General features: G+C 41.8%; 6 protein-coding genes and 1 pseudogene across 9 annotated transcripts; all 7 read left to right on the top strand.

The window, feature by feature from the left end:
- Positions 1-5,394: 5,394 nt before the first annotated feature.
- Positions 5,395-28,481, top strand: LOC132379823 (interferon-induced protein with tetratricopeptide repeats 1-like). Its single transcript, XM_059948103.1, has 4 exons — positions 5,395-5,416; positions 5,682-5,696; positions 8,796-8,812; positions 25,989-28,481. Exons 1-4 carry the CDS (start codon positions 5,395-5,397, stop codon positions 27,498-27,500), a joined length of 1,566 nt encoding a protein of 521 aa, XP_059804086.1. The 3' UTR covers positions 27,501-28,481.
- Positions 28,482-34,458: 5,977 nt separating this feature from the next.
- Positions 34,459-35,907, top strand: LOC132379824 (interferon-induced protein with tetratricopeptide repeats 5-like). Its single transcript, XM_059948104.1, has one exon. It carries the CDS (start codon positions 34,459-34,461, stop codon positions 35,905-35,907), a length of 1,449 nt encoding a protein of 482 aa, XP_059804087.1.
- A 12,596-nt stretch (positions 35,908-48,503) lies between these two features.
- Positions 48,504-62,267, top strand: LOC132379825 (interferon-induced protein with tetratricopeptide repeats 1-like). Its single transcript, XM_059948105.1, has 5 exons — positions 48,504-48,512; positions 51,664-51,679; positions 53,750-53,805; positions 55,278-55,312; positions 60,805-62,267. Exons 1-5 carry the CDS (start codon positions 48,504-48,506, stop codon positions 62,213-62,215), a joined length of 1,527 nt encoding a protein of 508 aa, XP_059804088.1. The 3' UTR covers positions 62,216-62,267.
- Positions 62,268-62,855: 588 nt separating this feature from the next.
- On the top strand, positions 62,856-71,400 carry LOC132379826 (interferon-induced protein with tetratricopeptide repeats 1-like; annotated as a pseudogene).
- A 3,367-nt stretch (positions 71,401-74,767) lies between these two features.
- On the top strand, positions 74,768-86,747 carry LOC132379827 (interferon-induced protein with tetratricopeptide repeats 1-like). The gene is made up of 4 exons (XM_059948106.1): positions 74,768-74,901; positions 75,962-76,060; positions 78,079-78,258; positions 85,313-86,747. The coding sequence occupies exons 1-4, from the start codon at positions 74,768-74,770 to the stop codon at positions 86,745-86,747; spliced, it is 1,848 nt and encodes a 615-aa protein (XP_059804089.1).
- Positions 86,748-103,713: 16,966 nt separating this feature from the next.
- Positions 103,714-109,008, top strand: LOC132379517 (interferon-induced protein with tetratricopeptide repeats 1-like). 4 transcript variants are annotated; one of them, XM_059947495.1, is made up of 3 exons: positions 103,714-103,794; positions 104,380-104,507; positions 106,677-109,008. In XM_059947495.1, exons 2-3 carry the CDS (start codon positions 104,503-104,505, stop codon positions 108,109-108,111), a joined length of 1,440 nt encoding a protein of 479 aa, XP_059803478.1. In that variant the 5' UTR covers positions 103,714-103,794; positions 104,380-104,502; the 3' UTR covers positions 108,112-109,008. The 4 variants fall into 4 exon arrangements, with proteins under 4 accessions (XP_059803478.1, XP_059803480.1, XP_059803477.1 ...); XM_059947497.1 differs by having other exon boundaries at positions 103,718-103,888; XM_059947494.1 differs by having other exon boundaries at positions 103,718-103,854.
- Positions 109,009-132,061: 23,053 nt separating this feature from the next.
- On the top strand, positions 132,062-134,497 carry LOC132379755 (interferon-induced protein with tetratricopeptide repeats 1-like). Its single transcript, XM_059948039.1, has one exon. The coding sequence runs from the start codon at positions 132,120-132,122 to the stop codon at positions 133,587-133,589; it is 1,470 nt and encodes a 489-aa protein (XP_059804022.1). The 5' UTR covers positions 132,062-132,119; the 3' UTR covers positions 133,590-134,497.
- Positions 134,498-144,179: the final 9,682 nt, after the last annotated feature.

The following is a 144,179-nucleotide window of genomic DNA, read 5'->3' on the forward strand; positions in this document are numbered from 1 at the left end:
TCAGCTCTCCAGTCTCAGTCCCAGGACGTGTCATATTTTTGGAAGATATACTTTCTGGGCTAGGGTCAAGGCTTTGTACACACTGTTCTGACGTATCTTCTACCACTATCACACCATTTTCTGAATCCTCAGAATCTGAGTCCTGCCCCAGGGGTGAGTGGGCCTGAGTTACTTGAGTTTGTAATCTCCTTTGGGGAGCTGGAGTGGGTTGGTTCTCACAGAGCCTGATGTCTACCTGAAGCCTGTACACCCTCTTGCTAGGCCCACCCTCCCAAGGTTCCACAGTGTATGTGTTGCCCAGTACCTATACCACCCTGCAGACGGTTGGGTTCCAAGCATCCTGGATCTTATTACGGCCTGATGGTCTGTTCCTCAAGTAAACCAGCACATTCGCATCAACTCTGGGCAATAAACTTTGTCTTCCTGCCAGGCAATGCGTTCTGCTGCCTTCTGTTGAGAATATTCTTTTGCTCTGGCATGTGCATCCCTCAGTCGGCTCTGGTGTACAGGTAGCCAGTCATGTTTCCAGTCCACAGTCTGTTCTTGCCCCAGCAGAGCATCCACGGGCAAGTGGGGATCCACCCCAAATAACAGACAATAAGTTGAATACCCGGTTTGTGGCGTGAGGTGTCGCATTATATGCATACACCAACTCAGGTAGATGTTCTGGCCATCTGTGCTTCTTTCCTGGAGGCAGCTTAGGCAGCAAATCATGCATCGTCCTGTTGAAATGCTCACACTGAGCGTTGCCAGTAGGATGATGAGGTGTGGTATGGTTCTTCTTTACTCTGTATAGTTTGCAAAGCTCAACTATGATCTGACTTTCGAAGTTACGGCCCAGGTCAGAATACAATCTCTCAGGAACACCATACTTCATGAACCATTCCTTCAAGAGCAACCTTGCTGGGTATCTGCCTTTTGATCCCAAGTCAGAAATGTTTGAGTGAATTTAGTGAAAACGTCCGTGACCAATAAGACATTCTCACACCCGTCAGTTGCCGGATCCAACACAGTGAAATCTACAGCTACAACTTCAAGCGGCCTGGAAGCCAGAAATGACTTCATGGGGGGATGGATCCTAGGCTGCAGCATCTTAGTTAGCACACAACGTGGACAAATTTTGATCCACTGTGCCACATCCTTGTGTATGCCCACCCAAAAACATAGGCTTCTCAACAACAGCAGAGTGCGTTCTATGCCTTAATGGCCCATGGAGTGATGTACGTACTCTAAAACTTTGCTCCTCAAGCTGATAGGTACCAGAACTGGTAACATTCCCCAAGCTTCTCATCCTCAACTACCCTATACAGTAACCCTTTACGCACCCTGATACTGTCCCAGTGCTTTAACAGAGACAAGACAGGTTTAGGCAGAGTTTTACGCTCCTGGCCACTTGGCTTTTTTTTTCTGATCCTATAAGTCTCTTAGGACACTGAACACAGGGTCTTGTTGCTGAAAAGTATGCAACTCCCCATTAGAATAACCTGGGAGGGTTGGAGCGTTCCCTTGGATTGGACCACTTACATCACTAGTACCAGCTTCCCAGGCTCAAATCTGCTTAACCCTACAACTGCTAAGATCAGCGGTAACCAGTGCCAGATCAAGCGCAATGCCGCGATTGATCAAACTACAGATCGCCACAGACACATCAAACTCCGCACCTTCTGAGACAGTCTCAGGCTCCCCAGCAAATGGCTGCTTAGAGAGTGCATCAGCCATGATATTGCTCTGACCCGGACGATCCTGGACATCAAAATCAAACGCTGACAGCTGTGACATCTATCTCTGCTCCACCACTCCCACTTGGCAGTTTTCAAGTGGGATAAGGGGTTATTGTCAGTGATTACAGTGAATTAGGAACCCAACAAGTATCCACAACTCCAATTTCATGCTGCTATAATTCCCATCATTCTTTTCAGCATTCCTTAATCGCCAGCTTGCAGATGCAATAGCCCTCTTTGCCTCTCCCTGCTGTTGGTATAACACAGCTCCTAGCTCATGATTGCTACCATCGGTCTCCACTATAAACAGCTGGGAGAAATCGGCGAAACAAATGATCGGGTAACTGGTCAGTTTCTCTTTGAGCAAGTCAGAGGCAGTTTGACAGTCTTCCGTCCAAGACTGTTGTAACAGCCGGTTTGTTTTACTTGGACTCCCTACATTAGTACACAAATTCATTACATCATGCAGTGGACCTGCAATCTTTGAGAATCCCTGAATGAATCGTCGATAACAACTGCAAAAGCCAAGAAACGATCTTAAGTCATTGACTGTAGATGGTACTGGCCACTGCTGGACAGCTGAGACCTCCTCAGGATCTGTGCCTATCCCCTGGGCTGATATCTGGTGTCCTAAGAACCTGACCTCTGACTGCAGAAAATGACACTTCTCCAATTTTACCTATAGATCAGTCTCCTTGAGGCGCTTAAGCTAGTGTCGAGCCTCTCCAAATGTTCCTGGAAACTCTGTGAATACACCAGAATATTATTCAAGTACACAAGCATGATTTGGAAAACTAAGTCATTCACGGTTTCCTGCATGAGCCTTTGAAAAGTCGCCAGTCCATTACAGACCCCAAATGGCATACAAATTTATTCATACAGACCAAACGGGGCTGAAAAAGCAGTCTTATGCCTATTATACTCCTCTCTTGCCATTTGGTGGAACCACTCGCGAGGTCTATTATCGAGAAAAATTGCAGCTCCCCGCAGGGCATCAAAACTCTCATCAATACGCGGGAGCGGGAACGTGTCCTTTCTGGTCTTAAGATTCAGTCTCCGATAATCTGATGCTACCATCAGCCTTCCGGACCAACACCACCGGTGAGGCATATGCACTGTTGCTCTCCTGAATCACACCCTTATTCATCAACTTCGAGATGTGCTCTTTCACTTCATTGTATTGATTCAACGGAATGCAACGGTATGGCTGTGAAATAGGCTTGTTATCAATTAACTGAATTTCATGCTTGACTCTGTCAGTGTACCCAAGGTCTTCCTCTTCATCTGCAAAGATATCCAGGTACTTAACCAGTAAAGCTGTTAGCTGAGCTTGTTGTCCTTCACTACCTCCAATTTCAAGCTTGTCTAGAATTGACTCTAACTTGTGATTACTACACTCCTCCTTTATACCCACTGACACATGATCAATGCCAGCTGAGATCCGCTGAAACCTTACGCACATTGTGGATCACTATCCACGCACTCCAGCTTTGACAGGATACCCAGCTGGGTCCCAGGTGCAAGCCATAAATCCTCCCTTTTTAAAATTTTTTATTTATTTATTAAATTTGAAAGAGAATTGCATAAAACTAATAGAATATTAGAATAGTGAAAAATTAATATTGGCGCTTCCCCCTCCCCTTAACCCGCCCCCCCTTAGATCCCTATCTGAAAAAAAAAGAAAAAAAAAAGAAAAAGGAAAGAATGAAAAAAGATAGAAAGATTGCCTGGATATCGGAGGATCCCCACATGCTCCATGGAGTTCAAAATAACTTTAGTTTTTATTTTCCCCAAATAACTTATAACTTTATCTTCAAAGGACCTCTATATTTAATTCTATCTTTTGTAGATAGGGGTGCCAAATTTTCAAAAATATATCATATTCATTTCTTAAATTATAGGTAATTTTTTCAAGTGGAATGCAGCTATATATTTCATTATTCCAATGATCCATAGTTAAATATGAATCTGATTTCCAAGTAACTGCAATAGCTTTTTTGGCTACTGCCAATGTAATTTTTATAAATTTCTTCTGATATTTATTCAATTTAGGTTTTGGTATTATCCCTTCAATATCACCTAATAAAAATAATATTGGGCTATGTGAGAGTTGTATTCCAATAATTTGTTCTAGTAAAAGTCTTAAATTTATCCAAAAAGGTTGAATTTTAAAACAAGACCAAGTAGAATGTAAAAAGGTACCAATTTCTTGATTACATCAAAAACACTGGTCAGATAAATTTGAATTTAATCTATTTATTTTCTGTGGTGTTATATATAATTGATGTAAAAAATTATATTGCACTAATCTAAGTGGGACATTTATTGTATTTATCATACTATCAAGATATAGTCTTGACCAATTTTTTTCATCAATTTTAATATTCAAATCAGTTTCCCATATTTGTCTTGATTTATGAATTCCTGGTTTAATTGTCTGTTTTTGAATCAAATTACACATACAAAATGTAATTTTTAAAACTTTTCCTTTTTGAATTGAGATTTCTATTTCATTAGGTTTTGGCATTAACATTGTTTGACCCAGTTTATCTCGTAAATAGGCCTTTAATTGAAAATAACAGAATAGAGTGTTATTTGATATTTTATATTTATTTTTAATTGATCAAACAACATCAATATACCTCCTTCAAAACAGTCACCTATATATCTGATCCCATTTTGAAACCAGTTATGTAAAATTTGTTTATCCATTGTGAAAGGAATAAGCCTATTTTGAATTAAGGTTCTTTTTGCTAATAAGGATTTCTTTATTTCATCATCCATATTTACCTTATTCCATGAATCAATCAAATGTCTTAATATAAGAGATTCTTTCTTTTCCCATATTCATTTGGATTCCCATTTATATATAAAATCTTCTGGTATATTTTCTCCTATCTTATCTAGTTCTATTCTAATCCATGCCGGTTTTTCTTCATCAAAAAAAGTTGCAATAAATATAAGTTGATTTGCTTTGTAATAATTCTTAAAATTTGGAAGTTGTAACCCTCCTAAATCAAATTTACATGTCAATTTTTCCAACGATATTCTTGACATCTTTCCTTTCCAAAGAAACTTCCTCACACATTTATTCAATTCTTGAAAAAACTTCTGAGGCAGTTGTATTGGTAATGTTTGGAATAAATATTGTAATCTAGAAAATATATTCATTTTTACAGCATTAACTCTACCTATTAATGTTATTGGTAACATCATCCATTTATCAAGATCTTTTATTTTTTTTCAATAATGGCAAATAATTTAGTTTATATAAATTCTTTATATCATTATCGACTCTTATACCTAAATACTTTATACCATTTGTTGGCCATCTAAATTGAGTTACTCGTCAACATTGACTATAATCTCCTTTGGTAAGGGGTAAAATTTCACTTTTATCCCAGTTTACTTTATACCCTGATATTTTCCTATATTCTTCCAATCTAAAAGATAATTTTTGCAATGATTGCAATGGGTTTTTTAAATAAATCAGAACATCAAATCAAATAATATATCCTCTCTGGAGAGGTTTAAAATCTGTACTGGCACTATCAGATCACCAGAGTCAATGAGTGTCAGAATGACTACAATACCTCCTGGTAAAGGGGTGTTAAGGGGCTCGAGTAACATTTTATGGTCACTACCGGCATCTCCAGTGGCCTTGCTAGCCACAATGGTGACTACAGATCCAGCAGGTATGTGCTCAATATCTTTTCCCGATACTTGGACGACTGCTTTACTTTTAGTAGCGTGCATCTGCACTTTCCGGAAAGCATCTCTCCAATCAGAATCCAGCTTCCCTTCTAGGGCAGTGTCAATCTCTGCGTAGACAAGTTGCCTACACTGGCTGATAATGTTCATGCCTACAATACATGGGATAGGTGGTGCAGTGCCAACAGGATCCCTGACTACTAGAAAGCCACAATTTGGTATTTTCATGCCTATTGCTTGAACCTCTAGATCTAGATACCCAAGGTAAGTAATATCAAGACAGTTTGCAGCTGTTAGCCTAAGCCAGCCAGCAGTGGACAACATATCCTCGACCCCTCTATTCGAGTGTTCTCGAAAGAGCTGTTCGGTCAGGGTGCTTACTTGACTACCTGTGTCCAACAGACAACGGACAGCGACACCTGATATTTCAAGCTCCTATCATGTTCCTATCATGCATTGCAGCAACTGGTCACGGGGTAGTGGTACATCCTCCATATCTATGAGGTTCCGCCAAATTGCCTGACTCGTAACCTCTTGAGAGCAGGAGGAGGCAGACTCCACTTCCCTAGCTGCAGTGTAGGCTTAGTTTCCCATTTAAGAGTTTTAGTTCACAGCCCTGTTTGGCCTGTTTATTGTTTTATTTTCCCTTCAACACTGTTCACATTAAAGTTTTGAGAACTATCGACCTGCTTCAGTGGCTCTCACTCTGTACTTGGGCCATATCCGAACCTGGTGACACAAACTGAGAACAGCGTGATCATGGAAGTAGTAGAGGGCTTGAACCAACGTGCCAAAACAGAAGCTGGGATTGGAATTAAAATATTTGGCCACCAGGAAATCCTTTTCGTTGTGGATGGAGCGAAGGGTGCTTGACAAAGGCAAAAATCAAGGAAAAGATATACTTTAAAAGTTAAAGTTCTAGTTGAATTTAATGGAAGTGCAGTTGACTGCTCTTGCCCAAATATCAAGAGCTAACCCTTTGTCTTCAGGATCTAGTGCTTTCCAGACATGTATGATGCATAGACCTTTGTCATGTATCCAGTCCATTTCATGTGTTGATTTTAACCAACGTTTCGATGACAAATCCTCCCATCGTCATCTTCATTGACATCTTGACTCGGTGGAAGCCCGAGAGGAGTTTATATGTTATTTGTCTTCAGTTTGTCATGGTTTATTGTGTTCCATTTATTTCTTATCTTGTTAAAGTTGTATGACTTAGAAGTTAAAACCAAGGTTTGTGAAACTGCCCCCTGCATCTCAAAGCAATCTTAAAATACCATTATATTATAGACAATAGATGCAGAAGTAGACCATTCAGCCCTTCGAGCCTGCACCGCCATTTTGAGATCATGGCTGATCATCTACCATCAATAGCCGGTTCCTGCCTTGTCCCCATATCCCTTGATTCCCCTATCCATAAAATACCTATCTAGCTCCTTCTTGAAAGCATCCAGAGAATTGGCTTCCACTGCCTTCCGAGGCAGTGCATTCCAGACCCCCACAACTCTCTGGGAGAAGAAGTTTTTCCTTAACTCTGTCCTAAATGACCAACCCCTTATTCTCAAAACATGCCCTCTGGTATTGGACTCTCCCAGCATCTGGAACACATTTCCTGCCTCCATCTTGTCCAATCCCTTAATAATGTTAATAATGTTGCAATCAGATGCCCTCTCAATCTCCTTAATTCCAGCATGTACAAGCCCAGTCTCTCTAACCTTTCTGCGTAAGACAGTCTGGACATCCCAGGAATTAACCTCGTGAATCTACGCTGCACTTCCTCTACAGCCAGGATGTCCTTCCTTAACCCTGGAGACCAAAACTGTACACAATACTCCAGGTGTGGTCTCACCAGGGCCCTATACAAATGCAAAAGGATTTCCTTGCTCTTGTACTCAATTCCCTTTGTAATAAAGGCCAACATTCCATTAGCTTTCTTTACTGCCTGCTGCACTTGCTCATTCACCTTCAGTAACTGATGAACAAGGATTCCTAGATCTCTTTGTATTTCTCCCTTACTTAACTCTACACCATTCAGATAATAATCTGCCTTCCTGTTCTTACTCCCAAAGTGGATAACCTTACACTTATTCACATTAAACGTCATCTGCCCACTCACCCAGCCTATCCAAGTCACCCTGAATTCTCCTAACATCCTCATCACATGTCACACTGCCACCCAGCTTAGTATCATCAGCAAACTTGCTGATGTTATTCTCAATGCATTCATCTAAATCATTGATGTAAATCATAAACAGCTGTGGTCCCAATACCAAGCCATGTGGCACCACACTAGTCACCACCTGCCATTCCGAGAAACACCCATTCACTGTTACCCTTTGCTTTCTATCTGCCAAACAGTTTTCTATCCATGTCAATATCTTCCCCCCAATGCCATGAGTGATTTTACCCACCAATCTCCTATGTGGGGCCTTATCAAATGCCTTCTGAAAATCGAGGTACACTACATCCACTGGATCTCTCTTGTCTAACTTCCTGGTTACATCCTCAAAAAACTCCAATAGATTAGTCAAGCATGATTTGCCCTTGGTAAATCCATGCTGGCTTGGCCCAATCCTATCACTGCAATCTAGATATGCCAATATTTCATCTTTAATAATGGAGTCTAGCATCTTCCCCACTACTGATGTTAGGCTGACAGGACGATAGTTCTCTGTTTTCTCCCTCCCTCCCTCCTTTCTTAAAAAGTGGGATAACATTAGCCATTCTCCAATCCTCAGGAACTGATCCTGAATCTAAGGAACATTGGAAAATGATTACCAATGCATCCGCAATTTCCAGGGCCACCTCCTTTAGTACCCTAGGATGTAGACCATCTGGACCTGGGGATTTGTCAGCCTTCAGTCCCATCAATCTACTCATCACCGTTTCCTTCCTAATGTCAATCTGTTTCATTTCCTCTGTTACCCTATGTCCTTGGCCCATCCATACATCTGGGAGATTGCTTGTGTCTTCCCTAGTGAAGACAGATCTAAAGTACTTATTAAATTCTTCTGCCATTTCTCTGTTTCCCATAACAATTTCACCCAATTCATTCTTCAAGGGCCCAACATTGTTCTTAACTATCTTCTTTCTCTTCACATACCTAAAAAAACTTTTGCTATCCTCCTTTATATTCCTGGCTAGCTTGCGCTCGTACCTCATTTTTTTCTCCCCGTATTGCCTTTTTAGTTAAGTTCTGTTGTTCCTTAAAAATTTCCCAATCATCTGTCCTCCCACTCACCTTAGCTCTGTCATATTTCCACTATTTTGCAAATTATGACCACTATTTGCATACGTTTCTTTCCTCCAGATTATTAACTAATTCAATATTCGGAACCAACTCTTTGGTTTGTTGCCTCACAGATTCCAAAATAGTTCATGTAAGTTCATGGAACTTACAGCAAATTTTGGAATGATATCAAAATCAACTGTAGGTGGGGTGATTGATAAGTTCGTGGCCTAAGATAAACAGAATCACTTTTAGAAAACCTAGCATTTATTTTTCAACATAGTGCGTTCCTACATTTACACAGTTAGTCCAGTGGTTGTGGAGCATACGGATCCCTTCTTTGTTGAAGTCGGCGTCTTGGACCTCCAGAGGTGGTCCACAGCAGGCGTGATTGATGAGTTCGTGGCCTTGGGTAGAAGGAGATGAGTTATACGGCTCTGATTATATGCACGTGGAGTTCAACTCTTTGAGAAATTATGTAGCAAGTTTGAAGTTAATAACTTTTGTGGTATTTCTGTTTCAGATAATTGAAAATTGCAAGTAAGCACTGTCTGAGAAAATGGACAACATTGGCCTTCATGCAGTCATCTGCTACCTCTGTCTCAAGGGCTTATCTCCCAAGGAGGTCCATGAGGACATGGTGGCAACACTAGGGGAGGGTGAAAAATGTATGTACTAGGTTTTCTAAAATTGACTCCTTCTACCTTAGGCTACGAATGTATCACTCACCCCTCATACATTATTTTGTTTCTTCTGATATTCCTGCAAAGATTTGGGAAATACAGGGACTCCATGGTCTCCCTACATTTGTGGAAAGTGCTCCCAGCTGACAAACCAGGTCGAGGATCAGGAGGTGCAGTTGGATATGCTCAGGATCATCTGGGAAGCTGAGGATATAGATGAGAGTTTTAGTGAGTGGCCAAACCCAAGGGTGACCATGAGGAGGAGTAATGGGAGTAGGCAGGCATTGCAGGGTACCCTTGTGGTGGTTACCTATAGAAATGGGTATACCTCTTGGAATGCAACTGGGGGAAGGGTAATAAACTTTGAGAAGACAGCAATAACCTTTCAGCAGACAGTGGCAGAGACAGTGATACTGTGCCTAGCTCTGAGAAAAAGCAGAGTAGGAGGAAGTCATAGAATGATAATGATGGGTGACTTGATAGTAAGGAATGCAGATAGGCACTTATGTGGCCACAATTGGGACGCAAGTGGATTTGCTGCCTCTCTGTCGCCAGGGTCAAAGATGTCTTACAGCAGGTACAGGACGTTCTGAGTGGGGAGGGAGAGCAGCCAGAAGTTGTGGCCCACATTGGTCCCTAACACATAGCCAGGATCAAGGATGAGGCCCTGCAAAGGGATTTTCAGGAGGTAGGTAGAATGCGAAAAAGCTGGATGTCCAGGAATATAATCTCAGGATTATGGCTTGTGTTAGTGAGGTATGAAATAGATACATGCCTCAGTTCAATTTGTGGCTTACAGGCTGTTGTAGGAGGGAAACGTTCAGATTTATGGATCATTGGGTTCCCTTTCAAGCCGGGGAGACCTTCACAAACAAGACAATTTGCATCGGAATTGGAGGGGAACTAATACTGTTGGTGGGAAGTTTGCCAGTGCAGTTTAGGACGATTAAACTAGACTCAGGCCACATGGAATTACAATGATATTGCCATTACAGAGACATGATTGCACATGGGACAGGACTGGCTGCCTAACTTACTCGGGTTTCATTGTTTCAGATGTCCGGGGGGGGGGGGGAGGGTGTAAAGGATGTAGAGGGGTTGCATTACTGGTAGGGGAGAATGTCACAGCATTACAGAGAGAGGGAGAGGGAGCGAGATGGAGGGGAAAGGGAGGGGGAGGGCAGAGGGGGAAGGACGGTAGGGGTTGGGAGGGCATTAAGAGGGATGGAGTTAGAGAGAGATAAACTGTACTGATCTAGATCAGCCTGTGTAAGACATCTCCATGCCAGTCATGTGGGAATTGTTTGAAGACCAGCTGATCTGAGTTCAGGGTTTGCATGTGCTATAAGAAGTGAACACAAGGATGGTAAGTTAAGGGTCAAGGAATGTCCTTGGTGAACAGGATTGAGGAACCCAAGGCGTGTTCAGCTCTTATGAAGAAAAAGGGCATAACAAAAGAAGGTATGAAGGATAGATATATAAAGAGGGTATATAAGGTTAAAGGAAGAAACTTATGAGATGTATCAGAGAAGTGGCTGAGGTACTAAATAAGTACTTTGTACTGATCTTTATAGAGAAGAAGAATTCTGAGGATAATAAAGCCAGAGTGGAACATACAAATGTGCTGGGACACTCTACGGTTAAGGGGGTAGTGCTAGATTCTTCTTCTATAAAGCATTAAAGTGGATAAGTTTGAGGAGCTTGATGGCTGTATATTGAAAGAAGCAACTGAGGAGATTGCTGGGGTTTTGACAAAGACTTTTGTATCCTCATGAGCAACGGACAAGGTCCAAATAACCGGAAAGTAACAAATATTGTGCTTTATTCAAGAAAGTTAGTCAGGATAACTCAGGACGGGATTAATCAGGAGAGGCCACACAGCCTCACGTTGGTGGTAGGGCAGATGTTGGAGAGGACGCTGAGTAAAAGGAGTTATACACATTTGCAATGGCCTGTTCTCCTCAGAGAGAGTCCGAATGGCTTTCTGCAGGGTAGGTCATGACTTAAAAACTTGAATGAGATTTTTGAGGTGGTGACAAAGGAACACATTGAAGGTAAGTCAATGGACATTATCTGCAAGGTTTTCAGTATGACATTTGATCAGGACCCTCATGGTAAGCTGAATCTCATGTTATGTTAATTCACAAGTTGAAAATGCATGCAATCCAGGGTGAATTGTATGTATGGGTTCAGAACTGGCTTACCTGTGGAAGACCAAGAGTCGGGGTGGAAGTCGGCTGTTCCTGCTGGAGATTCATGACCAGTGGTGTTCCCAGGGATTAGTGCTGGCATTTGTACTGTTTGTGACTATATATCAATGATTTTGATGAAAATATTGACAGATGGATTTGCAAGTTTGTGGAGGTCACAAGATTGGTGGAATTGTGCAGAGTGTGGAGGACTATCAATTAATATATTGTGATATAGATCAGTTAACAATATGGGCAGAAAAGTTCAGAAGAAGATTAATTTAGACAAGTGTGAGTTGTATTCAGGGATGTCAAATGAAAGGACAATGTATGTAGCTAATGGTCATCCCCCAAACAGCGTTGAGGTTTGGAGGGATCTTGGGGTCCTGATAGTTCACTGAAAGTAGCAGTGCAAGTGGCTAAGGTTGTAAAGAAGGCATAAGGCATGCTTACCTTCATTGCTGGGATATTGTGTATATGAGTAGGGAAGTCATGCTGTAGCTGTATTAAACTTTAGTCAGATCTCATTTGGAAAGAAATACCTGCAGTCCTTCATTCGTCTGTTCTTAATCTAAATTAGCACAATGCATTCAGCCTTTATCTGGGAACTGAAATGGTAATAAATGTTTCACCACATAGACAGTCAGCTTTGAATAAATCTAGCACTTTTAGTGGTTTTGGTTTCTTCTTCCAAACACCCGTGTTGTGTCCAATCTTAGTGTAAACATCAGAAGTTTGTAGCTGATACCACCATAGTGGGTCGTATCTCAAATAGCAATAATGGCATGGGGTCATGATAACAACCTTTCATTCAATGTCAATAAAATAAAAGAGCTGATTATAGATTTTAGGAAGTGGGGTTGTCACACACTCCTGTTTATATTAATGATACTGAGGTTGAGAGAGTTGAGACTTCAACTTCCCAGCAGTGAACATCTCCAGTGGTTTGTCCTGGTCCAACACAGAGATGCCATGGCTAAGGAAGCTCACCAGTGTCTCTACTGTTGAGGATTGTGGACACAACTCAGCACCGGACTGAAAACCAGCTGTCTATCCGGTGACTCTGTCGACACTGCCCACTGCCTCAGTAAAGCTGACAGCATAATCAAAGACCCCACATACACCACAGACATTCTTTCTTTCCCCCAACCTCCACATTGGGCAGAAGATGCAAAAGCCCCAAAGCATGTGCTACCAGACTCAAGGACAAGTTCTATTATTTATTTATTTATTGAGCGGCATCGTGCTGTAGGGCCATTCTGGCTCTTCGAGCCATGCTGCCCAGCAACCCCCCATTTTATCCGAGCCTGACCATGGGACAGTTTTACAATGGGCAATTAACCCACCAACTGGTACATCGTTGGACTATGGGAGGAAACCAGCTCTCCCGATGAAATCCCACAAGGTCACAGTAAGAAGATACCTATCCTTACTGGTAGTGGCATGAATTGAACCCGGGTCATCCGTACTGTAATTCATGGTGCTAACCACTGCTATTAGATGATTAAATGGTTTCCTAGTATAATAATATGGACTCTTGTCCTCACAATCTACCTTGTATGTCTTTGCACTTTATTGTTTGCCTGCACTGAACTTTTCATGCTTGAAACTTTATTTCTAGCAGTGAACATCAGCAATAGCCTGTCTTGGTCTCACCACCTACACAAATATATACGGACATGTAATTGAATCCATCAAAAGAATCACAGGTGATTCTCACAGATCATCCTCACAGATGAGTACAATAGTCATTAGAAAGTGACCTGCAAGCTAGCTTCACTTGCTGAGTGTCCTGAGCTCCTCCTCCTCCTCCTCCTCCTCATATTTCCCCTCAATAAAATCTTTAATAACTGAGCTCTCCCTTGGAAAGACCAATATCCAAGTTTCCACACTCTGGGAGTGTGCCTGAATGAGTACTGGAAAGCCTGGTTGGCAAATCTGTGAGCTGAAATCATGGACAATAATGTGTGAGAAAACCCCTGAGGAAACTGATCCTTTGAGGCCTGAAGTAAACACTTCGCGTCCTCCGTGTCACCTAGCAGTCTCGATCTTCTGAAATGATCAAATCATGTCCAGCTTAATGACATGGGAATTCGTCCAATGGGAGATTTAGGCCTCAGTCAACATACTTCCATACATTAAAAAAAATATAGCATTTTCCACAGGATCTCTCAATGCAGACAATTCTTTAGCTAAATTTGGGATTTTCTTCAGCTACTTCTTTTATGATTTCTGCTCTCTGGGAAGTTGTTGCTTTGTCTGAATGAGTTCTGGGAAGATTCATCAGAAAATCTGTGAGTTGAAAACATGGACAGTACCACGCAAGAAGACCCCTGAGGAAGCCCATCCTCTAAACCCTCAAGTGAGAATTTCTGGTCCTCCGTGTTACCAAGCAGTCCCGATCTTCTGAAATGATCAAATCTTGTCCTGCTTTATGACATAGGAATTTGTCAAATGGGAGATTTAGGCATCAGTCAACAAACTTCCATACATTAAATACATAGTATTTTCCACAGGATTTCCCAATTCATCGAATTCTTTAGCTACTTTGGGGATTTTCTTCAGCTACTTATTTTATGACGTCTGAAAGTTTAGAAGTGCAACTCAATGTTAACGCATAGGTTTTGTCCCATGGTATCATTCAACAGTTTATTGGTTGTTGCTGTCAACTTTCTTAGAAATACTTGGTTTATCACTCATCATATTCACTCCCTGGGCTCTCTCTCTGAATGGGCATCAGATCGTTGATCTGATTGGAATCCAGAATTTCCCCTTGCATTTTCCATTCTCTCTCTTTCTGATTCCCCATTATTCTTCCTTAAAACTCTTTATGTCTTGAGCTGATGGAGCAAGTTTATTATCATGCTCGGTTTGAGCGAAGACTGACTGACCCAGCGTCTTGTCGGTTACTTTACGTTTGTTAAAGCCTTGTCGTGCTTCCTTGATACACATGAAACTTGTGCAGGGTTGAAAAATTGAATGGCAGCCACTCTCTAGCACATTGGTCTTGAGTGTGCTAACCGTTGGTTTGTGTACCTTGCCAAGGCACACCTCTCCTATCACCACCCATCCTAGATCCAGGCGTTGCGCAAAGTGGGCGTCGTGTGGTCCATTGACCTGCTGTCTAACCTTGTGCACCCAAAGAACATCTCTTCCTAATAGCAGGAGTATTTCTGCTGTTGGATCCAGTTCTGGGATGTGTTTGGCGATGTGGTGGAGATGTGGCTGGTGTAGCACTGCGCTTGGCATCGGGATCTCAGTGCGGTTATTCAAAATTTCATTGCACTCTAAGAGTGGAGGGAGACAGATGATGACTTTACCATCCAGGGACGAGCTGGAAGACTTCTGCCTTCCTTCCATGAGTTTCTACATTGCCTGAGCAAGTTCTAAGGTAGTATGGAAACTGATCACTCTCAATGTGGAACAATTTAAAGAACTCTGGACTGACTAGTGAGCGATTGCCCTGATCGTCCAGAATTACATAGGCTTTGATGGCCTTGTCTTTGGCTCCTTTAGGGTACACCTTAGTGAGGCAGATCTTTGAACAAGAACGGCTTGACTGAGCTTGACCGCAAACTTCTGTACAGCTCGAGCTGACAACAGTTGTCCTGGAGTGAGCCTCTCCCTCCCCACTGTCCTGTTGTGGGGGTGAAGGAGCGTTGTCGGTTTGCGGTAACGGGCCGGGATGCATGGCCCGATCGTGATTAGTGCTATCACATTCCGGACACTTCACGGCGATCGTACACTCTCTAGCAAAGTGAGAGGTCGAGGAACAGCATTTAAAACATATTCATTTCTCCTTGAAAGGGCCATCCTCTCTTCAAGGGGTTTTTCCCTAAATGTTCTGCATGTTCTGAGAGGGTGGGGTTTGTTATGCAATGGTCATTCCTTGCTAGGGTCGTGGTTAGTTGTAAAGACTTCAGTCTTAAGCACTGAGACGGGTTTATTAATGTCGAAATTATTCGAAGAGGATTTATCTGGCTCGGTGTAAACTGTACTGCTTCCTTGACCCATGAGGCTAGAGTCGTTTTGCTTCTTCGCCTCCCTGCACACAAAACTAGTGAAATACTCAAAGGGAGGAAATCGACCATTGTGGTCTTCTTTGTACTCTGAGGCAACAGACACCCACCTGTCCTGCAGCCAAATGGAAGTTTGTCCACGATTTGTCTAATCCCGGATGGAGTATCTAGGTATACTAGACCAGCTGAGTAGCCATCTTCTTTGGCGCCTTGAATCTCCATGAGTAAATCTCCGAGCTCCCTTAACTTGATGTGATCTTTGGCTGACACCTTAAGAAAGTTTTCCAGACGTCGGTATAGCGCCGCTTCAATAATTTCAGGGGCCGCATAGCCCTCCCGAAGTCTCTCCCATGCTTTGCTTAAGGCTAGCTCGGGTTTGTTGATGTACACTGAACGTATGCATCTCACCTGTTCGCATGATTCTTTCCCCAGCCATTTCGCCATAAGATCCAACTCTTGGGTTGCTCTGAGCTGGAGTCCGTCGATAGCGTTGGTGAATGTGAAGTACCATGCATGGTAATTTTCAGGTTTGTCGTCGAACTGGTATAGTCCTGAAGTGACGAGATCTCGTCGTACTAAATACTGTGCCAGGGGTTCAATTGCAAGTGGCATGCGGCCTGGGGAAGTATGTCGGCAGGTATATGACTGAGGGCGTACGTCTGTTATGGAATTTGCTGTTCTGAATTCTGCCTTTGCCTCTCTTCTCACCAAATCTTGTAAGTTTGGTGTCGAGAAGTATTTGTCATCAGCCCTTTCATTCTTGACTACATCGCGGAGTTGCGAGGGTAAATTGTCTCCCTCAGATGGATGTGGTGCAATTGGGTCTCTCTGAGACTCCTCATGATGTGGGGTGTTATCAAATAAGTATGGAGTGGAAGAACGAATCTTCCAATCCGTTTGAGATTGGACATAGTCGCTTGTGCGTTCCAATCTGGTCTTTGCTGAAGTAGATTTTACGTTAACCAGATCTTGCATTTCTTCAGCATCTTCTATGAACTCTGCTTCCATCCTGGCAGCAGCTTCTTCTCGTTCCAGAGTCAGCACTTCTAACTCTGCCGCTTTCCTTGTCCTTTCCAGCTGGTTTTCGGCTTCTCTGGCAGCCGCTTCCATTTTCAATTTTGCTTCTCGTTTAGCGTAGCGCAGTCACACCTTGGCGGCTTCTGCCTTAGCTCTTGCATGGGCGGCCTTACTTGATGATGTCCTACTGCCCCCCTCGCTGGGTGACAACGACTTGACGCTGGATCGAGTTGTCATTGCAGTACTTGAAACACCTGATAATGCCGCTTTTTCACTGTAGTGTTCTCGCTCAGTGTGTAAGATAATGCTGAACTAAACACTGAGATAAACCGCAGTCAATATAAACAAGGTCGCAGTAAGATTAACCATTTACTGTTCATTCTTCCTCATTAATGTATGGCGAAAACTGTTGAATAAACAATACAAGATGTGTACAGCAGTTGTTTCCTTCTTAATATTACATTTACATCATAAATACTTGCAAAGGTAAAACTACAACAACTACAGTACATTAAAGTGCAGCATATAGTCAGAATCTACCTACACCATTGACTGCTTTAAATACACTTCAACGCAAACTATCCGCAACTCTTTAACTAACGAAAACATAAATCCTTTCAACCATCATTACTTTTAACAGGATCAGCGTTAACATTTTAATTCAACATATTGATTATCTCATGACTTACAGCATTGCCTTTACTATGTTTCTGGTGCGTAGAGAGAAAACTTTGCTGCTGCTTGCGCTCGCACATGTCTCGACGCTCACCTGCCTGTTTCTCCAAACCAGCATTTTCCCACAGGACGCAGTGAAACCGGATGTGACGTCATCGCATGCCGCGATATCTCACAGACAATGAATTTATGTTAAACAATCCTAACTTTAACTAGAATGCTAACAAATGAATTACTAAGCAAAAATATTATAAATTAAATAACTGCCATAAAGGCAACACAAAAATATTGTAAAAAGAAAGACATAAAGCACAGATGCTCACGGGCACAGGCCAGCTAGAATGCAGTTCTGGGGGAGGAGGTTGGCTGCTTGGGGCATGCGCTGCATTTTATCATGCACTTCTTTTTATCATGCGCTGCCTTTTTTCGTAACAGTAGAAACACCTTCTGTTAGTGAAAACAGGTAGTTAATGTAGGTGTTTCATAACAGTGAAGTGTCGTAAAGCGAACACTTGAAAAACGTGGGGACACATGTAATAAATAAATGGTTTTTGCTAATTTGTTTGTGCTGAATATAGATGACCCAGGGCTTTTTTGAACTTTTTTTTTGCTTTTACCAGACTTAAGTTTATATTCCTTGGTTTTAGGAGTAGACTTTAAATGCTGTTTAGATCCTATCTTAGATTGGTTTTCTTCTAAACGATTGACTTGTAGTAGATCTGCCTCTTTTATCCAAACTTTTCTAATGAAATGTGATATTGTTGATATTTGGCATTTTTGTATCTGACAGCTAAAGCATACTCATTTTTTTCTCATGTTCATCAATCGTATTCCAGTATTGATTTTTTTTATTGATAGCCAATTGATTCCACTCTTTCAATCCTATGAATATAAAGATCACACTCCTGTATTTTTATCTTTAAATCTTCTGGGTGTCTCCCAAATAAACAGATTATGGCATTTTAATCCAATTTTGTTATCAGATAAAGATTCTTTAAAATTTCTGGAAAGGCAAATTATTCTTTTTTTTGAAGAGAATATGCTAGAAGAGACTTCTTGTCTTATTTTCTGGGATGCACTTAAGGCTTATATTAGAGGTCAAATTATTTCCTTTACCAGAAGTGTTAAGAAAAAAGCTAATAAGGAGAGAATTGAATTAGCCAATCAGTTGAAACAATTAGACCAAAACTATGCTTTGGCTCCTGATCCTGTTTTATATAAAAGAAGTGTTGAAATTAAAACTAAATACGATCTGCTTCTAACTTATCCAATGGAAATGCAAATTTTAAAAGATAAAAGTCAGTTTTATGTTCATGGAGAAAAAAAATGGGTAAACTATTAGCTAACCAATTAAGGACCTTTATAGGTAAACATCAAATTAAAGAAATTTGTCAAGCTAATGGTGATAAACCATCTGATCATTTAGAAATAAACGATACTTTCAGAGAATTTTACTCTAAACTTTATAGTCCTGATCCTCCTAAAGCTAATACTCTAATGAATAATTGTTTTTAGATCGATTAAACATTCCTACACTTTCTGATGCTATTCAAATATTGTTGGATCAACTATTTCTTATGAGGAAATTGCTGAGGTTGTTCACTCTTTGCACTTGGGGAAGGCTCCGGGTCCTGGTGGATTTTCTGGAGAGTTTTATGAGATTTTTTCCTCTTTGCTTATACCTCATTTATATTCAGTCCTTTCTGACTCTTTTAAATTAGGTAAGTTGCCACAATCTATTTATGAAACCTCTATTTTGCTTATTCTAAAAAAGCATAAGGACCCGGTTGAATGCTCTTCTTATAGACCTATTTGCTTACTTATGTTGATTCTAAAATTTTATCTAAACTGTTGGTTCATAGGATTGAAAATATTTTGCCATCTATTATCTCTGATGATCAGACTGGATTTATCAAAAATCGATACTCCCACTTTAATATTTGTCATTTACTGAATGTTACTTATTCTCCTTCTAAAGAGATTTCAGAAAGTGTGATACCTTTAGATGCTGAGAAAGCCTTTGATCAGGTTGAATGGAATTCTCTATTAAAAACTTCAGAAAAGTTTAACTTTGGGGGCTTTATTTTATTCAATATATGAAATTACTTTATCTATCTCCCTCTGCTTAGATTCTTACTAACTCTCAGTTCTCTAAACCATTTAAACTTCATCGTGGAACTAGATAAGGTTGTCCTTTGAGTCCTTTACTTTTTGATTTGGTTTTAGAACCTTTAGCTATTGATTTCTGAGAATCTAATGATATCACTGATATATTAAGGAAGAATATTACCCACAAAGTTTTGCTGTCTGCTAATGACCTTTCACTCTACATTTCTAATGTGGAGTCGTCTTTACCTTCTTACTTTCTTTACTCTTCAGCTTTTCAGGATATAATCTTAACTTTCATAAGAGTGAACTGTTTTCTTTAAATAATTTGGTATTAGTTAATAGTAACCTTCTTTTTAAAATTGTAAAAAATCATTTTACTTATTTGGGCATAACAATCACTAGGAATTATAAATTCCTTTTTAAAAGAAATTATTTTTACACTTCTGAATTATACTAAGAAGGTACTATTAAATTGGTCACCCCCTGTCTTTATCGTTGATTGGCCGAATCAATTCTATTAAAATGAATATTTTGCCTAAATTTTTATATTTATTTCAGGCCACACTTGTTTTTATTCCTAAATCCTTTTTTGATTCTTTGGATTCTATTATATCTTCTTATATATGGAATAATAAAAATTTTCGATTAAACAAAATTCATCTTCAAAAAGCTAAAAAGAATGGAGGTTTAGCCTTACCCACTTTTAGGTTTTATTACTGGGCAGTCAATACACGGAATCTTACGTTTTGGTTACATTAATTGAGAGGACTGTCCGGGCTAGGTTTCTTTAGAAGGTAACTCTGTTAATAAATTTTCTACCATTTCTCTTCCTGGATCCTCAGTTCCTTTATCTTTAAGTAATTTAACTGATAATTTTGTAGTTAAACACACTTTGAGGATTTGGGTACAATTTGGAAAATATCTTGATTTATTGAGTTTTTCACTTTCCAGTCCCATTTTTCTAACTATTTTTTAAACCTTCTATGTCTGATGTAGTTTTTAAAGAGTGGAATAGATTGGGTGTTAAATGTTTTCATGATTTGTTTGTTGGAGATAGTCCCTCTTCATTTGAACAACTATCAGTTAAGTATAGTCTACCGAGAACTCACTTTTTTTGATATTTACAAATTAGAGATTTCTTGCATTCTCAAGTACATACATTTCCTAAAAGTCCATATAAAAATTTACTTGTAATAATTTTTCATTTGTAACTCTTCTATAATGCATCTATATCTAATACTTAAGGTATGTTGTTGGGAATGAGAAATATTCCTTTAGATAAAATTAAGAATCTTTGGGAACAAGATTTATGGATTTCAATTTCTGAGGACACTAGGAATGGAATTTTTAAATTGGTTAATATCTCATTGTTATGTGCCTATCATTCCCACCTACACCTTAAAATGGTTCATAGAGCACATATGTCTAAAGATAAGCTGTCTCATTTTTATTTAGAGATATCCCCCTATTGTGATAGATGTAATAATGGAGAAGCTTCACTAATCCATATGTTTTGGACTTGTCCGAGGTATGAAAAACATTGGAAGGAAGTATTTCAAATTTTTTTGGTGCTTTTTAAAGTAAATTTTAAACCTAATCCTTTGACTGCTTTATTTGGTATTGTTGGAGGAAATGATAATATTGTGGAGACACACGATTTGCATATTTTGGCCTTTATTTCTCTTATATCTAGGAGGGCATTGCTGCTTAAGTGGAAAGATGCCACTCTTCCTACTCATATTCATCAGTTACATAATGTTATGTCTTGCTTAAATTTAGAGAAGATTCACTGTTCAATTTCTGAACCTAGACAAGATTTTTTAACATTGTGGGGACCTTTTTTGAATTACTTTCAAAATCTTTGATTTGCTGTTAAGCACAGATGTTGGCTAATAATATGTTTTACTATATGTTAAGGAGTTTTTCCTTTTTTTTTTAACCAGACAGCTGTTTTTTTCTGGTAGTGGGTTTAGATTTTTTGTATAATAAATTTATTTCTTTTCAATTATATACTTGAATTGAATCTATATGGATATGGGGTAATTACACCTCATCTGTGATTTCAATATATTGTAATCAATATATATTATATATCTTACTTTACCCTGTATTCTTTTATGTAAGAAAGTAATAAAAATATTGAAAAAAAACTCTTTCTCCTCCATCCCTGCAGCAAAATTCCACAGCAAAACCTTTACAAGCTCCTTTTCCTCTTTCATTCATTCCTTTCTCCTCAGTCAGCCTAGTCCTGATTTCAGACATGCCTCATTGAAAAGATTCCATTCTGATTTCAAAGGTGAGCTCAATATGTAGCAGCCTCTCCGGACTCTGGATTTGGGGATTGCCAAACATTATGTGGATTTTCTGGTATAGTCTGTTTGTTGAGTGCTTTTGTGATATCATTCTGGAGGAATGTTGTTTCATTTTTTAACTGCATTGCAGTTGTGGTTTCTAAATGACAATAAACCGAAATTCAATTCAATTCAATTCAATGTTGTAGACTGTCTGTTCCTGAATTTTCCTATACGCTTTACTTGATCCTTTGTGCCACTTGCTTTTACGTTAATGCCCGTGATGTCTCCAAGTCACATCTCCACTGAGCAGAACTGGTGAACGCAAGGACACAGGGAGGAGGTAGTTACAGAGTGAGAGCAAAGGTGTTGTAATAGTGGGTTAAAGTCTGAACTCTTCTGAATTGCTTGAGGCAGTGTTTGAGGAAGATAGCAAATAATTCTGAGAATCTGTGGTCCTTCAAGGTCTGTTGGAATATTATCCTAAAATCTATTAGCATGTAAAAGGATTAAAATGGATGTGTTTGAATTAACATTACTTTTTTTAAAGGTAATTGGTTATCACGACAAATCCAGTTCTCAAGGAAAAAGCAGGTTTGTCAGTTTTAGTTTCCAGTTTCATTTTCCATTCCACTCTCAGTAATCAAATTTTACAACTCAGCCCAGCCCACAGATTATAAAAGCTTTCTGAGATTCTCATGTTGTACAGTCGCATAGTTTTCCTGGTCCTCTGAATCCCAAACAGCACCATGAGGTAAGTGAGCCTTCTTGTTTCCATGATGTTATCAGAAGTCAGGGCATTCTCAGAAAAAGTCAGAAGTGTTGGCATGGATGACCAGATCAGTGAAATTTAATGTAATCCGTGTCTGGATCTGCCGACATCTGGGAAAGGAGTTTGTGATCACTTAGGGTGTAGGGTCAGGGATCTGAACCCTGGTTTGTGATCTGGGAAATTTACTTGATCGTGGGAACTCAGACTACTGGGAAATAGTGGGGGAGGTCAAGAATAAGAGATCACTCACTTTATTCATCCCAGGAAATGATGATTTGAGGTAAGGTTTGTAGTCCAGGTCTTTGAAATGGAAAGAATTCAGGAGGAGAGAGAGCCCAAGAGTCAAATATATGAACATATCCTCCATTTCACGGAATCTGCATTGGAGGAAAGGCTTTTCATCATCGAGAGCATTCAGTAATAGAGAATTACATACTGAAGTTTATAGATGTCTCTAAGTGATGCAGTGAACAGAGCAGATAGGGATTAAAAACCACAAAGTATCAATGATGGTTAATGCAAATGAGGCAACTGCAGAATCTGGAGTTCAGAGTGGGGAAATGTGGACAAGTTCAGAATGTGTAGAGGAACAGTGAAGCAGAAATAAATCATTAAACCCAGTGAATGAAAATCAAAGTGAATGGTGGGAAATGAGTCTTTAATTACAAGAAGACCTGGAAATCAAAACTGGAGCTTTGCACTTCTTTGGTTTAATTATCTTTGGGGTTAGTTCTGATCTCCATACCTCAGTAATGATGTCTGCCAGTGGGCACGATGACAGATTGTATAGAATATGGGATTAGCAACATTAAAATATGGTGTCAGGTTTTGCAACTGGACTGATAATTGCTTGAGTGCAAGGCATTTTGAAAAATTTTACAAAGTTTAAATAGCTTGATGAGATTGACATGGAAAGTGCATTACAACAGGCATAATCTTAACTTTAGGGCTCAACAATTTGAGGATGATGTCAGTTCACAGAATTGCAAGGAGGATATGGGGAAACTTGTTCCATTGCTTCCAACGTTTGTAGCTTCAGGCTTTGACATGAACGGTCAGTTTCTCCCCACACTCATGATCATCTCTGTCTGCATTTGGTTGGATCAGTTGCCAGCGCTATGTTCTGCAGAATTATTACATTCACCTTCGTTGCCTCCATTTCCAACAACTGAATCTGTCTTACTGATCCACTCATGCTCTTTCTCAGTTTATGATTCTCTGCACACACATTGGGTTCAGATCCCCTTTGTAATGTTCCTATTATCACCTACTAGTCCTGGTCTCACCACTTCCTCTGACTACTATATTGTAGTGGCGCGCAAGGCGCTACAAAAGGAACACACAGAGGCAGAGAGAGCTGTGGTGAACTACATATACCTGTCTGGACAGGCCCCTCTGCTGACTGCTCCTGTGGCTCCTCCCACTTCTCCCTGTATAAAGGCGGTTGGAGGCACTGCTCCCCCCTCAATGTCCAGGATGTTGTGTGGTGGTCTTTTGCTACTAATCGTGGTTTCTTGCAGCTAATAAAAGCCTATCGTTCGCCTCCCATCTCTGAGAGTTATTGATGGTGCATCAAGAGCTGAACTCGGAATGGTTTTACTGAATCAAACTCGCGCGCTTAAAACCTCCTTCCCATAGGCCCCTGCGAACAGCGGGGCAGACGTGACGTCAGACCGTCCCCGGAAGGTCCGCCCCGAGTGGGTCATGCGTCTGCTCGCAGCTTCCGATGGCATTTCGAGCCCCGTGTGTGTGCACTGCCACAGTATACAGTTTACCTTCCCTCTACCCCTTAGATCTGATAATGACCATTCCTTTAACTCCACAGCACTTGACCTGTGGATTTTCTTCAGCAGATCTTTTTTTTTGCTCCAGATTTAATCATCTGCAGTCTCGTAAACATCTATCGTCTTTACCCTATTTTTCACAATTCCCTACACTGAGGAGGAATTATCCTAGATCTCCCAGTCTTGTCCTACCGCTAGTTATTGCATTGGACTCTCCTGAGCCAGAAGTCTTTTCACGGACTTGTCTATGACAGTACCAAGCATTAAATACTGTTGTTTTCATTTTACTCTTAACACTTTTACAATTGTTTGTCCAATTTGCTGTGTTGTCGGCATTGCAGAAACAGTTTAAAGTCTAAGCTGAGTTCATTGCAGAAGAGCAAACACTGAGCGGCCACTTTATTTAATACAACTGCTCTTTAATGTTAGTATATAATCATCCAATAATGTGGCAGCAACTAAATGCATAAAAACATGCAGACATGTTCAAGAGGTTCAGGTATTGCTCAGACCTATGATCAGAATGTGATCTAAGTGACTTAGTGCAATGATTGTTGGTGCCAGACAGAATGGTTTGTGATTCTCAGAAACTGCTGACCTCCTGGGATTTTCAAGCACAGCAGTCTTGAGAATTTACAGAGAACAGTGCAAAAAATGAAAAAAAAATCCAATCAGCAGAAGTTGAATGGGTGAAAAAACCTTGTTAATGCGAGAGATCAGAGGAGAATGGCCAGCGAGCATTGAGCTGACAGGAAGGTGACTGTAACACAGATAAACCCATGTTGCAAAAGTGGTGTGATTTTGAAGTGCATTGGCAACAAAGACAGAAGACCACAAACAATCACTCAGTGGCTACTTTATTATGTACAGGCGGTATCGAGTAAAGTTGCACTGAGTGAATATGCTCAGGTGAAATGAAGAAGTTACTTGCAGCAGCGTCACAGTCACATAGCATCACATAAGGAGCATTCACAGAGAGAAACATAAATCTAAACTATACACAATTCTTACAAGACAGAAGATAATTATAACACAAATAAACTAAACCCATTTTAGTGCAAAGCACTCAGAATTTTAAACAAGAGTGATGAAAGTTATGCTGACTGGTCCAAGAACTGAATGGTTAAAGGGAAATAGCTGTTCTTGAATGTGATGATGCGGTATTCCAGGCTTCTATACCTTCTAACTGATGGTAGTTGTGACAACATGGCATGTCCCAGATGATGGATCTTCTTGACTTAAACTGGTTACCCATGGTGTTTTCATAGCATCAGCAGCAGCTTTAGGCTCTTCTTTGAGACTTCTGTTCACAGATTTTTCATTAGTTTTTTTGTCTGATGATGGGTTTCATCATCTCTGGCTAATCAGCCTTGCTACTAATTGCTTCTGAAATTTGCCAGCCATGTATTCAGGTAGAGAACTAACTGACTGACATGGTGCCACAAAGTTGTTTTTTTCCATTCCTTTTCCCAGCTACTGTGTTAATGATCTGCTGGACTGGCCCAATCCTTAAATGACAAATTGGAATGTAAATATATCCTGCTCTCTTTCTTAATTTAAAACACATTCAGCTAGCATAGTCAGAACACAGTAATTATTTTAATCTGGCTATCTCGGTTTATTGTTTGGTATTTCTAGAACCAAGACTGTTTCCCACTGGGCTAATCACCATCTGGTAGATACTGATTTGATCAGGAAGGGATTGATCTGTTCTGCACCCATTGCTCTCTGACTATGCTGCACCTCAGGAATTCAGAATTTACTAATATTGTCAATCCAAGCATTTAGCAGTTAGGATGGAGAATCAATATCACATCAATAATCTTTGATTACTTTGTGCTTGAATGCAGCAACACTCTGAAGGAATCCTTGTTTGAGAAACTCCGACAGTTTCAATGTCACTTCACATGGGTTCCAGAGAATGACAACACTGACTTCAGTGACTTGAAGCTGAGATTACAAGATTCTATAAAACTTGGTGTAAAATATCAAGCCACATCCTACAACCATCTTGCTTTTGTAAACTGTCAGCAAGGTGACTATGAAGAAGCAATTCAAAATTTAAAGGAAGCTGAAAAGATATGGAGAGAGAACCACAAAGATGACTTTGAAAGAAGAAGCATCATCACCTATGGAAACTTTGCCTGGGTGCATTACCACATGGGAGAACTGACTGAGGCCCAGTCCTATCTCGACAAGCTGGAGATGATCTGTAAACCGCTCAGTGATGGCCTTCGCTATACAGCAATGATACCCCAGGTGTACGGGGAGAAGGGATGGTCATTGTTGAGTTCTGCTGCTGAATACTATGAGGAGGCAAAGGAATGTTTTGAGAAGGCTCTGCAGGACGATTCTGATAACGTGGAGTGGACTATGGGCTATGCAACTGCTTTGCTTCGTCTGGAAGGTATTTCTGGTGTTCCAAAGAATCAGGAGCGAAGTCAGCCAGTGAAGTATCTGCGACGGGTGCTGGAGCTTGACCCAGATGACACGGTGGCCATGGTTATGTTGGCCCTAAAACTGCAAGAGTTCAAGGAAACAGAGAAAGCAAATGAATTAATTGAAAAAGCATTGAGGAAGACCCCAGGTCTGCCATATGTGCTTCGTTATGCAGCAAAGTTTTACAGAATAGGAGGAGATCTTGATAGAGCAATAGGCCTGTTGAAGGCAGCTTTAGAATTTACTCCATGCTCATCCTTCTTACACCACCAAGTCGGTATGTGTTACAGAGAAAAACTGTTCAGACTGAAAAAGAAAGCAGACTGCAACCATCCTGACAGATCTGCATTTCAACAGAAAGCTAAGTTGATCAGTAAGTGTAAATATCACTTTGAAAAGGCATTTGATCTCAAACCATCATTTACTTTTGCAAAATTGGATTTTGCAGGAATCTGCTTGGAAAATGGAGAAGTAGACCGAGCAGAGGAGATCTACAACAGTCTGCTGAGCTTGACGGATCTTGCTTCAGATCATAAGCAGGCAGTAGCTTTACAAGTTGGATTGTTTGAACTGCACCACAAAAGATCTGAATCAAATGCCATCGTCTATTTCCTGGACGGACTTAAAATCCATCATGGAAGTAAACAATGGAAGCTCTGTGACAGTAACTTGAGGAAGATCTTTAAAAAACAAATTAAGAGGAATCCAAGAAACAGCAAAGCCTTTGGTGTTCTTGGAATGGTGCACCAGCTGGCTGGGGAGAAGGATGAGGCTGTTAAATGCTTTGAAAAGGCCTTGGAATTTGATCCTGGAAATGAAGAATATCTCAATGCTCTGTGTGAATTACACCCTTCTAATTAGGCTCTAGTTACCCAAACTGATCCGGGGGTACACTGACTGTGGAAAGTCTTTCCTCAACCATTTTTAGCTGCTAGAGTTGTCTGATATTATGTGCAGTACATTAATAGAAACACATTTAATTCATGTTTCATTTGTGATCTTCTGTAGGCTTTCTGCTGAATATTGTGACCATACAATCTACATTGTATACCATACAGTCCCATCAGTTCTCCAATTTCTATTTGAGATGAAGTGACACTATTTCAGGTACATCTGATGCTATGGCTAGATCAGTAGCACTAGCATGTAAACAGATCTGTAATTTCCCAGTCCATGGGTCCAATTTAATCTGGTGTTGATTGCGAGTTCACAAAATTCTAGGTAAACTGAGATTTGTGTGACAGCACCAAACAAGAAGTTTCCTTGTTAATAAAGCTTGCTCTGAAAGATAATGAAATGATTTGTAAAATTCACAAATGAGAAAGGAGAGCACTTAACACCATTGTTTCCCCAATTGAGCCATAAACAATTATAACCCAAACCCGTGGAATGTTCTGTATTCTAGTTTACACTTGTGATTGATTACTATAAACTTTCCTTAGTTTTACATTTTTTCTTTTAATAATTGCATTCCGAGCAATTTTAATTTGCATACAAAAATATTCCAGATGAAATCTTTGCAATTTGTAGTAGTGTCTAAATGCTACATTAGAATTTGTTTACCTACCACACTAATGAGTTAAAGCTTCATGCAATTTCCAGTGAAAAGCACCAAAGCAGACTCAAAATGTTAAAAATATTAAAATATTATGCTATTAAAGCAGAAAATTCTGATAACATTTAGCAAACTGAATTTTTCAGACTGAAGATTAGGATGCTGCCTGACTTGTGTGTTTTTTTCAGAACTTGTACAGTTTTCCAATGTTTGGAGTTTTAGTCGAACATTAATTTGAAATCTTATATTCATTTATTTCTATTTCCTTTTTAATATTGTTAAATGAGCTGTAATATCAGAAACTGAATGTAAAAGTAACCAATAAAATGTTATGATTTAATTCTCCACACCTGTAGTGAAGTGTTAATGATTTTCTTGATGCATACGATTGCGAACAGTATCAGTTCAAGGAACACTTAAGGAGCTTTTACTCCAGCCTTTAGTGCTGGTAATAAAGTTAACAATTCCAATTCAGTAAGTAGAGCTGATTGTTCCCAATGTGGTTCTCCCTTCATTAAGATGCCATGCCTATCATGTAGCACATCTCATTCGGTTCATGAATATGGTCTTGCACTCGTTGTTTCCTGCCATTTGAATCCTTCTTCCCACTCTGACCTGTTCACTGTTTCAGCAAAGCTCAATGTAAGCTTAAGGAACAACACCTCATCTTCTGGATGGCCAGATTACAACCTTCAAATCAACCAGAAGAGGGCATGTGGTGACGGGCCTTAATGGTAGATGCCACCTTCTTGAGTCACAGTCTTAGTCTTTTGTAAATATCCTCAAATGGTTGGGAGACACATGCTCATGCTGAAGCTGACTGAATCACACACACTGTCCTCTCCACACCAGATGGTGATGCAGTCAGTAAGAATATTGTCCGCAGTATATCTGTAAAAATTTGCTTTAGTCTTTGGTGATATACCATATTTCCTCAAACTCCCAATGAAATATTGCCACTGGAGTACCTTCTTTGTAATTGCAACAACATTTTGGGCCTAGGATTGATGTTTGGAGATGCCGACCTTCAGGAACTTGAAGCTGCTCGCCCTTTCCACTGCTTACCCCTCAGAACCTCCTTTTTGCCTGACTAGAAATGTACTCAGCAGACGATTGAAGAGGGAGATAATTGCAAGGGAGGGGGGTTACAATAAATGTTCCTGCAATGATCCCAGTCAGGTGGCTCTTGGATTCTTGGATTCAGGGCACTGAGTGGCTTCATGCAGGAGGAAGTGTGAAACTGTATGTGTGCCAACCAGGAAATCTCCAGATGAGTAAAGATAATTTATGTAGTAAACACGAAAGCAAAAAAAAACAGATGCTGGAAATCTGAAATAAAAATAGAAAACACTAGACAGCAGTTGTAGAAGGAGAAAAAAAGGGTTAAACTTTTTAGGGTTGAGAACAGATGCTTTATCAGTTCTAGACCTGAAACTCTGCTTATCGTTCCGCAGTTCTGGCTCGCTGAGTTTTTCCAGCGTTTTCTGTTTTGCCTTATTCTCATTCTGCTTCTAGTTTATCAGGGGTTGTCAGCAGGAAGTGGAGTGAGATTACATAAATTTAACAGCATTTTAAGAAAGAACATGAACAGGAAAATTGCGAGTTTTCAGAAGCAGGGAAGAAAATACCAGAATTTTGAGCAGCTAGGCAAAGACACGCCTCTGCATTATGACAGTTTCTCCAATGATCCGGTAAGGGCTATGAGTTGTGGGATAAGATTCTCTTCCTTTGTTGTGGGAGGAAGGTTGCAGAAAGAATAAAGAAGGCCTGGTTGTGGAAATCAACAGCAAAGACTGATAGAGTGATAATGACCATCAACAAGACCTTTGGATCACCACACCAATTCTGATCATCAGGTTTTGATCATAGCCCTCTGTATCCGAACTCCATCATTCTGCATGATATTAACGTTTCCTAAAAATGTTAGTAAAATGATTATTGCTACAGTAAGTTTCATCATTTCTTCAAATGGCCATGCTGAGATGATGACTGGTTCTGGAGCTGTAGAACCAATTTCTTCCCCTTCCATAGGTGGTGTCTGTGGTGTTTTATTTCCACTTTTTATTTCAGATTCCCAGAAAATGCATATTTTTTTATTTTAACAGTAATGATGTGGCTGAGTTCAGATTGCACTGTAGGACCCTCTCCTTTATCAAGATCACCCATGTCCCATTACGTGGCAATTATTAAGCTAAGGGAGACACAACAGATTGCAGATGCTGGAATCTGGAGCAACATAGAAAAACCTTGAGGATTTCAGCAGGTTTTCTGATAGCCCAGATGAAGGGTCTTGACCTGCAATGTAACCTGTCCATTTCCTTCCATAGATGCTGCCTGATCTGCTGAGGTCCTCCAGCTTGTGTGTTCCATTAACCCAAAGGTTTCTGTTTCTTGCATAAACCTTCTGATTTTGTGTTCTGTTAAACAGCTTTCTAAACATGTCTAAGTGATCTTCAAAGATGTGTAGAGGTGCATTGAGATCGTTACTATATCAATTTTAAACTGTGCATTTCAGATTTTATTACTTGTCACCCTTCAGATTTCCCTGGACCATCCCACAAATCTTGCCTGGTTTTGTCTTCCTCTGTTTTTCTAAGTTCATCTGATCAGCTGAATTCAATCCCATATATCCAATGTACTTGGCTCAGTGGGTGGGTGTCAAGATGTCACCGAGCTGAAATTGTGAGTCAAACATAGTTGAGTGTTTAAGATCATAGGTATGGTTTTGGGGGCAGATAGGAGAGTTATGGGTCAAATTAGGTTGTAGAGACAAGTATGTGGGGGAATTAGAGGGCAGGTTGGAGTCTCAAGTCTCAGTTCCATGTTCAAAGGGCAGCAATGTGGACCTGAGACATCTGCAGATCGGACTGGTCTGTTTGGCTGTCTACAAAGAGCACTGCCATAAGAAAACAGCATCCATCATCAAGGACCCCCACCATTCAGGCCATGCTCTCTTCTTGTGTCTGCCATTGGAAAGGAGGTGCAGGAGTCTTAGGTCCAATACCTTCAGGTTCAAGAATCGTTATTACCCTTCAACCATCACACTCCTGAAATAGTTTGAAAATCTTCACTCACCAAAACACTGAACTGATAGCTAAATACAACCTATGGACTCAATTTCAACCACTCTACAACTTGTTCTCAGTATTTATTTATTGATTTATTTATTTATTCCCATCTTTCAAAAGTACATCCATTTTCTCATTAGCTACCCCAAAGATCTAGCCTTCACATCCCACAGATCATACCACTCTAACAGCAAGGCCAAGGAATTGCTTCAGGACTTCGGCAGCATGAAATCGGGAGACGACATTCCAGTCCTCATCAAGGGGTCAGTGCTGAAACACCTTCAAGTTTCTTGGTGTCAACGTCTCAGAGGATGTGTTGAGCCCATCACATTGATGCAATCATAAAGAAGGCATGCCAGTAGCTGTACTTCATAAGGAGTTGGAGGAGATTTGGGACATCAGCAAAGACTAATCATTTTATGCTGATATATGGTGGAGAGTATTCTGACTGGTTGCATCACTGCTTGTTACAGGGGCTTCAATCTGCAGCGTCAAAAGAGCTTGCAGAGAGTTGTAGACTCAGCCAGCTCCATCGTGGATATCTTCAAGAGGCGGTGATTCAAGAGGGTGGCATCCGTCGCGAAGGACACTCACATGCCATGTTCTCGTTACTCCATGAAGAAAGAATTGCTGGGGCATGATGAACCACACTCAACAATTCAGAAACAGCTTCCTCCCCTATGCCATCAGATTACGGAAAAGTCCATGACCATGTAAATCAGTTATAAACCTAATTCCGAAATTCGGAATTTCTAGTCCAAATCTCCATTAAGAAGGCAATAGAGACTCTGTAGTCAAATAGCAAATAGCAGCAAGCTCATATCTTCCTCTTTGGGAAGAAAGCAGCATGCCATATATACACAGGAAATGAAACAATATTTAACTCAGAGTGAGAACACCTCAAACAGCTGACTTGTACCACAACTGCAGGAGACTTTGCTCACTTAACTAGTTTCTGGGAATGCGCTGTAAGTCTTAAGACAGTAAGACATAGGAGCAGAATTAGGTCTGCCAAACCCTAATTGCCTCTGGTTTATTACATAACACCTAATCCAGTATAGCCGATCCCCTAGTAGGCTCAACAACTAACTGCTCTAAAAAGCCATCTCACGGACATTCAACAAATTCACTCTCTTGAGCTCCATTACCAACCTGATTTCCCCAATCTATCTGCATGTTAAAGTCTCCCATGGCTTTCATACATTGCCCCTTTGACATGCCCTTTTAATTTCCCACTCTATTCTTTATTCCACATCCCAGCTAACTGCTTAGAAGCCCGTATATAACTGCCATCAGGGTCCTTTTACCCTTGTAGTTTCTTAACTCAACCCACAATGTATCAACATCTTCTGATCCTATGTCAAATCTTTCTAATGATTTGCTGCTATTCTTTGCCATGCTACCCCCTCTGCCTACCTTCCTATCCCTCCAATACAGTGTGTGTAATTTTGGACGCTCAGCTCCCAACTACTAATATCTTTCAGCCAAGATTCACTGATAGGCACCCGACAATCTGTAAAAGTGCAACAAGATCATCCACCTTACTTCTTATATCCCATGTATTGACATATAACACTTTGAATATTGTATTTGCTACCCTTTTTGATTCTGTATCCCTAATGCTCTGATACTCATCCTGCTGCCTGCAATTATGTCCTATCATCTGTCTGCCCTTCCTGACAGTCTGACTGCATGCTATCTTTGCTTTTTTTTTAACCATCCATCCTATCCTGAGTCCCTTTACTCCTGTTCCTATCTCCTGCCAAATTAGTTTAAACCCTCCCCAACAGCTCTAACAAACTTGCCCACAAGAATATTGGTCGTCCTCAGGTTCAGCTGCAACACATCCCTTTTGTACAAGTCATATCTGCTCCAAAAGAGATCCCAATGATCCAAGAACCTGAAGCCCTGCCCTCTAAATCAGCTTCTCAGCCAAGCATTAATCTGCCAAATCATCCTATTTCTCCTCTCACTGGAGCATGGTACAGGCAACAATCCAGAACTTACTACACTGGAGTTCTTGCTTCTCAACTTTCTGCCTAGCTCTCTAAACTCTCTTTTCTGGACGTCCTTGCTTTTCCTTCCGATGTCATTGGTACCAACATGTACCAAAACATCTGGCTGCTCTCTCTCCCCTTCCAAAATGCTGTGGATGCAATGTGAGATGTCCTTTACCCTGGCACATGGGAGGCAACATACCATTCAGGTAATCCCATTCACATCCACCGAATCTCCTGCCTGTTCCTATGACTATTGAGTCTCCTATCACTACTGCTCCCCTCTCCTCCCTCTTTCCCTTTGGCACCACCAACCCATGCTCAGTGTCAGTAATCTGGTCTCTGTGGCATTCTCCTGGGAGGTCATCCCCCACTTTAGTATCCAAAAAGGTATACTTATTATTAAGGGGCATGGCCACAGGGGTGCTCTGCATTTTCTGCCTATTCACCTTCCCATTCCTTCCCATGACAGTCCTCCAGCTACCTCCCTCCTGCAACTCAGGAATGACTACTTCCCTGTAATTCTAATTGATGATCTCATCACTCTCCAATACAAGCCGATGTCATCCAGCTGCTTCTTCATATCCCTAACACCGTCTTCAAGGAGCTGTCGTTGGATGCACCTCACATAGATTTAGTTCCCAGGGCTCCAACACCCGGTGTGAATAACACACTAAGGCCATTTAAACTACACTAAGTTCCCCTGACACAGTAAGGGAAAGTTAATAGAAACTTACCCAGATCTAGTGCCTGTTCTGAGCCAAAGCCTCCTTTGAGCCAAAGCCTGCCCTCAATATCATATCATGAGAGTTAATGTCATAAGGGCCAATCACAGTAGCCATCACACAATTTTATCTTACTTAAGTCAGCTATGCCTTCCAATCACCACGCCACACTACTACTTTTCCAAAGCACCTTCCCTATAGGTTAAACTTCTGACTAGTGCAGGCTCTATGCACAAGACCAGAAGCTGTCAACAATGAGACAGCTCCATCTGCAATATCACTAGGTGTACGAGGTCTCTAAACGGGAATCAATTATTGGTACATGACCAGAAGTCTTATTGCTTTTTCTCTGCTCAGATGGTGATGGTGCATGACCTGCTGACTTTCACTGTTTTGCAGAAACTGCATTACAGAGTGGATCTGTCTCTGAAGTTTTAAAATGGAATTTCATGAACTTTCTTCTCTTGCAGCAACATGCCAGGAGATGCTTTGAAAGAGAAGCTGAAACAACTTCATTGTCACTTCACTTGGGACCTCCAGAAGGAAAATGTTGATTTGGATGATCTGACATACAGGTCACAAGATTCTTCAAATGCTGGTGCCATAAATCAAGCCACATCCTACAACCAACTCGCTTTTGTAAACTTTCTGCAGGGCAACTATGAGGAAGCAATTCAAAATTTAAAGGAAGCTGAAAAGATTCTGAATGGGAACCACAAAGGTGAATTTGAAAGAATAAGCATCATTACCTATGGGAACTTTGCCTGGGTGCATTACCACATGGGACATCTGACCGAGGCCCAATCCTATCTCAACAAGCTGGAGGTTATCTGTAAAGCACTCGGAGACGTCCCTCGCTATACATCAATGTTACCTGAGATGTACGGGGAGAAGGGATGGTCATTGTTAAAATCTACAGCTGATAACTATGAGGAGGCAAAGGAATGTTTTGAGAAGGCTCTGGAGGAAGACCCTGATAACACAGAGTGGATCATGGGATACACGACTGCTTTGTCTCAGTTGGAATCATTTTCCAGAACCCCAGAGAGTGATAAACAGCGTCAGGCAGTGACGCATGTGCGGCAGGTGGTGGAGCTTGATCCAGATGACTCAGTGGCTGTGGTACCATTGACCTTGAAGCTACCAGACTTCAGTGAAAAGCAGGAAGCAAATGGATTAGTCAAAGAACCACCGCAGAAGGCCACTGACCTTCCATATGTGTTTCAGTATGCAGCAAAATTTTACAGACAAAAAAGAACTGTGGAGAAAGGTATCAAGTTATTGAAGGAAGCTTTAGAAATAACTCCAAACTTCTTTCACAATGAAATGGCCATGTGTTACAAGGGTAGAAGGAGAAACATGCAGAAAACTCCATTCTGCAGGAACCATCACTGTCTTTTATCTGAATTGATCTGTCAATGCAAGTATCACTTTGAAAAAACATATGAAAACAGCTTAAGTTCAGCAATTAAATCACAACTGGACTTTGCAAACTTCTGTGAAGTAATTGGAGACTGCTCCAAAGCAGACGAGATCTATAGCAACTTGGTGAAGCTAAAGAATACTTGTCCAGAAAGCATGCAGAAAATATGTTTATATGCTGGGTCATTTGAACTGCACCACAAAAAGTCTGAATTCGATGCTATTAATCTACTGCTGAAAGGCCTGAAGGTTGATTATGATTCAAACGAACGCAAAATGTGTCAAAAGGAATTGGAGAACTGGGCAGACAGGAAACTTTGCAGGTATCAACATGATGGCAAGGCCCTTGGTATTAAAGCATTAGTGTATCAGCTGGATGGGAACAAGTCTAAAGCTATCGAATACTTTCAGAAAGCCTTGATGATTGATCCTTGCAATGAGGAATATTTGAGTGCACTTTGCGAATTATGCCTTTCCATCAAAAGTCAAAATGATGATTGAAAGATCAACTGATTCTGTCAGATTGGACTGCAAACCTGTGAGGTGCATGTTTCGCTTTTTAAATTCTTCAAAACAAAAATTTTTCAGCAATAGTTTAAACATAATCATTATCAATCTTTGTACTGAACTCCAAAATATTAACATTGGTAATACTCTTAACAAATTAGATTTAAATAGATTCTAATTTCTGTTTAGTGTGGAAAATAACCAAAGGTGGGTTTGTGGGAATTAGGGCAAATGGAGTCAAGTAGAGAATCTTCTCTGGCTTTTGTTACATGTCTCCTTTTCCTTCAGCAATGATCTCTGGTGTCCCTTGCTGTCCCTTGCTTCACTTTTTGAAGAATATTTTTCATAATATGATTGTTGTCACATTTACTGTAATTATACAATGAAATTTAAATACACATTTGTAATGAGGAACCAGAGCTTGTTAGAGTGTATACATCCAATATGTAATATTACTGTAATCATCTGGTACTAATTTGGTGCAAGCTTGTGAAGGTGTGTCAATTCTATAACTGGACAATAGAAATTGTTTGCATGCCTGGAATTTAGTGAGCTTTTATCCCAGGGGCTTTGCAGAGAAGGAAAGAAAAATCAAGGAGCTCCAGAAAGGGTAAGCGTTGAGGTATCTGCCAACCGTCAGAGACGAATAGAGAGGATGGGTCAGGATGTAAATAAATCACACACAATGTAAGCCCTGATTGATCTGAAAATGCTGAGGACATGGATGGTGGGGTATTACTGTGGAGATTTTTGTCTCGGTCCATTGTACTATGCACATGATCAGTCTATACCAAGAGGTTAAAAAACAGACCTACTTACTTGAAATAGTATTGACTGTTCACAGTCATAATGAGCAAGCCTGTTAGATAAGTGAAGGAAAATGTCTTGATTCATGTGCTCTTTGAGACTTTGAAGTATTCAGATGTAAGCCATTAAGGGAATGTTTATTTTCCAAGGAGGAGTGAAACCATTTTTGTTGACAAAGCAAAGTAAAATAAGATTTTTGGTAACAAGGAGACCAGTTCAGTGGAAATATAAAATCCTCCCTCCACATCTTCCATTAAGGAAGAATTAATTTTAGAATCGTAGCTAACCTATATGCATAGATTATAAAAGAAGTGTGGGATTTCGTGATTACATACTGTAAGTGTGAACAGTGAGTCTTCTCTATCCTCAGACTGGAATCACGATTGGTGCCAAGGACATCTAAGAGTCTCCAGGCCAGTCATCACAAATTGGAGTTCGGTAACGGGCAGAACGACATGAGTTTGATACTGTATTGACAATTCTGTACTGTTTTAGACTTGTTGTTTAGTTAATTATTTGTATCACTCAGTGAAAGGGTGTAGGACTTGCTCTTTTATCAATTATTTTACACTTAGACTTGGTGTTTTATATTTCTTTATGTTTCATTTTACTTAGCATACTGGAATAAAATATCTTGCAAGAACTTTTGAGTGTTCCTTTTGCATTGATCCAAGTCCTCAAAACCTGTTTATCATTCCCTTACACACCCATGCTGATCATCGCTTGGATACTGCCTGCCTTGATTAATGTTTAACTACGGGGCGTTGTGAAATCAATTGGCATGCAAATATGACAGGAAAATTCAAAGTACGGAAGTTCAAAGGTAGAATTTATTATCAGAGTACATACATATCATCATATACCACTCTGAGACTCTTTTTCTTGTTGGCATGCTCAGCAAATCTATAGAACAGTAACTATAAAAAAAGATCAAGGAAAGAGCAAGAACATAGAAGAAAACAAACTGTGCAAATGCAAATATAAATAACGAAGGCAAGAAATAACATGATAAAGAGACTTTAAAGTGAGATCATTGTTTGCAGGAACATCTCAATATATGAGTGTAGTGATTCTCTTTTTTCCAAGAGCCTGACAGTTGAGGGATAGTAACTGTTCTAGAACCTGGTGGTGCACGTCCTGAGGCTCTTGCACCTTTTACCCGATGGCAGCAGCGAGAAAAGTGCATGGCCTATGCGGTCAGATTCTTTGATGATGAATGCTGTTTTTTAATGACAGTGTTTCATGTAGACATCCTCAGTGGTGCTCAATCACCACAGATGCAATGTCCATTTTATCAGAACAAATTAGACAGAGTCACAATATGAGTACTGGCAATGAGCAATAGTCGGATTTATGACGAATGTTGCCTGGCACTTGATTATAACTCCAGGTGAATGAGTGATTTTGAAAGGACCAGTTCAGACCTGTAGGTACACTCATAGCTTGGCACACCAGACATCCAGCCACTCCAGTTTTGTTTGGTTGATGTTGAGCAGGTCAGTGTCAGCTAAGTGAAGTGAGAGTGGGCAGTTGTGCAGAACGTGTTCAATGTTCTGCACCGTTTCACCACACTCATAGAATTTGCTGGTCTTTAAACCCCCTTCACCATGTTGTCTCCCATCCTACAAACTTCCGCTCTCACTCTGTTGAGAGTGCACCACTTCGTCTGTCAAGCAGTGCCCCGTCTGGCAACATTTCTGTGGGGTCCTGCTCTGTATTGTTTGGTAGGGTTCTGGCTTCTGTTCGTTGCCAGAGGCCAATCCTGGATGTTTGGGGGAATGTTCTGTGCAGTAGTTCCTCCACTGTAGCAAAGCTTTTCCTTGATTTTGGGTGGTTGGAAACTGACACATAATGATGTAATGGGTGCTGTGGATCCGAGTTCTGCTTACCTTTTTCAATTTTTGTTGTAGTGTGGCTTCGGATCTCTGGGGGAGCGACGCCTGCAATTCTGTAAATGATGTTAGTGGGTGTGGGGCACAGTGTGCCCCTGATTATTCAGCAGGCTTCATTAAGCAACGGATCTATTTTCTTCACATGGGCTCTGCACTGTGCTGTGGGCACAGTAGCAAGGCGATCACCATGTAAAGGTCAGGGCAATTGATCCAGTATAGAGATAAACATAAATAAACACAATTAGACTAATTAGGGACTTGTAAGAAGTCAAGTAAAACTATCAGCAGGAAAGGAAGTCACCCATCCATTTGAGTCTCACCTGTACTTTTCTTGAGACCCACCCATCCGGTTCAGTCAGTGACATTGTGAAGTGGCATAGCTTGGCAGGATAATTAGAGCAAATGGCTTGAGAATGGAAGATATTATTGTACATCAGCCTAGCATCGCAATGTGCCAGTTTGGTAGAATAATTGGAGAAAAGTTTATGGTCCCTTTCCTACTTTTGCCTCTTCATTCTGTCTACCCAGTGAGTTACCGATATCAGTTTTTGGCATTAATATATAAAAACCTGAAAATCGCATTAAAGAATGGTGCAATCCTATTTTGTGGAGTAGCCAGACATACTTTCCAGTGCAGTTCAGGAGGAACATCTAAAATTGACTCCTTCTACCTTAGGTCACGAACTTAACAATCACCCCTCGTACAAATGAAATATAGCCACCTCTGTGCCTTTTTTGTAATTGTGTCAATACATTGGGCCCAGAATAGACCTTCAGAGATGTTGACACCCAGGAACTTGAAGCTGCTCACCCTTTCCACGATAGATTCCTTAATGAAGACTGTTTCTATTCCCTCAAGTTCCCTATCTGGAAATCCACAAGCAATTCTTTGGTGTTACCGGCATTGAGTGTGCGGTTGTTGTTGCAGCACTAATCAACCAGCTGATCTGTCTCACTCCTGTATGCTTACTTGCCACCATCAAAGCTCTGTCAACAATAGTTGTGTCATGGGTAAATTTATAGATGCCATTTGAGCTCTGCCTGGCCACACATTTGTGGGTGTAGGGAGAGTAGAGCAGTAGGCTAAACATGCATCTTTGAGGTGCACCAGAGTCAGCGAGGTGATGTTCAGTCTGCTCTGCGCTGACTGTGGTCTCCCAATGAGGAAGTCGAGGATCCAGTTGCAGAGGGAGCTGCAGAGGCCTAGGATTTGTAGCTTGTTGATTAGTACTCAATTTATGATGGTGCTGAATGCTGAGCTGTATTCAATAAACAGCAGCCCGATGTACGTATGCTGTTGTCCACGTGACTCGAAGCCAAGTGGAGAGCCAGTGTTATTGCATCTGTCATAGACCTATTGTTGTAATAGGCAAATTGCAGTGTGTCCAGATCCTTCCTTAGGAAGGAGCTGATTCTGGCCATGACCAACCCTCAAAACTCTTCATCACAATAGACAGTGCAACTGGGCAAAAATCAATGAAATCACTCACCCTGCTCTTCTTGGGCACTGGTATGGTTGTCACACTTTTGAAGCAGGTACGAACTTCTGACTGTAATAGTGAGAGATTGAAGAAGTCCTTGAACACTCTTGCCAGTTGGTTGGCACAGATTTTCAGTACGCTACCAGGTACACCACCATGTCTGACACCTTGTGAGGTTTTACCCTTATAAAAGATGTCCTGATGTCAGCCTCCATGGCAGAGATTACAGGGTTACCAAGGGAGCATAAAAGATGTTGGGCTCATCTGAAAAGTGCAACATCACAGTTATTCACAATGTTAGGTTACACTTTATAGGAAGTATGGTCTTCAAACCCTGCCAGAGCTGATGTGCATCCAATTCTGTGTCTAACCTTGATCACAATTTTTGTTTCGCTCTTAAGTATGACCTTCCATAGGTCACAATTAGATTTTTTGCCTAGTTCTGGATCACCGGTCTTGAATGTCACATATTTAGCCCTCAGCAGACTATGAATCCCCTGGTTCAATCAACAGCATTTGATTTAGATATGTTCTTGAAGGCACACACTCATCCACACAGGGGAAGTTGGTAACAAGTGTGGCATTTTCATCCCTGAATGTTGGTCAGTCCACTGACTCAAAGCAGACCTGTAAATAACTCTGCCTCTATTGACCATATCTTCTTGGTCTTCACCACTAGTGCTTGCAGTCTTTAGTCTCTGCCTATCTGCTGGGTGTAGAAGTATAGCCGGGTGATTGGACTTTCCAAAGTGTGGGCATGTAATAACATAGTAAGCAGCCTTGATGGTAATATACACTATTTGATGGTAATATATACTATTTAATACTGCTTTTCTATTACTGTCTTGTTTTTATCTACTGGTTTATTTAATTGCGTGAGAGGAAGCCAAACAGAGTTTCATTGTATCTCTGTATAATGACAATAAAGATAATTTATTCATTCATTCATTCATTCATTCATTCAATCATTCATTCATTCAGTCATTCATAAAACAACATTGGTCAAGTGTGTTGGCTCCTCCACTTCCACAGGTGATATGTTGGTTGTATTTGTTCTGAGACTTCTTCAAGCTGGCCTGGCTGAAATCCCCCACAATGATCGGGAAGGCACCGACGAATGCTGTTTTGTGACTGTTAATTATGGTGCTTAGCTCCTCTAATGCCTGCCTGATGTTGGCCAGAGGTGGAATGTATGCTGCTACCAGTATACTAGACACTAGAGTACTACAGCGCAGTACAGGCCCTTCGGCCCTCAATGTTGTGCTGACCCATATATTCCTTAAAAAAGAAGTACTAAACCCACACTACCCTGTAACCCTCTATTTTTCTTTCATCCATGTGCCTGTCCAAGAGGCTCTTAAATACTCCTAATGTTTTATATATATTATATGTACATATAATGTTTTATATGTTTTAGCCTCCACCACCATCCCTGGCAAGTCATTCCATTCACCCAGAAGCCTCTGTGCAAAAAAACTTACCCCTAATGTCTCCCTTAAACTTCCCTCCCTTAACTTTGTACATATGCCCTCTGGTGTTTGCTATTCATGCCCTGGGAAACAGGTACTGACTATACACCCTATCTATGCCTCTCATAATCTTGTAGATATCTATCAAGTCCCCTCTCATCCTTCTACACTCCAAAGAGAAAAGTCACAACTCTGCTAACCTTGCCTCATAAGACTTGTTTCCCAATCCAGGCAACATCTTGGTAAATCTCCTCTGCACCCTCTCCATAGCTTCCACATCTTTCCTCTAATGAGGTGACCAGAACTGAACACAATACTCTTTGTGCAGTCTCACCAGAGATTTGTAGAGTTGCAACATGAGCTCTCTACTCTTGAACTCAATCCCCCTATTAATGAAGCCTAGCATCCCATAGGCCTTCTTGACTATCCTATCAACCTATGCAGCGACCTTGAGGGACGTATGGATTTGAACCCCAAGGTCCCTCTGTTCATCCACACCCTTAAGAAACCAACCATTAACCCTGTACTCGGACCTGGTTTGTCCTTCCAAAATGCATCACCTCACACTTACCCAGATTGAACTCCATCTGTCACTTTTCTGCTCAACTCTGCATCCTGTCTATATTCTCTTCTAACCTTTGGCAACCTACAGCTCCATCCACAACTCCTCCAGAATTCGTGTCATCCGCAAACTTACTCTCCCATCCTTCCACCTCTTCATCCAGGTCACTTTAGACTTGCTAAATTCCATGTAGACCTCATCTATTGCCATAACCTCATAAATTTCTTTTGTTACCTCTTCAAAAAACTCAATTAGGCTTGTGAGGCACGACCTTCCCTTCACAATGACATGTTGACTATCCTTGAGTAGACTGTACTTCTCCATATGCTCGTAGATCCTATCCTTAAGAATCCTTTTCAATAGTTTGCAGACCACTGATGTAAGACTCACTGGTCTATATTTCCCAGGATTCTCCCTATCACCTTTATTAAAGAAGGGAACTACATTTATCATTCTCCAATCAGTCAATATGAGGGAAGTTGAAATCACCCATAACTACAACCCTGTATTTCCTGCACCATTCTAAAATCTGCCTGCCTATCTGCTCCTTGGTGTCCCTAGGGCTACCTAGGGGCCTGTAGACTACTCCCAGCACAGTGATTGATCCCTTCCTATTTCGGATTTCCATCCAGACTGACTCCGTGCACACTCCCTCTGTAGCGTCCTCCCTTTCTATAGCTTTGATACTATCCCTGACCAGCAATGCCACTCCCCAACGTTTCTACCTCTCATCCTATTCCCTTTAAAACACCTAAACCCCAGTACCTGCATCAGCCAATCCTGCCCTTCCTCCAGCCAAGTTTTAGTAACGGCCACAATATCATTGTTCCACGTACTGATCCATGCTCTAAGTTCATCCCCTTTATTTCTAATACACCTAGTGTTGAAATAGACACATTTCAACCCCTCTAACTGGCTACATTTATGTTTTGTCCCCTGCCTGTCCTTCCTCACCAACTCAGAACACATACCATCATGCCCTTGTCCTTCTACCTTAATCCCTGCACTCACATTCTGTTTCCCACCCCCCCGCCAACCTAGTTTAAACCCTCGCCAACAGCTCTAGCAAACCTGCCTGACAGGATATTGGTCCCTTTCCACTTCAGGTGCAGACCTTCCCCAGAAGAGATCCCAATGATCTAGAAATCTGAAACCCTGCCCCCTGCACCAACTGTTCAGTCACGCATTCATCTGCTATAACTTCCTGTTCCTACCCTCTGTCTCATGGCACAGGCAGCAATCCCGAGATTACCCCCTTTGAGGTCCTGCTTTTTAACTCCTTTCCTAACTCCCTATATTCCTTCTTCAGGACCTCATCTGTACTCCCATCTATTTCATTGGTGACCACGTGGACCACGACATCTGGCTGTTCACCCTCTCTCCTGAGAATACTGAGAACTCGATCCGAGATTTTGCAGACCCTGGCATCAGGGAGGCAACAGACCATCTGGGATTCTCGATCTCTCCCACAGGATGATAGAGGGCTGTTACAATGAACAACATTTGACCACTAGATGCTCCAGGTTGCATGAGGAGGGCTGGAACAGAATTGTCATGTATGTAGACCACATAAAGCATACACCTACTCCTCTACTTTTAAATGACTCAACCAACATATCTTTACAGAGAACAATAAAGCCATCCAGCTGCAGCAATGCTTTCAAAATAGTGGTTGTGAAACATGTTTACATGAAGCAAAGTACACAACACTCCCAGATATCCCTCTGGTCTCGTTCTGAAGTCTTCAATTTTATTTTCCAGAGGTTGAACATTTGCCAGCAGGATAGCCGGGAGTGGGAGATCTAAGGCCTTCGCATTTCAGTCTTACCCGTGGAAGAGCAGTCCTTCCCAACTTCTATTTTCATGAAGAGGAACTGCACTCGCAACCTGAGGCAGCCAAATGGAGTCCATTGATTTTGAGGATCGAGAGATTTTTCAACAAGGCTTGAAATGATGTTTCTTACTGACATACCTATGGCTGTGACTGGGGATTTCAGCCGTATTAATCCAAAACGGGATTATTTGATGATTCCCATTGGAGCAGCATACAGGGACCATCTTGGTACCTGTTACTGCCTGATCCATTTTTCCCTTTTATTTTGTTAGGTGGTCATTGCTAGATATGCACTGGTTCAGCAGGCTAGCAAGAAATAAAGAGAACATTTCTAGATATAACTACTGGCAATATGCAAAACTATCGTTAACGTTAGATGAATACACACATCTTGCAGGGTGTCAGAGCAACTCTTTTCCAAGAAAAATGAGTTTGGAAAGACAGAAAAGCTACAAACTGTGTGCCCAATTGAAAAAGGAAGAAATGAAATATGACCACAATATGCTTGATTGCAGCATTAAGCTATCACACCCAGACACAGGAAGAATATTGCAAAATATTGTTGCATTTCTTTTGTTACAAGCAGCATGTATAATGAGATTGAATTGAAATTTATCGGTGTTGTGGGAGATACTGTGTACAGTTTTGGCAGTAACCTGGTGATCTGCTGTGCCCGAAGAAACTCGGTGCAGGAACCATTGGATTTGTGAGGATCACTTTCACTCTAAGCTGAGCAGAATCATGCAAATGCTTAAATTGATCACGCTGAACAAAGCAGGGAGCGGAATTGAGGAAATAAGTGCAAGTTTATTCCTTTCCATCGATACTGCCTGAGCTTCTGAGTTCCTCCAACATTTTGTGTGTTTTGTCAAACATGTAATTGAAAAGTACAGGCTCATATGTGCAGAACGAGATAAGTTACGATTCAGATTTCTTGTTCTTTCTCATAGACATGCATACACAAAGTGTAAATACTACAAATGTTATCTAACTAGCAGCAGCACAGTGCATTACAAATATGAAAAAACATAAATTAACATAATCTTAAAATAACATAAATTATTTATAATTTACATGATAAAATAAACAGCATAAACATAGAAGTTTGCTACAAGTTCAAAGAGGAAAATAGAAATATAGAAAAAAGGAGCACTAATCAGTGGATTTAGAGAACATTGTTATCAGAGCTGAATCCCTATTTTTGTAAAAAGCCCTGAAAATAATACAATCAGTGGAATTGGAAGATAAAGTATTGAAGAATCACAGGTGAATTTTTTGTGTTGCATGCACAGGGACCAGGTGCAGCACACACTGCCACGAAGCAAACCCAAAGTCACTTTAAAGTGTAAACAATGATGTCATATTCTGCTTTGTAAGCTTACAACCTAATGGGATGAACATTAACTTCTCTAGTTTCCAGTAAACTGCTCTCTCTCTGTCCCTTTTCTCTGTCCTGATCTACCCAGTTCCTCTGACTTGCATCAATGGGGGGAGTAAAGTAAACCCCCTTCATCCTGACTCTTTCCCAGCCTAGACCCACTCCATCTGCCCATTTCCCACAAACTCCTTCCACTAAATCCCTCCTGCCACAGATCTAATTTGCACTTCCCAGTTCTTCGCTTGATTCCACTTCCCTCTCCTGTCAGATTGAATTTCAAGTTTATTTTTATGTCATTGGCATTCTGTGCATGCACACAGTATGGATGCCATAAAGTTTAGCTTCTTGCAACAGCAAGGTACATAAAATCCATGATGAACCAAAGTTAACATAAACTTACCTTAATATAAAATATACATAACATACACATTCTCCTCCTCTCCTTCCTTAATTAAATCTTCAATAACTAAGAACTCCACTGGGAAGTCGATTATCTCAATTTCCATCTCTCAGAACATGCTACCTTTAAAAATGAGTTTCCAAATCTTTCACCAACACAAACAACAGATCATTGGAACTTGAAGGAAGAATTTCCCCCTCTCCTTGTTACCCAGCAATCCCAAGCATCTGATCAACTCCAATCCACCATAAAGAAAGAGCAGTTTATCTGTTGGGGGATTTAGATGTCAAGTCATCATTTTCCTCAGTCCCCAAAAGAAAAGACCTGGCCTCTGTTTATATAGCATTGTCCTCAAATTCAGGATGCCCCAACTGCAGCCAGTTCTTTATTCTGATATGAAACCTGTAAGTCTGTAGGAAGTGTAATACAGATTTTGCACTCATCTAGTCTAGACTTTTACTGGCTCCTCTCATCTCAGTGTCACTTCCGCTCTCCAAGTTTGGTCGTAAATCCCAGTGCCGCATTCCTTTCACTTCCTAGTTTTGCTCTTCCTGATTCTTAATTCCATAGGCACCATCTTCTCCAATTGTCTTCTGTTTGATTCCCAAACCTGAAGTCTCAAAATTCATAACGAAGGTCAATCCTCAATCTCTTTCTCCAGTTGAGCTCCATTCCACAGTTTGATTTGTCATTTACAGCCAGCCTTGGTAGGGTATGATTGGTAAACGTGCACACTGCACCATCCTTATGGAGATGGTTCTGTCCAGCACTGGAGTTCAATTAGGTTCAATAGCTACATTTAATGTCAGAGAAATGTATACAACATACACCTGAAAATCTGCTGTGTCACTTTTTTTGAGCTCTGCATTCAGTGAGTCGGCTCCAGACAGGCTCAGGTCTCAGGACTCACAGCCCACGGCGGGTAACCCATTGTTCCCAGTGTTCCATGTTCTCCTGTGAGGCCTCAGTCAGGGGCACCAGCCTAGAATCAGCCTGTCTCCAAAGCCATGAAAATCTGGCACCCTGAAGGGCCGTGCCCTTGGGCTATCAAAAAGCGGAATGTCTTGAGGCCCTGGGAGTGGGTCACAGTCCCACAAAGAACTGAAGTTAGAGTGTAAGTCCAGGTCAGGGTCTTCAAATGAACCTTGAAAAGGGAAAAGAGGGATTTCAAATATAGAAACAGAGCTGTTTCCAAAGATGCAAGTAAAGGAGTCGCCATTTAATGCCATCATAATTTCACTCCTCCCCTCCGAATCCACCATCGCATTATGTAGAATTGTGGACCTGGTAAAGACCATAGACAACAAAAGATAGGTGCAGAATTAGACCATTTATCCTATTGAGTACATCATGGCTGATCCTGGATCCCATTCAACCCCATAAACCTGTCCTCTCACCATATCCCGACCAATTAGGAATCCATTCACCTCCGCTTTAAATATACCCGCAGACTTTGTCTCTGCTGCAGTCTGTGGTAATACATTCCACAGATACTCCACTCTTCGGCAAAAAAAAATCCTCCTTACTCCTGTTCTAAAAGGTCACCACTCAATTTTGAGGCAGTGTCCTTTAGATCTGAATATTCCCGCCAGACAGAACATCTTCTCCACATCCACCTTATCTAGTCTTTTCAATGAGATAGGTTTCAATGAGACTCCCCTCCATTCTTCTAAATTCCCGTGAATACAGGCTCAAAGCTGCCAAACACTCCTCATATGTTAACCCCTTCATTCCTGGAATCATCCTTGTGAATCTCCTCTGGACTATCTCCAATGACAATACACCTACATCTTTTCTGAGATATGGGTCCCAAAACTGTTGACAATAGTCCAAGTGTGGCCTTACTAGTGTCTTATAAAGCCTCAGCATTATATCCTTTTTTTTATATTCTATTCCCCTTGAAATAAATGCCAACATTGCATTTGCCTTCTTTACCACAGACTCATCCTATGAATTAACCTTCTGGGAGTCTTACACGAAGACTCCTAAGTCCCTTTGCACCCCTGATGTTTGAATTTTCTCCCCATTTAGAAAATAATCTCCACTATTGTTCCTTTTACTAAAATGCATTATCATACATTTCCCAACACTGCATTCCATCTGCCACTTTTTTGTCCATTCTTCCAATTTGTCTATGTCCTGCTGCAATCGCATTGCTACCTCAGCATTACCTACCTCAAACTATCTTTGTATCATCCACAACCTTTGCCACAAAGCCATCAATTCCACTATCTAAATCATTGACAACCAATGTGAAAAGTAGCGGTCCCAATACTGACCCCTGAGGAACACCACTAGTCACTGGCAGCCAACCAGAAAAGGCTCCTTTTATTCCCACTCACTGCCTCCTGCCTGTCAGCCATTCCTCTATCCATGCCGGTGTATTTCCTGTAGCACCATAGGATTTTATCTTGTTAAACAGCATCATGAGAAGCACTTTATCAAATGCATTCTAAAAATCCAAGCAAATGACATCCTCTGCCTTTCCTTTGTCCGATATGCTTGTTACTTCCTTGAAGAGTTCTATCAGATTTGTCAGGGAAGATAGCCTTTACAGAAACCATACTGACTTTGACATATTTTATCATTAGTCTCCAAGTACCCCAAAACCTCATCCTTAATAATGGACTCCAACACTTTCCCAACCACTGAGGTAGGGCTAACTGGCCTATAATTTCCTTTCTTTTGTCTTCCTCCCTTCTTGACGAGTGGAGAGATTTTCCAGTCCTCTGGGACTAAGCCAGAATCAAACGATTTTTGAAAGACCATGACCAATGTATGTGTTATCTCTTCAGCAACCTCTTCGAGGACTGCAGGATGCAGTACACCTGGTCCAAGTGACTTATCCACCTTAAGACCTTTCAGTTTTACTAGCACTTTTTCCTTTGTAGTAGCAATAGCGCTCAATCCTATCCCCAGACACTCACGGACCTCTGGCATACAGCTAGTGCCTTCCACAGTAAAGACTGAAGCAAAGTACTTATTAAATTATTTGCCATTTCTTTGTCCCCCGTTACAACCTCACCAGCATCCTTTTCCAGTGGTCCAATATCAATTCTCACCTCCCTTTCATTCTTTATATAACTGAAAAAACCTTTAGTATCCTGCTTTATATGATCAGCTTGTTTGCCCGTATATTTCATCTTTTCCTTTCTCATAGCTTGTTTAGTTGTCTTTTGTTGAATTTTAAAACCTTCCCAATTATCCAACTTTCCACTCACTTCTGCTACCTTATATGCCCTTTCCTTGACTTTTATGCAGTTTTTAACTTCCGTTGTTAGCCCTGCTGTTTGAGAACCTCTTCTGTGGGACATGTCTATCCTGAACTATTCCCAGAAACTTTTGCCACCTTCATCCCCACCAGTATACCCCTCCAATCCACCTGGGCAAGCTCCTCTCTCATAACTGTAAATCGCTTTATTCTACTGCAATACTGATACATGTGACTTCTGCTTCTCCCTCTCAAATTGCAGAATGAATTCAATCATATTATGATGACTGCCCCCTAAGGTTTCCTTTATGTTAAGTTGACTAATAAGATCTGGGTTATTACAAAATGCCCAATCTAAGATAACCTTTCCCCTTATAGGCTCAAGGGCAAGTTGCTCTAAATGCCAACTCATAAGCATTCAATAAAGTCCCTTTCTTGTTATCCAACAGCAACCTGATTTTCCCAATCCCTTTGCATATTGAAGTCCCCTATTACAATTGTGTCATTACTCTTAATACATGCCTTTTCCAGCTCCCTTTGCAATCTCAACTCCACATCTTGGCTATTACTTGGATGCTTATATATGATTCCCATTATGGCATTATTTTACCCTTGCAGTTTTTTAACTCTACCCACAAAGATTTGACTTTCTCTGACCCTATGTCATCTCTTTCCAAAGATGTAATTCCATTTCTTACCAGCTGAGCCACGCCACTGCCTATGCCTTCCTGCCTTCAATCCAAAGTATATCCTTTGATGTTAAACTCCCTTCTTTCAGCCATGCCTCAGTGATGCCCACAACAACATACCGACCAATCTCTAATTACACCACCGGTTTGTCCACCTGATTCCTAATGCTACGTGCATTCAAATACATCACCGTCAGTCCGGTATTCTTTGTCCTTATGGATTTTGCCTCTGTGGTACAATTTAACTCCTTGCTCTGTCTGTAGTTATTTTGAATCATTGACTTGTCCATCATCTATTGCTGCTCATCCTCAGCTCTATCATATTGGTTCCCATCCCCCCTGCCACATCAGTTTAACCACTCCCAGCTCTAGTTCTGATTTGGAATGACTCCAAGCAGAACAGGCAGCTCTGTACTAGATGCCCATGATGTGCTGTGACTCATTATCAGCAGCAGGAATATGCAATAGGCAGAGCAGACATTACACGAATGGATCAGACCTACTAAACCTTGTCATCAAAGGCGGTGGTTAATAAGTCAACTAACAGGAGTGGGAATCTCTAAGAATTCCCAACCTCGCTGACAGCAGAGATGGAATGGCAGTGCTTAAAAAAAGGATAAAAAATATCCACAGCCATGCCCAGCATGAAGTGCCAAACCAGCGATCCATCTCAGCACCATGGAATCTTGCCTCTAAACAATTCAATTCATTCTATATGATGCCAAGTGACAACTGATTACAACAGACACAGCCAAAACCATGGGACCAAACAACATCCCTTTGAAGACCTGTTCCCTAGAATCAATTATCCCTCTATTCAAGCTATTACAGTTCAGGAACAATATGCAATGTGGAAAATTACACAGACATATTGTGTTCACAAAGAGCCAAACTAATAATTTTCTCCTAAACAGTCCATATCCTTGGGATCATTATTGACTCGAATCTAGATTAGGACAGGACAGGACAGAGTGGTACCCGGTTGGTAAGTGACTCATCAACCGACAGCCCAAAGCCATTCTGCCATCTGCAGGGAACAAGTAAGGGCCTTGATGAAATGATTCCATCAGCATCAACACCTCTCAAGTAACTTGTCTCTGAACAGGTTTAATCAGCTCTCTTTATTGGCACCAGATCACTGCACTAAACATTCACTCCCTCAATCTCACACTCTTCATAGGCTCCCTTTCCTCTTTCATCATATCCTTTTTCTGCTGTCAGCCCAGCCCTAATTTCAGAGACCACTCACTTCAAGTTCAAGTTTATTGTCACTCAATCATAGGCATGTATACAGCTAAATGAAACATCATTCCTCTGGGGTTAAATCACAAAACACAGTACATATAGTCACACAGACCACATATAGTTACGATCCAGCACACACAGTCACAAGATAATATTAGCATAAGTCCCTGGGTGACATGGTCTGATGATTGTAAAGGTTGGTGAGGTACAATGTGCATGATTATGTAAGGTGGTATAATGTGATTGACACTATTATAATTTTAAAAAAATAAAAGATTCCTCCTTGGCTTTAAAGATGAGCTCAGTGTCAGAGGAACCATGTTCCTGATTCCTGCCAGCTCCACTCCCTGTCTTCACTGTCCGGTGCATTAGAACTGATGACCCCTCTGAAACATAGTTATTTGAGAAGTTGGAGAGGTGTGGATGAAATGGAAACGGTGTAGAGGAGCTGCAGATTTAAATCCCTGATGCCTTATGCTACTTGAAGTGCTCCCTGGCAGTTCCATGTACAGTATGAGGGGATATTGGCCATATGGACCAAAATGTCTGCTTCAACATTCCATCATGGCAGAATTATTAGCCCTCTCAACCAACTTTCCTGCTCTCTCCTCATATCCTTCCTTGCCATTATCAATCAAGAACTTATCAACCACTGCTTTAAATATAATCAATGTCTTGGCCTCCACTGCCATCTGATGCAAAGAATCCCACAGACTCACCACCCTCTGGCTAAAGAAATTCCTCCTTTCTCCGTTCTAATTGGATGACCCTCTATTCTGCAGCTGTGCCTGTCAGGGAGTATTCTGAAGTGATGTGAATAAGGCAGATGTTAATTCACGTGAGAAAGTCTTCACTTCCTCATGTGAGTTGCAAACTGAAAGCAGTAAATTGACATTAAAATCACCCATTGTACACTCTGTGGAGCATAGGCTGCCCATAGACAAAGCGAGATGGTTTCTAAAATGGCGACTGTGAGACATTTGCATATGTGCCAGCCGAAGCTTAAAACAATGGGGTTGCGTTAATCGGCCTGCAGCAATCCAGGCAGCTATGGGCTTAAACACAAGACAGTCTTCGCATGCTGGAAATCCAGGTCAGCACACACAAAATGCTGAAGGAATTTAATAGGTCAGGCAGCATCTATGGAAATGAAAAAACAGACAATTTTATCATGGCCCCCCACTTCAGCACTCACTGTGGGTTAAGTAATTTGCCCCATTGTAAATGGGTTCAAGTAAGGTTGCAATTAGCAAATATATTTGCACATTCAGAATTCTCTCACTGCAGATATGTATGAAGCATTGTCAACCCAAAATATTGAAGTAACTGATGTAATTGTTTCTGTTGAAACTGTAATGAAACACCACTGTTACATTTGATTTTAAGGGTATAAAAATATTCTGTATCTTTGGGTTTGTGAGCCCCTACCGAGATTGACTCCCGATCCATTCAGACCTTTCAGTATTCAATAGGTTTCAACGAGATTCTCCCTACCTCATCAACTAAACTGCAGAGGGTAGAGGCCCAGGGCCATCAAAAGCTCCACATATGTTAGCCTTTTATTCCTTGAGTTATTCTCATGAACCTCTTTTGGAGACTCTCCAATGCCAGAATATTTTTTCATAGATAAGAGGCAGAATACTGCTCACAGTTCCCCAAGTGTGGTCTGACCAATGCTTTATAAAAGCATCAGCATTACGTACAGTACTTGCTTTAACATTTTAGTCCCCTTGAAATGAATATTAACATTGCATCTGCCTTCCTCATCACCGTCTCAACCTCCAAGTTAACCTTTAGGGAATCCTAAACAAGGGCTCCCAAGTCCCTTTACTACTCAGATTTTTGAATTTTTTCCCCACTTAGAAAATAGTATACATGACCGTAACTTCCCTACACTATATTCCATCTGCTACTTCTTCATCCAGTCTTCCAATCTGTCTAAGTCCTTCTACAAACTCCCTGCTTCCTTACAGCAATCTGCCCCACTGCCTATCTCCAGACTGTCTGCAAACATGGCCACAAGGCCATCAATTCTGTCATCAAATCATTGACCTATAATGTGAAAAGAACATCACTAGTCATTGGCACCCAACCAGAAAAGGCCTGATTTATTCCCAATCTTTTCCTCTTTCCAGTCAGCCAATATTATGTATCTCCATGCTAGAATCTTTCCTGTAAGACCATGGTTTCTTAACTTTCTAAGCAGCCTCATGTGCAGTACCTTGTTAAAGGACTTCTGAAAAACCAAGTAAACAATATCCAGTGATTTTGTCTATCCTGCCTGTTATTTCTTCAAAGAATTCCACAGACTTGTGAAGTAAGTTTTCCCTTTAAGGAAACCATGCTGACTTTGACCTATTTCATCATGTGCCTCCAAGTACACCGAAACATCAGCATTAATAATGGACTCCAACATCTTCCCAACCACTGTGCTCAGGCTAACTGGCCTATAATTTCTTTTCTTCTCTCTCGCTTCATTCTTAATGAGTGGAATGATATTTTTAATTTTCCAGTCCTCCAGAACTAATCACAAATCCAGTGATTCTTGAAAGATCAGAACTAAGGCCTACACTATTGCTTCGTCTAGTATTCTAAGAGCCCTGGAGCGTAGTCCACCTTGTCGGGTGACTATCTATCTCCAGATCTTCCAGCTTCCCAAGAACCTTCTCCTTAGTAATAGCAAATAGACTCACTTCTGCCCCCTGAGACTCTCAACATGGAAACTTCTTCATGACACAAACAATTTCCAGGGAGAAAACATCTGACTTCTTCAGCTTTGCTTTCGTGATCCCCAATGAGACAAACATTTTGGTAGATTTTAGCTCCACCTAGAAAGTATATAAACAACTAGAACAACACCTTGTAGAGTTACTCAGTTAACCAGCCATCTGAGGTGCAGCTGGAATTCTGCACAGCATCATGAGGTGAGTCACATCTTCACTTTACAGAATGTTTACCAATGCTAGGAGATTTAAAAGTGACATTAGCATGGATATCTGGATCAGTCAGATTTAATGTGATCTGTTTCTGCACATGAAGGCATCAAGAAAAGGTGCTGGTGGTCATTCAGCATAAGGATTTTGGATCTGATCCCAAGTTCGTGATCTGGGAACTTTAGCTTGATCCTGGGATCAGAGACCACTGGAGTGGGATGAGCCCACAGTATGTGTGCACTTAGTTTGATAATAATTTGAAACAAGGCCTGTGGTGCTAAGCTGATTGGGAGTGAGGAAAGCAAACATTACGTGAAGGGGCATATCCCCTGAATAGATGACATGACTTTTAAGTTCCGCAGTGGGGAACTGACTTTTCCCAGTTGGCTGCATTCAGGGAAATGCAGGAACAGTGACTGAGAGACTAAAGTTTACAGCTATTGCTGAGAGGTGTAGTGAGCTAAGCAGATGGGGATTAAAAGCTGCAAAGGATCATTGGCAAAAAGGTGAATAGGAAAAACTGAAGAAAATGAAATATGCTGTGAAAAATATGGATACTGGTGAAAGAGCAGAGAAATACAGGGAAATTATGACACATAGCAGACAAATAACTGATGTGACCAACAGAAACATAGCCTTAACCTCAAGGGATGTTGGAATCTATATTTGTTGTGCTACTTCTGTAAAAATCACTCAGTAATTTACAATGGTTGAGTTCTCGGGTTTATTCTGGTTATGATACTTCAAACATCAGACTCTGACCTCAGAGACTCCTTCGAAGGAGGCTGGTCCTGAAAGCACTAATTGTGAAGACAGGTCATATAGAAAAGCTGATATTTACCTGGATGTTGGAGATTACAATAACAGATTTGATAAGACCACTGAGAAAACCCTCTGATGAGGCAGTAATAATAATGGACAATGCAAGTGTGTGCAAGTCACAGAAGAACTGACCAACAAGTGGGACAGATATCTCACTGTCTGTTCGAGTGTGTCCATAGCTAACTACTTCATCTTCTGTTATTATACCACCGTAGCCCTAATTTTAAACCCCAGCATCATTTGGATAGTCCAGGTCACAAATTGCAATGAGCTCCTTGGGCATTGATTTCAGAGCACTTGGAACCTGTTCTCAGTCAGGCAATCATTATTATTAAGTAGCGCTTGAAAATAGCTGGCATTATGGGGGACCAGCTGCCAGCATCACCTTCCTTGCAGGTATCTCACACAACACTGTAACGCGGAAATAAAAATAGGAAATACTGCAAGCACTCAGTAGATCAGTTGACATCTGTGGAAAGACAAGGAGAGTTAATGCTTCAAGCCTGAAACCTTCATCAGGTCCCTAATAACTCAGTATGGCTTACTGATCCAAGCTTATTTTGCTCTTTCTCAGTTTACTTTTTTCTGTTCTGTGCACACACTGGGCGTTTAATTCCCTTATCCTTACTCTCTTGTCTCAGATGCCCATTACCTTTCCACAGACAGATTTATTGTGGTAAAAGCCTTTGACCTCTCTGTCTGTACATACCATGTAGTCAACATTATGAGCTCTCCACATAAGTAGGCTTATTTTCAGATTTGGTCACTATCAGGCATTTGATTGTTCTGGTCCACGTCATATACCTGGAGGTTGTCCCATTCACTGTTTACCCATTATTACACAGGCCATTTGTTCAGTTGCATGGGGTGTTTTAACATGGAGTTTTGCTTCCTCCTGGTCATAGCATTTTCAGACAAAGAGTCTTTTATCTGATGGTGGAGCTTCAGTTGCCTGATAAGTCCATTAGATCCCCTGAGGAGAGCTTGGCAAACTGTCAGCCTCATCACAAGTTGTCACTGAAATGCAGAAGTCATGTATTTAGTCTGATAAAGCGAGGTATACCGTATGGAAACACGTAATCACCTTTTAACTTTGTTTTCCCAGCTTCTGAATCAGAAATTGCCTGGTCCTTAACTGGGAAGGATCCCTTCCCCGGAATGCCAGTGTATGCCACTTGGCCTCAGAGTCCAAAGCCCATTCTGAGTAATGCACACAAAATGCTGCTCAGCAGGTCAGGCAGCATCTATGGAAGAGAGTGAACAGTGAACAGTGTGCATTACCACATGGGACAACTGTCACTTACTTGGTCAGATCCTGTTCCACTAACATCCCAATAAGGAAGCTGCTTAGATCCCGTTCTGCTATCAGAGCTTAGTCCTGCACATGGGCTCATCAGACCGCAACTAAAATGTTAGCGGTTAAGTGAAGTTTGGATGGATACCTGGATGGAAGCAGTATGGAGCGATATTATCCCAATGCAGACCGGTGGGAATAGGCTGTTTAAATGGTTTGGCATGGACTAGATGGGCCAAAGGGCCTGTTTCTGAGCTGTTCTTTGCCATGACTCTAACTCTCTAACTCAGCTCAATACAATAGTTTGCAGTGAAAGCTATTCTGTTTGTGCTGGGCCCATTAATCTTGAGCTGTTTAATTTGCACCTTGGGACGATCTCTGAAGAAGCAGCCACTGCTTGCATTTGCCATGAGCTACATTCTGTGTCAGCCAGTCATCCCAGCTCCTTCAGAGGAAAGAAAGGAGTCTGAGCTGCAATTGAGGGGTAGCAGTGGTTGCACACCATAAGGGCAAAATACTGGCCCTGATTTGCCCAAGGTTATCAAGGCAGGAATCACCTCTAGGAGTGAACCTGGCCAATCGGAGTGTATTACACAGATGTTGATATAAGAATGTGAGACATTAGAAGCAGGAGTAGGCCACCAGACCCTCAAACCTGATTTACATATCTCTAGTGACTCAATCTTCTTTGCCCTCTGAGATAACAAATTCCACGGATTCACTGTCCTCTGACAGAAAAAGTTAGCCATTTTAAATGGCTACCCCATTAATTTGTAACTTGGACTCTCCCATTAGTGGAAACTTCTTAATATCCACCCTATCACGCTGATATATTTCCATGAAATTGCTCATCATTCTTCAGAACTCTAAAGTAGTGGTCACCAACCTTTTTAAGTGCGAGATCCCCTACCTCCGCCTCAGTGAAAGACGAGATCGACTAGTTACATGCATGCAAACTGGGCAGAAAAGACTGGAAGTAAAACCCCACAACCCAGAAGTAGAAATGATGTATAAACACTAGAGCTACCTGCACTTTTTTTGCACCACAGACCAGTTTAATATTGACAATATTCTTGTGGACTGGCTGACAGGGGGCGGGGAGTTGTTAAACACGATGGGATTACAGCAATACTCGAAGGGGGTTTCTTATGTCCAATCTATTCCACAATGTAGTTTTCATGGCTCTCAGCGCTTAGCTGCTGTCCCGTGCTGCTCATGTTTTTTCCCACTAAAAAAGCTCCATGGGTTCGTCTTTAAGTGCAGAGTTCTTGGACTCAGGGTACTGAAGCAGTTTTGAGGGCTTCATTGCCTCATTAGACAGCCTCCCGCCCAACTGCCGCCAGACGCCTTGGCCAGGTGCGGCTGGTCACGGGTGGGGTGAGAGGACACGGTCGGGGCCAGAGGTCCCCACACTGGGGCCGTGGTGGTCGCAGTCCGGACAGAGCAACCGACCGAGCGAGGAGAGCGACAGGCCCGCACCCACCCCCCTTGTAGGATCTATCGGCCGACAAAAGTTTGTTTCAGTAGATCGCAGCACGGTAGCTGCTCTGCTGCTTATGAAACGCTGAGCCCGAATTAGGTCATCTGCGAATATTGTAGCACCGGGTTCCCCACGAACATTCAGTGTGCGAAACAGGTTTAGAGGCGGCGCCCATCTGTCTGCGCTCCAGGCCAGTAACAATGGTACTTACCGCCAGCTGCGCAAGGGTATCACTGCGTTTAGGTGTCTGATGACCTCGTGTGGGTTCAAGTTCAACAGTGGGCGTGACAGGGAATGAGGAAAGGTGCAGCTGACTCATATTGTTTCCTCGCGACCCAGTGGTTGGGGACTACTGGAGTACACTGTGTAGTGTGTGGCGGGGGAGCTACACACATGTACACTGGGCAGAAACAACGGAACTAAAACCCCGCAACCTGGAAACAGTCTCTCAACAGTATTTGTGTATTTATTTTTCTTTTTTTTCCGGGATCTACTGGGAAAGTCTCAAAGATCAACCAGTCGATCGTGATCGACTGGTTGGTGACCACTACTATAAAGTATATAGATCCAGCAAGATTAAGTTACTGATGATTATAATTAACAGAAAATTTCAAACTCAGAATCTAGAGAGGAGCTCAATTTCAGTCATCTATGATGATAACTAGCATGGTATTGGGGCAATACAGAGCAGTCAGGGAAAAATTATTTTAAGCATAAAATTGATGTATCCTGTTCAAAAGAGAGCAATAATAGCATTCAGCAGCAGTAATGAGCCCTGGGAGATAAAGTGAAGGTAATTGAAATGGAAGAAGGTTTATGGCAAATCTCTGGAGCTGGATCTTGTTAATGACAATAAGATTACTGAAAGCACTGGAGGGAACTGGAAAAGTAGCATTTTCAGTAACAATTATGCTAACATTACAAATTCAGTACAATTATAGTTGTATTCAAACAACAACAAAAAAACACACGACCTGAACTGTGTTTATCGGGATGTCGATGCACTTTAATGACAATTATGCACCCTAGAGAATAAAGTTTGTCAAACTAAAATCTGGTTTGGATTTAAGATGCAGTTTCCAACTTATGTGGTTCTTTTATTCTCTGCTTCTAATGAAACATTGAAGTTACTAGTGGAATAATACTCTGAAGATCCATGAATTATATATTGAAGTTTATTGATGTCAGTGAGCAGAGCAGAAAGGAATTAAAACCTACAAAGCATCATAATGGTTAATGCAGATGAAGCAACTGCAGAATCTGGAGTTCAGGGTGGAGAAATGTGGAGAAGCTGGTAGTTGTAAAGGAATAGTGAAACAGAAAGAAAGAATTAATCCCAGTGACTGATAATCAAAGTGAACACCAGGAAGGGAGTCTTCAATTGCAAGGAGAGCTTTGTGCACCTTTGGTTACTGTACCTGATCAGCAACCACAATAATGAACTGAGCCAGAGAGCATAGACATGGATCCTATTGACTGTAGGATTGACAATATTAAAATTTGGTGCCTCGTTCTACAACTGGACTGATAGTTACTTGAATGCAGGGCATTTGGAAAGACCTTCCCAAGTTTAAGATGCTAAATAACTTGATGAATCTGACATGAGAATTGCATTACAACAGGCCATAATCCTAACTTTAGGTCTCAACCAATCAGGGTCGATGTCAGCCAACAGAATTGCATCAAGGGGAGTGGGGAATCTTCACAATCAGAGTTTTGCCCAGCAATCTCCTGATCTCAGTTTTTTTCACCAACTACTGATCTGCCAGTAATATGATCCATCTGTTGTGTGCACTCCCAATAGGAGAAAATCCTCATAGTCCTTCCTCGTCCAATCCCTCCTCCAATCAATTGCCCAGTATCCCTTCCTGTCCATGGACTGACCCACATATCATTTCCCAACCTAATATTCCTTCCCAACCCCGGCCACCAACCTCCTTGCCTGACGTCCTTCACCAACCCCACTCTTCCCTCCCAAGACGTATTCCTTGTTCCATTACTTCCAACATTTATAGCTTCAGGCTTTAACATGAACGGTCAGATTCTCCCCACACTCATGATCATCTGCGTCTGTATTTGGTTGGATCAGTTGTCAGTGCTACGTTCCCCAAAATTATCACATTCACCTTTGTTGTCTCGATCTCCAACAACTGAATCTGTCTTACTGATCCACTCATGCTCTTTCTCAGTTTATGATTCTGTGTGCACAGATCGAGTTCAGATCCCCTTCGTCATGTTACTTGTATCACCTACTGGTCCTGCACTCACCGCTTCCTCTGACTTCTATGTACAGTCTACCTCCCCTCTACTCTTCAGTTCTGATATTGAGTCTTGACCCAAATCATTAACCATTCTTTTACCTCCACAGTGTTCGACCTGTGGAGTTCCTTCAGCAGATTGCTTTTTTTGCTCCAGATTTAATCGTCTGCAGTCTCTTGCACCTCTGTCACCTTTACCCTATTTTTCACAATTCCCCGCACCAAGGAGGAATTATTCTAGACTCTCATTCTGGACATACCACTAGTTCTTGTACTGGGCTCTCCTGAGAGACAGACATCTTTCACAGACTTGACTGTGACAGTATCAAGCGTAAGATAATGTTGATTTCATTTTACTCTTATCACTTTTACAATCGTTTGTCCAATTTGCTGTGATGTCAGCATTGCAGAAACAGTTCAAAGTCTAAGCTGAGTTCATTGCACAAGTGCTTGCACTGAGTGGCCACTTTATTAGGTACACCTGCTATTATCTCACCAGCCTATAATGTGTCAGCCCCTCAAATGCACAAAAGCATGGTGTTTTCATAGCATCAGCAGTAGCTTTAGGCTCTTCCTTGAGACTTTTGGTCACAGCTTCACTATTGGCGTTTTTTTCTGATGATGGGTTTCATCTGTTGGAGACACTGGCTGATCAGCCTTTCTACCAATTGCTTCTGAAATTTAACAGCCATGATTTCTGATAGGGAGACAACTGACTGACATGGTGCCACAAAGTTGTTTTTTTCCATTCCTTTTCCCAGCTACTGAGTTAATGATGTACATTACTGGCCCAACCTTTAAATGACAAATTGGAATGTAAATATCTTCTGCTCTATTGCATAACTTAAAAGACATTCATTCAGCATTATCTGAACATAGTCATTATTTTCATCTGGCTGCCTTGGATTATTGGTTGGTATCTAGAACCATAACTGAATTCCACTGGCTTAATCATCATCTGGTAGAATCTGGTCTGACCAGGCAGAGATTGAACTGTTCTGCACCCATTTTTCTCTGCCAATGCCCCAGCTCAGGAATTCAGAATTTGTTAATTTTGATAATCTAAGCATTTAGCAGTTAGGATGGATAATCGATTGAACATCAATAATCTTTGATTACTTTGTACTTACATGCAGCAACACTCTGAAGGAATCCCTGTTTGAGAAATTCCGCCAGCTTCAGTGTCACTTCACATGGAATCCACAGAAGGACAACACTGACGTCAGTAACATGAAGCTTAGATTACAAGATTCTATAAAACTTGGTGTAAAATATCAAGCCACATCCTACAACCATCTTGCTTTTGTAAACTGTCAGCAAGGTGACTATGAAGAAGCAATTCAAAACTTAAAGGAAGCTGAAAAGATTCTGAGGGAGGAGTACAAAGATGAATTTGAAAGAAGAAGCATCATCACCTATGGAAACTTTGCCTGGGTGCATTACCACATGGGACAACTGTCCGAGGCCCAGTCCTATCTCGACAAGCTGGAGATGATCTGTAAACCGCTCAGTGATGGCCCTCGCTATACAGCAATGATACCCGAGGTGTACGGGGAGAAGGGATGGTCATTGTTAACTTTTGGTAATATTGCTTACTATGAGGAGGCAAAGGAATGTTTTGAGAAGGCTTTGGAGGAAGATTCTAATAATGTGGAGTGGATTATGGGTTTTGCTACTGCTCTTTATCGTCTGGAAACATTTTCTTTTGTTCCAAAGAATCAGGAGCAGAGTCAGCCAGTGAAGTATCTGCGACTGGTGCTGGAGCTTGACCCAGATGACACGGTGGCCATGGTTATGTTGGCCCTAAAGCTGCAAGAGTTCAATGACTCAGAGAACGCAAATGAATTAATTGAAGAAGCCTTGAGGAAGACCGCAGATCTTCCATATGTGCTTCGCTATGCAGCAAAGTTTTACAGAATAGGACGAGATGTTGATGCCGCAATAGGCCTGTTGAAGAGAGGTTTAGAAATTACTCCAAGCTCATCCTTCTTACACCACCAAATCGGTATATGTTACAGGGAAAAACTGTTCAGTCTGAAAAAGAAAACAGGCAGCAACTATCCTGGCAGATCTGCATTTCAACAGAAAGCTGAGTTGATCAGTAAGTGCAAATATCACTTTGAAAAGGCATTTGAGCTGAAATCAACATTTATTATCGCCAAACTGGATTTTGCAGGAATCTGCTTAATAAATAGCGAAACAGACCGAGCAGAGGAGATCTACAACAGTCTGCTGAGCTTGAAGGATCTTGCTCCAGATCATAAGCAGGCACTAGCTTTACAAGTTGGATTATTTGAACTGCACCACAAAAGATCTGAATCAAACGCCATCGTCTATTTTCTGGACGGACTTAAAATCTATCATGGAAGTAAACAATGGAAGCTCTGTGACAGTAACTTGAGGAAGATCTTAGGAAAACAAATTGAGAGGAATCCAAGAAACAGCAAAGCCTTTGGTGTTCTTGGGATGGTGCACCAGCTGGCTGGGGAGAAGGATGAGGCTATTGAATGCTTTGAAAAGGCCTTGGAATATGATCCTGGCAATTAAGAATATCTCAATGCACTTTCTGAATTATGTCCTTCTACTTAGGCTCTAGATATCCAAACAGATCCAGGTGTACTGTGCCTGTGGAAAGGTCTTTCCCCAAACACTTCTCACTATTTGAGTTGACTATGCAGATAAGTTTTACAAAGAACAGGGAAATGTCGATAGAGCAATAGTGCTTTTGTAAAGAATTTTAGAATATACTCCAAATTCTGCATCCATACACCACCAGTTAGAATTAGGTTACAAAATCAAACTTTTCTGCCTGACTAAGAACAGGGGCAGCAGAAATCCCCTCATGTTCCATGCATCGGAGATATGAACTGATCTGTCACTGTGAGCGTAACTTTGAAAATACATTTGAATTCAAACCATCAATATTTTCTGCAAAAGTGGATTTGGCCAAAGTCCTCTCAAAGATTGCTGAATCAGAAAAAGCAAAACAAATCTGTAACAGTTTACTGAGCTTGGGAAGGTGTGAAGCTCTAATGAAAAATGGACAATTCATACACAGTGTGGATTATTTGAATGGAACAACATGAAATCTGAGTCATGTGCTGTCAGCCATTTTCTGAAGTCACTGAAAATCCAATGTGGCAAAGACTGGAAAATCTGTTACAATAAATTGAGAGAGATTGCAACAATGCAAATTGATTGGGAACCAAGAAACAGCAAAGCCTTGGGTGTGCTGGGGTTAACGTACCAGATGGCCGGGGAGAAGGTGAAGGCTATGGGATGCTTAGAAAAGGCCCTGGATTTTGATTCTAGTAATGAATATCTGAGTGCTCTTTGTGAATTATGCCATTCAGTTTTGGCCAGATAACAAATCCACATTCAATAAGAGTAATTTCATATGGAGATGACAACTAATCCTATTTCATCCAGTTCACACTGGTTTCTGGTCTGTCATATCTGTGAATACATGTCTCTAATGTAAATGTAATACTTTAGAATGCATTTGAATATAAGCAAATTCTTAAAAGCGGAGAAACTCAACTGTCTCTTTTTGTCAATTGAACTGTAACAAAACAGGGTGGCACAGTAGTGTAGTGGTCAGCACAACACTTCATAGTATAGGTGGCCCAGGTTCAATAATCACCGCGTAAGGAGTTTGCACGTTCTCCCCTTGGCTGAGTATGTTTCTTTTGAGTGCTTTGGTTTTCTCTTGCTGTCTAAAGACATACCAATTGGTAGGTTAAATGGTCGTTGTACAGTGTCCCCGATTAGCCTAGGGTTAAATCAGTGGACTGCAGGGCAGTGTGGCTTGAGTGGCCAGAAGGGCCTATTCCTCACGGTATCTCAAAAATAAATAAATATTTTGTATTATGTTTCATTATACTGTATCAACAAAAACTCTCCACTTTGGACACTGATTTCTCTTGACTTTCTGAACTTTTTGTAATACCTGCGGTTACTATTTCAACTGAAATAGCTTTTGTTTAATGTATTCAATATGAAAATGCCACCACATGCAGAAAGTCAGTGAAACCCTGATTTGCCCAACGTACCGATGAACAAAAGAACACTTAAAGAGAGGTTATTCTCCTTTTTCTTCCAGGTACAAGCCATCTGCTTTTTACCAAGGGACTTACAGCTAAAGAATCACTTTCATTTTGTATATATACTTTCCCTTAACAGCATTGTTAACAAGATGTAACACCAGAGAATGAATATTAAAATAACAAAAAGACCTACTTTCAACGTGTCATTCACTGTGCTGGGACGGTGTGTTACAGAATCAGTGTAGATGGAGTGAGCCATTCAGAGAGGTGAGTTGGGGCAGTGGAGTTCTCATGGCCTTGATGCGAGAATGGATCGCTCTGGGCGCCAAGCTGGTTTGAAGAGCTTGAGAGCGGTTTCAGACTGGGTGGGAAAATCTGGGACTGGGGTGAGTCGCTGGTCTGCGTGGTCTAGGCCCGAGCCCTTCGCTGTGGCCAGGTTCTAGTGCGAGGTATAATCTACTGTATATTCAATTTAAAAGCTGGCCCAGATTGAAGGCGAGAGCTGATTTTGCCCACTCTCCATGATGTTCACTCTCTCCAGGGTGTCAGAGCCTTTTGCTGCCCCATTGTTTGGTCAATTTTAATGCTGGCCCAGATAAACTGAAAAGGCAAGTTGTCGGATCCGATGTGAGAGCCGATTTCAGTTGTTCTGTGTGATGGTCACTCCCCTCTCCATGGCAATGAAGCTATGAAGCCAGGCCCTGATGCTATGCTGCATGTCTGCTAATATGCTGAGCGAGGCTTTGGGCCTACACCAGGCTGCTCCAGTGTTTGGATCTGAGGACTCAGTTTGGTTTCGAATGTTGTCATTTCCTTGAATTGTTTTCACAATTTCTGTTATTTATTCTCCTGCACATTGGATGTTCGTCTTTTATTTTTTTTTCGTTAATTAAGTTCTTTTGTGTTTATTGTTATGTGGGTACTCGAAGTTCCAAAGTACAGAAGTCTAGGGACAGTGCTGGTGAAAATGGTCAGTCTGGATGTGTACTTCATGGTTAGCATGGACAAGGTACACAGAAGCTCCTAAAATTCCTCTCCATGCCTCAACGACATTCAGCAGTTCAACCAACATTCACTCCAACTTCTAGTTCTGACTTAAAACTTAACCCCTTTTCCTGGTGAAACTGTAATTCCCTCGTGCTACCGCATAACTCGTGCATGGAATTTACGGGCCGCAAAGTGGGCTACATTGTGAAACCAACATCGGGAATGTGAAGCTGACAAATTCCTTAAAGAGGCAGTATTCACCCTTTCTGTGGAGAGAGCCAAGTTGGCACCCACAGTACCTCTGAATGCTGCATGAGAAACATATTCTGATTTACATCAAACTTGAAGGAAAATTCAAATTCTTTATTTCAATAAAAAAGACACTCCCTGTTCATAACCACCAAGTGAAGATATATCCCACTCCACTAAGTCAGGAATCAAGACACCCACCCTTACTCCATACTACCAGGCTCCAATTACCCCTTTGTTACCTCTCTTCTCAAACTGTCTCTACCTATCCTCCTAGCTCCACCCAAAACCTCCCCCATTTTGTTCCATCTGTCCACCACCCCTTCCACTTAAACATTTCACCTTTCACCCTTAACCCATGTCCCCTTGTTCAAGTCTCACCCATCATCAGTGAAAAAAGCCTGCTTGCATTTACCCCATCTATACCCCTCATAATTTTATAAACCTCTATCAGATCTCCCTTCACACTCCTATGCTCCAGGGAATAAAGTCAATAGACAATAGACAATATACAATAGTCCTAACATACTCAACATTTCCCTACAACTCCGATCTTCAAGACCCCGCAAAAACCTTGGAAATTTTCTCTGTACTCTTTCAATTTTATTGATATTGTTCCTGTTGGTAGGTGATCAGAATTGCACATAATATTCTAAAGTAGCCCTTACCAACGTCTTATACAACTTCTACAGGACATCTCAACTCCTGAAATCAGTGCTTTTGTTTAAATTTCATAAATTGCCAGACTTCAGTGGACTTCTCAAAACAGCTTTATCTCACTAATGTTATTGAAGTTCTCAATCTTCTAGACATTGAGTCTGAGTACTGGTGGCTGTCTGGGGAAAAGCACCACTTCTCTGTACCGAGATCTGGAGCTACGCTCAGGCTGCTGGCAAAAAAACGAAAGTCTGCAATAGTGGGAGAGCTCAACGTCTGGTAATAAAACCAAGTCCACCATCAGTGTAACAAAGCAACAGATCAGCTGCCTTGGCTGTTCAGGAGACACATTTCCATCTTCATCACCTGAATCAATTCTTCATATTGGGTTACTGATCTGAAACATTCTCCTTCCTCAGACACAGACTGACAGGCTGAGCATTTCCAGGTTTTAAATGCCATAATTATAAAAAAAGTCTTTAAATGGCAGCTTTCATACAGTTAGTAAGTCTACTATTCATGGGATTGCTGGTCAGACCTGCATCAAGTGATCTGAGATGGAATTCATGATTACGTTTTTTCTCTCTTGCAGCAACACACCGGGAGATTTATTGAAAGAGAAGCTCGATCAGCTGCAGTGTCACTTCACATGGAGGCCACAGAAAGAAACTATTGACGTGGAAGATGTGGTGTTCAGATTGAAAGATTCTATCAATATGAATTTGAAGTATAAAGCTCAGTCCTACAACCAACTCGCTTTTTAAAATTGTCTACAGGACAAATGCGAGGAAGCGATTGGAGATTTAAAGGAAGCTGAAAAGATTCTGATGGAGAACCACAAAGATGAATTAGAAAGAAGAAGCATCATCACCTATGGAAACTTTGCCTGGGTGCATTACCACATGGGACAGCTGACCGAGGCCCAGTCCTATCTCGACAAGCTGGAGATGACCTGTAAACCGCTCAGTGATGGCCCTCGCTATACAGCAATGATACCCGAGGTGTACGGGGAGAAGGGATGGTCATTGTTGGGTTCTGCTGCTGAATACTATGAGGAGGCAAAGGAATGCTTTGCAAAGGCTCTGGAGCAAGATCCTGACAACACGGAGTGGATAATGGGATATGCAACCGCACTTTCTCGTCTGGAATCACTTTCTGGAACCCCAGAGAGTCGTGATCAGAGTCAGTCAGTGAAGCATTTCCAACGAACACTGGAGCTTGATCCAGATGATGCTGTGGCCATGGTGCAGTTGGCTCTAAAATTGCAAAGTTTATGGCAAAATGATGAAGCACCTGAATTAGTTGAATAAGCTTTGCAGAAGACCTCTGATCTTCCATATGTGCTTCGCTATGCTGCAAAATATTATAGACAAAGGGGATCTGTGGAGAAAGCAATCGAGCTCTTGAAACAAGCATTGGAATTAACTCCACACTCTGGTTTCTTACCCCAACAGCTTGGATTGTGCTACAAAATTAAGCTTTCGTAATCCTGAATTTTTGCAGAGAGCTGAGTTGATCAATAATTGCAAGTATCATCTTGAAAAGACTTTTGATCACTGTCGAAGGTCATTTATTAGAGCACAACTAGACTTTACAGACATCTGCATAACAAATGGGGAGTATTCCAGAGCAGAGGAGACTTACCATGGATTGGTGGATTTAGTGGACATTCATCCAGAGAATATGCAGAGCATTTGTCTGGAAGCTGGGTTATTTGAACTGTACCAGAAAAATTCTGATACAAATGCTGTTCGCCTCTTCCTGAAAGGAGTGAAAATTGAACATAACTCAAAAGAACGGGAAAAATGTCACATGAATTTGAAGAAGTGGGCAGATAGGAAACTTAGAGTTAATGCACATGACAGCAAGGCTCTTGGTGTCAAAGCATTTCTGTATCAGATGGATGGGAACATGGATGGAGCAACTGAATACTTTGAGAAGGCTTTGGAGTTTGATCCTGGTAATGAGGATGTAGTGTTCTCGCTCAGGTGTAAGATAATGCTGAACTAAACACTGAGGTAAACCGTAGTCAATGAAAACAGGATCGTAGTAAGATTAACCATTTACTGTTCACTCTTCCTCATTAACGTATGGTGAAAACTGTTGATAAAACAATACAAGATTTGTACAGTATTTGTTTCCTTCTTGATATTACATTTACATCGTAAATACTTGCAAAAGTAAAACTACAACAACTACATTACATTAAAGTGCAGCATACAGTCAGAATCTACCTAAGCCATTGACTGCTTTAAATACACTTCAACACAAACTATCTGCAACTCTTTAACTATTGAAAACATAAACCTTATCAACCATCATTACTTTTAACAGAATCAGAGTTAACATTTTAATTCAACATATCGATTATCTCATGAACTTACGGCGTTGCTTCACTATGTTTCTAGTGCGTAGAAAGACAACTTTTCTTGTGCTGATCTCGCACATCTGAGCTCCCTCCTTCCCGTTTCTCTAAACCGGTATTTTCCCACAGGACGCGGCGAAACCAGATGTGACGTCATCTCATGCCGCGATATATCCCAGACAATGAATTTACTTTAAACAATCCTAACTTTAACTAGAAAAATGCTAATAAACAAATTACTAAAGCGAAAATATTATAAACTAAACAAATGCCATAAAGGCAGCACAGAGGAATATGTGAGTGCTCTTTCTCAGTTACATATCTGAGCACCACTGGGATGTTAAAAAGATGCATTTCCATCTGATCTGAGGATAGGTTTGGTGTGGTGCTGTTTTACTAGTTATATCCTCAGCGCCTTTTCTTACTCATTAGTGTTCAATTTTCAAAAATTGTCTTCTGTAGTTATACCTAATTATTGTGTTTCTTTTAAACATATTAATTCCTCAGTACTCGGCACAAACTGAATTTAGTTGTGCTTCTCTGGACTCTGGAAAGATGGGATTTGGGATACTGCAGCAAGTGGAGTTAAATAAAGCTGGGTGGCAGTGTGAAATGTGAGGAGGATGTTATGAGAATGCAGGATGACTTGGACAGGTTGGGTGAATGGGCAGATGCCAGGCAGATGCAGTTTAATGTGGATAAATGTGAGGTCATCCACTTTGGTGGCAAGAACAGGAAGGCAGATTATAATCTGAATGGTGTCAAGTTAGGAAACAGGGAAGTACAATGAGATCTAGGTGTTCTTTTTCATCAGTCACTGAAAGTGAGCATGCAGGTACAGCAGGCAATGAAGAAAGCTAATGACATGTTGGCCTTCATACCAAAGGGTGTTGAGTATAGGAGCAAAGAGATCCTTCTGCAATTGTACAGGGCCCTGGTGAGACCACACCTGGAGTATTGTGTTCAGTTTTGGTCTCCAAATTTGAGGAAGGACATTCTCGCTATTGAGGGAGTGCAGTGTAGGTTCACAAGGTTATTCCCTGGGATGGTGGGACTGTTAAAGGTTGAAAAATTGGAACAACTGGGCTTGTATACACTGGAATTTAGAAGGATCAGAGGGGATCTGATTGAAACATATAAGATTATTAAGGGATTGGACACGCTAGAGGCAGGAAACGTGTTCCCGATATCGGGGGAGTCCAGAACCAGAGGCCACAGTTTAAGAATAAGGAGTAGGCCATTTAGAACGGAGTTGAGGAAAAATCTTTTTCACCCAGAATGTTGTGGATCTGTGGAATGCTCTGCCTCAGAAGGCAGTGGAGGCCAATTCTCTGGATGCTTTCAAGAAAGAGTTAGATAGAGCACTTAAAGGTAGCAGAGCCAAGGGATATGGGGAGAAGGCAGGAACGGGGTACTGATTGTGGATGATCAGCCATGATCGCAACAAATGGTGGTGCTATCTCGAAGGGCCAAATGGCCTACTCCTGCACCTATTGAATATTGTCTATTGTCTAAATGAAAAATCAAACATTTTTCTACATTGATTTGTTTGACCTATTAATCATTGAATGTATCTTACTTTTCACCTGTATTCTGATGTATAAATTTAACACTGGAAAGATTTTTTGAGTGTGATTGTATCTCAAAGATCATTGTAATATATCCTCTAAGGGTATGTCTAGTAATTAAAACTTCAAAGCCGAGGTTGGTCTTGTCTTGACACAACATAATTCCAACCGTCTGAGTGCACCGGAGGAGTGTCTGAGAAGGCGAATGACCTGTGAGTGACAGTGGAGGAGTTTTGGGAATAATTCATGGAATTTCAACAAGATAATATTTTTAACAAAAAATGGATGAGAGTTTTTATTCTTTGTAATTATCAACCAAGGACAATATATCTGCAACACAGCAAACAAGATTTTGTGTGACAATGGACTCATAATGGAACCAGAAGATGGATCATGCCTTTGTCCTGACCAACGGTGTTGGTATAGTGATAGCCAAAAGACATTCCTGTGATGTGCATGGGCTTGGCTGCTGATAAGGAGATAAACCTGTAATTAAACAATGGAAATCAGATACGGTTATATGTTAAGTGAGCTATTGTCCCATAAAATTTTTAATGGTGTGGAAGAATGAGAAGGGAGATGCAGAAAGGAGAAAAGAGAGCATATGACCAACAGCTCGGGATCAATCATCTGAAATTTCAAAGAGAGAAGGTGTCATCGCCAATTAACTGGACACTTGCTCCTCTGTCGCCACAGTAGCACAGTGGTTAGCACAGTTGGGGCATCAGAGTTCAGAGTTTCATTCTGATGCCGTGTATAAGCAGTTTTTCCATTCCTCCTCGTGAATACGTGAGTTTCCTCCGGATGCTCCGCTTTTCCTCCCTCATTCCAAAGTCAAACCTGTCAGCAGGCTGATTTGTCGTTGTAAACTGTCCTGATATTACGCTAGGGTTATATAGGTGTGTTGTTGGGTGGTGAGTCTCATTGGGTCAGTAGGGGCTGTTCCATGCTGTATATCTAAATAAAATATAATTATACTTCATTTACTTGTGCACAAGGAGAAGAGTGTGTCTCCTGTCACCACACTGTTCTGAAGTCTGAACAGAGGAATGTCATTTTTATACAGAATTGACTAGCAGGTACAGATGTTGACCATTCCCGGTGGTAAAACGTTTTAATTCTGATTCCCATTCCCATTCTGACATTCCAGTTCACAGTCTCCACTTGCAGCCACCCTCAGGATGGAGGAGCAACACCTTACATTCCACCTGGGCAGCCTCCAACCGGATGGTATGAATATTAATTTCTCTTTCTGGGGAGAAAAAATTCCCACCCCCTTCCCTCTTCTTCTATTCCGCACTCTGGCCTCTTGCCTCTTGCCAGCATCTTATGTGCATTGATTTGTTGAAGCTGTGTATGTTTGAATTTCTTACTTGAAAATCAGTAACCATTCACAATACAGGTGTTTAACATCAATAGAAAATACCATCTAACAATTGATAATTCTTTAAATTTAGTAACATAATTATTTCTTCGTTGGTGTGTGCTCCTTGAACATTTCTATTAAATTCTTACCTTATCTCTGTCAGCCAAAATAGCTTGAGATCACAGCAGTTAAAATGGAAGCTACATTATCAGATACCTTTCTTGCCTAAGTTGTCTGTATCTATTGACAATCTGTCTTTGCCTGGACATTTTGTCAACCCTTGTCTTGCCTCAACTTCCACAAAGGGGCAGGCTGTTGTCGGTTTACAAGTAACACAAGGACTGATCGGAAAGTGCTGAGTGCTCAGCCGTACTTTGATCATTTTCAATATAATGCACACCGTGCTCTGCCAGTCACCACTTAGAAATGTTATGTTTCATATTTCATGTTTCTGTTCAGCTCTTTATGAAGAAGAAGGCCAGTCACCCCATTGAATTAATGCCGACAGCAAACTCTCCCATCAGAATTTATTCTCCTCTGACCCTTCTTCGTAACATGTTCATTCATCTCTCTTTGATTCTCCTTCCAAAAGTTACGCTGCAGGCAATTTACAACAAACAAATAAATGATCAATTGAAGGAAATTGGAGCACACAACCACACTGCTGCAATGCCAGCCCTTAACACTCCTTGCAGGTAGGTAGGAGCTATGGGGATGTGGTAGATTGACACAAACCCAAGGGGACCAGGCTCAGTCAATGAGCTGAAGTGGTAGACTTGTCTGAAGAACCTCCCAACATCATGCCCACAACAGTAAAGTTGACAAGGGTTATGTATTTTGTCCATATTGACATTTTGTCCATCAGAGACTCAGGTGCAGGGTTTCGTATCATTGGACCAAACCAATTTTTTTTAAAGAGACAGGATCAGCAATTGTAAGTATTCAGTGTAACTGTGAGTCTGTCCAATTTTGTGGGATGGTGTAATATCCAAATACTGGAGCCATCTCAGTCAGAGGAAAAAAAAGGAAGAAGTTCAAAGTGAGTAAGAATATGATGAAAAGAATAATGGACAATTGCCTAAAATTTGAGTAACACACAGAAGAACTCAACAGGTCAGGCAGCAGCTATGGAAAAAAGTACAGTCGACATTCCAGGCCGAGTATCTTTGGCAGCACTGGATAAAAAAAAATTTAAAGTGGGTGACGGACAAGAGAAACACAAGGTGAGAGCTGAAACTGAGAAGTGGAGGGGCAAAGTAAAGAGCTGGGAAGTTGACTGGTGAAAGTGATACGGGAGCTCTGATATGTGGGGATAGGAGGCTATAGAAGAAAGTAAAGGGGTGAGGAGTATCAGAGGCAACTGACGTGCAGGGAGGTACGATGAGAGAAGGAAAAGGGGATGGGACTGGTGACGGAGAGGGTTGTAGGGGAGACATTACCAGACGTTCGAGAAATCGATGTTCATGGCATCAGGTTGGAGGCTATCCAGACGGAATGTAAGGTGTTGCTCCTCCAACCTGAGTGTGGTCTCATCGCAACAGTAGGGGAGGGCAATGGACTGAACTATCGGAATGGGAATGGGAAGTGGAATTAAGATCTGGGAGATCCCACTTCTTCTGGTGGTTGGAGCATAGGTGCTTGGTGAAAAGGTCTCTCGATTTACGTCGGGCCTCAGTGATATAAACGAGCCCACAGTGGGAGCACTGGACACTAGATTGACCCCAGCAGACTCACAGATGAAGTATCGCCTCACCTGTAAGGACTGTTTGGGGCCCTGAATGGTAGTGAGGGAGGAGGTGCAGGTGGAGGTGTAGTACTTGTTCCCCTTGCATGGATAAATGATAGGAGGGAGATCAGTGGGGAGAGTCGAATGGACAAGGAGTCAAGCTGGGTTTGTACACTGTGGAAAGCAGAAAGTGGGGTTGAGGGAAAGGTTTGACCGGTGGTGGGATCCCGAGAGAGACGGTTGAAATTCCATAGAATTATGTGCTGGACGCAGAGGCTGGTTGGATAGTAGGTGAGGACAAGAGGAACCCTAACTCTGGGAGGCTGGCGGGAGGATGGGGTATGAGCAGATATGCGGGAAATGGAAGAGACGAGGTTGAGGTCTACGTTGATGGTGGAGGAAGTGAAGCCACTTTCTTTGATAAATGAGGACATCTCCTTCGTTACAGAATGAAAAGCCTCAGTCTGAGAGCAGATGCAGTGGAGATGGAGGAATTGAGTGAAGGGATGGTGTTTTGACAAGTTATAGGGTGGCAAGAGTGTTAGTCCAGGTAACTGTGAGAGTCGATAGGTTTATCATAGATAAGCCGTCTCCAGAGATAGAGATGGTGAGATTGAGAAAGGGGAGGGAGGCAGCAGATTTATAATAGACAATTGATTAACTGTCTCAAATTTGGATCCTCCTCTTCTGCAATAATGACATCTGGTCCAGGGCTCTCCCACTCTTGGAAACATCCCCTCCTGGTCCATGGTTTCTGGGCCTTTCAATACTCAATTGTTTTCAGTGAGATTCTCCCTGCATCCAAATTCCAGCACGTACAGGCCCAGATCCATTAGAAACTTTTCATATATTAACCCTTTCATTCCTGGTATAAATAAATCCCCTCTGAACACTCTCCAATGCCAGCACATCTATTCCTAGACATGGGGTCCAAAACTGCTCACAATACTCCAAAAGCATTCTGACTGTTGCCCTAGAAGGACTCAGCATCACATCATTACTCTTTTTCCAAACTAAGATTCCCAAGTAACTCAGCAAATTACAGCATTCGGGGCATGGATTTTGAATGAAACCTAAGATGCCTGGCCTCAGAAAAACCTGGCGAGTGGTGCGACCATTTGGTGTGGGCAGAGGTCACCCTAACACCTTACAGCATTCAGGGCAGGGGACGTCACTGTTCAACTGCTGGTTTGGCTATACTCCGCCACCCTTTCTAGAACAGGAGGCTGAAGTTGGGGTTCCTGTGGCCAAAGATCCCATCCAACACTACAATCAGAAATGGACCAGGGCAAGAGAGACTTGGCTGGTCTCTACCCAGAAGGTGGAATCCAAGGCAAGCTGAAGGAGAAGACGGTCCTGCTTTGCAGTGTGGGCAAAATGTCTGGCTGTCCACTCAGGCCTTTTCTCTCCGGGAGGAGTCTAGAAATTTGGCATCCAAGTTCATTGCACCTTTCAAGGTCCTCAAGAAAGTAAACCTGGTGCTATACAGCTCCCCAAGACCATGAAGATCAAACCCACTTTCCACATCTCTCAATTAAAACCTGTCTGATCCAGCCCCTGAGGGGTAGATTTAAAAGTTGGGGGGAGGGGAGTGAAGGCCACTGGGTGGGAGATGAAACCTGGAAGGGGAGGGATGAAGTAAAGAGCTGGGAAGTTGTTTGCTGAGATGAGTTTAAAAAAAAACGGGAAAGGGGATGGGAAATGGAGAAGAGGGTGAGATGCTGGGGGGCATTCTCAGAAGTTTGAGAAATCGATGGAGGCTACCCAGATAGAATATAAGGTGGTATTCCGGCAACTTCCGTGTGGCCTTGTCAAGACAGTGGAGGAGGCCATGGATGGACATATGAGAATTGGAATGGGCAGTGGAATTAAAATGGCTGGCCACTGGAAGATCCCGCATGTTCTGGCAGACAGAGCGTAATACTCAGTGAATCAGTCTCCCAATCTGTGTTGGGTCTCACCGATGTACAGGTGGCCACAGTAGGAGCACCCAACACAGTAAACAAACTCAAAAGACTCACAGGTGAAGTGTCGGCTCACCTGGAAGTATAGTTTAGGGTTGTGTGGGGTTTAAGCTACAACCATCTTCTTCATTCAGTCCAGATTTCAACTTGGAGACCTGCAAAGCTGTATCCATGAAACCAGAAGCCCTTGCTGGCTCTGAGAACATCACTGATACCAAATTCTCTGTCTTCCTTCCACAGAACTCTGGGAAGGGGAAAAGCAGGGAAACACAAATAGTTAAAAGGCAGTCTGCAATGACTGACAGGTATGATAAGTAGGCTGAGAAACGATCAACCAATCAGGTTGGGTCTGGTGGGCGAAGTGATTTATTACTTATGCTCTGCTAGCCTTCCTTGTTATTGGATCCAGGCAGCTCTGCATCAGCCTGTATTGTTGTTTCAGTGGCATCACTTCTTGGAAAATACTGCTTTCATTTTCTAGGATAAGTTTCTATTCAGCATCAGGGAGTTGCAGTCAATCTGTTCGAGCAGGAAATCAGAACATCGGACACCCTGCTCCATTGATATTAAAAGTCCATCTGAAGCTGTGAAAGAAATTCAAAGAACGTTCTTTCTAAAGAACATAATAAAGTACAGAACACTGTAAATTAAAATTTATTTTTTAATTTACTGTATTAATTTAGGTATTTAAATTTATTTTTTAACCATTGCACGGAAGCTTGATTATGGAAGTATGCCAAATGCATTGCTGTAACTGTACCTGGTGCACAGTGTTGGGGTTGTGCATTCATAGGCACATCATTAAAGGCAGATCAGGCTGCTTGTGTCGAAATAAAAGCAGAGTTATTATTTCAGGCCAATAAGCTTTCATTGCAAAAAATTATCTGCCATTTACTCTGATTGCAGTCCAGTCACTTGTTTCAAAAGCTTTAGACAAATAAGCATATCTAGTACTTTCTGCTGTTACTTAGATGTTAAGTATCTGCAACACTTTCTGTACCATTTTGGATGCTCAGCAGTACCAAGACTGGTGAGAGTCAGACATCAGACAATCTCAGTATCACACAGACAAAAATAGGCCCTTGGCCCATCACTGAGTTGCCACCACATGATTGGACGATTGGATATTTGCATTAATGAGCAGATGTATGTGTGTACATAATGGAGTGTACAACTTCATGTATAGGTAATAATGTAAATATAAAATAAAAATAATTTCCATTTCAGCTCAATATATGTACAACTTTAAATTTATTCATGTGTTGTTTAAAGTTTGGAGGACTCTTGGCTTTGTTACAAGTAATGATGTGAAGAAAAATGATCATGTATGAAGTGATGAATTTCATGAATTTTCTTGACTTGCAGCAACACACAAAGAGATTTATTGAAAGAGAAGCTTGATCAGCTTCAGTATCACTTCACGTGGGGCCCTCAGAAGGGAACCATTGACTTGGAAGATGAGATGTACAGATTGCGAGATGCTAGAAATCTCGGTGTGAATTATCAAGCCACTTGTCACAACCCAACTTGCTTTTGTAAATTGTCTGCAGGCAAACAATAAAGAAGCCATGCAGAACTTCAATGAAACTCTTGCCATCCTGCATTTCGCCAGAAAGCAAAGTTGTTCAATTAATACAAATATCACTTTGGAAAGGCATTTGAGCATCGTCCAATATCAGCTATTAAACCACAACTGGATTTTGCAGTTATAAGTATAAGAAATGGAGAGTATTCCAAAGTGAAGGAGGTCTATGGTAATCTTTTGAAATTAGATGACATTCATCCAGTAAATTTGCAGAGAATACAGTATGTCTACATGCTGGGACATTTGAACCACACCAGTGAAGGTGTGAATCAAATGCCATCAGTCTATTCCTTTAAGGACTGAAGGTTGAATATGACTCAAATGAATAAAAACAAGTGTCATGATAAATTGGAGAGGAGGACAGACAAAAGTCTTTGCAAGTATCCACATGATAGTAAGGCTCTTGGTATGAAAGGGTGACTATACCAGCTGAATGGCAACAAGCTATGGAATAGTTTGAGAAGGCCTTGGAGTTTGATCATGAGAATGTCTTTCCATTGAGGAACAGAAATACACTTGAAAGATTTTCGCTTCTGCTTGATCTGAGGATAAGTTTGTCTCACTAGTCTCACATGGTATATTTTTGCAGCACATTCTTCACTGAGATAGTTATTAATGTTTTAAATTTTATGTAATGCTCTGGATAAGATTTTCACCGCTATGCTGTAGGTGTTTCATTTCAGCCGTACTCTAAGAGCAGTCTGTTCTGTTTTTTGCATGATTGGGTCTGAGCTAATGATAAGGGGCTATGTTGTTCAGCTTATGAATATTGTGTCAACCAATTGGGATGCTGGTGGAAATGGGACAAAACCATCAACCGTTCCTCATATGATAACCATTTCATTCCCCACATCATACTTATAAACCTCCGCTGAATCCTCTCCAGTGCCAGCACATCTTTTCTTAGACAAGAAGACAAAATTGTTCACAATACTCAAGATGAGGCCTCTCCAGGGCCTTGTAAAGACTCAGCATCACATCCCTGCTCTTATATTCTAGACCTCTTGAAATGAATGCTAACCTTGCATTTGCCTTCACAACCAACAACTCAGCCTGCATGTTAACCTTCATCGTATTCTGCACAAGGACTCTCAAGTCCCTCTGCATCCCAGATATTCCGAGTTCCTCCCCATTTGTAAAATAGTCTGCACTGGCTTTTTATTCAACCAAACTGCATGACACAGCATTTTCCAACATTGTATTTCATTTACCACTTCCTTGCCCATTCTCCTAATCTGTCTAAATCCTGTAACATTCCTGTTTTCTCAAAAGGGAAATTGGGAAACAAGGGCTACTACCTGTTTTTGGCAACATGCCAGAATCCAAAAATCAAAGAGGAAACGGCCATTTGAGAAAGCTATTAATGCAACTAAACCAAGTCAAAAGGGAATATACGTTTGGCAAATTTGTCCACCACACAACCAGTGGCCGATTATGAGCAGACACTCACGGAACTGCACGATGCTGTCTGTTAACAAGAAACAGCCCATCCCAATGCATTTCAAATTACAGTTGGTGAATTTATCCAGGTCTGACTGAAGGAAACCCTGCCCAATTTTCTCCAGCATATAACCAGTTGAACTATAAGTCCCAAACACTAGAGTAGTGTTGCACTACAATAAGGAATGCCTATCATTTTGGTTAGTCAAATCATTTGACTGTACTCCTGCTTCCTGCATACTGACAGAGCTTAAGGTGACTTGCAAGTTCTCTGATAAAACATTTTACTGATGAACAGGCTGAGCATTTCCAGGTTTTCAATGCCATAATTAAAAAAAAAAATCTTTGAAAGGCAATGCTGCACAGTTAGTAAGTCTGCTATTCATGGGATTGCAGGTCAGACCTGCATCAAGTGATCTGAGATGGAATTCATGATTACGTTTTCTCTCTCTTGCAGCAACACACCGGGAGATTTATTGAAAGAGAAGCTCGATCAGCTGCAGTGTCACTTCACATGGAGGCCACAGAAGGAAACTATTGACTTGGATGATCTGATATACAGACTGCAAGATTCTAACCATATGAATTTGAAGTATAAAGAGCAGTTTTGTAACCAACTTGCTTTTGTAAACTGTCTGTAAGGCAAATGTCAGAAGCAATTCAAAACTTAAAGGAAGCTATATAGATTTGGAGAGAGAACCAAACAGAGGAATTTGAAAGAAGAAGCGTCATCACCTATGGAAACTTTGCCTGGGTGCATTACCACATGGGACAACTGACCGAGGCCCAGTCCTATCTCAACAAGTTGGAGATGATCTGTAAACCGCTCAGTGATGGCCCTCCCTACACAGCAATGATACCCGAGGTGTACGGGGAGGAGGGGTGGTCATTGTTGAGTTCTGCTGCTAAATACTACGAGAAGGCAAAAGAATACTTTTAGAAGGCTCTGGAGGAAGAATCTGATAATGTAGAATAGACTATGGGCTACATGACTGCTCATTATTGTCTGGAAACTATTTCTTGTGTCTCAGAGAATCAGGAGCGGAGTCAGCCAGTGAAGTATCTGCGACGGGTGCTGAAATTTGACCCAGATGACACAGTGACCATAGTTATGTTGGCCCTAAAGCTGCAGAACTTCAATGAAGCAGAGAAAGCAAATGGATTAGATGAAGAAGCATTGAGGAAGACCCAGATCTGCCATATGTGCTTCGCTATACTGTGAAGTTTTACCGAATAACATGAGCTTTCAGTATTGCAATAGGCCTGTATTTCTTACACCACCAAAACTATTTTCTGGATGGACTTAAAATCCATCATTGAAGTAAACAATGGAAGCTCTGTAACAGAAACTTGAGAAAGATCTTAGGAAAACAAATTCAGAGGAATCCAAGAAACAGCAAAGACTTTGGAATTCTTGGGATGGTGCACCAGCTGGCTGTGGAGAAGTAAGAGGCTGTAGAATGCTTCGAAAATACCTTGGAATTTGATCCTGGAAATGAAGAATATCTCAATGCTCTTTCTGAATTATGCCTTCTACTTGGGCTCCAGGTGCCCAAACAGATCTGGGGATACACTGACTGTGGAAAGTCTTTCCACAACCATTTTTCACTATTAGAGTTGACTGATATTTTGTGCAGTACATCAATAGAAACACATTTACTTCATGTTTCATTGGTGATCTTCTGAAGGCTTTGTGATGAATATTGTGACCATACAGTCTACAGTATTTCCTTCTCCCATCAGTTCTCCAATTTCCACCTGAGTTGAAGTGACATTATTTCAGGTACATCTGATGCCATGGCTAGATCAGTAGCACTAGCTTGTAAACACAACTGCACGTTTCCAGACCATGGGTCTAATTTAACCTGCTGTTGATTGCAAGTCCAACAATTATGACACAATTATGTGGAATGTTCTATATTCTAGTTTACACTTGTGATTGTTTACTATAAACATACCGACTTTTACATTATTTGCTCTCAATAATTCCATTCCAAGCAATTTTAGTATTGGTTTACCTGCCACACTAATGCCACACTAAAGCTTCATGCAATTTATTTCATGCAATCATGCAATTAATGCAAAAAGCACAAATAAGAACCAGTCTTCATTTCTTCATGTGAGTTGCAAATTGAAAGCAGTAAATTGACAATTAAAGCACCCTTTGTACCCTCTGTGGAGCATAGGCTGCCCGTAGACAAAGTGACATGGTTTCCAAAATGGTGACTGTGAGATATTTGCATATGCGTCAGCCAAAAGTTAAAACAATGGGGTTGTGTTAATCGGCCTACAGCAATCCAGGCAGCTATGGGCTCAAACACATGAGAGCTCCACACATTCTAGAAATCCAGGTCAGCACACACAAAGTGCTGGAAGAATTTAACAGGTCAGGCAGCCGTGTTTTCAGGTGGAGACCTTCTCTTTTCTCATGGGACACCCCTCCTCCAACTTCAGGACTCACTATGGGTTAAGTAATTTGCCGCATTGTAAATAGTTTCAAGTAAGGTTGCAATTAGCAAAGATATTTGTACATTCAGAATTTTTTCACTGCAGATATGTAATTCAAAGGAAGCATTGTCAACCCAAAATATTGAAGTAACTGATATCATTTTATCTGTTGAAACTGTAATGAAACACCACTGTTACATTTGATTTTAAGGGTATAAAAATGTAATGCATCTTTGGGTTTGTGAGCCCCTACCGAGATTGACTCCAGAATGATTCCAGCTTGTTGTTCTGAACAAAGACTTTTATATCACCAGCTTCGGTGTTTCTCTGGTCACTTTGATCACAGTCACAATTGTGCCCTCTTGTCCGTAACTCCCCTACAATAGGAAACTTTCCCCCTACATCTGATCCATCCAGACCTTTCAGTATTCGATAGGTTTCAATGAGATTCCCCTACCTCATCAACTAAACTGCAGAAGGTAGAGGCCCAGGGCCATCAAAAGCTCCACATATGCTAACCTTTTATTCCTTGAGTGATTCTCATGAACCTCTTTTGGAGACTCTCCAATGTCGGAATATCTTTTCATAGATAAAAGGCAGAATACTGCTCACAGTTCCCCAAGTGTGGTCTGACCAATGCTTTATAAAAGCATCAGCATTACATACAGTACTTGCTTTAACATTTTAGTCCCCTTGAAATGAATACTAACATTGCATCTGCCTTCCTCACTACCATCTCAACCTGCAAGTTAACCTTTAGGGAATCCTACACAAGGGCTCCCAAGTCCCTTTACTACCCAGATTTTTGAATTTTCTCTCCATTTAGAAAATAGTATACATGACCATAACTTCCCTACACTATATTCCATCTGCTACTTCTTCATCCATTCTTCCAATCTGCCTAAGTCCTTCTACAAACTCCCTGCTTCCTTACCACAATCTGCCCCACTGCCTATCTCCAGACTGTCTGCAAACATGGCCACAAGGCCATCAATTCTGTCATCAAATCATTGACATATTCTGTGAAAAGAACATCACTTGTCATTGGCACCCAACCAGAAAAGGCCTGATTTATTCCCAATCTTTGCCTCTTTCCAGTCAGCCAATATTATGTATATCCATGCTAGAATCTTTCCTGTAAGACCATGGTTTCTTAACTTTCTAAGCAGCTTCATGTGCAGTACCTTGTCAAAGGATTTCTGAAAAACCAAGTAAACAATATCCACTGATTTTGTCTATCCTGCCAGTTATTTCTTCAAAGAATTCCAACAGACTTGTCAAGCAAGTTTTCCCCTTAAGGAAACCATGCTGACTTTGCAAACAAGAGGAAATCTGCAGATGCTGGAAATTCAAACAACACTTAAAACGCTGGTGGAACCCAGCAGGCCAGGCAGCATCTAAAGGGAGAAGCACTGTCGACGTTTCGGGCCGAGACTCTTCGCCAGGACTAACTGAAAGGAAAGATAGTAAGAGATTTGAAAGTAGGAAGGGGAAGGGGAAATGCAAAATGATAGGAGAAGGCCAGAGTGGATGGGGTGAAGCTAAGAGCTAGAAAGGTGATTGGCAAAAGGGATACAGAGCTGGAGAGGGAAAGGATCCTGGGGCCGGAGGCCTAGAGAGAAAGAAAGGGGGAGGGGAGCACCAGAGGGAGATGGAGAACAGGCAGAGTGATGGGCAGAGAGAGGGAAAAGAAGAGTGGGGGGAAAGAAAACTAAATACATCAGGGTTGGGGTAAGAAGGGGAGAAGCATTAATGGAAGTTAGAGAAGTCAATGTTCATGCCATTAGGTTGGAGGCTACCCAGCCAGTATATGGTGTTGTTCCTCCAACCTGAGTGTGGCTTCATTTTGACAATGGAGGAGGCCATGGATAGACATATCAGAATGGGAATGGGATGTGGAATTAAGATGTGTGGCCACTGGGAGATCCTGCTTTCTCTGGCAGACAGAGCGTAGGTGTTCAGCAAAATGGTCTCCCAGTTAGTACTGACGAAGGGTCTCAGTCTGAAACGTCAACAGTGCTTCTTCCTATTGATGCTGTCTGGCCTGCTGCGTTCCACCAGCATTTTGTGCATTCCATGCTGACTTTGACCTATTTTGTCCCGTGCTTCCAAGTACACTGAAACATCATCAATAATAGTGAGGTCAGGCTATCTGGCCTATAATTTCTTTTCTTCTGCCTCCCTTCATTCTTAAAGAGTGGAATGATGTTTTCAATTTTACAGTCCTCCAGAACTATTCCAGAATCTAGTGATTCTTGAAAGATCAGAACTAAGGCCTACACTATTGCTTCGTCTAGTTCTCTAAGAGCCCTGGCGCGTAGTCCACCTTGTCCGGGTGACTATCTATCTCCAGACCTTCCAGCTTCCCAAGAACCCTCACCTTAGAAATAGCAAATAGACTCACTTCTGCCCCCTGACACTTTGAACATGGAAACTTCTTCATGACACAAATAACTTCCAGGGAGAAAACATTTGACTTCTTCAGCTTTGCTTTCGTGATCCACAATGAGACAAATATTTTGGTAGTTTTTAGCTCCACCTAGAAACTAAATAAGCAACTAGAACAACACCTTGCAGAGTTACTCAGCTAACCAGCCACCTGAGGTGCAGCTGGAATTCTGCACAGCATCATGAGGTGAGTCACATCTTCACTTTACAGAACGTTTACAAATTCTAGGATATTTGACAGTGACATTCGCATGGATATTTGGATCTGGTAGATTTAATGTGACCTGTTTCTGGACATGGAGGCCAGAAAAGGTGCTGGTGGTCATTCAGCATAAGGATTTTGGATCTGATCCCAGGTTTGTGATCTGGGAACTTTAGCTTGATCCTGGGATCAGTGACCACTGGAGAGGGATGAGCCCACAGTATGTGAGCACTCAGTTTGATATCCCAGGATGTGAGAATATTTGAAACAAGGTCTGTGGTGCTAAGTCACTTAAGGATAGGGAGCTGATTGGGAGTGTGGAAAGCGAAAATTACGTGAAGGAGCATATCCTCCGAATAGATGACATGATTTTTAAGTTCCGCAGTGGGGACTGACGTTTCCCAGTCGGATGCATTCAGGGAAATGCAGGAACGGTGACTGAGAGACTAAAGTTTACAGCTGTCACTGAGAGGTATAGTGAGCTGAGCAGATGGGGATTAAATGCGGAAAAGGATCATTGGTAAAAAGGTGAGTGGGAAAAACTGAGTAAACCGGAGTGTGCTTTCAAAAATATGGATACTGGTGAAAGAGCAGAGAAATCCAGGGAAATTATGACACACAGCAGACAAATAGCTGACGTGACAAACAGAAACATAGCCTTAACCTCAAGGGATGTTGGAATCTATATTTGCTGTGCTACTTCTGTTTAAATCTCTCAATAATTTACTATGGTTGAATTCTCGGGTTTATTCTGGGCACGATATTTTAAACATCAGACTCTGAGCTTGGAGACTCTTTCGAATGAGGCTGGTCCTGAAAGCACTAATTCTGAAGACAGGTTATGTAGAAAGGCTGATACTTACCTAGATGTTGGCGATTACAATAAAAGATTTGATAAAGTCCACAGAGAAATCACTCTGTCTGACCTGCTGAGTTTCTCTAGCACTTTGTGTGTGTTATTCTGCAGAATGTCATGTATCATGAAAGCACATTCTTTATCTGAACACTTCCTGTCAAAACAACTGGCACTCACGGGACAGCAATTTAGTTGTTGGAGGTAATACACACAGAATGCTGGAGGATCTCTGCAGATGAAGAGATGAAACAGTTGACGGCAATAAACCTTCATCAGGAGTCCTGACGTAAACAGGAAGGGAGCCATTTCAGGAAGGGATGCTGGAAATCAAAGGAATGTGCACAAAATACTGGAGGAACTCAGCAGGTCAGGCAGCATCTATGGAAAAGAGTAAACAGTCGATGTTTCAGACTGAGGCTATGAAGACAGGCCCTGCTGCTATGCTCCCTGATCGCTAATGTGCTAAACTGATAAGTGAGGCTTTGGGCCTACTCCAGGCTGGTCCAGGGTTCGGATCTAAGGACTCATTTTGGTTTGGAATGTTGTCATTAGCTTGAATTATTGCACAATTTGTGTTTTTTTATTCCCTTGTACATCGGGTGTTTCTCTTTATTGTTTTTCTTTAATTGGGCTCTTTTTGGTTTGTTATTTTGTGGGTACTTGAAATTACAAGGCAGAGAAAAATAGGGACAGTGCTTGTGAAAATGATCAGTGTGGACGTGTACTTCATGTTGGTGCCGGAAACATGGTGACACACTTGTCGGCTGCCCTGCATAATTCTTTCTGATCTGATTTGATGCCAAACAATACAATTCAATGTATGTTTTGATGTATATGTGACAAGGACAGCCAATCTTTAATCTTCAATCTTTAAACATAGGAGTTGACTCAACTCTGCCATACACTACAGAGGCGTAGATTTGAGCATGTTGGAGCCTACGGGGTGCATTCAGTACTGAGGTAATACACCAGAGGAACATGCTACTCTAAACTGTCATAATTTCCAGCCCCTAGCGGCGTTCAGGACAGAATGGAGGAGATGCATCCATGGTGCGGCAAATTCATCTCCTTTGGGAGGAAGCAGGAAGCAGAGTTGATCTCAGAGTAGGGTTAAAGGTCGGCACAACATGTTCTATGTTCGATGCTGGTCTATGTTCTTTCAGAAATGTGCAGCATGACCGGGGACGTTGCTCATGCAATTGTTCTGTGAACTGGTCTGGTAACTCGTAAATTGCCAGACTTCAGTGGGCTTCACAAAACAGCTTTATCTCACTAATGTTATTGAAGTTCTCAATCTTCTGGACATTGAGTCTGAGTACTGGTGGCTGTCTGGGGAAAAGCACCACTTCTCTGTACCGAGATCTGGAGCTACACTCAGGCTGCTGGTAAAAAACGAAAGTCTGCAATAGTGGGAGAGCTCGATGTCCGGTAATAAAACCAAGTCCAGCATCAGTGTAACAAAGCAACAGATCAGCTGCCTTGGCTGTTCAGGAGACTCATTTCCATCTTCATTACATGAATATTGGGTTACTGATCTGAAACATTAATAGATTCTTCTTCCTCAGAACCAGACTGAAGGCCGAGCATTTCCAGGTTTTAAATGCCATAATTATAGAAAAATTCATTAAAAGGCAGCTTTCATACAGTTAGTAACTCTGCTATTCACGGGATTGCAGGTCAGACCTGCATCAAGTGATCTGAGATGGAATTCATGATTCCGTTTTTTCTCTCTTGCAGCAACACACCGGGAGATTTATTGAAAGAGAAGCTCGATCAGCTGCAGTGTCACTTCACATGGAGGCCACAGAAGGAAACTATTGACGTGGAAGATGTGATATTCAGATTGCATGATTCTATCGATATGAATTTGAAGTATAAAGCGCAATCCTACAACCAACTCGCTTTTTTAAATTGTCTGCAAGGCAATTGTGAAGAAGCAATTCAAAATTTAAAGGAAGGTGAAAAGATTCTGAGGGAGAACCACAAAGATGAATTTGAAAGAAGAAGCATTATCACATATGGAAACTTTGCCTGGGTGCATTACCACATGGGACAGCTGACCGAGGCCCAGTCCTATCTCGACAAGCTGGAGATGATCTGTAAACCGCTCAGTGATGGCCCTCGCTATACAGCAATGATACCCGAGGTGTACGGGGAGAAGGGATGGTCACTGTTGAATTCTGCTGCTGAATACTATGAGGAGGCAAAGGAATGCTTTGCAAAGGCTCTGGAGCAAGATCCTGACAACACTGAGTGGATAATGGGATATGCAACCGCACTTTCTCGTCTGGAATCAATATCTGGAACCCCAGAGAGTCGGGATCAGAGTCGGTCAGTGAAGTATTTCCGACGAGTACTGGAACTTGATCCAGATGATGCTGTGGCCATGGTGCTGTTGGCTCTAAAACTACAGAGGTTAAGGCAAAATGAGAAAGCAAATGAATTAGTTGAACAAGCATTGCAGAAGACCCCAGATCTGTCATATGTGCTTCGTTATGCTGCAAAATTTTATAGAAAAAAGGGATCTGTGGAGAAAGCAATCGAGCTCTTGAAACAAGCATTAGGATTAACTCCACACTCTTGTTTCTTACACCACCAACTTGGATTGTGCTACAGAAGTAAGCTGAACTACACTCGTTGCAAATATCCTCGCAATCCTGTATTTCATCAGAAAGCTGAGTTGATCAATCTATGCAAGTATCATTTTGAAAAAGCTTTTGATCACCGTCGAAGGTCATTTATTAAAGCACAACTGGACTTTGCAGACATCTGCATAACTAGTGGGGAATATTCCAGAGCAGAGGAGACTTACCGTAGATTGGTGGAGTTAGTGGACATTCGTCCAGAGAATATGCAGAGCATTTGTCTGGAAGCTGGGTTATTTGAACTGCACCAGAAAAGATCTGAAACAAATGCTGTTTGCCTCTTCCTGAAAGGAGTGAAAATTGATTATAACTCAATAGAACGGCAAACATGTCGAACGAATTTGGAAGAGTGGGTAGAGAGGAAGCTTCTTGTAAATGCACATGACAGCAAGGCTCTTGGTGTCAAAGCATTTCTGTATCAACTGGATGGGATCAAGGGTAGAGCAATTAAATACTTTGAGAAAGCCCTGAAGTTTGATCCTGGCAATGAGGAATACGTGAGTGCTCTTTTTCAGTTACGTATCTGAGCACCACTGGGATGTTTAAAAGTTGCATTTCCATCTGATTTGAGGATAGGTTTTGTGGGGTGTTGCTGTACTAGTTATATCTCTTAGCACCTTCTCCTACTCATTAGTGTCTAATTTGTAAAAATGGTCTTGCTGTAACTATACCCAATTATTGTATTTCTTTAAGAAATGTTAATTCCTCAAGTACCCTTTTCAAGTTTCGCTTCTCTGGACTCTGGAAAAATGTGACTGGGAATAATGCAGCAAGTGGAGTTAAGTGAGAAATCAAACATTTTTCCCCATTGGTTTGTTTGACCTATCAACCATTGAATGTACAGTATTTTACTTTTCATGTATATTTTGATGTTTAACTCTGGAATGAATTTTGTGTGCGATCGTATATTAAGGATCATTGTAAAATATCCTCTCTAGATATGTCAGGTAATTAAAACCTCAAACCAGAGGTTGGTCTTGTCCTGACTCAATCGAAAGGGCGAGAGCAACAAATCCTTAACTGCATGATTCCAACCTGCTCAGAGCGGTGGAGGAATGGTTTGGAAGAGGGAATGTTTGGCGAGTGGCATTGGAATGGTTTTGGGAATAATTCATGGGGTTTCAAAAAGATAATACGTAACAAAAAAGGATGAAAGTTTTCATTCATTATAGATAACAACCCAGGAAAATATATCTGCAAAACTCCAAACAAGAATGTGTGTGCCAATGGACTCAAAACAGAACAAGAAGATGGAAGGGTATCGTGCAAGGATCATTCCTTTGACCTGAACAACGGTGTTGGTATAGTGATAGCCAAAAGACATTCCTGTGATGTGCATGGGCTTCGCTGCTGATAAGAAAATAACCCTATAATTAAACAATGGAAATCAGATACGGTTTTTTGTTAATTGTCCCACAAAATTTTCAGGGTTGGGGAAGAATGAGAAGAGAGATGCAGAAAGGAGAAAAGAGAGCATATGATCACCAGCTCGGGATCAATCATTTGAAATTTCAAAGAGAGAAGGTGTCGTTGCCAATTAACTGGACACTTGTTCCTCAGTCACTACGGTAGCATAGTGGTTAGCACAGCTGGGGCATCAGAGTTCAGAGTTCCATTCCATTGCTGTCTGTTCCTCCAAGTGAATGCGCGAGTTTCCTCATTTTACTTGTGCACAAGGAGAAAAGTGTGTCTCCTGTCACCACACTGTTCTAAAATCTGAACAGAGGAATGTCATTTTTATACAGAATTGACTAGCAGGTACAGATGTTGCCCATATCCAGTGGCAAAACATTTTAATTCTGATTGCCATTCCCATTGTGACATCTCAGTCCATGTTCTCTTCTTGAGGCCACACTCAGGATGGAGGAGCAACATCTTACATTCTGTCTGTGCAGCCTCCAAACTGATGGCATGAACATCAGTATTTCCCTCCAGGGAGAAAAAATTCCCTTCCCCTTCCATTTTCTTCCATTCCCCACTCTTCTCACCTGCCTATCACTTCTGCCTGAGTCCCTTCCTCCTCCCCTTTCTCCTATGGTTCACTCTCCAATCCGATTGGGTTGCTTACTCTCCTGCCCTTTACCTTTCCTACATTTCTGGATTCATGTTCACTCATCACCTTCTCAATGTTCCCCTTTTCCTCACTTCTTTTTTAAACTAATGCCTTCCCCTTTCCTTTCCAGTCATGAAGAAGGGTCTCAGTCAGAAACGTTGACTGTTTATGCATTTCCATGGATGCTGCCTGACCTGCGGAGTTCCTGCAGCATTTTATGTGTGTTGATTTCTTGAAGCTGTGTATGTTTGAATTTCTTCCTTGCAAAATCAATAACCATTCATAGTACAGGTGTTTAAAGTCCATAGAAAATACCATCTAACAATTGATAATACTTTGAATTTACTAACACAATTATTCCTTAGTTGCTGTGTACTCCTTGAATACTTCTGTTAAATTCTTACCTCATCTCTGCCAGCCAAAATGGATCCAGTTCTCAGCAGCGAAAAAGGAAGCTACATTATCAGTTACCTTTCTTGCCTAAGCTGTCTGCACCTATCTACAATCTATCTGTGCCTGGACATGTTGTTGATCCTTGCCTTGCCTCAACTTCCACAAAGGGGCAGGCTGTTGTAGCTTTACAAGCAACACAAGGACTGATCGGAAATTACTTTGTGCTTTCGGAAAAAAGTACTTTGTGGATTGAAAAGTGCTCAGCCGTACTTTTCATTTTCAATATAATGCACACCATGCTCTGCATGTCACCACTTAGAAATGTTATGTTTCATATTTCATGTTTCTGTTTAGCTCCTTATGAAGAAGGCCATTCACCCCATTGAATTAACGCTGACACCAAACTCTCCATTCAGAGTTTATTCCCCTCTGACCCTTCTTCGTAACATGTTCATTCATCTCTCTTTGATTCTACTTCCAAAAGGTATGCTGGAGACAATTTACAACAAACAAATAAACGATCAGTTGAAGGAAACTGGAGCACACAACCACACTGCTGCAATGCCAGCCCTTAACACTCCTTGCAGGTAGGTAGGAGCTATGGGGATGTGGTAGATTGACACAGACCCAAGGGGAACAGGCTCGGTCAATGAGCTGAAGTGGTCGACTTGTCTGAAGAACCTGCCAACATCATGCCTACAGGACTAAAGTTGGCAAGGGTTATTTATTTTGTCTATAAGAGACTCGGGTGCAGAGCCTCATATCATTGGACCAAACCAATTTTTTAAAGAGACATGGCCAGCAATTGAAGGCACACGGTGTAATTGTGAGTCTCTCAATCTATAACACACCAGTCACTGCTGGTCTTCAGAAATCTTCAGAATCCCTCATCGTAGAAGGCTGGAAACTTTGTGGGACAGTGTAATTTCCAAATCCTGGTGCCATCTCAGGGAAAATAAAAAGAAAGAAGTACAAAGTGAGTAAAATTATGCTGAAAAGAATAATGGATAACTGCCTAAAATTTGAGTAACACACAGAAAATTTTGGAGGAACACATCAGCAATGGAAAAAAGTACAGTGGAAGTTCCAGGCCAAGTCCCTTCCACAGCACTGGATAAAAAAATGAAGAAAAGGTTTAAAATGTGGGGGATGGACGAGAGAAACATATGGTGAGAGGTGAAACCGAAATGGGAAGGGATGATGTAAAGAACTGGGAAGTTGATTGGTGAAAGAGATACACGGCTGGAGATAGGGGAATCTGATATGTGCGGATAGAAGGCCACAGAAGAGTGTAAAGGGGTGAGGAGTATCAGAGGGAGGTGATGTGCAGGCAAGGAGTGTAGTGTTCTCGTGCAGGATGTAGAAACTCTGAACTAACACCAAGTTAAACCAAAGTCTATGAAGACAGGATCACAGTAAGATTAACCGTATACTGTTCACTCTTCCACATTAACATATGGTGAAAGCTGTTGATAAAACAATACAAAATATATGCAGTATTTGTTTCCTTCTTGGCATCACATTTACATCATGAATACTTGTAAAAGTAAAATTACAACAAACATATTACATTAAAGTCTCATTAAAGTACAACATACATTCAGAATCTACCTACACCATCAACAACTTTAAATACACTTCAACACAAACCTTCCAGCAACGTTTTCAATAGTACAAGAAAATAAACTTTATCAACCGTCATTACTTTTAACAGAATCAGCATTAACATTTTTACTTCAACATATTTATTGTCATATGAATTTACGGCATTGCTTCTATATGTTTCTTAGTGCATAGAAATGAAACTTTTCTCGCGCTGATCCTGCACACACAAGCCCTAGCCTTCTCGTTTCTCCGAACCGGTATTTACTCACAAGACGCAGTGAAATCTGGTGTGACATCATCACGTGCCGCGATACATTACAGATAATGAATTTACCTTCAGCAACTGCAACATAGTTATCAACCTTAACTTTAACCAGAAAATAATTATAATTGAATTATTCAAAGTGAGAATGTAATAAAGCTAAATAAGTGCCTTAAGGGCAACACAAGGAGTTACGATGACAGAGGGAAAAGGGGATGGGGTCTGGTGACAGAGAGGGTTATGGTGGGGTGGGGGGGGGGAATGGGAGGCATTACCAGAAGTTTGAGAATTCGATGTTCTTGCCATCAGGTTGGAGGTGACCCAAACAAAATATAAGGAGTTGTTCCTCCAATCTGAGTATGGCCTCATCACGACAATAGGGAGAGACTATTGATTGACATATTGGAAAGGGAATGGGAGGTGGGATTAGAGGACAAGAGGAACCCTATCCCTGGTAGGGTGGTGAGAGGATGGGGCAACAGCAGACAGGTGTGAAATGAAAGAGTTGCAGTTGAGGGTCATATTGATGGTGGAGGAAGGGAAGCCACCTTCTTTGAAAAAGGAGGGCATCTCCTTCGTTCTAAAATGAAAAGCCATAACCCGAGAGCAACTGCAGTGGAGATGGAGGAAATGAGAGAAGGGATGGTATTTTTACAAGTAATAGGGTGGGAAGAGGGGTAGTCCAGGTAGCCAAGAGAGTCCATTGGTTTTTCATAGAAATCAGCAGATAAGCTGTCTCCAGAGGTAGAGATGGTGAGAGTGAGAAAGGGGAGGGCAGTAGTAGATTTATAATAGACATCAGTTGATTAGCTGTGTCAAATTTGGATGGTTTCACCCTACATTGTGGACTGCATTATCCAATTTCTAAGCAAACCATAAAAAAAATTGTTGCAATCAAAGGATAAGACACAGCAGTAGAATTAGGCCTTTTGGCTCATTGTGCATGCATCACCTTTTGATCATGCCTGATTCATTATCCCTCACAACCCCCTTCTCCTGCCTCCTCTCCGTAACATTTGACACCCTTACTAATTTCGAACCTATTAACCTCCGCTTTAAATACACTCAATGACTTTGTCTCCATGGCCACCTGTGGCAATCAATTCCACAGATTCACTGGACTGGCTGAAGAAACACCTGCTCATTTCTGTTCTAAGGGGACATCCTTCTTTTCTGTGACAATGGCATCTGGTCCAAGACTCTCCTACTGTTGGAAACATCCCCTCCAGGTCCACATTTTCTGGGACTTTCAATATTCAGTTGTTTTCAGTGAGATTCTCCCTTCATTCAAACTCCAGTGAGTACAGGCCCAGAGCCATCAAAAACTGCTCATGTATTATCCCTCTCATTCCCTATATTATTCTCACAAATCCACCTTGGAACACTCTCCAATGCCATCTATTCTTAGCAATGCGGTCCAAAACCGCTCACAGTACACCAAAAGCATTCTGACCATTGCCCTAGAAGGACTCAGCATCACATCATTGCTTTTATATCCGAACTAGGATTCCTAAGTCCCATTGAATCTGATTTCTGAAGTTGCTCCCCATTTAGAAAATAGACAGACTAAGCAGTTCAACCGAGATTTGGAACAAACCCAAAGATGCCTGGCCTCAGAAAAACCTGATGGGTGGTGCGACCAATTGATGTGAGCAGAGGTCACCCAAACTCCTTACAACATTCAGGGCAGCAGACATCACTGTTGGACTGCTGGTTTGGTTATACTCCGCCACTCTTTCTAGAACAGGAGGCTGAAGTTGGGGTTCCTGGGGCCAAATATCTCATCCAACACTGCAAGCAGAAATGGACCAGGGCAAGAGAGACTTGGCTGTTCTCTCCCGGAAGGTGGAATCCAAGACAAACTGAAGGAGAAGACAGGGACCCACTTTGCAGCCTGCGCAAAATGTCTGGCTGTTCACTCAGGCCTTGTCTCTCCAGGAGGAGTCTAGAAATTTGGCACCCAAGTTCATTGCACCTTTCAAAATCCTCAAGAAAGTAAACCTGGTGCTGTACAGCTCCCCAAGACCATGAAGATCAATCACACTCTCCACATCTCTCAATTAAAACCTGTCTACACCAGCCCCTGAGGGGTAGATTTAAAAGGTGGGGGGAGGGGAGAGAAGGTGATAGGTGAAATCTTGAAGGGGAGGGAGGAAGTAAAGAGCTGGGAAGTTGTTTGGTGAGAAGAGGTATGAGAGGGAAAAGGGGATGGGAAATGGAGAAGGAGGTGGGGGTGGGGGGTTGTTGGGGGGCATTGCCAAGAGAAAAAAGTTTGAGAAATCGATGTTCACGTCATCAGATTGGAGACTACCCCAACAGAATAGAAGATAATATTCCTCTATGGCCTTATCTCAATAGTGAAGGAGGTCATAGATGGACATATGGGAATTGGAATGGGAAGTGGAACTGAAGGGGCTGGCCTCTGGGAGATCCTGTATGTTCTGTCAAACAGAGCGTAGGTGCTCAGCGAAAGGATCTCCCAATCTATGTCGGGACTCACTGATGTACAGGAGGCTGCACTTTGAGCACCAAACACAGTAAATGACCTCAACAGACTCACAGGTGAAGTGTCAGCTCAACTGGAAGACTGTTTAGGGCCCTGAATGGTAGTGAGTGAGGAGGTGTAGGGGCAAGTGTAACACTTGTCCACTTGCAAGGATAAGTGCCAGGAGGGAGATCAGTTGGGAGGGACGAATGGACAAGGGAGTCGCGTAGGGAGTGATCCCTGCGGAAAGAGGAAGGCGGGTGGAGGGAAAGATGTGTTTGGTTGTGGGATCACGTTGGAGGTGGCGAATCTCTGGTAGGATGGCGATTTGATGGGGTAAGAGATGATGTGCTGCTTGACCTCACAAACAAGTTTCTGGATCCAGAAGGTTCTGCATCAGCACACACTGTAGTCCCTGGTCCCCAAAGGCAACAGAATTCAGCTGCACTGTGCCATTATACGTGCATGCAGTGGAATGTTATGAGTAGACTTATTTTAGGATAAATATGATTTATTGCAGGTTAAAATATTGTTTCATAACCTTGAAAAATATTGTGCTATGCAATGGAATTTCTAGGCATATGAACAATAGAGACAAGCCATTTTTTTCAGAACTGCTGTTTGTCACACATTAACTACACCCATGAGGTCACTGTAGGTCTTACTGTAGGTCTGTGTTGAGGTACTATGGACTGCCTCTGTCACTTCACTACTGTCCTCTAGGGGTCGCTACACTACCCTCTGGGGTGATGGGGTGTGTGGGGTTTAGTGTAGAACATCCAGTCCAGATTTCATCTTGGAGACCTGCAAAGCTGTATCAAAGAAACCAGGCGCCCTTGCTGGTTCTGAGAACATCACTGCTACTAATGTCTCTGTCTTCCTTCCACAGAACTCCGGGAAGGGAAAAAGCAGGGAAACACAAATAGTTAAAAGACAATCTGAGATGACTGCCAGGTATGAAGAGTAGGCAGATAAAAGTCAGCCAATCAGGTTGGGTCTGATGTGCCAAGTTACTTATTACTGTTGCTATCTGAGACTGTCTTTGTAATTGGATCTTGAGAGCTTTGCATGAACCTGCATTGTTGTTTCAGTGGCATCATTTCTTCAAAAAAGCTAGTTTCGTTTTCTAGGATAAGTTTCTATTCACCATTAGGAAGTTGCAGGCAATCTGTTATAGCAGGAAATCAGAACATAGGAGACCCTTCTCCAACAACTCAACATTAAAAGTCTATCTGAAGCTGTGAAAGAAATTCAAAAAATGTTTTTTCTAATGAACATAATGAGGTACAGAACACTATAAAGTAAAATTTATTTATTGAATTATTGTACTAATTTCTGTATTTAAATTTATTTTTAACCACTGCACAGAAGCTTGATTATGGAAGTAATCTGAATGCATTGCTATAACTGTACCTGGTGCACAGTGTTGGTGTTGTGCATTCATAGACACATCATTAAAGGCAGATCAGGCTGTGTGTGTCGAAAGAAAAGCAGTTATTATTTCAAGCCAATGAGCTTTCATCACAATAAATCAGCTCTCAGTTAAAGAGTTTACAGCCCAGTCACTTACTTCAACAACACCAGACAAATAAACATATCCAATACTTTCTTTTGTTATTTAGACGTCCAGTATCTGCAACCGTTTCTGTACCATTTTGGATGCTTAGCAGTACCTACTGGTGAGAGTCAGACATCAGACAATCTCAGCGCCACACAGACAAAAATAGGCCTTTGGCTCATCATTGAGTTGCTGCCACATGATTGGCCGATCGGATATTTGCATTAACAAGCTGGTGTAAAGGTGTACATAATAAAGTGTACAACTGGATCTATAGGTGTATCCAGAGAGCTGTGCCTGTCACGTGACAGCACTGCTCTCACCTGGTCAGAAGTCACACCACCTGCCAGTCAACATTTTGCCCCTCCCAACTGATCAATGCATACTTAACCATTGGCACCTTAATTTTATTAACCCGTCTAACACCAAGCTGTTGGCCCCCGGTGAATCACCTGGACTGGACCCTCCAACCCTCTGACCTATGAAGGGTGCTACATGTGCCTGGCTCGCCCTCTTTTTGCCATCCACGAGGGACCATCCTGCTTCAGTCCAGGCTGAAGACTGCAGAACAGCACTGGAGACACGTGGTAAGGTGTGCATCGAATAGCTTGTGGGAGGGTTTATTGTTGTCCCTTTAGCAGAGAGCTGTGCCTGCCCTAGTCAAGGGGTGGCTGGTGTTGTAGTTACTTTTCCCTTGCCTGTACTCTGTCCCCACACCATTTTCCCGTGTATTGTACTGCCTACCCCACTTTTCCCATGCTCGTCTATTCCAAGCACATTTGTATTGCAGCCGCTTGTGTTGTTCCCAAGCTTTTCTCCCCTTGTAAATAAACTCATTATTATTAAAACTGTGTGTCCAGAGCTCTTGCCTTTGAGACCCAAAGAATCTTTCTCATTTCCATCACAACAATAGGTAATAATGTAAATATAAAATAAAAGTATCTTCCATTTGAGCTAGGTATATGTACAACTTCAAATTTGTTCATGTGTTGTTTAAAGTTTGGAGGACACAATAACATGCTTTGTTACAAGTAATGGTGTGAAGAAAAATGATCATGTATGATGTGATGAATTTCATGAATTTTCTTCATTTGCAGCAAAACACAAAGAGATTTGTTGAAAGAGAAGCTCGATCAGCTTCAGTGTCACTTCACGTGAGACCCTCAGTAGGGAACCATTGACTTGAAAGATGTGACGTACAGACTGCGAGATGCTATAAATCTATAAATATCAGGTCATGTGTCACAACCAACTCGCTTTCATAAATTGTCTGCTGGGAAACAATAAAGAAGCCATCCAGAACTTCAATGAAACTCTCGCCATCCTGCATTTCGCCAGAAAGCAAAGTTGTTTAATCAATGTAAATATCACTTTGGAAAGGCATTTGAGCATCGTCCAATATCAGCTATTGAACCACAACTGGATTTTGCAGTTATAAGTGTAAGAAATGGAGAGTATTCCAAAATGAAGGTGATCTACAATAATCTTTTGAAATTAGAAGATACTAGTCCAGGAAATTTGAAGAGATTTGACATGCCAACAAATACACTCAAGAACCTCTATAGTTGTACCACAGAGAGTATTCTGACAGGTTGCATCACTTCGGGTATGGAGGGGCTACTGAACAGGACCGAAAGAAGCTGCAGAAGGTTGTAAATCTAGTCAGCTCCATCTTGGCTACAAGCCTACAAAGTACCCAGGGCATCTTTCGGGAGCGGTGTCTCAGAAAGACAGCGTCCATTATTAAGGACCTCCAGCACCCAGGGCATGCCCTTTTCTCACTGTACCATCAGGTAGGAGGTACGGAAGCCTGAAGACACACACTCATCGATTTAGGAACAGCATCATTCCCTCTGCCATCCGATTGGTAAATGGACATTGAATCGCTGGACACTACCTCACTATGTTTAATATACAGTGTTTCTGTTTTTGCACTTGTTTTAATCTATTCAATATACATAATCGACTTACTTGTTTATTTATTGTTATTATTATTTTTATATTTTTTTCTGTCTGCTAGATTATGTATTGCATTGAATTGCCTCTGCTAAGCTAACAAATTTCACATTATATGCCAGTGATAATAAACCTGATTCTAATTCTGACATGCTGGGACATTTGAACTGTACCAGGGAAGGTGGGAATCAAACACCATCAGCCTATTCCTTAAAGGACTGAAGGTTGAATATGACTCAAATGAATAAAAACAAGTGTCATGATAATTTGGAGAGGTGACCAAACAAAATACTTTGCAAGGTTCCACGTGATAGTAAGGATCTTGGTAAGAAAGTGTCACTGCATCAGCTGAGTGAGAACAAGGGTAAAGCTATTGAATACCTCGAGAAGGTCTTGGAGTTTGATCATGATAATAAGGAATATCTGAGTGCTCTTCATCAATTAGTCTTTCCATTATGGAAAATAATGACACTTGATCTTTGCTTCTGCTTGATCTGACTGTAAGTTTGTCTCACTAGTCTCACGTGGCATATGCCTGCAGCACATTTTTTACTGAGATTTTTATTTATGTTTTAGATTTTATGTAACACTCTGGTTACTACTATACTGTAGGTTTCTCATTTTAACCATTCTTTAAGAGCAGTCTGTTCTGCTTTTAGCATTTTTGGGCTTGAGATAAATATAAAGGGCTATGATGTTCAATTTGTGAATGTTATGTCAGCCATTCAGGGTGGTGGTGGAAATGGGACAATGTTCCAGAAAAAACTGGGAGGAGAGGTTTCTGAAATGGACTCTAGTGTGAGTCGAAGTCTTTTTTGGTGGAAACTGGGGGAAGACAGGATGGAAAATGTCTGACTATGCATCCCTGTTCCACAAGTTGCTTTCCACAGATGAATTCCTTTACGGCTGAAGCACCGATACTCCTGTGAGGCAGCCCAGTTGTTTGGGATGGATTTTTGAACAACTTTCACAAGGTGCTGTTTGCTTTCATGTAGAACGTGGGTCCAATGTGTGAGTAAAAGACAACCTCAAGATGAGGTCCATCTTATGTGCACATTTTGACTGGGTTAACTGGTTAACTTTTTTTTCCCCTATTAACTGTTCAATAAAGCTGAAATTTGAAAATATGCTTTCTTTACACTATACACAGTGTATGATCTGTTATTTCTTGCCAATGGTGAAATGCATGCTGACAGTATTTACATAGTATTTGCTTAGATTGGGGTGTGGGTGATCGCTACATCCTGGCTCTCCCAGTCCAGTGGGACCCCAGTCCAGGATCACGGAGTTCGAGAGAGGTGGTTTTCTCACCGCTGAATAGATTGGCTTGTTAGGTGGGGGCTAACCAGTCATGTTTCTAGAGAAGTACGCTGAAACAGGGTTTCATTTATTTCAAGATACAGTGCAGAACAGGTCCTTCCAGGAAATGAGCCACACTGCCCAGCAAACACTCATTTAACACAGGCCAATTCACAGGGCAAATTAAAATGACCGATTAACCCATGAACTGTGCGTCTTTGGACAGTGGGAGAAAACTGGAGTACCAGGAGGAAACTCGGAGAGAATATACAAACTCCTTACAGGTGCTGCCAAAATTGAAATCCGAACTCCGAACGGCCAGAGCTGTAATAGTGTCACACAAACCGTGGTTGCTGCCATAGCAACCATTTATGAAAGTGTGATTTTGAAATAGTAATTTTGTAATTATCATTCCCAGTCCCTGTGCTTCATTGAAGATTACTCACTCCAGTATTCAGAAACAAAAGTGGGTTTCGGGGATTTAAGTCTTAAGAAACCAACTCTGAAAATCACGATGAATCTTCGTATGAGATTCCTTCACTGCAGGAGACACGAAGGTCGGTGGTGTTATGGAGAACGCAGAAGTGAAAGGCGCTTACTGACCATTCAGGATACAAGAGGATGCGTGTGTACTTGTTTGAGAGAATGTATAGTGTTTGTAAGTGTGTTTATGTTCTTTAAGATTAAGTTTGAAACTTTGACAGAACACACTTTTATACAACAGGGATCATAGGTTCAGTGGCACAGAAGTGGAAGATTGCAGAGAACATACCATGTGATTTTAAGTATGTACTGTTTAATTTTTATCCATCCCTCATTTTTGAATTAGTTTGGAGATTTTTGGATGATCCAGTCTACATGAAAATGCAGAATGAAGGCCTGAGCTCAACCTAGCACGGGGGTCGGCAACCTGCGGCTCCCGAGCCATTTGTGGCTCTTTCACCTCTGTGCTGCGGCTCCCTGTGGCTTTGGGAAATAATTGGTCAGTATTTAATTAAAATGTATTTTATGTTAGTTTGTTAGCTTTTGAAATGTAATTATGGTGATCTTGTACAACCTAAGTGTAGCGACACATTTCCTGCCACATCCGAAACGGCTCACAATTAGCCAGCATTCCGGCTAAGGGAGATAGCCTACGGGGGTTTGTGAGTGCGCGTCTTTTGCAGCATCTGCGTCCATGGGGGCTGGGTTGAGGGAGGCTTAAAAGCAAGGCTGTTTAGTTCGAATAAAGCTATCTTTGACTGCAGTTTACTGACACCTCTACAACGTGTTTTTATCGCTGGCTGTCCAGACGGAAGGTGCTGAAACGCTTTGTCGCGTGTCTGGAAGAAGTGAAAACTTTCCTGGGCAGCAAAGGGCTCACCTTTCCTGAGCTGGAACAGCCAGAGTGGCTGGAAAAGCTACACTTCATGGTAGACATGACAGCGCACCTGAACACGCTGAACACAGCTCTTCAGGGGAAAGGACGTACAGCCCTGCACATGTTGGAGGATGTTTTGGCATTCGAGCGCAAGTTGACAGTGCTTGCCAGAGATTTACAGAAAGGCACTTTGTCTCACTTCCCCAATTTGAGAGAGTTCAAACAAGGTCACGACATGATAATTTCGGAGTATTTACATTCTGCAATCATCGCAATGCAAACATCGTTTGGGAAATGCTTCTGTGAGTTCAGAGAGGAAAAAAACACATTATCCTTCCCGGTCACTCCCTTAAGCATCGATCCTTCCCTACTGAATACGACTGCATTGGCAGGTGTGAGTCAACCTGATCTTGAGATGGAACTGGCCGACATAGCCGACAAAGACATATGGGTGTCCAAGTTTAGACGCTTGACAGCAGACCTTGAAGATGTTGCCCGTCAGAAGGCCGTTCTTGCTCAGAAACACAAATGGAGTGATATTGAAAACCTCACAGATGACAGCTTGCGATCCTGTGTAAAGATGAAGGTGACATCATACAGCCCTGATGTGCAGACGCTGTGCGCTGAGGTCCAGGAGCAGAAATCCCATTAACCAAGTATGATAAATATTTTAATTGCCTATTATTTTACTTATATTCATATTTTTTCATTGTTCAGTGAAATAGTCCTTTCATTTTTCAGGATGACAGCTGGCTGACGTTATTTTTGGTTTGCTGCTGGCGGAAAATTTAAGTTCGGCGTTTTTCATAAATACAAGAAGGACTCAAATAGACATTGAATATTTTACTTAAAAGTAACTTTCAACCCAACGTCTTTTTTTCGGAGTTCAAAATGTTTTTGTTGCATGCAGAAATGTAATTTCGTTTTCTCTGCAGGAGTTCATCAATTTCATAAATGCAACACATTATAGTTTGTTTATACATAGCATAAAGGCAAAAAAAACGTTGTATGCAGTGTTATTTCATTTTAAATGTCAAACGGGTTTTGCGGCTCCCAGTGTTTTCTTTTCTGTGGGAAACGGGTCCAAGTGGCTCTTTCAGTGGTAAAGGTTGCTGACCCCTGACCTAGCAGAAAATTTTACTTTTGGCAACAGTTGTGGGATTGACCTATTCCTCCCAAAAGATAGACCAGAGGAGGAGGAAGAGAGGTCATGAAGTGACTGTAGAGGATGTAGCTGCTATGAAGACACAGTGGACATGCTTTCTGTGCCAACAAATAGGGCACCTGGCAAGGGAGTGCCCAAATAGACATAGATTGGTAAAGGTGATAGCACAGTATGTTACAGCTAAGGCCTACCAGGCATAGTTGGACAATGTGTCTGACAAAACAGTGAAAGGTGTGAAAGTCACCCACCAAAACAGGGAGGGATGACAACAGAGCTTTCTCTGTCTGACCAGATTATTAAATTGGTGAAGTCAGCATTCAGGTCAGACAAATAGCTGGTGGTAGCACCCATTGTTAATACTGGTCACTCATGGATGTACACAAGCGGTTTCTTTGTTTACTAGCAATGTGATATGCCTGTGGACACGGGGTTACCAGTGAATATGTGATCTAGCTTTGCCAGTGGCTGGAGAGATGATTTACATTACGAATGTAGAGGTGAATGAATGAGGGCAGAGAGAAGGGAGCCTCACTTACTTGAGATTGAGGGATCGCAGTAATGCGAGCACCGATAACTGGATCCATTAAATTTAAAGTGATCTGCTTCGGAAATTTAGACAACTGAAAAAAGCAGCTGTGACCATTCGGCATACAGATTTTGGATCTGATCCCAGGTTTGTGATCTGGGAACTTTAGCTTGATCCTGGGATCAGAGACCACTGGAGTGGGATGATCCCACAGTATGTGAGCACTCAGTTTGATATCCCAGGATGTGATAATAATTTGAATCAAATCCTGTGGTGCTCAGTCATTTAAGAATAGGGAGCTGCTTGGGAGTGAGGAAAGCAAGAATTACATGAAGGAGTTTGTCCTCCCGAACAGATGACATGATTTCTGAGTTCCGGTGTGGGGAACTGACTTTTCCCAGTCATTTGCAGTCTGTGAACAGTGACTGATATAATAAAGTTTACAGCTGTTGCTGAGGGGTCTCGTGAGCTGAGCCGATAAGACCGTAAGACCATAAAACATAGGAACAGAATTAGACCATCTGCCCCAGCGAGTCTGATCCGCCATTCAATCATGCTTGATCCTTTTTTCCACTCCTTAACCCCGGCTCTCTTCTCGTAACCTTGGATGCCACAGCCAATCCGGAACAAATCAATCTCTATAACCATATAACCATATATGGTTATAGAGATATAACCATATAACAATCACAGCATGGAAACAGGCCATCTTGGCCCTCCTAGTCCGTGCCGAACCCTTAATCTCACCTAGTCCCACCTACCCGCACTCAGCCCATAACCCTCCACTCCTTTCCTGTCCATATACCTATCCAATTTTACCTTAAATGACACAACTGAACTGGCCTCTACTACTTCTACAGGAAGCTCATTCCACACAGCTATCACTCTTTGAGTAAAGAAATACCCCCTTGTGTGTCCCTTAAACTTCTGCCCCCTAACTCTCAAATCATGTCCTCTAGTTTGAATCTCTACCTTATGTTCTCTACCTTATGTTCACCCAATGATCTGGTCTGCACAATTACCTATGGTTACAAATTCCACAAACTCACCAATCTCTGGTGAAAGAAATTTCTCTGCATCTCTGTTTTAAACTAAAGCCCCTCTATTCTGAGGCTGTGCACTCTTGTCCTAGACTGCCCTACCATGAGAAACATCCTTTCCACATCCAGTCTGTCTGGGCCTTTCACAATTCAAAACATTTCAATGAGATACCACCCTTCCTTCTAAATCCCAGTGCACAGGCTCTGAGCCATCAACTGTTCCTCATATGATAACCCTTTCATTCCCAGAATCATCCTTGTAAACTTCCTCTGAAACCTCTCCAATGCCATCACGTATTATCTTAGATAAGGAGACAAAAGCTGTTCACAATACTCAAGGTGATGCCACACTCGTGCCTTATAAAGCCTCAGCATCACATCCCTGTTCTTATATTCTAGATCTCCTGAAATGGATGCAAACATTGCATTTGCCTTCCTCACCACCAACTCAACCTGCATGTTAACTTTAGGGTATTCTGCAGAAGGGCGCCCAAGTCCCTTTGCATCTCAGATTTTCTGGATTTTCTCCGCATTTGGAAAATTGTCTGCACTTTTATTCCTTCTGCTAAAGTGCATGACCTTGTATTTTCCAACATTGTATTTCATTTGCCACTTCCTTGCCTGTTCTCCTAATCTGTCTAAGTCCTGCAACCTTCCTGTTTTCTCAAAAGAAAACCTGGGAAACAAAGGCTAGTTAGATTAACATCTGTTTTTTGGCAACATGCCAGAATCCCAACATCAAAAATGAAATGGCCATTTGGGAAAGCTTTTAATGGAATTAAACCAAGGTAAAGGGAAGATAATGTTTGTAAATTTGCCCAGCATACAACCGGTGGCTGTTGATAAGCAAGCACTCACAAAACTGCATAATGCTGTCTGCAGACAAGAAGACGGTGTGTAATACAGTGGAAGAGGAACACAAGGATGCCAATTTTTTAAGACAAATAACAGATGAGGCGGGATCTAGACAGGATTGAGACTGGATTATCCTGGACTGGTCATTGTGGCTATGAGAATGAATAATTAACAATTTTGTCCTGCATGGGCTGATTAGAGAGTGAACATAATAGATTAGTATTCTTCATTAATATGCTGGGTGAAGTCACAGAATGAAATCAAGGGTGTGAATATGAGCAAATGAAATTATGAGGACCCATTTGATTGGCAAACTATTCAATGGGTTGATCGTGAATGGGCACTGTATGATGTTTGAAGAATGAACTACAACAATAATTCATTCCTGATTGGTACGAAAAGAAAATTCAGGAAAGATGGTTCAACACTATGAGGGAAATTAGGCATAGAATTAGCCCCCCCCCAAAATCAGCACATTTTGTATTGGAAGCAGCTCAGAGTTCAGCCAAGGAGTCCAGAAAGATTGATTCAGAGGGGTATAATGAGGCATGAGAGTAAACTGGCAGCGGACATAAAACTGATAGGATATATGGAGAAGTAAAAAAAGATGGTGATCAGAATTGTAGATTGTTTACAATCAGAAACAGGGAGAATTATAATTACAGTCGGCCCTCCATATCCGCGGGGGTTCAGGGATATGGACCCCCCCCCCCCCCGCGGATACCAAAAATCTAGGATGCTTAAGTCCCTTATTTAACCTGTCTGAATGCGATGGTCTTTAGGACCCAGCGGAACCCCGGAGTTTATTTAACTTTTATTAGTAAGGAGCGCATTAGGACCTGGCGCAGCTCTGAATCGGCAATGTTTCCGTTTACAAAAATAATCACGAATAAAAATAAAGTGGAAGTAATAAAGCGATCAGAAAGAGCTGACACGCTGACGGTCATTGGAAAAGCGTTAGGCTACAGGCGCTCAACGATCGGAACAATTTTAATGAAGGATGTGAAGGCTACACAGGTTACCCGATGAAAGCTACAATTATTACTAAGCGACAAAGTGGTTTAATTATTGAAATACGTATGTTTCTTTAGTGTTTTATATGCCGAGTAAGGTAAAATATATACTATATACGAAGAAAAACGTTTGACTAACTGATGCTAAATAATACCGGAGGTACCTTTTCCGACTTCAAATCCGACTTAAGGACAGTGACAGGAACGAAACTCCTTCATAACCCGGGGACTGCCTGTACTTTTAAATCATTTCAAGATTACTTATAATACCTAATACAATGTAAATTCTATGGAAATAGTTGTTATACAGTATTGTTTAGGGAAAAATGACAAAAAAAAAGTTTGTATATGCTCAAACAACAAGTGCTGGAGGGAGAACCGCTCCGCGGTTGGTTGAATCCCCGCATGCGGAATCCGCGCATAAGGAGGGCCGACTGTAGCTGAAAAGGAATGGTCAGAACAACCCATTACACTGGCATTTTCTGACACGTAGATTATTTCTATGATTAAGCAATGCTTATATAGAAAATGCTTCCAAATTGCTTTTAATTACCTCAGTGTTATGTTAACTATTAATATGAATTTCTAGTGATAATAAGGAAGTAGCTGGTAGTGCAAAGATCGAACATCAGACGCAACAACGGAGACTCAGCAGAAGAAGAACCGCACAAACTGAGAAAGAGCACAATTTGCTTTCCATCCAACGAACATCATGAGGTAAAGGATGTTTCCTTGCAGTTTACCTTTATGTACAGATCATTATAGAGGAGGTGGTTTACGAAAAATAGTGGATCATAGTGCACTAACTATGAAATGCCAAGAGTGGACACACACAGGCTAACACGGTAGTTGAATGATGAGACTTTAGGGTGATTCCTACATTACTCTGCTGGGGTGGAAACAGTGCAGGGAATTGCAGTGCTTTACTGTTATTTTTGTTATTAACATGTAATAAAAAGGCAGTAAACACGAGATTTGTATCTGATTCCTGACTTCTGAAGAGCCTTCTGTTCTGTCTGATCTCCAGATCCAACAGCAGTTCAAGGGATCATAAATAATCCTCACTCACGGCAGGAGAGGCAAGAGGAGTAGGAGAGTAGGAGTCTGATCAAGTCGGTTTATCTGCACTTGTCTTCCTCAGACAGGGGTCTTCGGTGGAATACGACTGAGAACAATGACATTATTTGAAAAGCTTAGCAGTCAGCGTAATCACTTTATCATGGATTGATTTCCATGGTAATTTGTAAGGAATGGGGACATTCTCTCTGTGACTGTGTGTGCTTCCTCTGGGTATTCGACTGTGATAGAACATTTCAAAGATGTGCGGGTTAGGGTTAGCATTTAGCTGTGCTGGAATCGTGGTGACACACTTGTTGGTGGCCCTATGCAATTCTTTTTGATCTGATATAATGTCAAACAATGCATTTCACTTATGCTTTGATATACATGTGACATGTGAAAAGCTAATCTTTAATCTTCAAATTTTTAAAAGTATGAATTGATCCAGCTCTGCCATACACTACAGCCACATAGATTTGAGCATGTTGGAGCCTATGGGCTGCATTCAGTACTGAGGTAATACACCAGAGGAACATGCTACTCTAAACTGTCATAATTTCCAGCCCCTAGCAGCTTTTAGGACAGAATGGAGGAGCTGCATCCACAATGCGGCAAATTCATCTCCTTTAGGAGGAAGCAGGAAGCAGAGTTGATCTCAGAGTAGGGTTAAAGGTCGGCACAACATGTTCTATGTTCAACGCTGGTCTATGTTCTTTCAGAAATGTGCAGCAGGATCAGGGGACGTTGCTCATGCAATTGGTCTGTGAACTGGTCTGGTAACTCATAAATTGCCAGACTTCAGGGGGCTTCACAAAACAGCTTTATCTCACTAATGTTATTGAAGTTCTCAATCTTCTGGACATTGAGTCTGAGTACTGGTGGCTGTCTAGGGAAAAGCACCACATCTCAGTACCGAGATCTGGAGCTATGCTCAGGCTGCTGGCAAAAAAACAAAAGTCTGCAATAGTGGGAGAGCTCAATGTCTGGTAATAAAACCAAGTCCAGCATCAGTGTAACAAAGCAACAGATCAGCTGCCTTGGCTGTTCAGGAGACACATTTCCATCTTCATCACATGAATCAATTCTTCATATTAAGAAGAGGGATGCCTCACGTCTTAATAAGCTGGTAAGGAAGGTGGGCTCTGTCGTGGGCGCAGAACTGGAGAGTATGACATCGGTGGCAGAGTGGAGGGCGCTGAGTAGGCTACGGTCAATCATGGAAAACCCTGAACATCCTGTGCACAGCACCATCCAGAGACAGAGAAGCAGCTTCAGCAGCAGGTTGCTGTCAATGCAATGCTCCTCAGACAGGATGAAGAGATCATTACTCCCCAACGCCATTCGGCTCTACAATTCAACCACCAGGGGCAATACATGTTAAAGTGCCGGGGTTAGGACTGAGATTAAGTTACCACTCAATGCACTTTAGTAAACTATTTAAGAACTTTTTAAAAGCTATTTATTAATGCTTTTTGGGAGGGTGATTTTAGATGCATATCATATTTATACTGAGTTAAATACTGTATGTAATTAGTTTTGCTACAATAAGTGTATGGGACACTGGAAAAATGTTGAATTGCCCCTTGGGGATGAATAAAGTATCTATCTATCTATCTATATTGGGCTACTGATCTGAAACATTCTCCTTCCTCAGGTGCAGACTGACAGGCTGAGCATTTCCAGGTTTTAAATGCCATAATTATAGAAAACTTCATTAAAAGGCAGCTTTCATACAGTTAATAAGTCTGCTATTTATGGGATTGTAAGTCAGACATGCAGCAAGTGATCTGAGATGGAATTCATGATTCCGTTTTTTCTCTCTTGCAGCAACACACCGGGAGATTTATTGAAAGAGAAGCTCGATCAGCTGCAGTGTCACTTCACATGGAGTCCACAGAAAGAAACTATTGACTTGGACGATATGATGTTAAGATTGCAAGATTCTCTGGCATTGGGTAAAAAATATCAAGCTGCATCGTACAACCATCTGGCTTTTGTAAACTCTCTGCAGGGTCATTTTGAAGAAGCCATTCAAAATTTAAAGGAAGCTGAAAAGATTCTGAGGGAGGAGTACAAAGATGAATTTGAAAGAAGAAGCATCATCACCTATGGAAACTTTGCCTGGGTGCATTACCACATGGGACAACTGACCGAGGCCCAGTCCTATCTCGACAAGCTGGAGATGATCTGTAAACCGCTCAGTGATGGCCCTCGCTATACAGCAATGATACCCGAGGTGTACGGGGAGAAGGGATGGTCATTGATGAGTTCTGCTGCTGAATACTATGAGGAGGCAAAGGAATGCTTTTCAAAGGCTCTGGAGCAAGATCCTGACAACACTGAGTGGATAATGGGACATGCAACTGCACTGTCTCGGCTGGAAGCATTTTCTGGAACCCCAGAGAGTCGTGATCAGAGTCAGTCAGTGAAGTATTTCCGACGAGTACTGGAGCTTGATCCAGATGATGCTGTGGCCATGGTGCTGTTGGCTCTAAAACTGCAGAGGTTAGGGCAAAATGAGGAAGCAAATGAGTTAGTTGAAAAAGCACTGACAAAGACCCCAGATCTGCCATATATTCTTCGCTATGCTGCAAAATATTATAGACAAAGGGGATTTGTGGAGAAAGCAATTGAGCTCTTGAAACAAGCATTAGAATTAACTCCACACTCTGGTTTCTTACACCACCAACTTGGATTGTGCTACAGAAGTAAGCTGAACTATACTCGTTGCAGATATCCTCGCAATCCTGTATTTCATCAGAAAGCTGAGTTGATCAATCTGTGCAAGTATCATCTTGAAAAGGCTTTTGATCACCGTCGAAGGTCATTTATTAGAGCACAACTGGACTTTGCAGACATCTGCATAACTAGTGGGGAATATTCCAGAGCAGAGGAGACTTACCGTAGATTGGTGGAGTTAGTGGACATTCGACCAGAGAATATGCAGAGCATTTGTCTGGAAGCTGGGTTATTTGAACTGTACCAGAAAAGATCTGAAACAAATGCTGTTCGCCTCTTCCTGAAAGGAGTGAAAATTGAATATAACTCAAGAGAACGGGGAAAATGTCGCATGAATTTGGAGCAGTGGGCAGATAGAAAACTTAGTGTAAATGCACATGACAGCAAGGCTCTTAGTATTAAAGCAATTCTGTATCAGCTGGATGGGAAAATGGGTAGAGCAACTGAATACTTTGAGAAGGCCTTGGAGTTTGATCCTGGCAATGAGGAATATGTGAGTGCTCTTTCTCAATTACGTATTTGAGCACCACTGGATGTTTAAAAGATGCATTTCCATCTGATCTGTGGATAGGTTTGGTGGGTTGTTGCTTTACTAGTTATATCCTTTCAGCACCTTCTCTTACTCGTTAGTGCCTAATTTGCAAAAATGGTCTGTCTACAACTATACCCAATTATTGCGTTTCTTTAAGAAATCTTCATTCCTCAAGTACCCTTTTACAAGTTTTGCTTCTCTGGACTCTGGAAAACTGGGATTGGGGATAATGCAGCAAGTAGAGTTAACTGAGTAATCAAACATTTTTCCACATTTGTTTGTTACACCTATTAACCTTTGAATGTATTTTACTTTTCACGTGGATTTTGATGTAGAAGTGTAATGGTGGGATGATTTTTCGAGAGCAATTTTATTTTAAGAATCATTGTAAAATATCCTCTTTAGATATGTCTGGTAATTAAAGCTTCAAAGCAGAGGTTGGACTTGTCTTGACAAAATCAAAAGAACACAAGCAACAAATCCTAACAGCATGAATCCAACCTGCTGAGTGTGGTGGAGGAATGGCTTGGAAGGAGGAATGACTGGCGAGTGGCAGTGGAGGGGTTTCGGGGATAATGAATGGAATTAACAAAAAATATGATATCTCTGGTCAGGTTTTCTCTAAAAGAAATATACACTTATTGATAATGTTATGAATCATTTTGTAAAGTGAAGGGGATGATTGCCATTCCCAAGCCATACAAGTTAATTGAATTAATCAGATAGAACCACTTAAGTTGTTAGTGAATTCAGTGTTTCCCCACCTTACAGCAGTTTGAGTACCACAAATACTCCATCAGAGAATTCATAGATTACTCCAAAATAAATCAGCATATTGTATAAAAGTTTGATCTTACATGCCTTGGATGTGAAAAAATAAACACAAATCATAAAGTAGCTCTTTTGATCATTTTTTGTCAAAAATCACAATTTGAATGTTTCTCTGGGTACACAATCACTCCATGGGGTATCCTGTCATTGGGAATCAATGGTAAAGACGGAGTTTAATTCCAGGTAGAGATTGAATTGTTGATTGGTGTAGAGGCTTGAGTGTTCAGCCATTAGTATAGCGCTAGGGCCCTAAACAACATGCCCTACCAGCCCAGTTTCAGCACAATTATATCCATGTGACCAAATAACCAATGAAAGCAAATGGCTTTGGCATGTGGATGGAAACTGGTGTACCTAGATGAAGCCACAGGCAGAACAAATAAAATCCTTACAGACAGTGGTGGGAATTGAATTCAGATCACTGCCTCTGTATTAGTGTTATGTCAATGACAATGCTATAAAGGTTCCCCTTATCACTCCTTGCAGGTAGGTGGGAGGTATGTGGATGTGGTCGATTAACACAGACCCAAGGGGACCAGGCTCGGTCAATGAGCTGAAGTGGTAGACTTGTCTGAAGAACCACCCAACATCATTCCTACAGCACTAAAGTTGGCAAGGGTTCTATATTTTTGTCCATAAGAGACTCAGGGGTCAGGGCCTCATATCATTGGACCAAACCAATTTTTTTTTAAAGAGACTTGACCAGCAATTGAAAGCACTCGATGTAACAGTGAGTGTCTCTGCCCATAACACACCAGTCACTGCAGCTCTTCAGCAAACCTTCAGAATCCCTCATCGTAGAAGGCTGGAAATTTTGTGGGACAGTGTAATTTCCAAATCCTGGTGCTGTCTCAGTCAGGGAAAATAAAAAGAAAGAAGTTCAAAGTGAGTAAAAATATGTTCAAAAGAATAATGGACAGTTGCTGAAAATTTGAGGGACACACAGAAAATGCTGGAGGAACTCAGCAGGCCAGGCAGCATCCATGGAAAAGAGTACAGTCAACGTTTTGGGCCGAGACTCTTCGACAGGACTGTAGGAAAAAAAGACGAGTAGTGCATTGAATGGTGGGAAGAAGGAAGAGAGTAACGTGAGGTAATACGTGAAGCCAGGAGTCACAGGGGTGAAATAAAGAGCTGGCAAGTTGATTGGTGAAAGAGATACGGGGCTGAAGAAGGGTGTTTGACAGGTGGGTGTAGAATATGATGGAAGAAATAAAAAGGGGAAGAAGTACCGGGGGAGGTGATGGGCTGGCAAGGAGATCAGGTGAAGAAAGGAAAAGAGGATGGGGACTGGTGAAGGAATGGGTGGGGAGAGGACCATTGACAGAAGTTTGAGTAATCAATGTTTATGCCATCAGTTTGGAGGCTACACAGATGGAATACAAGGTGTTTCCCTCCAACCTGAGCATGGCCTCTGTGACAGTAGAGGAGCCAATGGATTGACGTATCAGAATGGGAATGGGACGTGGAATTGAAATAGGTGGCCACTGGGAGATCTCTCTTCTTCTGGTGGTCAGACCTTAGGCGCCCGGCGCAATGGTCTCCCGAACTACATCGGGTCTCTCTGATGTAGAGGAAGCCACAGTGGGAATACCAGATGCAACTAATGACCCCCACAGACTCACAGGTGAAGTGTCACCTCAGATGGAAGGACTGTTGGGCCCAGAATGGTAGTGAGGGAGGAGGTGTAGGGGCATATGTAGCTCATTAATTTCTATATTACTGACTCACCACTCATACCCCTGATTCTCGGATACCCTTGGCTGTCCTAGCAGAATCTATCCATGAACTGAAGGAGAGGGGGAGTCATTGATTGGCCCAGTCATTGTAAGAGTGTATGTTTGCAGAGTGCTGTTCCAATACCTAGACTCTGCCAACACCAACGATAAACAAGGGGGATCTTCAGTGTGAAGTAACCTCGAGTCTTCTGTAGACCTAGTTCTGCCTTCAAGGATAGACAAGTTGGTTCCGACCAATGGGAGTACGTGTGTCTCGGCCTGGCCTAGTTGAGGCTGCACGGTAACTAGAGAGAGGGAATCTCCAGCCCAACTAATCTGGATCTCCTGCAGCTAAGCCTAAAGGATCCAGCTGCCAGGTCCCAAGGAGAGGAAAGACCCCTCAGAGCATAGCCAGAGAGCGCAAGGACTTTTTTAAGCGCTTTGTTGCCGTTGCCCGAGGATGCGATTGAGCCTCATGGACCCCGGCAAGAGACTCAGATATCGGCTGCAGCACCCTGGCCATCTAAGAACCATCAGCAAGCCTGAGGCATTGTGCGACCATTTAATGTGAGCAGAGGACACCCAAACAGCTTACAGCTTTCAGGGCAGGGTATGTCACTGTTCAATCGGTTCAACAGGTACACTTATTATCAGAGAAATGTGTACAATAACCATATAACAATCTCGGCCCTCCTAGTCTGTGCCGAACTCTTAATCTCACCTAGTCCCACCTACCCGCACTCAGCCCATAACCCTCCACTCCTTTCCTGTCCATATACCTATCCAATTTTACCTTAAATGACACAACTGAACTGGCCTCTACTAATTCTACAGGAAGCTCATTCCACACAGCTATCACTTTCTGAGTAAAGAAATATCCCCTCATGTTTCCCTTAAACTTCTGCCCCCTAACTCTCAAATCATGTCCTCTCGTTTGAATCTCCCCTACTCTCAATGGAAACAGCCTATTCACGTCAACTCTATCTATCCCTCTCAAAATTTTAAATACCTTGATCAAATCCCCCCTCAACCTTCTACGCTCCAATGAATAGAGACCTAACTTGTTCAACCTTTCTCTGTAACTTAAGTGCTGAAACCCAGGTAACATCCTAGTAAATCGTCTCTGCACTCTCTCTAATTTATTGATATCTTTCCTATAATTCGTTGACCAGAACTGTACACAATATACCAAATTTGGCCTTACCAATGCCTTGTACAATTTTACAATATACAATATACATCCTAAAATTCTTTTTCTTAACAACCATCCACGTAAACAGAGGAGTGCCCCTAAGAAAGAATGACAGTTAAATGTTAGAGCCTCAAATCACCCCTTCCATGCATAAGCAGCAGCAAAGCAACGACACCCCATCAGTAAAAAATCAACAGAACCCCCCCCCTACCCCCCATACCCCCCCCCCCCCCCGTCACCACCGAGCACTCAGGCGTGCAGCAAAGCATCAATAAAGACACAGACTTTCGGTAGTCCAAAGACGTCTTGTAAATCCGGTAATTCAGCATAGCAAAGTCTGTCTGTCTCTCTCTCTCTCTCTCTCCCCCTCCCCACCCCCATGTCCCCGTTTACAGTGAGAGGACAGATATAACAAAGCAGCTTGCTAATTTACGTATTAGAAGTCTGTTGTGATGCTTCTAATAAGCTCTGTGCCTAAAGAACTTGGGTCTCTTGGCACACAGCCAGCTCGCTGCTTACAATCTTCCGTCTCCAGCGATGGATCAGGTGGCAGCACACTGGCCTTGAATCCATCTGCCTCCAGAGCCACGAAAATCCGGCGCCCTGACAGTGCACTGGTCTTCCAGGCCGCTTCCTTGGCATATTGAAAAGTGGCCCGGCATGTCGCCGGGAGAACCGATCCCATTTCCACAAAGAACCAAAGTCAGCATGTAACTCCAGCTCAGGCTCTTCAAAAGAACCTTGAAAGAGAGAAAAGGAGGTGTCAAAGATAGAAATAGAGCTGTTTCCGAGGATGCAGGCAAAGGAGTCACCGTTAGCTGTCATCACCCTCTGTTCCAGAGCAGGAGGACGAGGTTGGGGTTCCAGGAGTCAAAGATCTCAACCGACACTGCAAGCAGAAATGGACCAGGGCAAGAGATATTTTGCTGAAGTATACCCGGAAGGCGAAAACCAAGCCTAACTGAAGGATCGGTTTGATAGCGGCCCAACCGAGCAGGTGTGCGGACATCACCCAGTTAGAAAGGCAGGAAGAATTTAAAAGGAGTGCATTTTTTTCTTCAGCGGTTTGATCAAGGCACGACTGAGCACACGCGTGGACATCAGCAAGTTAGACCAGAGGGAAGGATTTAAAAAGAAGTCAGCTTTATTGAGTGAGCCCTTCAGTAGAGGGTATCAGAATAGGAGGGCTTCGGCAATTACGGGTCCAGGCGAGGTAACTCCTTGTGCAGAATAGATACAGGAAGTATGTCTGTAAGGCCGTTGTTCTGTACTGGGTGTCAGATGTAGGATGTTTGGGAGACTCCCAGCCTCCCGGACGGCCACTCCTGTGCCAGGTGCATTGAGCTGCAGCTCCTTAGGGACTGGGTTAGGGAACTGGAGATGCAGTTCAATGACCTGCATCTGGTCAGGGAAAGTGAGGAGGTGATAGAGAAGACCTATAGGAAAATAGTCACACCGGGGCCTCGGGAGACAGATAAGTGGGTAACAGTCAGGAGAGGGAATGGCAAGTATGACAAATACAATAAATGTCCGGTTAAGATTAGTGCAATATAACTTTTTTCATCAATTATATATTACACCACAAAAAATAAATAAATTAAACCCAAATTTATCTGATCAGTGTTTCCGATGTAACCAAGAAATTGGAACTTTTTTACATTCTACTTGGTCTTGTTCTAAAATTCAACCTTTTTGGACAAATTTAAGAATTTTATTGGAACAAATTATTGGAATACAACTTCCATATAATCCAATATTATTTTTATATTATTTTATTAATATATTATATTATATTAATAGGTGATATTGAAGGGATAAAACCGATACCCAAATTGAATAAGTATCAGAAAGAATTTATAAAAATTGTATTAGCAGTAGCCAAAAAGGCTATTGCAGTTACTTGGAAATCGGATACATTTTTAAGTATAGATCGTTGGAAGAAAGAAATTTACAGCTGTATTCCACTTGAAAAAATTACTTATAATTTAAGAGATAAATATGAAACATTTTTGAAAATTTGGCGCCCTTATTTACAAAAGACAGGATTAAATATATAGGTGCTCCGAAGATGAAATAATTGGTTATTTGGGGAAAGAAATAAATATACATATTAAAGTTATTACGAACTCCATGGAGCATGTGGAGATCCTCCGATATCCAGCACTCCTTCTTTCTTTTCTTTTCTTTTCTTTCTTTCTCTCTCATTTTTTTCTATAGGGATGCTAGGGGGGAGGGGTTAAGGGGAGGGGGGATGGGTAATATACATTTTTTTCTCTACTTTTATTTTGTAACTACTTGAAATACAATAAAAAAAGTTTAAAAAAATATAAAAGGAAAAGGGAAGAGGTCCTGAAAACAGACTACAGGGAGTTAGGAAAGAAGCTGAGACGCAGGACCACAAGGGCAGTAATCTCGGGATTACTGTCTGTGCCACGCAACAGTAAGGATAGGAATAGAGTGAGGTGGAGGATAAATGTGTGGCTGAGAGATTGGAACAGGTGGCAAGGATTTAGATTTCTGGATCATCGGGTCCACTTTTGGGGCAGGTGTGATGTGTACAAAAAGGATAGGTTGCACTTAAACCCGAGGGGGACCAATATCCTGGCAGGGAGGTTTGTTAAGGCTATTGGGGAGATTTTAAACTAAATTGCTGGGAGGTGGGAGGGCTGGCTGGCTGACAAATGGAGAAAGCTTGTAGGCTATGTGAGAAAGAGGATAGGCAGGTGACAGTAAGGGATGAGCTCAGAGCGTGGATCAGCACTTGGAGCTATGAAGTTGTGGCCATTACAGAGACCCGGATGACTCAGGGGCAGGAATGGTTACTTCGAGTGTCAGGCTTTAGATGTTTCAGAAAGAAAAGGGAGAGAGGCAAAACAGGTGGGGGTGGTCAGAGCTAGTGTCACAGCTGCAGAAAAGGAGAAATCACGGAGGGAAGACCACAGTCTGTACGGATTGGTGATAACATATCCTCCTCACTGAAGATCAAGACTGGCGCACCTCAGGGGTGTGTGCTTAGCCCACTGCACTGCTCTCTGTTTGTGGTCAATACCAGTGGTGTGCTTTAGGGATCTATTATGGGATCCCTGGTCTTTAAATTTTTTTATAAATAACCTGGACGAGGACGTGGCGGGATGGGTTAGTAAATTTGCTGATGACATAAAGGTTGGGAGTGTTGTGGCTAGTGTGGAGGGCTGTCAGAGTGTACAGCAGGACATCTTTATAATGCAAAACTGGGCTAAGAAGTGGCAGATGAGGTTCGACCCAGATAAGTTGAGGTGGCTCATTTTGGTAAGTCAAATATAACGGCAGAATATAGTATTCATTTAAGACACTTGGCAGTGTGGAGGATCAGAGGGATCTTGGGGTTCGAGCCCATAGGACACTCAAAGCTGCTGCACAGGTTGACTGTGTGGTTAAGAAGTCACACAGTGCATAGGCCTCATCAACTGTGGAATTGAGTTCAAGAGCTGAGAGGTAATGTTGCAGCTATATCGGACCCTGGTCAGACCTCACTTGGAGTACTGTGCTCAGTTCTGGTCACATCACTACAGGAAGGAAACTATAGAAAGGTGCACAGCAGATTTACAAGGATATTGCCTGGACTGGGGAGCATGCCTTATGAGAATAGGTTGAGAGAACTTGGCCTTTTCTCTTTGGAGCGATGGAGGATGAGAGGTGACCTGATAGAGGTTTATAAGGTGAGAGGCATTGATCACGTAGATAGTCAGAGGCTTTTTCCCAGGGCTGAAATAGCTAGCATGAGAAGGCACTGTTTTAAGGTTCTTGGAAGTTGGTACAGAGGAGATGTTAGGGGAAAGTTATTTTATGCAGAGGGGTGAGTGCATGGAATGGGCTGCTGGTGACAGTGTTGGAGGTGGATACAATAGTGTCTTTTAAGAGACGCTTGGATAGGTACATGGAGCTTAGAAAAATAGAGAGCTATGGATAATCCTAGCTAATTTCTAAAGTACATGTTCAGTATAGCATTTTGGGCTTAAGAGCCTGTATTGTGCTGAAGGTTTTCACTGTTTCAATGTTGAGAAGGCATGGATGGAATCACCTTCCAGACTGGGAACAGTTCTGGCTGTTCACTCGGGATTTGCCTCTCTGGGCAGAGTCTGGAAACTTCTTGGCACCATTCAAATTCCTCAAGAAAGTAAACCTGGTGCCATACACCTTGCAGCTCCCCACAACCGTGAAGATGAATCCTACTTTCCACATCTCTAAGTTAAAACTTGTCTACACCAGCCCTGTCGCCACCCAGGTTTAACACTGAGGAGCAGGTCTTCACAGTACGAAAAAATTTGGACTCAAGGACTGTACCGGGTGTTTGGCAATACGTCATGGACTGGAAGGAATTTGGACTCAAGGAAAGGTGCTGGGTGCCTGAAAAAGACATTTTGAATCCAGTTCTCATCACGACTACCATCACCAGCTCTTCAAGCAGCCAGGACTGTCAGGAGTTGGCTGCAGGGGAGCAGGTTCCTGTTGTGTGGTCACCGCGAAGCTGTTAAAAACCAAGTAAACGCAGCATTGCCCATGTGAAAGAAATTTTGCACAGGGAATGGCAACATTCACCTCACAATCAAATCTCCGGATCCAGAAGCATACACTGTAGTCCCTGGACTGCAAAGGCAAGAAGATTCAGCTGCACTGTGTTCAGCATGCATGCAGTGCAATGTTATGAGTATAGTTATTTCAGGTCAAATATGATTTATTCCAGGTTAAAGTAGTTTAGTTTCAATACCTTGAAAAATATTGTGCTATGCAATGGAATTTCAGAGGAATATGCATTCAATGGAATGCATATAAATGATAGAAGCTAGGCATTTTTTTCAGAACTGTTGTTTGGTGATGGAGTGGGTGGGTTCTAATGTACAACAATCTTGTTTTTCCAGTCTAGATTTCAACTTGGAGGCCTGCCAAGCTGTATCTAAGAAAACAAGGCCCTTGCCAGCTCTGGGAACCTGACTGTTACAAAAGCCTCAGCCTTCCTTCCATGGAACTCTGTGAAGGGGCAAAACAGGGAAACACAAATAGTTAAAAGACTGTCTGTAATGACTGCCAGGTATGCTAAGTAGGCAGATTAAAGTTCAGCCAATCAGGTTGGGTCTGATGGGTGAAGTGATATCTTACTGGTGCTAACCGAACCTGGCTTGCAACTGGATCCAGGCAGCTCTGCGTCAACCTGCAATGTTGTTTCAGTGGCATCATTTCTTGGAAAGAACTGGTTTCATTTTCTAGGATAAGTTTCTATTCACCATCAGGAAATTGTTGTCAATCTGTTAGTGCAGGGAATCAGAACACAGGACAGACTTCTCCATTGACTCAACATTAAAAGTGCATCTGAAGCTGTGAAAGAAATTCAAAGGACATTATTTCAAAGGGACACAATGAGTTGCAGAACTCTGTAAATTCTCCTGTATTTAAATTTATTTTTTAACCATTGCACAGAGCTTGATTATGGAAGAGTGCCGAATGTATTGCTGTAACTGTAACAGGAGCACAGTGTTGGTGTTGTGCATTCATAGGCACATCATTAAAGGCAGATCAGGCTGCTTGTGTCAAAAGTAAAGCAGAGTTATTATCTCAGGCCAATAAGCTTTCATTGCAATAATTATCAGCCAGTTAAACAGATTACAGCCAAGTCAATTATTTCTACACCACCAGACAAATAAACATATCCACAACTTTCTGTTGTTATTTACACGTCTTGTATCTGCAACACTTTCTGTAACATTTTGGATGCTCAGCAGTACCAAGACATGTGAGAGTCAGACATCAGACAATCTCAGCATCACACAGACAAAAATAGACCTTTGGCCCATCACTGAAGTTGCTGCCACCTGATTGGCTGATTGGATATTTGCATTAACGAACAGGTGTTCAGGTGTGCATAATACAGTGTACATCTGGATGTATAGAGTAATAATGTAGATATAAAATAAAGGAAACATCCATTTGTGCTCTGTATATGTACAATTTGAAATTTATTCATGTGTTGTTTAAAGTTTGGAGGTCACAATAACTCTCGACGTTGTTACATGTAATAATGAGAAGAAAAATGATTATGTATGAAGTGATGAATTTCATGAACTTTCTTCACTTGCAGCAATACACAGAGAGATTTGTTGAAAGAGAAGCTCGATCAGCTTCAGTGTCACTTCACGTGGGGCCCTCAGAAGGGAACCATTGACTTGGAAGATGTGATGTCCCGAGTGCAAAATGCTAGAAATCTCGGTGTGAAATATCAAGGCACATGTCATAACAAACATCACTTTCATAAATTGTCCGCAGGGAAACAATAAAGAAGCCATTCAGAACTTCAATGAAACTCTTGCCATACTGCATTTTGCCAGAAAGCAAAGTTTTTTAATCAATGCAAGTATCACTTTGGAAAGGCATTTGAGCATTGTCCAATATCAGCTATTGAACCACAACTGGATTTTGCAGTTATAAGTGTAAGAAATGGAGAGTATTCCAATGTGAATGAGACCTACAGTGATCTTTTGAAATTAGATGATATTCATCCAGTAAGTTTGCAGAGAATACAGTATGTCTACATGCTGGGACATTTGAACCATACCAGTGAAGGTGTGAATCAAATGCCACCAGTCTATTCCTTTAAGGACTGAAGGTTGAATATGACTCAAATGAATAAAAACAAGTGTCATGATAAATTGGAGAGGAGGACAGATCAAAAGCATTGTAAGGTTCCACATGATAGTAAGGCATTTGTTATGAAAGTGTCACTGGACCAGCTGAATGGCAACAAGACTAAAGCTATGGAATAGTTTGAGAAGGCCTTGGAGTTCGATCATGAGAAGGAATGTCTAATGATTCATTGTGAACTCTGTCTTTCTATTGAGGAACATAACGACACTTGAAAGATTTTTGCTTCTGCTTGATCTGAGAAGCAGTTTGTCTCACTAGTCTCACACGTATATTCTTGCAGCACATTCTTCACTGATATATTTATTTAAGTTTTTAATTTTATGTAACACTCTGGTTAAGATTTTCATTGCTATTCTGTAGGTGTTTCATTTTAGCTGTTCTGTAAGAGCAGTCCGATCTGCCTTTAGCATGTTTGGGTCTGAGCTAAAGATAATGGGCTTTGTTATTCTACTTATGAATGTTGTGTCAGCCAATCAGGTTGGAGGTGGAAATGGGACAAGGTCCCAGATTACGCTGGGAGGAGAGGTCTTTGTGACAGACTCTGGTGTGGGTCGAAGTCTTTTTTGGTGGGAGGTAGGAGAAGACAGTTGGGTAGATGTCTGAGAATGCCATTCCTATTCCACAAGGTGCTTTGTGCAGATGAATGGCTTCATGGATGACGATCCAAAAATTCTGTGAGGGAGACCACTTGTTTGACATGGATTTCGAGCATCATTCAGAAGGGGCTGTGTGCTTCCATGCAGACCATGGGTCCAAGGCATGAATTAAAGATAACTTCAAGATGTGCTCCAATGTAGGTGCACATTGCAACTGGGTTGACTGTAATGAGCCTTTTTTATATTTTTCCTTTGCTTTTTCCAACTAATTGTTCAATAAAGCAGATAGTTGAAGAACATTGAACATAGAAAACCTACAGCATAATACAGCTCCTTCAGCCCACAAAGCTGTGTCGAACATGCCCCTACCTTAGAATTACCCAGGCTTTACCCATAGCCCTCTATTTTCCTAAGCTCCATGTAGCCATCCAGGAGTCTCTTAAAAGATCCTATTGTTGCCACCTCCACCACAGCCACCGTCTATATTCTTTACAATATACGCAGTGTACGATCTGCTACTTCTTGCTGATGGCAAAATGCATGGGATAGTATTAACACACTTCTCGCTCAGATTTGGGGACGGTTGGTCGAAACATCCCGGCTCTACAAGTCTGGTGGGACCCAACTCATTGATTTTAGCCGTACGGAGTTCAAGAGAGGTGGTTTTCTCACTGCTGAATACATTGGCTGGTTAGTGAGAGGCTAACCAGCCCTGTTTTTAGAGATGTACGCTCAAACTGCGTTTCATTTATTTTGAGATACAGTGTGGGACAGGTCCTTCCAGGAAATGAGCCACACTGCCTAGAACAGGCTGAATCACAGAGCAATTTAAAATGACCAATCAACCCACGAACTGTACATCATTGGACAGTGGGAGAAAACTGGAACACCAGGAGGAAACTCAGGGAGAGAATATACAAACATCCCTTACAGGTGGTGCCAGATTTGAACTCCGAACATCCCAAACTGTAATAGTATCACTACAGTAGCAACCATGTTTGAAAGTGTGATTTTCAAATATTAACTTTGTTATCATCATTCCCAGTCCTTGTGATTCATTGAAGATTACTCACTCCAGTATTTAGAAACAAAAGTGGGTTTTGGGGATTTAAGTCTAAAGAAATCAACTCTGAAAATCACGATGACTCTTCGTATGAGATTCCTTCACTGCAGGTGACACGAAGGTCGGTGGTGTTATGGAGAGCGCAGAAGTGAAAGGCGCTTACTGACCATTCAGGATACAAGAGGATGCGTGTGTACTTGTTTGAGACAATATATAGTGTATGTAAGTGTGTTTGTGTTCTTTAAGGTTAAGTCTGAATCTTTAACGTAACACACTTTTATACAACAGACATCGTAAGTTCAGTGGCACAAAAGTGGAAGATTGCAGAGAACAAACCATGTGAATTTAAGTATGTACTGTTTAATTTTTATCCATCCCACATATCTGATTCATATGGGAATTAGTTTGGAGATTTTTGAGGGAGAGGTTGGGATGGCACATATTGAAATCAGACAATGACAGGTTGCAAATCCTGATGACACGAGCCAAAACTTGACCCTGGTTACTATCATTCACAAGTCTTTCATCAAGGGGAATAACAGAGCATTTTGTATGGACTGACCTCACTTCAAATATCTTGTGCAATTTCAGAATATTCTCGTACAAGCTTGCAAAATGATTCAGGTTCACCAGGTCATTCAAAAGATATTTTGTTGTGGTAAAAGTGAAATGCACGAGCAATCTGTGGGACAGAATAGAGCAGGGGAGAGTGGGATGGTACACGGACAACTCGTGGGAGTAACAGTAATGAGGAGAAATATTGATGCTTTAAGGTTGAAGTGAGGCAGTGACAGTGGGGAGGTGAGAGTAACTGGGGAATGATAATGCCCGTGGTTCAGAGAGCTGATGAGCCTGCCATGGATTTTGCAGAGCATAAATATCAAGCATATGAGGAACACTCCAGTTGGAAAATCTAGGGATGGCTGATCCAGTCTCCATGAAAATGCAGAATGAAGGCCTGAGCTCAACCCACCAGGAAGTTTTAGATTAGAGGATAGTTGTGAAATTGACATATTCCACCTGAGAGATAAATCACAGGAGGAGGAGGAAAGGTCATAAAGTGGCTGTAGAGGATGTTGCTGCTATGAAGACACAGTGGACATGCTTTCTGTGTCAGCAAATAGGGCACCTGGCAAGGGAGTGCCCAAATAGACATAGATTGGTAAAGGTGATGGCACAGTATGTTACAGCTAAGGTCTACCAGGGCATAGTTAGATAACATGTCCAACAAAACAGAGAAACTTGCGAAAATCACCCACCAAAACAGGCAGAAATTATAGCAGCGCTTTCGCTGATTGACCAGATTATTAAGTTGGGAAGTCAGCATCCAGTTCAGACAAGTAGCTGGTGGCTGCATCCATTGTCAATGCTGGTCACCCACGGATGTACACAAGCGATTTCTTTGTATACTAGCAACGTGATATTCCTGTGGACACTGGGTTACCAGTGAATAACTGATCCAGCTTTGCCAGTGGCTGGAGAGATGATTTACATTATGAGTGTAGAGGTGAATGAATGAGGGCAGAGAGAAGGGAGCCTCACATATTTGAGATTGAGGGATCGCAATGATGCAAGCACCGATAACTGGATCCGTTAAATTGAATGTGATCTGTTTTCTGAAATTCAGACAACTGGAAAAGGCAACTGTGATCATGTGGCATACGGATTTTGGATCTGATCCCAGGTTTGCGATCTGGGAACTTTACCTTTATCCTGGGATCAGCAACCACTGGAGTGGGATGAGCCCACAGTATGTGAGCACTCAGTTTGATAACCCAGGATGTGATAATAATTTGAATCAAATCCTGTGGTGCTCTGTCATGTAAGAATAGGGAGCTGATTGGGAGTGAGGAAAGCAAGAATTACATGGAGGAGTTTGTCCTCTGAACAGATGACATGATTTCTGAGTTCTCCAGTGAGGAACTGACTTTTCTCAGTCAGTTCCATTTAGTGAACAGTGACAGATGTAATAACGTTTACAGCTGCTGATGAGCCGATAAGACCGTAAGACCTTAAAACATAACAGAATTAGGCCATTTGACCCATCAAATCTGCTCCACCATTCGATTATGCTTGATCCTTTCTCCCCTCCTCAGACTCATTCACCGGCCTTCTCCCAATAACATTTGGTACTGTGGCCAATCAAGAACTAAAAATATCTGCCTTAAGTACACCCAATGACCTGGTCTCCACAGCTGCCTTTGGTAACAAATTCCCCAAACTCACTACCATCTGACAAAAGTAAATGTTTTAAATGAATATTTCTCTACCCTGAGGCTGTGCAGTCTTGTCCTTGACTTCCCCACTACGAGAAACATCTTCTCTGCTTAGGCCTTTCAACATTCAAAAGGTTTCAATGAGATATCACCCATCCTTCTAAATTCCAGCAAGTACTTCCAGAGGCATCAGCTGTAACTCATACAATAAGACTTTCATTGAAACCTAGTAAACCTACAGCACAATATAGGCCATAATGCTGTGCCAAACATGGACTTACTTTCACTCCTGCAGTCAGCTTTATAACCCTCCTCTGAACCCTCTCCAATGCCAGCACATCTTAAACAAGGAGACAAAATTGTTCAAAACATTCAAGGTGAGGCCACAGCCATGCTTTATAAAGCCACAGCTTCACATCCCTGCTGTTATATTCAACATCTCATGAAATGGACGCAAATTTTGTATTTGCCTTCCTCACCACTAACTCAACCTGCACGCTAACTTTTAGAGCGTTCTGCACAAGGGCTCCCAAGTCCCTTTGCATCCCAGATTTTTTTGATTTTCTCCCCAGTTAAGAAATAGTCTGCACTTTTATTTCTTCTTCCAAATTGCATAACCCTGTATTATCCAATATCATATTCATTTGCCACTTTCTTGGCCATTCTCCAATCTGTCTGAGTCCTGTAAACTTACTGTTTTCTCAAAAGAGAAACTGGGAAACAAAGGCTAATTAGATTACCATTTGCTTTTGGCAACATGTCAGAATCCCAAAATCAACGGAGAAAAAGCCATCTGGGAAAGCTTTTAATGTAGTTAAACCAAGTCAAAAGGGAATATATGTTTGGCAAATTTGCCCACCGTACAACCAACGGTTGATTATGAACAAGCAATCACGAAACTGCATGATGCTGTCTATTAACAAGAAACAGCCCATCCCAATGCATTTCACATTCCAGGCCCGTTTGAAAAAAAACCCTGCCCAGTTTTCTCCAGCAAGTAACTTGTTGCACCAGAAGTCAAAAACACTAGTCCACTGCTACATACAACAAGGAATGCCCATCATTCCTTGCTAAAACCACGTTTTGGTTAAGTCAGATTATTTGACTGTACTCCTTCCTGCACACCGAGAGAGCCTAAAGTGGCTTGCATGGACTCTGACAATAAACTGAGCACTTGCACAGGCCATGCAATCTTCTCACTGCTGCCATCGGGAAGAGGGTACAGGAACCTTAGGTCCCACACTACCAGTTTCAAAAATATTTATTGCCCTTCAACCATCAGGCTCCTGAACCAGTGTGGATAACTTCATTCACCTCAACTCTGAAGTGATTCCACTCAGTCAAAGTCAAAGACTCTACAACTCATTTTCACAGTATGTATGTACTTATTTAATGACTGAGCACTTGCACAGATTGCCTCCTTTTGCATATTGGTTGTTTTCCCTGTCTTTGTGTAGCTTTTCATTGATTTTATTGTATTTCTTTCACTACTGAATGCCTGCAAGAAATCTCAGGGTAGTACATGACAATGTACATGGACTTTGAAAATAACTTATTTTGAATTTTGATAATTAATAAATGAGTATGCAAATTAAGATCTTACAATACTGGGGAAGCTGTTGATGAGTATTATATGACAGTAATTGAACAGAGGGCAGAGAGTTCAAATGATTTGTCCTTTATCAGTCTGAAGAAACCTAACTAGTGCAATGCTCAAAGAATCAGTCCTTGGTCCTCACTTCATCACTATCTTGCATGATGAGTTGGAGGACTATCACACTGTGGGATATTCAAGTTTGCCCTTTTTGAGGGAAGACGAGCTGCAGGGAGGCTCCTCAGAAGCTGTCACAGAATTTAGCTCCTTTCTTGTATGAAACAATAATGGTAACCAGCCAGTGCAATGAAGATGCATATGCCATTTGCCTTTTCAGTGAGGTGAGGTCACACCTGGAGTGTGGTACTCAACTTGGTAACTTTATATATGAGGATCTGGCTGAAGGGTTTCACTGGCCGGCAGTGATATTGAGGGACGGGGACACCCTCTTACAGGTGAAAAGATCCTGTGCTGTGTACCGTTTTGAGGAGCACCTGAGAAATGGCCTGCCATTGAAGACTGAGCTTGGAACAATTAAAATGTGCTGAGCTTTGGCAGCTGGCTGGCCATTGAATGTTTTGACTCACTGAACTTGTTAGACAAGCCCAGGCAAGTCATCTGCCTGTGGGGATTTGAGGGATACTAGTCTTTGTGGAGTGACCTTGTGATGCAGTGTTATTTGTCTGGTGTTTTGTTCACCTCCTCTTCCTCAGTGAAATCTTTGATACTCTCAGCACTCCCTTGGTCCAAATTCTCAAAAGAAACAAACATTTAAAAGAAATCAGGGGCAGGAAATCTGAAACAAAAATAGAAAATGTGGTGTTTTTTGCATATAATCCACATTTTCATAAACTTGGAAGATGCTTCCATTTGGAATGGGCAACAATGAAGCTGGGAATGAAAGGGTTACCATATGAAGAGTGTTTGATGACTCAGTCTGTACACACTGAAGTTGTGAGGTTTCGTGGGGGGAGGGGTGGAATCTCATTGAAATCTATCGAATATTGACAGGACTATATAGAGTGAAATTGGAGAGGACGTTTTCAAAAGTGGGATAGTCTAGGACCAGAGAGCTCAGCCTCAGAATAGAAAGATGTTCCTTTTAGATCCAGGGTTGAGTACACCTATCCTATCCTATTCTATCCTATCCTATCCTATTCAGCCAAACATCCTTTCCTGTCCTTGACCACCAATCTCTAAATCTGATCTCCTCAGTGATTTGAGTCTTTCAAACATATATGAGCATTGAATGCTGAGGTCCTGCCCAGTGTGTGCTGTCTCATGTTCCACCAACACAGGCCTGACATTGGCCAGGGGTGGAACGTCTTCTGCAGGATGATGATGGAAGACTCCCTCTACAGATAAAACTGACGACACTTACCCAGCAGATGCTCTACGTCAGGGGAACAGGACTAAGAAAAACCACTCCATCTGTACACTACAATCAGTTAATCAGAAGCAAACACTGTCACCTCTGCCTTTAACTGATGCCATTGTCTTGGCCATGCAGTGGAAGGTGAAGTCCTTCGAATGGAAGACCACGTCCAGAGTGCCAGCAGTGAGCCATCTTTCCGTGAAGCACAGTACACAGCAGTCTCTGATGTACTCCAACCTTGCTCTGAGTTTCTCAATCTTATTTTCCAAATTGTGAACATTAGCCAGGAGGATGGTGGGTTTGGTACTCAGGGCCACATGTTACCTGAAACTCATCCAGGCTGGAGTGTTTTCTTAAAGGGAAGCTGCACTCACTACTCCAGTGGTCTGCAGACAAGTCTTCTGATTTTGAAGATCAGATTTTACAAACCTCTAATAACAATGTTGCTTATGGAAATACCACCAGATGTGATTGTAGATTCCAGCTGTAGTAGTCCTAATTGGGAATATTTCATGTTTCCTTTCAGAGCTGCACAGACACATTTTGCCACTCTCCAGCACCATGTTACCAACCAAGAGCATCATCTGGCTGGACATCCAACTTTGTCTGAACACAGGAGCCCAGATGTCCACATTCATCATTCCTACAAGTGAACCAATTTTCACCAAATACTTGCAGAAAATTTTAACTGAATCTCATTCACATGTACCAGCTGCTGCCAACATCTTGATTTTCTGCATTTTATCTGGTCAACTGGCAATTGAAACAGGGAGACTACAGTACAAATTTGCTATTGCTGTATTTGACCAGAAAGATCATTCACCTAGACCAGGTGTGGAGGGAGAGCCGGATCCCCAGGAGGAGAAGGAAACAAAAGGTTAGACCTGGATCAGCGCTTCAGAGGGACAACTGAGCAACACCATGAGACAATTCACCGTCTCCAACACAATGTCCCCACTAAGCCACAACTGAGAGTCCTCTTTAAATAAAGATAGACTGCAGGAAACTTGTTCCAGCCACAATTAACTTGACAAGATTATATCAAAAACACAAGTTCTTAACCACTCTAGTTAAGATATTGATTAGTAAATACAGTTGCTCAAATACCCAAGGCAGCAAGCTGCAGGGCTCAAGATAATTTCTTTTAGGAATACAGCATGGAATAGGACTTTCCAGCCCTTTGAGTCGTGCCATCTAGCAACTTGCAATTTACCACTAGCCGACAGTGGACACTAACACTGCAATGACCAATTATCTACTAACTTGTACATTTTTGGATGTTTGGAGGAAATTAGAGCAGCCGGAGAAAATCAACACATTTCACGGGGATGAAGTTAAAAGTCCTTACACAAACACCCAGATTGAATTCCAAACTCTGAAGCCCGAGCTGTAATAGTGTTGTGCTAAATGCTGTGTGACTGTGGCACCCCATGGTGTTTTAAATAATTAAAACTCAAATGCAAATTTAATTAAAATCTTTAAAATATTATAGTTTAAAAATGTAACTAGAAAGTGAAATTTAAAAAAAATCAACCAAAAAGGTGTCATTTATTTTATGACTGAAACTCAGCTACCTCATTCATATACTTTAGACCACGCTAGGTACTCCAGCTATGTGTTCTGTTGTGTAGGATGGAGGTGATGTACCATCAATAACTCTCGGAGATGGGAAGCAAATGACAGGCTTTTATTAGCTGCAAGAAACGACCACATAACATCCTGGTGACTGAGGGGGGAGCAGTGACTCCAATCGCCTTTATACAGGGGTCTGTGGGAGGAGCCACAGGAACAGTCAGCGGGGGGGGGGGCAGGGGGGCATGTCCAGACAGGTATATGTAGTTCACCACAGGCGATCCAGTGTTCTGTTGTGCCAAGACCAAGGTCCAATGTTCTGTTATCCTCAGAATATCCACACCGTAGTCTGGAGACACAGAAACAAAGCACATGCCAACCTGTGAGGTTGAAAACAATCTTTCTTATTCAAATTGCCAACAAGAGGTGATTTTGTTCCAGGTCATTTTCCTTTCTGAAAGAGCTGTTTGATCAGGTGTATTTTAACATCTCTTTTTGGCAGAAGTTGTATCATTCATACATTCTTAATCAATCTAAGAATCAGTAAGTCCAGACCAAATCAGTCTCTGGAGTACTTTAGTTACAATTTCTGGAAAGACTGGGAGTTCATCTCCTACTTAATTAATATAATGGGGCACTATTTCATAAAACTTGAGGAAATAGCTCCAGAGATTCAAGATTTTAAAGTGCAAGTGATTCAGGAAAAAATATAACTACTTTGTAATCATAGATTGTTGCCTATCACTACAATATTTAGCAGGTCTAACAATAGTGCCTCTGATTTTTACATTAGATATCAGTCTGGTGGGCATGGTGAAGGCACACAGCAAGAGGTAAACACCCTTGCTTATTGATATTGGACCATGGCATAAAAAGGTTGGAATCCACTGACCTAGATGATGTGAAACACAGATTACAAGATTCAAGAAAGATTGGTGGGAAAATCAAGACCAGCCTCGCAGCCAATTTGATTTTGTGAACTATTTGCAAAGCAACTATGAAAAAGCAGTTCAAAATTTTGAGAAAGCAGAACGGGCTTTGAGTGTTGCACAGACATGGCAGTGGTACAAACCCAAGTGCTGAACACAGGCAAGGAGGCTGAGTCGGGAGGCTTTGTTGTCATAACAAGCGTGGGAAGGGTTCCAAGGGAGTCTTTGTTTTTTGTAGGTAATTCAGGAACGAGGTTAGACTTAGAACTGATAGTCCAAAGAACCATGGAATGAGATTACTCATACACAAGTCAACCAACAAACTGGCATCTTCTGGTTGTGGTCACAGGATTCTTATACTGCATTGGTTGATGGAATGATTGGGAACTAAACAAGGTTGTTAAGGCCCAATTCCAGGTGCCAGGAGGGACCATGACACTGAGAAAGAAGCACGTGGATGGATGGGAAAGAATAATTATTAATTCCTATGGAAACTATGCCTGGATATGTTACGTAGGATAACTGACTGAGGCCCAATCCTACATCTACAATCTGGAGATGATTTGCAAACTACCCAGTCACGGCCTTCTCTATACAGCAATGATAGCTGGTGTGTATGGGGAGAAGGGACAGTCACTGTTGACTTCTACTGCTGAACATAATCACTGAGGTTGTGAGGTCAAGACCCCACCTTATTGTATGAGAGATCCATTCAAGAGCCTTATAACAGCAGGACAGGGCTACCATTGAGCATGGTTTGACATGCTTTCAGGTGTTTGTATCTTCTGCCGAGTGGGAAAGGAGAGAAGGAAGATCATCTGGAGGGGATTATGCTGGCTGCTTTACTGAGGAGTCCACAGGGAGGAGGGATGTTACCATGATATGCTGAGCTGTGTCCACAACTGCAGTTCCTTGTGGTCTCGTGAAGAGCAGTTGCCATAAGAGGCTGTGATGTGGCCAGATACAATGATGTCAATGGTGTATCAATAAACTTCGATCAGAGTCCACAGGGAACTGCCAGATATCTTTTGCATTAGTGAGCTTTCTAGACTGTAGTGTCAACACGATTGTACCAGGTATGTACAATGTGAATGTTCCACTGTACATTTTCCAAAGTTGGTTCAATGCCACTTTAAAATTACAGAGAGCATGACGACATTTTTACATAGAATGATGACTTGCAGGAAAGAAATTGGAAACCATATTTCAGAACAATGTAAATTTAATCTCAAGTTACATATAGCAGTAACACTGTGGATGAGCAACACATAGATGCCAATTTTTTAAGACAAGTAACAGATGAGACAGGATCTAGACAGGATTGAGACTGGATTATTGTGGAGTGGGCATTGTGACAATGAGAAATAATTAACAATTTTGTCCTGCGTGGGCTGTATGGAGAGTGTCCAGATCATATTAGAATTCTTCATTAATATGCTGGGTGAAGTCACCGAAAGAAATCAAGGGTGAGAACCTGAACAAATTAAATTATGATGACCCATTTCATTGGCAAACTATTCAATGGTTTGATTGTGAATGGGCACTGCATGATGTTTAAAGAATGAACTACAACAATGATTCATTGCTGATTAGCATACAAAGACATAAATAAAAAAGTGTCAAACCTGTGGTGGAAATTCAGCACAGAATTAGACCAAAAAAAGCAGCCGCTTGAGGATTGGGGGCAGTTCGGAGTTCAGCCAAAGAGGGCAGAAATATTGATGAACAGTGGGAAGATGTGGTGTGAGAGTAAACTGGCAGGGGACATTAAACTGATAGTAAATATGGAAACCGAAATAAGATAGTGACCAGAATTGCAGATTACTTACAATTACAAACAGAGAAAATTATAAATAATTGAACAAGGATGCTCAGAGTGACACACTACACGGGCATTCTGGTGAGGTGTAGACTATTTCTATGCAAATCAATGCTTATATTGGCATACAGGAAATGCTTCTAAATTGCTTTCAATGGCCTCAGGGTTATTGATAGGCTTTGAATTTCAATTTCTATTCACAATACGGAACTAGTTGATAGTAGAAAAGGTTACCAGGTATAACAGCTGACATAGCAACGGAGACTCAGCAGAAGAAGAACCGCACAAACTGAGAAAGAGCACAAATTGCTTTCCATCCAACGAACATCATGAGGTAAAGGACGTTTCCTTGCAGTTTATCTTTATGTACAGATTATTACAGAGGAGGTGGTTTACCAAAATTAGTGGATCACCGTGCAATAACTTTGAAAAACCCAGAGTGGACACACACTGGCTAACACAATAGTTGAATGACAAATCTGTAGGGTGACCCCTAGGTTACTCTGCTGGGGTGTAAACAGTGCAGGGAACTGCAGTGCTTTACTAGTATTTTTTGTTACTAACGTCTAATAAAATGCTGTAAACACAAGATTTGCATCTGAATCCTGACTTCTGAAGAGCCTACAGTTCTGTCTGATCTCCAGATCCAACAGCAAGTTCAATGGATCATAAATAATCCTCACTCACGGCAGGAGAGGCAAGAGGAGTAGGAGAGTAGGAGTCTGATCAAGTTGGTTTATCAGCACTTGTCTTCCTCAAACAGGGGGCTTCATTAAAACACGACTGCAAACAATGAGGGTCAGGGAAAAACTGTGCAGTCAGCTCAATCGCTTCATCAAGGATTGATTTCCACTGGTATTTGTAAGAAGTGTGTATATTCTCTGTGTACGTGAGGATTTCCTCTGGGTTCACAGGAATCAGCACCAGTTGTGTGGTTACAGCTATTTTATGAGATGTTCCTCCTACATTCCAAAGACGTATGAGTTACAGTTAGTGAGCATGTCACTGTCTGTTTTGATGTACATGTGACAAAGAAAGCTAATCTTTAATCTTCAAAATTTTTAGAAGTAGGAGTTGACTCAACTCTCCCATACACTACAGCAGCGTAGATTTGAGCACGTTGGAGCCTACGGGCTGCATTCAGTACTGAGGTAATACACCAGAGGAACATGCTACTCTAAACTGTCATAATTTCCAGCCCCTAGCGGCTTTCAGGACAGAATGGAGAAGCTGCATCCACGGTGCGGCAAATTCATCTCCTTTGGGAGGAAGCAGGAAGCAGAGTTGATCTCAGAGTAGGGTTAAAGGTCGGCACAACATGTTCCATGTTCTATGCTGGTCTATTTTCTTTCAGAAATGTGCAGCACGATCAGAGGATGTTGCTCATGCAATTGTTCTGTGAACTGATCTGGTAACTCGTAAATTGCAGTGGGCTTCACAAAACAGCTTTATCTCACTAATGTTATTGAAGTTCTCAAACTTCTAGACATTGACTCTGAGTACTGGTGGCTGTCTGGGGAAAAGCACCACTTCTCTGTACCGAGATCTGGAGCTATGCTCAGGCTGCTGGCAAAAAAACGAAAGTCTGCAATAGTGGGAGAGCTCAACGTCTGGTAATAAAACCAAGTCCACCATCAGTGTAACAAAGCAACAGATCAGCTGCCTTGGCTGTTCAGGAGACACATTTCCATCTTCATCAAATGAATCAATTCTTCATATTAAGAAGAGGGACGCCTTACGTCTTAATAAGCTGGTAAGGAAGGTGGGCTCTGTTGTGGGCACAGAACTGGAGAGTATGACATCGGTGGCAGAGTGGAGGGCGCTGAGTAGGCTACGGTCAATCATGGAAAACCCTGAACATCCTGTGCACAGCACCATCCAGAGACAGAGAAGCAGCTTCAGCAGCAGGTTGCTGTCAATGCAATGCTCCTCAGACAGGATGAAGAGATCATTACTCCCCAACGCCATTCGGCTTTACAATTCAACCACCAGGGGCAATACATGTTAAAGTGCCGGGGTTAGGACTGAGATTAAGTTACCACTCAATGCACTTTAGTAAACTATTTAAGAACTTTTTAAAAGCTATTTATTAATGCTTTTTGGGAGGATGATTTTAGATGCATATCATATTTATACTGAGTTAAATACTGTATGTAATTAGTTTTGCTACAATAAGTGTATGGGATACTGGAAAAATTTTGAATTGCCCCTTGGGGATGAATAAAGTATCTATCTATCTATCTATATTGGGCTACTGATCTGAAACATTCTCCTTCCTCAGATGCAGACTGACAGGCTGAGCATTTCCAGGTTTTAAATGCCATAATTATAGAAAACTTCATTAAAAGGCAGCTTTCATACAGTTAATAAGTCTGCTATTTATGGGATTGTAAGTCAGACATGCAGCAAGTGATCTGAGATGGAATTCATGATTCCGTTTTTTCTCTCTTGCAGCAACACACCGGGAGATTTATTGAAAGAGAAGCTCGATCAGCTGCAGTGTCACTTCACATGGAGTCCACAGAAAGAAACTATTGACTTGGACGATATGATGTTAAGATTGCAAGATTCTCTGGCATTGGGTAAAAAATATCAAGTTGCATCGTACAACCATCTGGCTTTTGTAAACTCTCTGCAGAGTCATTTTGAAGAAGCCATTCAAAATTTAAAGGAAGCTGAAAAGATTCTGAGGGAGGAGTACAAAGATGAATTTGAAAGAAGAAGTATCATCACCTATGGAAACTTTGCCTGGGTGCATTACCACATGGGACAACTGACTGAGGCCCAGTCCTATCTCGACAAGCTGGAGATGATCTGTAAACCGCTCAGTGATGGCCCTCGCTATACAGCAATGATACCCGAGGTGTACGGGGAGAAGGGATGGTCATTGATGAGTTCTGCTGCTGAATACTATGAGGAGGCAAAGGAATGCTTTTCAAAGGCTCTGGAGCAAGATCCTGACAACACTGAGTGGATAATGGGATATGCAACTGCACTATTTCGGCTGGAAGCATTTTCTGGAACCCCAGAGAGTCGTGATCAGAGTCAGTCAGTGAAGTATTTCGGACGAGTACTGGAGCTTGATCCAGATGATACTGTGGCCATGGTGCTGTTGGCTCTAAAACTGCAGAGGTTAGGGCAAAATGAGGAAGCAAATGAGTTAGTTGAAAAAGCACTGACAAAGACCCCAGATCTGCCATATATTCTTCGCTATGCTGCAAAATATTATAGACAAAGGAGATTTGTGGAGAAAGCAATTGAGCTCTTGAAACAAGCTTTAGAATTAACTCCACACTCTGGTTTCTTACACCACCAACTTGGATTGTGCTACAGAAGTAAGCTGAACTATACTCGTTGCAGATATCCTCGCAATCCTGTATTTCATCAGAAAGCTGAGTTGATCAATCTGTGCAAGTATCATCTTGAAAAGGCTTTTGATCACCGTCGAAGGTCATTTATTAGAGCACAACTGGACTTTGCAGACATCTGCATAACTAGTGGGGAATATTCCAGAGCAGAGGAGACTTACCGTAGATTGGTGGAGTTAGTGGACATTCGTCCAGAGAATATGCAGAACATATGTCTGGAAGCTGGGTTATTTGAACTGTACCAGAAAAGATCTGAAACAAATGCTGTTCGCCTCTTCCTGAAAGGAGTGAAAATTGAATATAACTCAAGAGAACGGGGAAAATGTCGCATGAATTTGGAGCAGTGGGCAGATAGAAAACTTAGTGTAAATGCACATGACAGCAAGGCTCTTGGTATTAAAGCAATTCTGTATCAGCTGGATGGGAAAATGGGTAGAGCAACTGAATACTTTGAGAAGGCCTTGGAGTTTGATCCTGGCAATGAGGAATATGTGAGTGCTCTTTCTCAATTACGTATTTGAGCACCACTGGATGTTTAAAAGATGTATTTCCATCTGATCTGTGGATAGGTTTGGTGGGTTGTTGCTTTACTAGTTATATCCTTTCAGCACCTTCTCTTACTCGTTAGTGCCTAATTTGCAAAAATGGTCTGTCTACAACTATACCCAATTATTGCGTTTCTTTAAGAAATCTTCATTCCTCAAGTACCCTTTTACAAGTTTTGCTTCTCTGGTCTCCGGAAAACTGGGATTGGGGATAATGCAGCAAGTAGAGTTAACTGAGTAATCAAACATTTTTCCACATTTGTTTGTTACACCTATTAACCATTGAATGTATTTTACTTTTCACGTGGATTTTGATGTAGAAGTGTAATGGTGGGATGATTTTTCGAGAGCAATTTTATTTTAAGAATCATTGTAAAATATCCTCTTCAGATATGTCTGGTAATTAAAGCTTCAAAGCAGAGGTTGGACTTGTCTTGACAAAATCAAAAGAACACAAGCAACAAATCCTAACAGCATGAATCCAACCTGCTGAGTGTGGTGGAGGAATGGCTTGGAAGGAGGAATGACTGGCGAGTGGCAGTGGAGGGGTTTCGTGGATAATGAATGGAATTCCAATCAGATATTAACAAAAAATATGATATCTCTGGTCAGGTTTTCTCTGAAAGAAATATACACTTATTGATAACGTTATGAATCATTTTGTAAAGTGAAGGGGATGATTGCCATTCCCAAGACATACAAGTTAATTGAATTAATCAGATAGAACCACTTAAGTTGTTAGTGAATTCAGTGTTTCCCCACCTTACAGCAGTTTGAGTACCACAAATACTCCATCAGAGAATTCATAGATTACTCCAAAATAAATCAGCATATTGTATAAAAGTTTGATCTTACATGCCTTGGATGTGAAAAAATAAACACAAATCATAAAGTAGCTCTTTTGATCATTTTTTGTCAAAAATCACAATTTGAATGTTTCTCTGGGTACACAATCACTCCATGGGGTATCCTGTCATTGGGAATCAATGGTAAAGACGGAGTTTAATTCCAGGCAGAGATTGAATTGTTGATTGGTGTAGAGGCTTGAGTGTTCAGCCATTAGTATAGCGCTAGGGCCCTAAACAACATGCCCTACCAGCCCAGTTTCAGCACAATTACATCCATGTGACCAAATAACCAATGAAAGCAAATGGCTTTGGCATGTGGATGGAAACTGGTGTACCTAGATGAAGCCTATGTGGTCACAGGCAGAACAAATAAAATCCTTACAGACAGTGGTGGGAATTGAATTCAGATCACTGCCTCTGTATTAGTGTTATGTCAATGACAATGCTATAAAGGTTCCCCTTATCACTCCTTGCAGGTAGGTGGGAGGTATGTGGATGTGGTAGATTGACACAGACCCAAGGGGACCAGGCTCGGTCAATGAGCTGAAGTGGTAGACTTGTCTGAAGAACCACCCTACATCATTCCTACAGCACTAAAGTTGGCAAGGGTTCTATATTTTTGTCCATAAGAGACTCAGGGGTCAGGGCCTCATATCATTGGACCAAACCAATTTTTTTTTTAAAGAGACTTGACCAGCAAATGAAAGCACTCAGTGTAACTGTGAGTCTCTCTGCCCATAACACACCAGTCACTGCAGCTCTTCAGCAAACCTTCAGAATCCCTCATCGTAGAAGGCTGGAAATTCTGTGGGACAGTGTAATTTCCAAATCCTGGTGCTGTCTCAGTCAGGGAAAATAAAAAGAAAGAAGTTCAAAGTGAGTAAAAATATGTTCAAAAGAATAATGGACAGTTGCTGAAAATTTGAGGGACACACAGAAAATGCTGGAGGAACTCAGCAGGCCAGGCAGCATTCATGGAAAAGAGTACAGTCAACGTTTTGGGCCGAGACTCTTCGACAGGACTGTAGGAAAAAAAGACGAGTAGTGCATTGAATGGTGGGAGGAAGGAAGAGAGTAACGTGAGGTAATACGTGAAGCCAGGAGTCACAGGGGTGAAATAAAGAGCTGGCAAGTTGATTGGTGAAAGAGATACGGGGCTGAAGAAGGGTGTTTGACAGGTGGGTGTAGAAGGTGATGGAAGAAATAAAAAGGGGAAGAAGTACCGGGGGAGGTGATGGGCTGGCAAGGAGATCAGGTGAAGAAAGGAAAAGAGGATGGGGACTGGTGAAGGAATGGGTGGGGAGAGGACCATTGACAGAAGTTTGAGTAATCAATGTTTATGCCATCAGTTTGGAGGCTACACAGATGGAATACAAGGTGTTTCCCTCCAACCTGAGCATGGCCTCTGTGACAGTAGAGGAGCCAATGGATTGACGTATCAGAATGGGAATGGGACGTGGAATTGAAATAGGTGGCCACTGGGAGATCTCTCTTCTTCTGGTGGTCAGACCTTAGGCGCCCGGCGCAATGGTCTCCCGAACTACATCGGGTCTCTCTGATGTAGAGGAAGCCACAGTGGGAATACCAGATGCAACTAATGACCCCCACAGACTCACAGGTGAAGTGTCACCTCTGATGGAAGGACTGTTGGGCCCAGAATGGTAGTGAGGGAGGAGGTGTAGGGGCATATGTAGCACATTAATTTCCATATTACTGACTCACCACTCATACCCCTGATTCTCGGATACCCTTGGCTGTCCTAGCAGAATCTATCCATGAACTGAAGGAGAGGGGGAGTCATTGATTGGCCCAGTCATTGTAAGAGTGTATGTTTGCAGAGTGCTGTTCCAATACCTAGACTCTGCCAACACCAACGATAAACAAGGGGGATCTTCAGTGTGAAGTAACCTCGAGTCTTCTGTAGACCTAGTTCTGCCTTCAAGGATAGACAAGTTGGTTCCGACCAATGGGAGTACGTGTGTCTCGGCCTGGCCTAGTTGAGGCCGCACGGTAACTAGAGAGAGGGAATCCCCAGCCCAACTAATCTGGATCTCCTGCAGCTAAGCCTAAAGGATCCAGCTGCCAGGTCCCAAGGAGAGGAAAGACCCCTCAGAGCATAGCCAGAGAGCGCAAGGACTTTTTTAAGCGCTTTGTTGCCGTTGCCCGAGGATGCGATTGAGCCTCATGGACCCCGGCAAGAGACTCAGATATCGGCTGCACCACCCTGGCCATCTAAGAACCATCAGCAAGCCTGAGGCATTGTGCGACCATTTAATGTGAGCAGAGGACACCCAAACAGCTTACAGCTTTCAGGGCAGGGTATGTCACTGTTCAATCGGTTCAACAGGTACACTTATTATCAGAGAAATGTGTACAATAACCATATAACAATCTCGGCCCTCCTAGTCTGTGTCGAACTCTTAATCTCACCTAGTCCCACCTACCCGCACTCAGCCCATAACCCTCCACTCCTTTCCTGTCCATATACCTATCCAATTTTACCTTAAATGACACAACTGAACTGGCCTCTACTAATTCTACAGGAAGCTCATTCCACACAGCTATCACTTTCTGAGTAAAGAAATATCCCCTCATGTTTCCCTTAAACTTCTGCCCCCTAACTCTCAAATCATGTCCTCTCGTTTGAATCTCCCCTACTCTCAATGGAAACAGCCTATTCACGTCAACTCTATCTATCCCTCTCAAAATTTTAAATACCTTGATCAAATCCCCCCCTCAACCTTCTACGCTCCAATGAATAGAGACCTAACTTGTTCAACCTTTCTCTGTAACTTAAGTGCTGAAACCCAGGTAACATCCTAGTAAATCGTCTCTGCACTCTCTCTAATTTATTGATATCTTTCCTATAATTCGTTGACCAGAACTGTACACAATATACCAAATTTGGCCTTACCAATGCCTTGTACAATTTTACAATATACATCCTAAAATTCTTTTTCTTAACAACCATCCACGTAAACAGAGGAGTGCCCCTAAGAAAGAATGACAGTTAAATGTTAGAGCCTCAAATCACCCCTTCCATGCATAAGCAGCAGCAAAGCAACGACACCCCATCAGTAAAAAATCAACAGAACCCCCCCCTACCCCCCATACCCCCCCCCCCCCCCCCCCGTCACCACCGAGCACTCAGGCGTGCAGCAAAGCATCAATAAAGACACAGACTTTCGGTAGTCCAAAGACGTCTTGTAAATCCGGTAATTCAGCATAGCAAAGTCTGTCTGTCTCTCTCTCTCTCTCTCTCCCCCTCCCCACCCCCATGTCCCCGTTTACAGTGAGAGGACAGATATAACAAAGCAGCTTGCTAATTTACGTATTAGAAGTCTGTTGTGATGCTTCTAATAAGCTCTGTGCCTAAAGAACTTGGGTCTCTTGGCACACAGCCAGCTCGCTGCTTACAATCTTCCGTCTCCAGCGATGGATCAGGTGGCAGCACACTGGCCTTGAATCCATCTGCCTCCAGAGCCACGAAAATCCGGCGCCCTGACAGTGCACTGGTCTTCCAGGCCGCTTCCTTGGCATATTGAAAAGTGGCCCGGCATGTCGCCGGGAGAACCGATCCCATTTCCACAAAGAACCAAAGTCAGCATGTAACTCCAGCTCAGGCTCTTCAAAAGAACCTTGAAAGGGAGAAAAGGAGGTGTCAAAGATAGAAATAGAGCTGTTTCCGAGGATGCAGGCAAAGGAGTCACCGTTAGCTGTCATCACCCTCTGTTCCAGAGCAGGAGGACGAGGTTGGGGTTCCAGGAGTCAAAGATCTCAACCGACACTGCAAGCAGAAATGGACCAGGGCAAGAGATATTTTGCTGAAGTATACCCGGAAGGCGAAAACCAAGCCTAACTGAAGGATCGGTTTGATAGCGGCCCAACCGAGCAGGTGTGCGGACATCACCCAGTTAGAAAGGCAGGAAGAATTTAAAAGGTGTGCATTTTTTTCTTCAGCGGTTTGATCAAGGCACGACTGAGCACACGCGTGGACATCAGCAAGTTAGACCAGAGGGAAGGATTTAAAAAGAAGTCAGCTTTATTGAGTGAGCCCTTCAGTAGAGGGTATCAGAATAGGAGGGCTTCGGCAATTACGGGTCCAGGCGAGGTAACTCCTTGTGCAGAATAGATACAGGAAGTATGTCTGTAAGGCCGTTGTTCTGTACTGGGTGTCAGATGTAGGATGTTTGGGAGACTCCCAGCCTCCCGGACGGCCACTCCTGTGCCAGGTGCATTGAGCTGCAGCTCCTTAGGGACTGGGTTAGGGAACTGGAGATGCAGTTCAATGACCTGCATCTGGTCAGGGAAAGTGAGGAGGTGATAGAGAAGACCTATAGGAAAATAGTCACACCGGGGCCTCGGGAGACAGATAAGTGGGTAACAGTCAGGAGAGGGAATGGCAAGTATGACAAATACAATAAATGTCCGGTTAAGATTAGTGCAATATAACTTTTTTCATCAATTATATATTACACCACAAAAAATAAATAAATTAAACCCAAATTTATCTGATCAGTGTTTCCGATGTAACCAAGAAATTGGAACTTTTTTACATTCTACTTGGTCTTGTTCTAAAATTCAACCTTTTTGGACAAATTTAAGAATTTTATTGGAACAAATTATTGGAATACAACTTCCATATAATCCAATATTATTTTTATATTATTTTATTAATATATTATATTATATTAATAGGTGATATTGAAGGGATAAAACCGATACCCAAATTGAATAAGTATCAGAAAGAATTTATAAAAATTGTATTAGCAGTAGCCAAAAAGGCTATTGCAGTTACTTGGAAATCGGATACATTTTTAAGTATAGATCGTTGGAAGAAAGAAATTTACAGCTGTATTCCACTTGAAAAAATTACTTATAATTTAAGAGATAAATATGAAACATTTTTGAAAATTTGGCGCCCTTATTTACAAAAGACAGGATTAAATATATAGGTGCTCCGAAGATGAAATAATTGGTTATTTGGGGAAAGAAATAAATATACATATTAAAGTTATTACGAACTCCATGGAGCATGTGGAGATCCTCCGATATCCAGCACTCCTTCTTTCTTTTCTTTTCTTTTCTTTCTTTCTCTCTCATTTTTTTCTATAGGGATGCTAGGGGGGAGGGGTTAAGGGGAGGGGGGATGGGTAATATACATTTTTTTCTCTACTTTTATTTTGTAACTACTTGAAATACAATAAAAAAAGTTTAAAAAAATATAAAAGGAAAAGGGAAGAGGTCCTGAAAACAGACTACAGGGAGTTAGGAAAGAAGCTGAGACGCAGGACCACAAGGGCAGTAATCTCGGGATTACTGTCTGTGCCACGCAACAGTAAGGATAGGAATAGAGTGAGGTGGAGGATAAATGTGTGGCTGAGAGATTGGAACAGGTGGCAAGGATTTAGATTTCTGGATCATCGGGTCCACTTTTGGGGCAGGTGTGATGTGTACAAAAAGGATAGGTTGCACTTAAACCCGAGGGGGACCAATATCCTGGCAGGGAGGTTTGTTAAGGCTATTGGGGAGATTTTAAACTAAATTGCTGGGAGGTGGGAGGGCTGGCTGGCTGACAAATGGAGAAAGCTTGTAGGCTATGTGAGAAAGAGGATAGGCAGGTGACAGTAAGGGATGAGCTCAGAGCGTGGATCAGCACTTGGAGCTATGAAGTTGTGGCCATTACAGAGACCCGGATGACTCAGGGGCAGGAATGGTTACTTCGAGTGTCAGGCTTTAGATGTTTCAGAAAGAAAAGGGAGAGAGGCAAAACAGGTGGGGGTGGTCAGAGCTAGTGTCACAGCTGCAGAAAAGGAGAAATCACGGAGGGAAGACCACAGTCTGTACGGATTGGTGATAACATATCCTCCTCACTGAAGATCAAGACTGGCGCACCTCAGGGGTGTGTGCTTAGCCCACTGCACTGCTCTCTGTTTGTGGTCAATACCAGTGGTGTGCTTTAGGGATCTATTATGGGATCCCTGGTCTTTAAATTTTTTTATAAATAACCTGGACGAGGACGTGGCGGGATGGGTTAGTAAATTTGCTGATGACATAAAGGTTGGGAGTGTTGTGGCTAGTGTGGAGGGCTGTCAGAGTGTACAGCAGGACATCTTTATAATGCAAAACTGGGCTAAGAAGTGGCAGATGAGGTTCGACCCAGATAAGTTGAGGTGGCTCATTTTGGTAAGTCAAATATAACGGCAGAATATAGTATTCATTTAAGACACTTGGCAGTGTGGAGGATCAGAGGGATCTTGGGGTTCGAGCCCATAGGACACTCAAAGCTGCTGCACAGGTTGACTGTGTGGTTAAGAAGTCACACAGTGCATAGGCCTCATCAACTGTGGAATTGAGTTCAAGAGCTGAGAGGTAATGTTGCAGCTATATCGGACCCTGGTCAGACCTCACTTGGAGTACTGTGCTCAGTTCTGGTCACATCACTACAGGAAGGAAACTATAGAAAGGTGCACAGCAGATTTACAAGGATATTGCCTGGACTGGGGAGCATGCCTTATGAGAATAGGTTGAGAGAACTTGGCCTTTTCTCTTTGGAGCGATGGAGGATGAGAGGTGACCTGATAGAGGTTTATAAGGTGAGAGGCATTGATCACGTAGATAGTCAGAGGCTTTTTCCCAGGGCTGAAATAGCTAGCATGAGAAGGCACTGTTTTAAGGTTCTTGGAAGTTGGTACAGAGGAGATGTTAGGGGAAAGTTATTTTATGCAGAGGGGTGAGTGCATGGAATGGGCTGCTGGTGACAGTGTTGGAGGTGGATACAATAGTGTCTTTTAAGAGACGCTTGGATAGGTACATGGAGCTTAGAAAAATAGAGAGCTATGGATAATCCTAGCTAATTTCTAAAGTACATGTTCAGTATAGCATTTTGGGCTTAAGAGCCTGTATTGTGCTGAAGGTTTTCACTGTTTCAATGTTGAGAAGGCATGGATGGAATCACCTTCCAGACTGGGAACAGTTCTGGCTGTTCACTCGGGATTTGCCTCTCTGGGCAGAGTCTGGAAACTTCTTGGCACCATTCAAATTCCTCAAGAAAGTAAACCTGGTGCCATACACCTTGCAGCTCCCCACAACCGTGAAGATGAATCCTACTTTCCACATCTCTAAGTTAAAACTTGTCTACACCAGCCCTGTCGCCACCCAGGTTTAACACTGAGGAGCAGGTCTTCACAGTACGAAAAAATTTGGACTCAAGGACTGTACCGGGTGTTTGGCAATACATCATGGACTGGAAGGAATTTGGACTCAAGGAAAGGTGCTGGGTGCCTGAAAAAGACATTTTGAATCCAGTTCTCATCACGACTACCATCACCAGCTCTTCAAGCAGCCAGGACTGTCAGGAGTTGGCTGCAGGGGAGCAGGTTCCTGTTGTGTGGTCACCGCGAAGCTGTTAAAAACCAAGTAAACGCAGCATTGCCCATGTGAAAGAAATTTTGCACAGGGAATGGCAACATTCACCTCACAATCAAATCTCCGGATCCAGAAGCATACACTGTAGTCCCTGGACTGCAAAGGCAAGAAGATTCAGCTGCACTGTGTTCAGCATGCATGCAGTGCAATGTTATGAGTATAGTTATTTCAGGTCAAATATGATTTATTCCAGGTTAAAGTAGTTTAGTTTCAATACCTTGAAAAATATTGTGCTATGCAATGGAATTTCAGAGGAATATGCATTCAATGGAATGCATATAAATGATAGAAGCTAGGCATTTTTTTCAGAACTGTTGTTTGGTGATGGAGTGGGTGGGTTCTAATGTACAACAATCTTGTTTTTCCAGTCTAGATTTCAACTTGGAGGCCTGCCAAGCTGTATCTAAGAAAACAAGGCCCTTGCCAGCTCTGGGAACCTGACTGTTACAAAAGCCTCAGCCTTCCTTCCATGGAACTCTGTGAAGGGGCAAAACAGGGAAACACAAATAGTTAAAAGACTGTCTGTAATGACTGCCAGGTATGCTAAGTAGGCAGATTAAAGTTCAGCCAATCAGGTTGGGTCTGATGGGTGAAGTGATATCTTACTGGTGCTAACCGAACCTGGCTTGCAACTGGATCCAGGCAGCTCTGCGTCAACCTGCAATGTTGTTTCAGTGGCATCATTTCTTGGAAAGAACTGGTTTCATTTTCTAGGATAAGTTTCTATTCACCATCAGGAAATTGTTGTCAATCTGTTAGTGCAGGGAATCAGAACACAGGACAGACTTCTCCATTGACTCAACATTAAAAGTGCATCTGAAGCTGTGAAAGAAATTCAAAGGACATTATTTCAAAGGGACACAATGAGTTGCAGAACTCTGTAAATTCTCCTGTATTTAAATTTATTTTTTAACCATTGCACAGAGCTTGATTATGGAAGAGTGCCGAATGTATTGCTGTAACTGTAACAGGAGCACAGTGTTGGTGTTGTGCATTCATAGGCACATCATTAAAGGCAGATCAGGCTGCTTGTGTCAAAAGTAAAGCAGAGTTATTATCTCAGGCCAATAAGCTTTCATTGCAATAATTATCAGCCAGTTAAACAGATTACAGCCAAGTCAATTATTTCTACACCACCAGACAAATAAACATATCCACAACTTTCTGTTGTTATTTACACGTCTTGTATCTGCAACACTTTCTGTAACATTTTGGATGCTCAGCAGTACCAAGACATGTGAGAGTCAGACATCAGACAATCTCAGCATCACACAGACAAAAATAGACCTTTGGCCCATCACTGAAGTTGCTGCCGCCTGATTGGCTGATTGGATATTTGCATTAACGAACAGGTGTTCAGGTGTACATAATACAGTGTACATCTGGATGTATAGAGTAATAATGTAGATATAAAATAAAGGAAACATCCATTTGTGCTCTGTATATGTACAATTTGAAATTTATTCATGTGTTGTTTAAAGTTTGGAGGTCACAATAACTCTCGACGTTGTTACATGTAATAATGAGAAGAAAAATGATTATGTATGAAGTGATGAATTTCATGAACTTTCTTCACTTGCAGCAATACACAGAGAGATTTGTTGAAAGAGAAGCTCGATCAGCTTCAGTGTCACTTCACGTGGGGCCCTCAGAAGGGAACCATTGACTTGGAAGATGTGATGTCCCGAGTGCAAAATGCTAGAAATCTCGGTGTGAAATATCAAGGCACATGTCATAACAAACATCACTTTCATAAATTGTCCGCAGGGAAACAATAAAGAAGCCATTCAGAACTTCAATGAAACTCTTGCCATACTGCATTTTGCCAGAAAGCTAAGTTGTTTAATCAATGCAAGTATCACTTTGGAAAGGCATTTGAGCATCGTCCAATATCAGCTATTGAACCACAACTGGATTTTGCAGTTATAAGTGTAAGAAATGGAGAGTATTCCAATGTGAATGAGACCTACAGTGATCTTTTGAAATTAGATGATATTCATCCAGTAAGTTTGCAGAGAATACAGTATGTCTACATGCTGGGACATTTGAACCATACCAGTGAAGGTGTGAATCAAATGCCACCAGTCTATTCCTTTAAGGACTGAAGGTTGAATATGACTCAAATGAATAAAAACAAGTGTCATGATAAATTGGAGAGGAGGACAGATCAAAAGCATTGTAAGGTTCCACATGATAGTAAGGCATTTGTTATGAAAGTGTCACTGGACCAGCTGAATGGCAACAAGACTAAAGCTATGGAATAGTTTGAGAAGGCCTTGGAGTTCGATCA

Source organism: Hypanus sabinus, chromosome 22 (genome assembly GCF_030144855.1).
Source record: "Hypanus sabinus isolate sHypSab1 chromosome 22, sHypSab1.hap1, whole genome shotgun sequence".
NCBI lineage: Eukaryota > Metazoa > Chordata > Chondrichthyes > Myliobatiformes > Dasyatidae > Hypanus > Hypanus sabinus.

Coding starts and splice junctions, on each gene's coding strand:
- LOC132379823 (XM_059948103.1), top strand. CDS start 5,395: ATGGTGACTACAGATCCAGCAG.
- LOC132379824 (XM_059948104.1), top strand. CDS start 34,459: ATGCCAGGAGATGCTTTGAAAGAGAAGCTGAAACAACTTCATTGTCAC.
- LOC132379825 (XM_059948105.1), top strand. Junction 53,806..55,277: donor ATTCTGCACAGCATCATGAG/GTGAGTCACATC, acceptor CTCTTGTCTCAG/ATGCCCATTACCTTTCCACA. Junction 55,313..60,804: donor CCACAGACAGATTTATTGTG/GTAAAAGCCTTT, acceptor ACTTACATGCAG/CAACACTCTGAAGGAATCCC.
- LOC132379827 (XM_059948106.1), top strand. CDS start 74,768: ATGAAACCAGAAGCCCTTGCTGGCTCTGAGAACATCACTGATACCAAA. Junction 74,902..75,961: donor CAGTCTGCAATGACTGACAG/GTATGATAAGTA, acceptor CTTGACTTGCAG/CAACACACAAAGAGATTTAT. Junction 78,259..85,312: donor CTTGCTTTTGTAAACTGTCT/GTAAGGCAAATG, acceptor TCTCTCTTGCAG/CAACACACCGGGAGATTTAT.
- LOC132379755 (XM_059948039.1), top strand. CDS start 132,120: ATGGAATTCATGATTCCGTTTTTTCTCTCTTGCAGCAACACACCGGGA.